A 115,792-nucleotide genomic window follows, 5' to 3' on the forward strand; every position below is an offset into this window, starting at 1 on the left:
GGAGTGATTCTTGTAATATTTTGAATTTTTCTGAAAATTTTTATTAAAAAATATAAATTCTACATATGAGTTTACTTTAAAAGAGGGACCAAAAGTGGAGATTGAAAATTTTATAGGGATTAAAAGTTGAAGGAAAATTTTAGAGAGACTAAAACAAAAAATTAACATATTTATAGGGACCAAAAACATATTTAACCCTACAATTTTTGAAAACCTATTTTGATGATTGAATATAGGTTTGTGATTCATGATATGCTTCTCTGACAAGTTCCACATTTATATCTACGTACCAAATTTAATCATGTTGGGTGTGAGGAGATATGTTAACGAATCTCATATTATTTGAGAGATAACACGAACAAATATTTATAAGTGGATAAAATATTCAGCTTACAAACCGATTTCACAAGGATGAGTTAGGTCCAATATAAAAACCTAATGGATTCTTTAGTCATTTTATTTAATGTTTCAACTTTATGGTGGTGAAACATTCTTCTTTCTGAGAGAAAATAGCTTATAGCTTTTCATTATTAATCAATGTCAAAATATAAGGAGGTGCATCATTAAAGACATGAGGACCAGTGATGAGTCAATAATTAGTTATTTTAATATAATATTTAAGTCCGTTTTATTTATATTTGAGTTTATTTTATTTAAGTTTATTTCCTTTTTAGAACTATTTTACTACAATTGCATATTATTATATTTCAGGAACAAATATTCTAAAGATTTAGTCTTGGAGCAAAAGAAAGGAGAATTGGAGCTAATTCGTGCCAAAAATATAAAAGATCTTACACAAAAATATCTGGTGCAAGGATTGAGGACAAAAATATGAATATCTCATACAAAAATATCATGTGCAAAGAATTTGAAGATCTTGTACAAATATATACAAGAGAAGCGCCCCACTTTAGTCCTTTTGCTGCTTTTGCTTTCCAGACAAGCTACCTATTAGTTTATTTCTGACCTAAAAGCCCTTGGTTTCTTGTGGAACATCCTAGTGATGTATTGCTTAGGTTTTAAGTCGTTATAGACTATAAATAGAGTAGCTAGCTATCATAATAATTCATCTTTTATTCTTGGAATAAAAGTTCACCTTTATTTTATTGTTATTTACTTTTATGTTCTTCTTCTTCTTCTTCTCTATGTCTTTAATGAACGTGAGTGAGTAGACTCTTCTTGTCTTGGGATTGGTGGATAAGTCTAATGACATAATCCTAATCAAACCAAACTTTAAACTCTAATTTTATGTTGAAGGTGAGAAAAACACAAGAAGGAGGGTTGAATTGTGTTAGCTTTTTCTTCTTTTTCTCCTAACCTGAAAACACTGATCAGAAGCAGATAGAGTTCCACTTCTGAAGTGATGTTCAGAACTAGATGCAGCGGATAAAACAGAGAGAGAGAGAGAGAGAGAGGAAAGACACAAAACAATTATACAGGTTCCTTCCACAAACCGGAAGTCAGTCCTGTCCCCCTTGCATTTTCAAGGAGAGTTCACTATATAATATCTGATTACAGTTGCTCATTGCTAAAACTAGCAAGAGACTTCAAATTGCTCAAGCACAACTGCAAGAGACTTTCTATGCTCCTGAACACAATCAAAAGACTTATAATGCTCAAGCACAACTGCAAGAGACTTCTTAATTCAAACAGAATTACAAGAAAAATGTTTGAGGTTGAACACTTGATATACAATCAGTGGTGTTCACAATACAAATCAGATACAGACTCTTAAGACTCTAGAATTTATAAGATATGAAAGTTGATAAGAAATTCTAAGTGAACTTTTGAATGCAGAACAATTTCAGCAGAGTTTTGACACTTGTAATTCTTGGTATTGTTCTACACAAAAGTCTAAGTCTTCACTCCTTTATATAGAGATGTGAAAGAGACGTTGTGAATTGCCAGCACATCAAAATAGAGTCGTTTGAAGCTTTGATCAATCACCAATGATCTTTTTCCTGATATGGTTATTGTCCTATGAAGGATCAATTTCAAATCCATTCCCATTGTGAAGGAACATCGTTGCAGGCAGAGCTGTTTTTCTTGTCTTGTAGCAGAGACAGAAACAGAGTAGTGGAGGTAGTGGTTGTACACTTCGTACAATTGTACTTTGTCAACGCTCTTTGAAGAATAAACATCCAATGCCTTTAAATCCTTTCAAAATAGACGTTGCTTCACTCTTCCAGTCTTCTGCAATGCTTAGACGAGATTAAATCCATTGAACAACCTTTGAAGCTTTAAGTCTTGCATCTCCTGATGAACTAGAGCTTATGGTGATTTTCAGCTTCTGATGAACTTGCATCTGATGACATCACCACTTCAGGAGCACTTTGTCTTCAAGAGCACTTTGTCTTCAGGAGCAGTTCTCTTCAGACGCTTTAAGCTTCCTTTTTGTTGATTCCTTTGCTCTCTATTGTTCTTCCATAACCTTTTTAAGATGTCAAATTTTTGTCTATGGTCTTGAACAAATATTAGCATATCCAATTGTCAATTTTTAATACTTTGTTAACATCAAAACTCTCAAAGGGTAATGTTAAACACATTTTGTTCCAACATATGTAACCCTAATTTCTAATCTAAATTCACCGTTTCAACATGAATTAACCATTATCAAACTGTGGAAACGAAAGTGGATGGTTTGATAATTGTTAATCCATCACCTCAAATATCAATTCATAAAACGAAAGTGGAGTTTTGATATTCGAACAAGTGAATTTAGACAAGGATTGCAAAGGCAGCGAAATATTCTTTGCAATCCTTGAGACATATAAGTTTCGAACTTCAAGGATTCTAATAGTAATCAAGTCAGCGAAATAGGCTTGGTTGCTAGAGAAACCAAAATCTAATAGTAATCAAGTCAGCAAAATAGGTTTGATTGTTAGAGGAACATAATAGAAACTTGTCTTCAGAAGTTAGGTCTAACATAAGGTTCTAGGTTTAATAGTTTGGTTTGTGAAGGATTTGTCATTATGATGAACCAATAATCCCAAGGCGCCTTTTTATTATTATTTTTATTTTATTCAGTTAAAAATCAAAACCTCAAACTCTCATCTATTGTCACTATAACTACTTTTACCTATTGTCATGTTAGTCCTCATAAGAAAAGATCATATTGTCTTGTTACTATTGAAGGATTATGTTAACTTTGGAGACTATTTTGTCCAACGAAGTACACAATCAATGATTATTTTGTAATTTCAATACATTAATGATCTATTGTGATTGATCATTATACAAGGACCAAAATAATTATTTACCTAATATATTATAAAAAGTTTGGTGTATGTTATTAAATAATAAAGAATCTAAATTTTATTGACTAAATAACATCCAACAGTTAAGAAGTCAACATCCAACGGTTGAGAAGCCAGAAGTTCACAATCTCTATATACATGTATTTTAAACTACACTTTGCTTACATGTCATCTTACAAATGCCCCTTTTCTAACTTATATTCTATAAGCATTCACCATGTGGCTCTCTCTTTTCTTTCTTTTTTCCTTTTTTCATTTATTTACTAAATGTTTACATATATTCATTCTTATATTTATTATGTAACTTTTGTAACTTCCCTCCCACTATCCATTCTTATTCTTTTCTTCTTCAATTTTTTCATCTACCAGTTACAAATTTATTGACTATAATTTATTATATAACGTCCATTTAATTTGAGGAAAATAGTGCTAACTCATTCCTTTAAAAAAAAATAGTATAAAAAGGTGAAGAGATGGATCCCTTTTTACTGTGTAACCTTTTCAGAGTTCAACCTTTTAAAATTCTTCATAGCCTTCCAATTCAACAATAGTATAAAAAAGTCGGATGAGTTAAAATATATATATGCCTTATATACAACCTTTGTGTATTTAGGCGTGTGAAATTTCAGTCGGAGAGTATTATATTTATTGTATAAGAAGAAGAATGTATTTATCTCAAACATTTGTGGTCTCATCGTAAACTTTTTTTCTCTTCAAATTCAACAGGTGAGACAATTGCAGTGCATAGTTTATATTTTTAATTTTAGAACCTAGCTGTTCATACTTGATACAAAAATGTTGCCTTTGCTTCCAATATCTTTCTCCTATGTGGTGTAATTAGTATTTTATATATTGTGTATTTTATATGTTGACTAAAAATCTATTCATAATATACTAGATAAAAAATCGCACACAAAAACTTTGTGAATATAGACAATATACTAGATAAAAAAAACTATTCATAATATGAACATGAGGCTCATTTGTTTCTCTAGAAACAAGTGCCAAGGTTGATTTTTATTTATGTCCACCACCTCTGCACGGTTTATGATATGATAATATCATGAAAGCATGCTTGAGTATATTATTAATGGCCAACACAATTAGTGAAATCGGAGCTTGATTTTGTATCTACTGATTAGTATTTAAATTTTTTACTACCATTACCTACCTGCTACTATGGGAAAGAATTCAATTCGTCCATGTATGAAAGAAGACACTGCACGAACATGAAGGACAAAAGATATACCATCAAAACGACACATGGTAGCGTACCTAAAGAATGTAGTAATATATGTTTATGGTTGATTTATAAAAAAGATGTAAAGGTTAATTATTTTTTTATCCTGCCCAAATAATTTGATACAAAAATTATTTGGATTCCACAAAAATAAATTACATGGGATAACAGGAGAAAGCTTAATGACTTTGATAATGCCTTTAAATGAAAAATTAGATGGTGCTTGAATACGAATAAGTGTTGCTATAGCTTACTATGCCAATCAATGTTTATATAAATTATTATTTAGATAAAACTAAGATTCATATAACAAGCTAAGAATGTGTAGCTGGTATATGAATCGAATAAGACATGATTTCTTAGGTTACATGTTTTAAAAATAAAGTAGCTATAAAAACGATGATATATAAAGATCTAAATTCGAATTCAGAATCTCTAATTTTTCTTAGCCAACATTACTTCTATAACATACGAACTCTAAATTATTATTATATTTTAGTCAACATGTATTCTCTTTAATTGAGTGGTACGAGCATGACTTCATAACCTGAATAAATATGGTTTAAATTCATGAGACTATTTAAAATATTGTCAGTGTCATTGTTATCAAAATTACAGTTCCAGTGTTCCCCTATAGTTTAAAAATAATCTATACATTCACAAAAACAAACCAACATTCTTTTTTGTCTCTTGGATCCTTAGATCTGTCTTTAGTTAGTATTTTTATTCCTTTGTTAATTTAGTCTATAAAATTTATAAGTTTTTTAGGATGTGTTTGTAAATTTGTATCCATTTTTTTTGGTGTATCCATTTGAAACAGTGATAAAAATTAAGTAGATAGATATCATATGCTTTAATTTCTTTTTAAAAAACTATCCTTTTTTTTTTCAATATAGCAAATATTCGACAATTTCAATAGTATTTTTTTAAAAGAAAATGCAAACGAGTGTTTTTAAAGTATGTGTTAAAAAGTCTAAAGAAATTTTTTTTTTGAAAATGATGCTTTCAACACATTAAACGTTTAAAAAGTAACAATTTTTACATGAAATTTATAGATTATTTCTAATTTTAAATCATTGACGAAGCCCTTTTTTAAAATCAAAAATTAATTCAATATTATACAAATATTATGGTCAAACCCGTGCAACGCACGGGTTATATACCTAGTCACAATAAAAAAACGAGTAGTTCACGAGGATTGGCAACTCATATGAAAATTGTTATTGAATTTTCCTCTATTTCTGACTATCACAGTAGCTAATATACAATGCAATGTTTTCTTAGGTTAAATTACAATAGAGTTTTTTTTTTTTTAAATTATTTAATCGTAATAAATTGGTTTTTTGAATTTCTTTTTTCGTATTATTTAGGTCATTTATGTTAATTAATTGGTACAATTTGGTCATTTAAGTTTTTCTATACTAATTAAGTCATTTAAGTTATTTAACCGTAACAATTTGCGGTATTTTAAATCTTAAAAATGTAAGCTATTCGGGATCTAAAAGTTACAATTAAATAACTTAAAGGACCTAAAAGTTTCGAAAAATACGTAAAGGATTAACTTATTATAATTAATTAACTTAAAAGATTTAAGTGGTAAAGAAAAAAATATTAAAAAACCAATTTATTACAATTGAATAACATTGATTTTGAATAAATTTATTACAATTAAAAAACCAATTTATTACAATTGAATAACTGTGTGTACAATGTTATTGTTCCCTGGTTCGACTCCCACTTGCCTAGAACAAACGACCTTCTTTAGCCAAACCGAAGTTATATATACATCTCAAACCAAGATCTAATGCATATATTGTAAAAATACTGAATGTCGGAGGAGGCGGTCTTTGACAAATCATGCGATGGAAATCGAAGACATCATCGTCGACGTTGGAAGTATCAGGGTTTTCTTGGAATGGGTCTTGAATTGGCTTAGTTTAACTTTGTTATCCCACATAATTTATTTTCTTAATTTGAATGTTGGAATAGTGAGGCAACCTCCAAAAGACTCAAGAAGCGGACTTGGACATTATGCTGAAAGAATGGACGCCTTTCCACTGGAACTGAGGGAAACTTATGGTTTATTTTTGCCCAATATTTTATATATAGAAAACTTGATGGATGCCATGGCTCCATAGGTCCCTAAAGAGATATGCCTCTAAGTATGGGTAGAGCCCGGGCACATGCCCAAGCTAGCTGGGCGGTAAATCCGCCCTTGAGTAGACTTAAGATAGCTTCTTTCTCTTTTATAAGTGGACTTAGAATCCTAGATAATGTCTAAATAGAAGATGAAGGGTGCTGTTTTTTTGAATCTGCTATGGGGTCATTTTTTCGGACTTTAGAATTGTTTTTGTGAAGTTGTACATTGAGTAGGGAGGGGTTTCGTGTATAAGACATGTTTTTTGGATAGTTTGTTTTGATCCCCTTCCTTTTGTTGTTTCTTATTTTTGCCCAGGAACTTTTGCTGTCTCAGTTTTGAGCGAGCTAAGCGTGGATTTTTGTTGTAACAATTTGCCTATTTGCACTTCTTGTGCTAAGCTATTTCAATATATATATATATGCCGATTAAAAAAAAACTTGACTTGTCTCCTGCTCAAGATAAGATAGGAGACATCATGACCAAGCCTTTGAAGAGGGACAATTTCTAGAAATTTTCTACAAAAGTTGGGCTTGTGTAAATTGATAAATTGAGTTCAGTTTAGAAAATTGTTTTTCACATTTCACACAATGCTAAGAAACACCATTAAATGACAAGTTTAACCCCAAATTTCATCGGTAGTTAACTATCGTCGGTTAAAATTCATCGGCAGTTAATTGTCGATGAAGTTATATTGGTAATTTCGTGGTGTTTCATAGCAACTTTTGATGTGGGAACATCAATTTTCTTCAGTTTAAGGGAGAAGTTGTTGGGCCAATTGTAATTCATTTTAGGCTTTGTTTCAGAGTTTGGAGGGGAGGGCTTTCGGGAGTGATAAATATGAAAGAAAATGGATAAATCTTTTACATTTCTTGAAAGAGTAGTTTTCTAGAAAATGATAAATTAATATTTATGATTACTATATTTTTTATTTTAAAAATATTATAACAATATAGATTTAATTTAAAAAATTCATATAAGAATCCTTAATTAATAATCAAAAACTCTAAATACTACAACATCCATAATTTAAATTGTGCCCAACGTGGACATCCAAAAATCCACTTTAAAGAAATATTTAGCTTTAAAGAAAAGAATTGAGTGAAAAAAAAAGGCCATCAACAACAAATTTTGAAACCCTTGTTTCTTATCATTTTTCTTTCCTAAAATTCGGTATTTGACCTAAAGATCGACTAATTCAAGCGATCAATCATATCGTTTATGAGCGGGAGATTGAATTGAAGGTAGATCAAAGCTTCTTAATATGAGCTATAAGAGTCTATTTGCAGAAATAATAAAAAAGTTGAACGGGTAATTTAGTTGCAACAAATTAAACCTAGCCTTAGAATGAGAAACTAATTAAGTTGATGCACTTCATAGTTTCTCGACCTAACAAAATTCAGAAATAGTCCTCGAAAGTGCATAAATCATGTATTTCACTTTAGTTCAAATGCTAATTTTATGAATTAGAAAGTCATTGCAATAGTGTTTCACCTTTGTATGCAACTGCTACAACAACGTGAATACACACAATCATGTGTTTTGAATTTTGTTAAATCTAGGGACTAAGGTTATAGTGAAAATCATATTGAAAGACTAATTAAAGATTTACTCATTAATTATGATGCCAACTTGAATATAAGTAAGCAAATAACATGTCAATGAAGTACTTATGTCTAACTAAGAGAGCTAATGTCTAGACAAAACTAAAGTGAAAAAGCAACATAGTGTGCCACGGTTACCAAATAATTAGAACATTTAAGCATGGGTCACGGTCCAATCCTTGACTGATATATATGGAAGAATACTTGTTGGAACATTGTGTATGTTGATTGAACACAATACTAATATTAGTGTTTATGTAGTGGATGTATTATTTTTAAGACCCGACACATTAAATTTAATTAATTATTTTAAATTTTTAGTTTTGGTACACATCACCTCCACATAAACAATTTGTACACGTTAGCATACGCATGTCAGTGCATGTTTAATACACGTTTGTGCGTGCCCTTCCGGAGTTAACCCATTAAGTGTTTATTTATGAGACGAGATCAAATCATTTAGTAACGTTCAATCAATCGTAGGTAGAATTTGTAACTTATCTTTGACCCCTCGATTGTAAATAGAGTTCATCTCCCCCAATTTTATTCACATAAGAAGTTCTCTTGAGTTTTGAAATAACTTTTCTCTCTTCTTCTTTCTTTGACTTGTGTTGATGAACTATTTGTTTTCCACCCTTTTTATTTCTCGTCAGATTTATAGAGTGTTCTTAAGACTATAGTTCCTTCGAGTTATAATGTCCGATCAAAATTAATAATAGTCTTAAGAACATAGTCTCTTCAATAATTTATGTCCATTCGAAATTAAAAGTGTTTAAAAGATCATAGTCCCTTTTGAGATAAATTACCCCTTCGTAAATAAGAACGATCTTAAGAATATAGTCTCTTTCAATGTTTATGCCTTTTTAGAAGTCAGAGGTTAGAATGGTGAAAACATCATATTAGAGTGGTCCGAGTACCATATTAGAATGACCTCAGTACCATATTAGAGTGTTATATGTATCGTAATAGAGTGATATCAATACCATATTGAAATGGTCTTAACGTCATATTTAAAGGTATATTTTTAGAACGGATCTTACAATACAATAGGAGTTCGATACAGTTGTAGCCAGACTGTTTTATCATGAGGGCGTTGTGGTTGATAGTCTGCTTGCACAATTTTGAACAGTTTCACGAAACGTATTAAAAAGAGCGGCTTAATCCACGACTTAGCCTAATAATTCTTCGATGACCGGAAATATTTTTTAACTATTGTTCGACTTGTTAAAAATTACCACTCTCTTAAATAAACTTTTTTATGACTTTTGTTGGAGGAAACCCAAGACAATCTAAATAATTTTCTTCATATTTTTATAGTAAAATGTTTTTCTTGATCTATATATACTAGTACTATAAAAAAAGACTTGACTAAGCATAATACAGATGGTCAATGCAAAAATTGAAGCTTCTTCCAAAACGAGTTTCATCAAAACAAATAAATTTATTAAAATAACCATTAGAATTGTCCATATCGAAGTGGACTTATGAAAACAACAGACATTGCTAGTAGCTACTGTGACAATATTTGTTTCTTTATACTAGCCTTCTAGTTCTATGCATTATGCATTGGAATCATAACACGAGGCTCCTCAAAAACAGATATAATTAATAACTAATACTAAACATTTTAACTTAATTGATAATAGCAACATTAAAGAGAAAAAATATAATTTTTCCTTGCAGTTTATCCTTCAAAATTCACGTGCACACACACTCCAATCCCAAAAGCAAACAAATAAGAAAAAGAAAAGGAAGAACAAGATTGCTTCAACTAGAAAACACATTACACAACAACTTCCTTTAAAAACTAAACAAAATGAAGGAAAATAAAAGCATTTCCCATGCGTTTTCCAAATATATATATATATATATATATAAAGTAGAGATGGTATCATGAGAGTGACATAACTAGAAAGTGATTTGGCCATGCTTGAAAAGTAACAAGTACGGTTAATCTTATCTTCTTTTTACCATGTTTATGGTTCACATAATTGTTGTTGACACATATGCATTGGTCGAGAAAAACAAGTAATTTATCCAAATGTCCCTCAGCAGTTAATTGCCGAATTATGGAATCGACTGCAGTTAACTACCGTTCGGCAGTAAACTACCGAGGAAAACGGAAAATTTCGGCAGTTAACTACCGAGGAAACTTCAAACCTGTTTTTTTTTTTTGACAAAAACCATAATTTGTCATTAATGATATTTATTGATTTTGAATGTTTCAATCATTATTTTGTACGTTTTAAACAATTGCAGTATTATACTTATGCATATCACAGTATTATAGAATTGCAGTATTATACTTATGCATATCATTGTTTTGTACAACAACCCTAACTTGGGTCAAATATGATCTAGGACAAATTTTAAAATAAATTGTATGATCATATAATACAAATTTATGCATTATTTGGATTAAAAACTTTTATGATTTTGTCAATTTTAGTTGACACATATGGTTGAACCTTTCACAACTTAATTCAAAGTTTGAGATTCTCTAATTGTTATGTACTTATGTAGGTTTCATTGAAATCCTATATAATAGTGGTAATTCATGCACTTGCATGAGAATGCGGCTCATTGATCTAAATGTATATTATACCAAAAAATGCTTAGAATTTTTAAGTGTTTTTAAGTTAAAAGCATCCAACTTACACGCATGTAAGGACTAGAGTACCATACCGTTAAAAAAAAAAAAAAAAAGGAACTAGAGTACTATTTTTAAGTGTCCACATTTTCTCATTGCATATCCTAATTTGGAGTTTGTAAAGTGGATCTCTCATCTCATTCACCAATATCTTTTGTTTACTATAATTTCAATCTTGAAGCGTAAACAACTCCACTTGTGTACTATTGGGGAAGAAATATCACATGACATGTGATCAATCCAATAATGATACATAAACCAATTTAACTATTTTATCTCTCTCTTTCACATATTATGTTTAAAAAAAATTATTTCTAGGTCTCACACTTGAATTGCCCAATGTCATGTGACATTATGTCACACAAATGCAAACCCATGTTCCATGCCCCTTAATTGAGTTTTATATGAAGAATTGAACTCTTGTACAAGTTTCATAAAAACCACTAGAAAATAACATTTTAAAACCGTTTAACAATGACCAAGATGTCTACCACTTCAATGTCTAGTTCGATTTTTAAGACATTGAAACAACAAATATAAATGATTTAATACTAATATGATTATAATAACCACTACTAATCATATTATTCACAAACTAGCTACCACATAAAACAGACTAAACAAAAATAAACAAGAACAAAAACTTCTACATCTAACTAACTAACTAAGCCATTGATGATACAAAATTCACCAAGAAGAAGTAGAAGGTGAACCTGAAGATGAAGAAGAAAGACCATTAACACTACGTGATATTATAGAATCACTTCCATTAGTACCTAAAGACCTAGCTTCTCTAAGAGAAACAGTACAAGCTTCTGCATCTAGCTTCTTCATTGGAGTCAAAGGAGGTGTATAACAAGGTGAATTAACACAAACTTCAATTTCAGCTGCAACAACATTGTTATCACCATCTTCATCACTAGAAGAATCACTTTTTGCTAAATGAGAAGGTGAAGAATTTGGTGTTTCAAATGGTGTATTTACACCACTTTCTTTACCTTCTTCGTTTTCATAAATAGGGTTTGAAATGTACACAAGTTGGTGATGATTTTTTTCTTCAAGACTAGATGAAATTTCATCAATATTAACTTGATGGGTTGTCTTTTTTTGAGGTGGTGGTGCTCTTGATGTAAAAGGTGACATTGATAATGTTGGTGATGAAACCAATGATTCTAGGGCTTGAACATGAATAACTTGATGAAGTTTATTTGATTGTTCTTTAGAAATATTTTCCATGCAAGGAAAAAGAATATTTCTTGGAGCTTGAAGAACACCTTGTGAATAAATGTTGCTAAAGTTTTGTGGTGGTGGAGAAAGAGAGTTTTGGGTTGCATGTGAAGGAGAAGAAACATTAGTTAAGGTAGTTGTTGAGTTTGAGTTGTTTAAGGTTTGAGTGTTATTGTTTTGGTTTTTGAGTTTGTGTCTACGAAGTAAAAGAGAACAATAAAGTTCAAATAGAAGAACAAGAATAAGTGCTATAACAAAAGCTAGGGTTACAACCATTACTAAGGTTACACCAATGATAACTTTAGATGTATCTTTCATCTTTCTTTTGTTGTTTCTTCTTTTCTTGTGATGTGTTTTTTTAGGACAAAGTTTGGCACAATGTGGCGGGGAAAAGAGGAAAGTTGTTGATATAGGGAAAGGTGAGAAGAAGAAGGGGTTTTCTTTGGCGGGAAAATGGAGTGATTGTGAAAGGAAGAGAAGAGGGAATCTTGAAAAGGGTCGAGGGTCCTAGGGAAGGGTAAAGGCTTTTGTTTCAGAACTTTTAAGGGCTTGGGAGTTCTGATCTTAGTCAGTTTTGTCTTTTGGTCAATTTGCTGGCTTTTACCCTTTGGTTAATTTTTTTGATGCTTTCTCTTTCCTTCTATCTTATGGTGATTGGTGAGAGATACTACAGGGCATCCAAAGGAAATATATTCATTATTCAATTATGTTAGAAAATTGGTATATATACATGTTGTTTGATTGAGAAACACATGTAAAAGACGAAAATATCATTCGGTAGTTAACTGCCGATGAAATGTTTAACAAGAACATCACTTCACCTTTGTGGTAGTGTTTCTTTCACCTCTTCAAAACACCATTTTTGTTTAACAAACACCATTTTCATGTCTCCTCTTTTTTCATGTCTTTATTCCATCTACAAGATAAATGGGTTTTTTTCATCGTCAAATTGAAGATAAAGAAACATGCCCAAGTAAACAATTCGATTTTTGTACAGGTAAGAAGCTAAGTCTTGTGGAGGTTGCTCCCATGCAGTCCCTCTTGAGAAACGAATAGCCTATCCAAAGACAAGGAAAAATGAATAAGAAATCTGCATAAATAATATGAGTAGCGTATATTTTACCTCGGTGTGCCATAAATTATTGTACATATGCCATAAATTATTGACAAGAAAATGGTGTTTGTTAAACAAAAATGGTGTTTTGAAGAGGTGGTGAAAGAAACACTACCAGAGAAGGTGAAGTGATGTGCTTGTTAAACATTTTCTCGGTAGTTAACTACCGAGGTTTTCCTTAGTAATTAACTACAGTCGGTTTTGTTTTCCTCAACACTTAACTACCGAGGAATATTTTCTTCTTTTACAAGTGTTTCTTAACCTTTGCATATTTGTCAAAAGCAATTTTCATCATGTTAACTAAGTGTCTTTGCTTTGGGTTATTAATTAAAGGTTAAAAATTAAATTGAAAACAACTAATTTTTAAATTTTAAAAAGTTGAATATACAACTTATCCACATGTTTTAATATATATATTTATATTTTGATTTTTTAGCAAATGTTTCGAAAGTATCTGTTAACATTTAATTCATTTCATTTGAACTCATATATGTTATCTAATGAATCTAAGACATTAGTTAAGAAAATAAAAAATCAAAGCAAAAAATAAACAATTTTTAACTTTTTTTTCGAGTAAATAATTTTTTAACTTTTAAAAAGTTGTATATACTACTTTTCATAATTTTCCAATATAATATTTAGGAAATACTAAATCTAGCGACAAAGTCGATCCCAAATAATTCACAATGCCTGTTTTTCCCTATTACCCTGCCCCACTTTTAATATATTACCACCCATGATTTCAGTCCAGCAAAAAATCATACGGCTCACAGTGATTCGTGAATTTGTCGGGACAAATAGCATAGCTCATAATATTTCTATATTATTTTTGGTAACTTATACCTTAGATGCACTCTTTATTGGGAACAGTGGCGGAGCCACTCATGCTTGAGAGGATACACATGAATGGCAAAAGTTATTATGCATAAGTCATTTTCTTATGCACCCTGCATAAACAATTCAGAAAACGATTAGACAATTATTTTAGTTTTTCATAGAAGATTATCAAAACCACTAAACAATAATTATGGTTTCAATAATAATTTCAGTGTATAACTATCTTAATCATTATTTAAAACCATGTAACAATAATAATTTCATTAAAAAATCATTACACAATTATCTTGGTTTCACATGCAAGACTATCAAAACCATTAAACCATATTTATGGTTTCATAATCCATATCCTAAGTTTAAGTAAAGTTATGATTTTTGAGATTTACGTGGTTTGATTTGTTGAATTTGAGGGTCTTATAGTTGGTAATTGGGTTTTTAGAGATGTGTTTTGTCTTTTGTTTGCTGATTTGTCACCAAATTTAAGATTGGATGATGAATACTTGGATGCTATTGTAGTTGATATTGTATACTTTTTTTTTTCATTTGTGTGAGATTTAAGATTAAGATTTAAGAAGAATTCTTACTGATGCTAATGTATATAAAGTGATTTCTTGGAGAATCTCCTCTAACATGAGCAACCTCCTCCCTGCTGCTCTGTATTGGATGAATGCATTGTGGGTTTTAAATTTACGTCAACCATGTCTTCCTTATTTGTAGAAGAAAGGGTTTTCATCCCTGGCAAGGCGGAAGCAGTCTTACGAAACAAAGGCAGCGATTTTGCATTGACAGATAACAATGAGGGAGAAAATGGAATATGTGATTGGTTTCTCTTGGGGTGTATGACAAAATGGGTTGGGGTGTACGAAGCAATTATGTTGGGCTACCGGTTAATGGACTGAGATTTATGCAGGGTGCATAAGGATACCTTATGCATGATAACCACACCTGCACATGAACCCCCTACCTTTCTAAAGTTACTCTTATGCAACCATGAATTTTAGTCTTTTTGGACCATAAATTTTAAAGATTGAAATGCCATGAGAAAATAAAAGCATAAATCTAAAGCTTGAAAATTCATATGCAAATGGATCAAAAGGATAAAATTGAAATAAAAAAAAAAGATAAAGGACCAAATTGTTACCTAAAATTAAGTTAAGGGACTAAAATTGTAATTTTCCCTTTTTTTTTTGAGCAAGCCTAATTGTTATTATTAAGTGAAGTTAGAATCACCTATTTCAAGAGTTTGATAGTGATAAAAGACATGCTTTGGATTGGGAAGTTCTTGGTTTTTAACCTTGTCAATGTTTTTGAAAGAAGATGCAAGTAAATCTTTCTATAAATGTTTTTTGAGCTTGAAAATCTTGATCCTCGTATCCTAAATTTTCTTTATGAAAAAAAATTTCTGCACCCCCTACTCCAGGATCTTGGCTACACCACTGAATGAGAATAGATTTTCTCTCGTGGCATTTTCACATGGGAGATTGTCTAGTATTGATCATCAACATATAATCATCCCTAGTGGCATATGATAAAAAAAAATGGAGGCATGAGATTTCACCTTAAACAATTTACACGGAGAGGATTTGCAACCCTCTTTGGTATTTCTCATTCATTTTTATATCAAAATGGATCTTATTTATAAACATAATTTATTTTTGTATCTAATGGGATCTAGTCACTTATCAAAATTCAAGCCATTTACGACCTTTTAGTAAGTTGGGGGCTCATCTTTCATGAGCATCATATCATCTTGTGTTTCTTAGTGATATGACATATCAGACTTACCTAGATCTTGTGTTACTTGAACTAATGATTTAACAACAACCCTTATTGAATCAATTCATGTTTCATACTTATAGAAATATGTATTTTGTAGTACTTCACTTAATTCAAGTTCTACATCACTTCCACCGACTCCTGTAGAGACATAATCCTTCATGAGAAAAACTCTAGATCTAGCAACAAACGACTTTTGTCAAATAAAGTGATGTATAATTAGTATCATTTAGTTTATTTAGGTTACCTCCACAAATATACATTCATCTTATTTGGAATTTTGTATATCTAATAAACTTTATAACTCCAAATTCTCATAAAGTCAAACTAGATACTCTTACCTCCATATTTAATATGGTGTCTTTATGATAACCTCAATTGGAACTTGAAGTCAGTAAATATTAACTATAATTTCAAGAGTCATTTAGTTATGATTAGACTATTTTAAATCAAGTCGTGTCAAAAACATGAAGCGATATAAATAATCATTATACTCTTCTTAATCAAATATTTACCATCACGATCTATTCGATGATCTTTATACTCTATCAAAATTATTCATTTTACTTCATTGTTGAACTCTTTGAACCAATTCAAAGATTTCTAACTCGTGTCAAAAACACATTCTTATTTACTAATTTATTCAGTAACGTAAATGAAGTAAGAGAAATAAACATCTCGGACAAATTTGTTTAGTGATCAATATACATCATATGTATATTGGTTCAAATAAATCAGTTCTTTTATACTGAAATATTTATAAAGGTGGACTCTTCTTCCTAGTTAATTAGAATTATATACTAGTTAATCTCTAGTTAAAACTTCACCCTAGTTAGCTAAGGCTTAAACAGTGGTTGGTTAGACTCTTCTTCCTAGTTAACTAGAATTATATACTAGTTAATCTCTTTCCTTTTTAACTATGTACACCCTCTAGTTATTATTATAAGTAAAAATACAGTTTTAGGTTTATTGAATAAGTAATGTATATGGTCACTTAAATACTTTATACTATCCCTTTTGTCGTTAAAAAAAAACACAAATTTATGCAAACAAATATAAGTAAACAATCATTCATTCATAAGCAAAATATTGTTTTAAGCAAGCAAAAATTAGTTACAAAACCAAAGTTTGTCAAATGACAAGTGCAAAACAATGTGTGTGTGTTTTTAGTGTAAATATAAGTAAATATGTAAAGCATAATCATTCCTTCTCCTTTGATAACGTAAAACAATATATTGGCAAATAATAGTAAATAAATATGTGATATAAGAGTAATTTTTTTTTTTACATCTGAAATAAAAATGTTACCTCATTGGATAAGAACACAAACTAATAACTTATATAACATTCAATTTTATCAGTGTCAATTTGATTGGCATCATTTCAATTCATCTTCTATATATTACTTTGGTTAGTTGGTGTTCTTAGCTTGAGGTATAATGTTTTAAAATTTGTCGTAATTGAGCTTGATCTCCTCTTTTGTACAAGTTTTCTAGAATGGCGTGGCAAAAATTTTATTCAAATAATTTAAGCATTTCTTTTCGAATTGATGAGTTAGATCTATGAAAGCGGTATCATCCGCTAACACTTTAGTAGTCTCGGATTCTTATGATTCGAGGTTTGTGATGTCTCAAGCAAAAATCATGGTTAGGTGTATGAAAAAAAAATGTTTAAGGCTGAATGAAAAGTATGAAGAAAATCAGAATAGAGAATGAACAAGAAAGAAAATGATACACTGATGCATCTTATATAGTTGTAGTTTTCGTCTATGCAATCACGATCTAGCTAGTTTTCATCAATCTTGAGAGGGAATGTTAGTTACAAGCTCTCTAACTAAGTATACTGAGATGTAAGTTTCTTTGCCAACTGTTTTATGATGTAACTTATTCAGCAAGCTATATGTCAATTTCTAAATGCTTAGTTCTTTCATTGAATACAATGCATGTTATGTAAATGACACTTTCACTATCACAATATAACGCAACGAGGTCTTGTGCTTCGAAGTTCTTTACGGTCATTGTCAACCTCCTCTTTCAATTTTAACCCTATTGATTTAATTTAATTTAATTATTTTTTAATAAAACAACATGTTCATGACTTAAAAATACGGCCAAATTCATAGCTTATTTTTTAATAAAACAACTCTCACGTTTTCTCCTTTGAAAAAAAACTATCATGCTTTATTTTATTTTTTAATGAACGCCTTATATAAATTTCTTAAAAGAAATGTTTTATATTTAACTATAACAACTAGCTTACGGTACGTTGTAAAATTTTATACATTCTTTCTTACATTTTTTTCACCTTCCTCTTGTTTTTGGGATTCATAAAAGTAGAGATCAATGAGCTTTTGCCCTCTTTTGTACAAAAAAAAAAAAAAGCAGAGATCAAAATTGTCGAAGAAATTTTATTGGAGACTAAAACCAAAAGTTTGAATATTTATAGGGATCCAAAACATAGTTAACCGTAAATTAAAATATTAAAAAATAAATACATTAGAAAAAATGTCTATATATATATATATATATATATATATATACATACATGTCCTTTTATGTCATTTTATATTTATCAGCCACTTCAACAACTAATTTTACCAAACACTTCAATTTTAATAAACTATCTTTTCAGCTATAAGCTATCAGCTATAAGACATCAGTTATAAGCTAGTTTTTCAGCTTTCAGCTAGCTTATAGCTTATTTTTACCAAACACACTCCACATACATTCATAATTTTTGTTCCATTCCAAAACCTAGAGCACACATAACATACAATTTCTTCTTCCCATCTTAATTGTTTAATTCTCTCGTTCCAGAATTGTCGTCACTTCTAAATATCGTGAGAATCGTTGTCGTCCTTTTGATTCCAGACATTGTAAGAATCGGTGTTGTTTCCAAAAGCTATATCCACAAATTGCTCACGAATTAACGCTCACCTTATGAAATTCATGTTTGTATTAGCATTATTTATGATTTATTTATTTCACTTTGTCTTCTCTTCCATAGCTTTAACAGACCTCACACTGTATTCACAATCTCAACAAATGTTCATTTCGGCAACACAAAATTCACCAGGAAAAGAAACAACATAACAACACAATATAATGATTTGAATAAAACAAATTCCAAAAGTAAATTTAATAATCAATATTGTACGAAAAATAAAATTAATAATCAACGCATTGAAGATCCATTTATCTTAATGAAACGCAAAATATTGCGATAAAATACAATTTTATATAATCTCAAACAACTCAATCAAACTCAAAACCCAAATAAAAATGGAAGCATGATTGGAATTCATGCCAAAGTTGAAAGTCACCACTGTTGCATTATAAGTGTGAAACGGTTGCAATCAAGTCACGATAGTAGTGAGAAAGAAACGAAAATGAAAAATCAAACCAAGAAGAAAAGTCAAGTCACGAAAATGAAACAACACCAATTCTCACAATGTCTGGAACCAAAAGGACGACAACGATTCTCACGATAATTGTAAACGACGGCAATTCTGGAACGAGAGAATTGAACAATCAAGATCGGAAGAAGAATGAAGAAGAAATTGCACGTTATTTAGGTTTTGGAATGACACAAAATTTATGAACGTATGTGGAGTGTGTTTGGTAAAAAGAAGTTATAAGCTAGCTGAAAGTTTAAAAACTAGCTTATAACTGATGTCTTATAACCGATAGCTTATAGCTGAAAAGATGGTTTATTAAAATTGAAGTGTTTGGTAAAATTAGCTGTTGAAGTGGCTGATAAGTATAAAATGACATAAAAGGACATGTTTATATATATATATATATATATATATATATATAAAGAATTTTTCTAATGTATTTATTTTTTAATATTTTAATTTATGATTAACTATGTTTTGGATCCTTTATAAATAATCAAACTTTTGGTTTTAGTCTCGAATAAAATTTCGCCGATAATTTTGATCTCTGTTTTTTTTTTTTTTTGTACAAAAGAGGGCAAAAGCTCATTGATCTCTACTTTTATGAATCCCAAAAATAAGCGGAAGGTGGAAAAAAATGTAAGCAAGAATATATAAAATTTTACAATGTACCGTAGGCTAGTTATAGTTAAATATAAAGTATTTCTTTTAAGAAATATATATATAAAACGTTTATTAAAAAATAAAATAAAACATGACAATTTTTTCTCAAAGGAGAAAACGTGGCAGTTGTTTTATTAAAAAATAATCTATAAACTTGGCCGTTATTTTTTAAGCCATGAACATGTTGTTTTATTAAGTTAAATTAATAGGGTTAAAATTGGAATAAAATATAAAAAAAAAAAACTACCAACTAGAAACTTAAAAGCTACTTGAAATAGTTTCTAAAAAAACGATATAAGCCAGTGAAAAAAGTTTTATACCAAAATATCTTTTTTATATCAAAACAAACTTATAAGCTAGTCCAACAAGCTATAAGCTAGCTTATTCGTGTTACCAAACACAACCATGATGGATTGAATTTGATGTCAAATTTTAATTGTTATAAGCCATATAGTGTAGATTAATTAAGATTGTATACCTAAATATAATTAAATAAAAATTAAAAGTTACCTTATTAAAATTGATTTTTTTATAGAAAAATTGACTCATTTATTTGACATTTAATGTTACATTTGTATATTATATTTTGATTGGTTAATATCTTGAAAGGGTAATCTAGGCCTCACCTTACATTTCATTTAACATTTTTGGTGCTCCCTTCAAAACAGCCTACAATCATTTAACATGTTTTTTAAAATCTTTTAGCTGCTCTATTTGGTAAAATAATGGATAGTTGATAAGTTAGTTGATATCTAATAATTTTTAGTTGATGATTGATAACTGATAGTTTATAAGTTATAACAGATAGTTGATGGTTGATGTTCATAATTTAATATATATTTTATATATTATTATTAAAATATAAAGAGCAACTGATATAGCGTAATTTAAGAGTTATAAATGCACCGACGAATATATATTCAAACCTGTCATTTTATAAAAAAAATTATAATGTAATTTATGAATATATATATATATATATATATATATATATATATATATAAACAAAGGAAAGCAATGGATATTTATAACATAATTATATCTATTATTTAAATTAAAATAAATTATAAAGGGTAAAAATGAAATTTAGATCAATTTATAAGGGTAAAAATGGAATAAGAAAATGATAAACTATAAGTTATAATCTCAAACACTATTTGAAATAGCGTCTGAAAAATAAATTATAAGCTTCTGAAATAAGTTATAAGCTCGTTGTGGAAAGATCGTTACCAAACAGAGTTTTTTTTTTTTTTTTTTTTGTTAGACAAGCTGATAAGTCATTCACATAAGTTATAAGCTAGCTTTTTGGCGTACCAAACAAAGCCAACATATAGAGAACTCTATCGAGACATAACCCGTAGTAGATAAACTAAGGAAAATACTTGTGTGATATTGATAAATTTAATGTATTTAATTAATAAATAATTGTTTTGAATAAGTTATTTTGATAAGAAAAAATAATTGATTAAGGGAAAGGTAGAGACAAAGTCACTAATATCATCAAACTCAATGTCCCCAAATTAAATCCATAAATTGGTATACTCATTTCTTTTTTATTTGGATGAGTTAAAGTATACTTATTCTTTGGAAGGACTAAAGTATCCTATTATTAAATTATCATTTATTCTTTGGTAAGAATAAACAAGTCCTAATTGTATCCTTGTGTCAGAAATTTCCCGAATGAATTTTTCATTTCTGTAAAGAATATAATTGACAACTTTGAGTTCTAGATTATCCCTTTCGTGAAATAGATCTTGGGTATCATGATTAAAATATAGTACTATGAAATATAATATTATAATTATACTAAAAAAATGGTAAAATATTTTTTGAAATAATTATTCGGTACGTAATATTATACTTTTGTCAACAAAAAAAATTATACTCTATAATATTGTTAAAATATTTTTTTTAAGTTAGGAGAGAGGACGGATGTAACGCCCACTTTCGTTTAATCGTTATTTAATCGAGTTTAGACCATTATATTATAATTATATAGTATATGCATGATTTTGATATGTTTTGATGATTTGTGGTGAATTTAGTGATTTGATTGATGACGTGATAAGTTATGAGTTTTGGAGGATTTGATTATGTTATGAGAATTATTTTATTGATAAATAGAATAAAGATTTGAAAATAATATAAAATATTTAGTTGAGGGCTGTTTTGATATTTTAGATAGTTTTGGGGGAGAAAGTGAGATAAGATAAGTATTTTAAGAGGAGATATAAAAGAATAGACCTAGGTTTAGAAAAAACACTTTGTACGTGAAAACTTTTGGAAAAGGGAGAAAAAGCTTAGAGAGGAGCAAGAGACCAAAGAGGCTGCGATTTCTTCATAACCAGGTAAGGGTGGGACTAATAACTCAGTAACATTAATCTCTGTAATTCTGATGATTAGTTGACAAAGTTAGGATTGATTTAGAGAAGTTTTGGAATTAGGTCAAAACCCTAAAATTTGAGAATAAATGGTAAAACTTGTTTAGATTGTTGAAAGAACCATCCTTTAACCTTAGAATATGTTTAGGATGAATTCTGGAATCAAAACCAAGCTTAGAACCATGTGAATCGACGGATTTTTGTGTTTTTAGGAAGCCTGGCCGTAGCAACGTTCATCGCTCGCCACGGCGAGCTATGATCCTCGCCTCGCGAGTGATGAAGTTCATCGCTCGCCACGCGAGCCTTTTCCCTTCGCCTCGCGAGTTGTTTGGTGCAACTCGCCATGGCGAGCAACCCTTCCTCGCCTCGCGAGCTTAGGCAGAGTGCATGTCATATTTTGTAGTTTCGACTTTTTAGTTGGACCTTGAGTGCCTTTAAGTGCCTAAACATACCTAGAGATGATTAGGAATGATTTTAGGACAGAATTGAACCCAAAACAACATTAGTTGGGAATTTGAGTGGTACTCGCCATGGCGAGTGAGAACTCTCGCCTCGCGAGCAAGTCCAGAATGTAGCTGTTTGAGTGGTTGTGCGATCTGTGTCGCACCTTTTGATCAGGAGTGAACCCCTAGTTGGTAATGAAACCTTATGATAACGTTTAATGCAGTCTGTAAAGCTATTAAGATATGTTGATATTAATTGAGCATGATTAATGTATTATGCAATATGTGAGATATAATGAAACGATTATGATTCTATTGAATTGCTGTTGATATATTGATATCTCCCTGCTGATATGTGACTTGACTATGCTGCTGCTGTTATTTAACTGAGTATGCAATGTTTACTTATGAATATAATGAAAATGATGACGTTTCGCTTCAAGTTATTGAATGCACATGATTACGATGTTTTGTTGTTAAGAGTCCATGCATAGCATATCATTGAGCTTAGTCCTCACCACGTTTTATTAGGAGCTTTGTCCTCCGCACGATTAAAGTATATTTATACTTATGATGACGATTGGTACCACATGCATATACGGAGTCTAGGAGCATTGTCACATTGTCATGTCTATTATGCTTTGTTGATGATGATTGATTATGTGATTACGTGATAATGTTATGTTGTTGATGATGATTGACTATGTGATTACGTGATAAATGCTTATTAAGGATACAATGATGATTATGTTTAAAATGATTATGATCAAGATCGATTAAGATGTTAATTTATGATTCTTAATTGCATTGATTAACGCTATTCTGTTATGAAATCTCACCCCTTCTGTTTGAATGTTACCTCGACCGTGGGTAACGTGCAGGTGATCGAGCTTAGTGTGCTGTTTCCGTCGTGAGTGGCCTTGCCTTCACTGTGTCGTCTAGGTCGCTCTGATACATAACGGGATGGGGCTTTATGATTATGCATGCTTCATTCTATTACGTGACTTTTATGTTGTTTATGATTATGAACTAATTTCTTTTAAGATTTAAGATGAGGCCTGCGTGCCAAAACGTTTTATGACTATGACATAATTTCCGCTGCGATGTTTAAGATATTTGGTTAAATCATTATTTAACTGTTTTTGGATTACGTTTATGTGACATCCCGTTGTTTACGATGCTTACTCTGATAAATGTTTTAAGAAAATTTCATATTGGGAAAACGGGGTGTTACAACAGACATCAAGAGGAAGCAACGATGAACCTCCATTCTATACCGTCAATCTCAAAATATTATTAAAAAAAAGAAAATATATATACAAGAAAGGAAACTATACCAAAACCCTCAAAACAAGAAAGAAAGGAAAGAAAAACAAACTAAGCTTATGCATTTTCTTGTTTTCATCGTGAAGATGATGAAGTTTATGATATGCTTATGATGATGAAGTAGAAAACGCAATTCTTACAATATGAGGTTTGTGCCCAGGTACGTAACTTGACAATGACTCTGCCAAACCATTCTTTGTTTATTGCAGCACCTCCAAATGGTGGAGTGTGGGCTGTTATACTAACTCCATGCTTCTGACCAAATTTGACTTGAGACTCTCGCTGGAAGTATGGATGACTTTCAATCTAGTTTACAAGCAGGCTTTATCTTGGAATATGCTTGAGCAAGATATGAATCCAAATAATCTAACTGAAGCTTCTTAAAACCATCTTTGCAAGCCTCAACAACGTGTCCATGATCAGAATTCCAAAGTTTGGTTGTAATGAAAAGATCCTCCTTCTTCACAAGTCCAGTGTCAAAAGCTTCTTTAGGTGTTGGTAGGGTGATTTTTACGTCTCCAGTCCTTGTTAGATTAACATCACCATCTACAAATGTAGGTAGTGATTTTATATTATGAACCTTTATACTGTGAACCTTCCAAGCCATCAAATGCAAGTTTCAATGCCATTGGAACATTTAGACGAAGCATCTCTACAACACTCTCTAAAATTCCACAAAAATATATTCATTGGGCGGTTGAAGATGCGTCTCCCCTAGAACGGGTTCGATACGTCGGTTTTCCAAGAATTTGTGCCTTTTTTAATTTTTTTCCTGCTTCTTTGAAAGAACCGGTGAGAACAGAACCTCTGCTGCATGCTGATCATATTCTGGGACTCGTTGCAAAAGTTCCATGTCCTGATGAATATTTGGATGAATGTGCTTCTCTAAACCATCCTCATGACTTATAGTGTTGTCGTTCTCAATGGCCAAATGAGTGATTATACGAGCAACATCTTCAAGCGGGAAATTCTCCAGGTTCTGCCCTGCACCAACCTTGTTATGCATAGGACCGAACTCAGCATTAGCATTCGTCGTAATTTATCTACATGATAAAAGTGGAAATTATAATAGCCCCGACCAAGAGATACCATTTTCCATTGATGCACCAGCTTCCACATCTTGCCTAACTTAGCAACCAAGACACGTGTCGTGCACGGTTTGTCCCCGTTAGAAAGAGTCAGGAAACCCCAAAGCACATTCTTACATTCAGCCACTCCTTTTGAATATTCTTCCTGGCCAATACAAATGCTCAAAGCATCCCCTTTGATGCATGGAGTCGGCAAAGGAGCTTAATCATGGGAGTGCAAGTCCCTGCGACCTAAGGTTTTGGAACTCAAGAGTTTACCTTAACTCATTTTGCTTAGGTAAACTCGACTCAACTCGAGAACTCGTACGAGTTTACCTAAAATTAAAATTATATAAAATTTGTTATATGCATGATATATATATATATATATATATATATATATATAAGCTAATATAATATTGTAAATAAGTAAATAGTGCAAAATATGACTTAATTACAAAGGCAAAATATATCAAACTATCATAATAAAACGTTATGCTAAATTTAGCATCAAAATAAAAAAATTAATGCACAATGGCCATTTCATAAAGATTGCAAATGGAAACAATACAACAGGCAAAAAATTCAAAGTTGGTCATCAATAGGACCTTATTATGGAGATATCTCCAAACAGGGAAAGATTTAGATTGATGGATATAATGTTGCTAAATCATTTTACTCCAAGAAACATGTTAGCCTGGAAACATAGTGTTGGCATAAGTATCTTTAAAAGTGAGATTGTCATCTTAATATTCATACTAACAATTTGATCAGTAAGGGGAGTGAACAAAAACATAATTTGTTTAAAAGGCTAACAACATATACTTTTACAAAACAAATGAGAAACTTGTTAAAAACCCTTAAAAGACTAACTTGTTACAAATATCTAACTGAAACGATTGTAAGATATATTTTACCTTTTGATGAAACATTCAAAAAATTACAAACATTCGATAATTTCATTGATTTTAATATTTTTTTCTTGCCTATAATAAAAACCATAAACCTTTTTCTCAACGCACTTTATTGTATTGGTTAAATAATTTCAAACAAGTCTTAACTTATATTGATTTTATATAAATTTGGTGGTTGACTCTTGAATTACATCTAATAAATTAATAAAACGAGTATGATAAAGTATTTTTTTATTATAAAAGTCGTTGACTTTTTGGTGCAAATTCCAACCTTTATTAGATCTAAAATATATATTAAAATCAAAACTAATTTCCTTAAACAACACCTTATTATGTATTAGCTAGATAAATAGACCAATTACATACCAGCAAAATTTAAAAGATAATTTTTTACCCGATTATCCATAGAGAAATGCTATATTGTTTTATGAACTTAGATTTTAGTCTCTCAAGTTCTTAAATAATAAGGGTGTCAAACACTATATTTTTTTATATGACATTAAATTTAATTATAGTTTTTGTGGTAAAAGTTTAACCTTGTAACCTCAAGGTACATAGTTTAAATTTCTCCGGAGATGGTTGTGAAATAGTCATCAATGTCACGCTAATGAATAAAAAATTCCCCCCTTCCCCAATTTTTTTAAAATTAATTATACTATAATTAATTCTTGAATTTAATCTATAAACATTATCAATGTAAAAAATTTACACGGTCAAAACCAATTTTAATCGTCAAATTATTAAAAATGTGTGACTTTAAATTTTAATCATAATTATTTTTAAAGGCATACCTAAGATTTATGATTTACCAATTTTTTTAATTTTTTTTACACCAACATTGTATCAAAATTAAATTCTTAATATTTACTAAAATTTCCTATCAACCCTCCAGTTAATATGATGTGGCACCTTATACACAGTTGTTACTCTATGATACGGTTGTCTTGCGTCATCCTCTTTTTTTTCTCTCTATAAAAACCCTTGCCATTGAGTCCATTTCCATCACTCACCTTCAAACTAAGACCAAGTTTATTGATTTTAGCTTCTCTACACAAGAGAAACTAAACTCATCAATAGCAAAAGTCTAGTCTTTTCATTTCCCCCACACACCTATATGTCTCATACCATGGACAACGACGACAACAACAACAACAAGGTAAACCAAGTACTAAATTCTGGAGTTGGTTGCTCGGCCATAAGGAGGGAGAAAAAGTATTTGATCGATTTAAATGAGGTTTGTCGTTCTCCCGATTATTCTCAGGTATATATATTTTCTCTCTTCTCCAATTCAACAAAAAATGATCAAGATCATGCATTTATAAATTGTATATTAAGAGAATCATAAAATGACACTTTTCATTATTTACATCAAATCGATACATATATTCTCATCAATTATTGTCCATTAGGGTTTTGGCCTAACTACAGATTTCCATAATCTGTTTTTTGGTTGTTTTTTATTTCTGCTTATTTTTCCTTTCTTTTTTCTTTTGAGGGTTTTGGCTTAATCCTCCCTCCTTTGTAATTATTTTCCCCCTTTTTTTAAATAAAATTTCTAGAGTTTGGCGGCATAGGATAGAGGTTTCTCGAGGTGTCAATCTAGTTGGGATGTCGATGTTGCCTCTTAATGACTGTCCTCTCTCCTTGCTTATCATAAAAAAAAAATTATTGTCCATTATAAACTAATCCAAATTTACATCATTTTCTACCACCTCGCTTATGTGATTATTAAAATTACTCTATGCAACGCACCATTTTTTTTTCAATAGGAAATTTTGTTCCATTTTAGCTATAATACAATATATAACTTGAAATAATTAAACATGACAAACGGATTCCTAATCAGGCCTTCGATTCAATCCAACCTGTATTATATAATAATAGTTTTTTTTATTATTATTACTAGCGTTCATACGAACATTTATTATTATTATTATTATTATTTCTAATTTATTCCCGTTTATCTGCTCTTTTTATTATGTTAATGCGTATAAATTACGAACATAGTTTTTATGAAATTTTGATTTAGATTAAAATTAAACGAATGTATGTTCTGCACTTTGATATTGTAAAAATCTATGCATATATTTCTCAATCACACCAATAATATAGCAAATATAATATAAATTCTTATCTTTTTTATGCGGAGTATATAGTTTGCAGTTTTATATACTTTTTTTACAAGTGCACTTTCATATACTTATCTTTTTCAATTACACCAACAACGCAACAAATATGACCAACAACAATGTAACATTTTTATAGGTAAATTTATTGAAGGTATAGTTGGAAGTGAAAAGTCAGCAAAAAATCATGTATTCTTTTTATATGTAGTATAAATTATACTTTCATGGACATGTATTGCTAGTGTAAATCTTTTTACACCATCATTAAATGATTGTTTTTATTAGATTCAATATAAAATTAATTCACATTGATGATATATATCATTCAAATTCTCATTATTATGTGAAAGCTTAGAAACTAATTACTTATGATTCACTAAAAATTCACATATGTGTAATTGGATTGAATCCATTAGGCTGATGTTGATGGTTTTCACATGGCAATGGGAGGAGGTGTAGAACTCCAAGAAGAAGTTCAACATCCAATTTCAAATCTTCCCTTCCCAACAACACTTGATCAAGGACATGGTGCAGAAGAAGAACAAGCCCATGTGCAAAATAATGCAATTATGCTAAACGCTGAAATTTTAAGGGTTAGGAAAGGAAAGATGCCAATGAATTATTTTGAAGATGCACCTACCCAAGAAATTGTTGCAACTGATGAAGCAAAAACGGTATCCTCAGATGAACAACAAGTTCCAAATACAACTATTGGTGTTGAAGCAAGTTCCATTGAAGGAATGATGTTGCTTCAACACAATGATACTAGTGCTAGTGGATCTTCTTCACAAAGGTCTCATAATTATTCGATATTTTAAATATATATTTTTTTCTAACAAAAAATGGCTAACATTTTTTGTTTTATTTTTTCATTTCCTAATTATTATGCAATGCAGGAAGAGGAAAATTGACTTCTCTGAACACTATAAACTCCCTTGCACCATGATAAATGTTGCACCAAAAGTAGTGTTCAGAATTGAAATCAATGAAGACAAAGTGAATGATGGTTATCGCTGGCATAAGTATGGACGCAAGGAGATCAAAGGAAATGCTAATTACCCTAGGTAATTATTTACCTTTTTCCCTGGTGCCAATGCAAGTATATGTATATTTATAAATGTTTTTCTTTTTAATGCATTATTGGCCTTGGTGTATATATTAAAGAGGAATATATGATGCAAGACATCATGGACTAGTACTTAAACTTTTTCTAAAACACCAACAACTATTGACACCCCCGTTCTTTAGAATTGAAAGTTTATAATTCTCATAGCCAAGAAAATGACATGAATATATATATTATCATTTTGTTTATTGTCTCAATTGTTACAATTAGAGGAATATTGAACTTCTACTTTTAAGAACTAACATCAATCATCATCATACTTTGAGATGGTTTTCAAGTATTGATCAACATTTGACCCCTACTAAAAGTGATTTATTGATATTAAATTTGTGGGTACATACACTTGTATATGTCTCTTAATTATCGATTTTTCACCAAAATTTATTATTTAATTATAAGTAGTTTTCACTATACTTTATTCGTGCACATGCATGTTTTAAGTATATATAAAGTTTCTTATCATGATATAAATATTGTTCATTGAAATTAAGGTATTTGTACCATGTAGCATATACATAAATATGTTTTGAAGCATGATTAATTAACATTGTATGCATTATAGGGGATACTATAGGTGCACAACAAAAACCTGTAATGTGAGAAAACAGGTGGAAAGGGATGCACAGAATCCGAAATATGTAATTGTTTCATATGAAGGCAAACATAATCATGGATTGCCTATGATCACAAAAAAAAATCCAACAAACTCAAGTACTACCAGCACAACAGTAGCACGTGGGAATGCTAGCATCGTACCACCACCTTATGCATTGGCAATGACCCAACCTTTCACACCTCTTCACCGCTCTGAAAGTTATGGATCTTATGGTATGAACTGTATTTGGCCTAATAATAATCCTTTCTTGAACATGGTCAACAATACCATGATGATGCCTTATAGATATATTAATGGACAACATTTTCGAGATTGTTATGCTGCTCCTTCAATTGCTGCATCTCAAGCTGTTCCTAGTATTGGTGAATTTCAAATATCTCCACCACTACCAAAACTTCATGATCTTCTTCAACTTAGTGGGTACAATATTGCTGCCGCTACAATGTTTCCTTTCGAAGGTGCTGCACCAACTAATCATGAAGCCAACGACAGTCTTAATAATGAATGATACTTAGGCCACTTAATATTGTCTTTTATCTGCAACTTTACTCTGCAATGAAACAATTCCATTGCTTTAAGTTAGTATTTCTTATTTTAATAAAGGTACTCTGTCCCAATGTCATTGCTGTTTTAAGTTTCAATTATATATATATGTGTGTGCGCGCGCATGTTGATAATTTGATATTTTCATTTTATTTCAATATTTAACTAGAAAAATAATTGATATGATATGCATTGTAGTGTGTGTGGTATAAGATAAATTGACATCAAGGTGTCAAATAAACTTTTACAACATTTCTACCACTTTATTTGTTTTAATCAGAAGACTTGTAAATCAAAGTGTGCTCCAGAAGTGTGATTCTCTTTCAGGCTTCATTTGGAACAAATTTGTGCCTCTCAAAGTTTTTTTTTAAACAACATATTATTTAAGGTGAACCTGTTCAAGACGCACACAATTGCAACACCACGAGCATAGAAAACACACGAGTGCTGTATATAATCGGAACATAAAAAAAAAAACCAAAAACACACCCAAATCAAGCAAACAGTCCCTTGTCCACCAAAATCCAAACAACAAAAAACAAGCAAAGATAACCCAGACACACCATCATGTTGTTGCACATAACAACAAGACCAACACCCATGCTACTCCCCACCCGCAAAGGTTACCCCCACACCCAAGGCCAAGCCACTACTATTACCCCAACAAGCCCAACATACATGTTAAATAGCATGGTCGTGATAGAAAAAACGCCCCTGAAAGGTTTACTACCGCGGGTAACAACAAGGTTGCGACAACATTGGTTAAAGAATTTATGTGTTCAACCATCAAATGTTCACTTACATGCCTTACAATTTGGTGGTTTTCATTTGTTTTGGAAGGATATTCGTCATTGTTTTCATGTGATTTGATTGATTTTTTTATGGTCTTTTGTAAGAAGTGTCACTCACTCACTTTTTTTTTGTTGCTAACATGGGGCAAACTCTTGATCAAATATTAGATCACATCAAACTTCTATCTTGGCGGTGGTTGAAATCTCAAAAACCATTATCTTTTTATGATTTTCATTTTTGGTGGAATAAACCTTCTATTTGTATTGGTTATGCAATCATGTAATGTTGCGTTTGCATTTGATTATTTATTTCTTGTTTAGAATCGATCACATTGTTTCCTTTTTAAACACATCTTGTGCCTAATTGAGACTCATATTTTTTAATATATTGCATTTAACTTATTAAAAAAAATATATAACCTTTTTTTTAATATAACTGCTATACATGTGAGAAGTTGTCGTTGATAAATTGTTCAAATACCTACTTTACACGTTAAAAATTACAATTGATATATAAAAAAAATACTAAACAAATAATGATACGTTTATGATTGATAAAAGATACACAAGAAAATTATTTGTCATTAGAAAAAACACGAGACAAATATTTATAAATGATTAATGTTGTTCTATTGTGGAAAGGAAATCATTAATGCTGCTTATTCTCTCATTATCATTATGACACGTGAAATTGTTAGAAGGACATATAATTTTGGACGGAAGGAGTATTTATTATCGATAAGACATCCCCTAAGTGAAATTGTTAGAAAGACATATAATGTAGGACAGATGAAGTATTTATTATCGATAAAAGATCCCTAAAAGAGTCAAATATTTTGATTTCTAATATATTGATTATTCCCATTTGCATAAAAAGTTACAATTACATGTAAATGGTTAACTCCTTTTCCCTTTCTCTCTTGTGAGCCGTCACCAAAACCCTATTTTCTTCTCCTTCATCCACCAAATATAGGTGTTTTAGAGTCAATTTTTGACCCAAAATTAACCCTCTAACTCGCTTTTCTCTTTCCCGATTTTTAAATCTATTTCACTTTTTATTTTTGATTTCGTCGTCTTAATGCGATGTTGGTTTGTTCATCGTATTTGTGCGGCGTTTTTTGTTTTTGTTCATGTATTTGAATATTGTCGTATGCGTAGGCTGTTGCACTTTAGGGATATAATAAAAAATATCATTTAAACGTCTTAAAACGCGACAACACTTGTTATCATTTCTCAAGAATTATCAAGTTCTACAGTTTAAGGACTATTTTAATTTAATTTTTTTCAATCAAGACAACTCATCAATGTGAAAATATTTTGTGTAACACCATCTCCCAGAGTTCTCGATCTCGATCTCGCTCATTCGTCATTTCTCTTGCTTCATCAATCTCGATCTCACCTCATTTCTCTTGTCCGATCGCCGCCGTAACTGTCAATCTCCGATCGCCACCGTGACTACCTCACTCTCTCATCTCACATTTCTGTACAGGAACGAACGAACAGGTGAGTAACGAATTTGCGAACTCTATTTTCATATTCTGATTTTGAATTTCACGCATCGGTTTGGTTCTATGCGAATTGAGATAACGTTTGGATTTAGAAATGATATGGATTGTGAATTTTGGGATATGATTGGGGAAGGTGAATTTCGGCAAGTTATGAGGTTTATGGATTTTGGTGGAAATTGATTCTTCTTAATTCATAACAACTGATGCGTTAAGTTTGTTAGTCTGTATCTGTTTAACTATGAATCACGGACACCAGACATGACACTGACACCAGTTATAATTTTTAAAAATATGGCATAATTTAATGTACTCAGGTGTAGCTGACATTTGTCGGACACAGGACAAATTGTATCATAACTATAAGTGTCCAGAAGTTCCAGTGCCATATAGGTTTGTAATTAGTTGTAGAATTAGTTTAAGCGTATTGATTAACTATGAAGCACATACACTGATACTGACATGTCATAAGTTATAATTTAAAAAATGACATAATTTGATTTGAATGAAACCAGATGTGTCGATGTCAGACACTCTCACACGTGTTGGACACCGGCCACACTTTCTATCAGAAGTGTCGGTGCCATAGAGGTGTGTAATTAGTTTAAGCATATTGATATACTATGAAACACGAACACTGGACACATAAAGACAAGTTATAATTTTAAATAATGACATTTGAATGTATTCAAACGTGTCAGACACTGGACACGCATTCTACCAAAAGTGTTAGTGCTACATAGGCGTTTAATTAGTTGTAGGATTAGTTTAAGCATATTGATTAATTATGAAGCACAAACACAGACGCATCAATGCATATTATAATTTAAAAAATTGCATAATTGAATTTAATCACATACATCGGTGTTGGACACCAGACACACCTTCTATCAGAAGTGTTAGCGCTATTGAGGTTCTTAATCATTTGTAGAATTAGTTTAAGCGTATTGATGCTTTCCTGTGCAATGTGCAGCGTCTTTCTTCCACAAGTTTTTTTTGCGAAGAAAATTGCCTTCATACCTGCAAGTGCAAATCGTGATTTTAAGAATAAACCACCAATTTAGTACCTAAACTAAGAAATTATACTAAGTATTGCCTGAAGTATATAAAACCATTCAATTTAGTCCTTGCTATTATGATGTTAAGGACTAAATTGATGTATTTTTGTACACTTATGCTCCAGGGACTACCTAGTACATTTTCGTAGTTTAGGGACTAAATTGGAGAGAGACTGATAGTTTAGGGACTAAATTGATGGCTTTTTTTTTCTTCTTCTGATTTTAATGTTTGATTTTGCAGAAGAATCTGCTTTGTAGAAATATTGTACTTGAAGTGTAGCTTTGTTCAATTATACATAGTTCTGTTCACTAATTTCTTAATATTCAGCTTCAAGTGCAGTTTTTTTATAAGGATATAGGAATCTGATGTATTAAACTACAACAAATTGTCAACAAAAGAAACAACAATTGAAAAGTTATAAATGGATGTTTGAATTGATTGTCAATTTGGCACAATAAAAATGTGCTGCCGTAATTGACAAAAATTAGACTTTAGTGTTACAACAAAATCGCTATCCGCGGTGGTGTCGGCGTAAATTTTACGAGACCGAATATAAAAAACTGATATTTAAGAAAGTTGAGCTCAATGACGTTTTGAGAAGTCAAATTCATCTATAATACTTTGTAATGAACAGACTAGCAATGTCTTTTTCAATTTAAACAACTAATTGAGTAGGAAAATGATTTTTAGACAAAAGTGATGTGATGGCTAAATGTGATAGAGTGAAAGAGATAGGCTAAATGAGGGATCAAAAGTAAAGAATTTGACATGCCAGTGGTAGATTCTAAACTTATTATTTAACAAGCACTAAAACCAGATTTGCACAATTTTGCAGGGACCAAAAAGGGACCCTCAAGTAGCGAGTTACCTGGTTTAGGACTGTCTGACTTGATGAATATTCCAATCCCTCCTCCTCCCTAACATCTCCGTTCAGCAGCACTGATCAGCAGCATTCATTCATAGCCATAGGCACAAGTACCGTTGTTATAATTATTCACTAATCAGATCAGAATTTTCATTGTGGATCCAACAAAATGTTCAAATTCCTGAAAGAAGTTGTTGGTGGATCTGGAACTGGCCTCAGAGATCTCCCATACAACATCGGCGAACCTTACCCTTCTGCTTGGGGCTCTTGGCTTCATCATCGTGGTACCTCCAAGGTAACAATCAATTATCAATATAATATTGCTTAAGTTTCAATTTCGACACTAATTTGACGGTGTTAATTTCAGGATGATGGTTCACCGGTTTCAATTTTTTCATTATCTGGAACCAATGCTCAGGATGGACATTTAGCTGCGGGTCGTAATGGTGTCAAGCGTCTACGAACTGTAAAAATTCACTTTATCTAATATTCACTGTAAAAATCCACTTTTATCTGTATCTGTTGCACCGTCACCTCTGATCCAAGGTGTATCCACTGTCCACTGTCCGACACATGTGATTACATTCAATTAATTCATTTTCTCAAATCATCACCGGTCTTGACTTGTCGGTGTCAGTGTCGTATCCGGTGTCTGAGTCTGTGTCGGTGCTTCATACTGAATTCAGTTTAATGTTAATGGTTTTTATATTTCTTTTCAGGTTAGGCATCCAAATATTTTGTCATTTCTTCATAGTACTGAGATTGAAACTTTTGATGGCGGTTCTTCTAAGGTTACAATTTATATTGTGACCGAACCTGTAATGCCACTTTCAGATAAGATTCAGGAGTTAGGTCTTGAAGGTACACAAAGGTATTGATGGATTATCATTTGCTAACAAAGCATTGTTTGTTAGTCGGCTGAATTCAATTGTTTTGTTTTGTTGCATGTATTTTTTAAGTGAAAAGACGGCCTTGTTTTGTTTCCTATGAGGCTAAGTGAATGTTTGGATTGACTTATTTTTAGTTTCTCTACTGGCATAAATACTTGGGACATTGTTTGAGAGAGCTTATGAAAACAACTTATGACATGTCCTTGAGCTGTTTTCAGCTTATTTCCATATGCTCTTCAGGATAGCTTATATGAGAACAATTTGACTTATAGAAATAGCTTACACATAAGCACTTATATGATAATCATTTATGCTATGAGTGTTTACTTAATCTGTTTATCCAAACAAGGCCTAAGACAGGGACTGGGAGTGTGAGCAATCTTATATGTATTCATTGTCAAGTATCAGTTGCTTACTTTTATTCACCACCAGTGTGAGCAATGTTATATGTATTCACTGTCAAGTATCATTTGCTTACTTTTATTCATCTTGTGGGGTTGCAGGGATGAATATTATGCTTGGGGACTGCTTCAAATAGCGAAAGCCGTGAGCTTCTTAAATAATGATTGTAAACTTGTGAGTATTCTTGAGCTAAATATGGTTTTCTTCTCATTAGTTTTTTTTTTTCGTATCAGTTTTTTACCAAACTTTGTCTATTGCAGGTTCATGGCAATGTTTGCTTAGCTAGTGTTGTTGTCACGCCAACTTTGGACTGGAAACTCCATGCTTTTGATGTTCTATCAGAGTTTGATGGGAGTAATGAGACATCCTCTACGCAAATGCTGGTAATGTAGTTGTAATCGAAATATCTTGTTTTCTTGTTTCCCCCCATTTTTCTAGAAACTAAGATATTAGAAACTCACTGTAGTCAAGTAACCACTATCCGCATTTTGTGAAAGAATATTGTCATGATTTAGAAAGCCACAGCCTTTTTAAAGTTGTCTCTTCTGCAGACTTAAGTTTGATTTTGTCTAGTTTCAGTCGTGTTTTGTTTCACTTCATTGTTATTTTTTTACCATGAGAGCATTGTGAATGCTCCCTTAAATGGAGGTTTATGATGGCTTTGATCAGGCTTTTTATTTTTTAAATAAAAGGATATCATGTAGTGAAGCCTAATATATATTCTTCCTGTACTTTAATGTTTTCCATTCAGCAATATGCATGGCTTGTTGCAACACAATACAAATCAACGGAGCTTGCAAAATCCGACTGGGCTGTAATTAAGAAGTCTCCTCCATGGGCCATTGATTCTTGGGGAATGGGTATGTGATTCTATTTTCCCTTTTACTATAAATTTATAATGCATTATGATGGAAATATGGAATGAAGATCTTGGTGCAACAGTTGGAGTTGTTGCCGCTTGACTAGGAGGTCCTGGACTGAGGCTGTAGAATAGATCCGAAATGGGTTTCACTTTTACCCTTTTGGTCCTATTAGAGGATAGCTTCAACTGGTCTTTATTTAGTTGAAATGTGTTTATTTAGATTTAGTCTAACTGCACTTATTGTACACCCTCCTACACTATAGTTTTCCCCTGTAACTAACGCCCTAAAATCTAGGAGTTATCCCCTAGAATTCAAGAACTAACTAACTGAAATTTAGTTAGTTCAGCTAGCAATTCCCAGATCTAGAAATAGATCTGTGGTTCAAGTCCTGGAAACAGCCTCTGGTATAAAAATACGGTAAGCCTGCGTACAATACCCCAAATGGTGGGACCCCTTCCCAGACCCTGCATATGCGGGAGCTTTAGTACTCCAGGTTTTTTTTTATATTATTTTTTTATAAATAGATCTTACCCACTGTAATCAATTCAGTTTGAATCTCTCTCAATTCTCTCACAGAATCCATGAGATTCTCAATGTTCTAACAATGGGCTAGTAATCTTAGTTTAAATTACGTGAAGTGTGAACTTGCATAGATGTTGTATTGTAGATTCACAGAATTTTTTTTTCTTTCACTCTGTATTCCACTGAAAATTCGTATTTCATAGGCTGTCTAATCTATGAGCTGTTCTCTCATTTGAAGTTGAGCAAAACAGAGGACTTACGTAACACTGCCTCCATTCCCAAGGTCAGACTTCTCAGGAATCAGCCATTGTTTTTGTATTTATTACTGCATATAAAGATTAAGGGAGGTTTTACTCCATTTATATTTATGCTCATTCTAACAAAATATTCATTCTTCATCTCCGTATCTTTTTTTTTGTCTCACAGTCTCTGCTTCCAGATTACCAGCGGCTACTCAGTTCCACGCCTTCTCGTAGATTAAATACATCAAAGCTTATAGAAAACAGTGGTGAGTGCTTATTGAGATATTATAATCATCAATTGTTCAAACTTTGTTTAGTTTAGCATTGTTGTAGTTTTGCTGTTTTGTTTGGAAGATTCATGTGCTTTGTGGTTAGCTAATAAGCTATATAGGGTCCATTATATTGATGTATGAGGATACTTCAAATTTTGACTTGTTATATCTAGGTATTTGAGTTCATGGATATCAGGATTTAGGATTGTCATGGGTTGCAGTTAAGAGCTGCACGATAATATTTGGCAATTGGCTGTCTTTTGACAGTATGATGTTGGATATTGGTTTTAGATTAAATGGTTTTTGAGATGGAATATTAGTATAGCATGAAAACAAATTTCAAGCTTTACTTAATTTGTTCAAGATTTTAATTTATCAGAATGCAGTTAATGCTGAAATGTGCTAGTATATAGTATGTACCTCTAACTTCTGGATGAGATTGTATTTGTACACTAGGGTTATTGTTTATATAAAGCAGTGATGAGATGTTTTGACCATATTTTAATGTAAATTGATTTTAGCTTTTCCATATTTTGGAGGGAAATCTTCTGCTTTATAGCCAGTTGCAAGCAAAAATAATAAACCTCTTTTAACAATCTCTACCGTGTTCTAAAAGTTTGCCTTTCTTGTTTTGAACTTTTGATAGTACTCATTTTTCATGGTACTGATATAATTCTCTGGAATTCTTCCTGTTTGGGTTTGTTGGTAATTGATATGCAGAGTATTTTCAAAATAAGTTGGTAGATACAATACATTTCATGGAAATTCTTAGTTTGAAAGATAGTGTTGAAAAGGACACTTTCTTCCGCAAGCTTCCAAATTTAGCAGAGCAGCTTCCTCGTCAGATTGTGTTAAAGAAGGTATGTCTCTCTGGAAGTTTTAATACTCTTAACCTTTGATTTTATCAATAGTTTATCCCAATTAATTATGTCGTTACTTTTTGGTTTTCACAGTTACTTCCTTTATTAGCTTCTGCCCTTGAATTTGGTTCAGCTGCTGCCCCTGCTTTGACTGCATTGTTGAAAATGGGTTCCTGGCTTTCAGCTGAAGAGTTCCGTGTCAAGGTAAATAATAATTTCAATACCAGCGTAAATGTCTCTCTAATTAGGAGCCATCTCATGTATTGCATTTCAATTTCAATATAATATATACAGGTTCTTCCAACAATAATTAAACTCTTCGCCTCCAATGATCGGGCTGTCCGTGTCAGTCTTCTCCAACATATTGAACAATTCGGAGAGTCATTATCAGCTCAAGCTGTTGATGAACAGGTATGTAATCAGGATAAGATAAAAATGTCTAAATTTCCTTACTTCCCTACTGTTTTTCATTGCTGTAAAACATACAGAGATTCATGTTCTGTATTGTATTTGCAATACTGTTGATACTTGTGTTCAGGTTTACCCTCATGTTGCTACTGGTTTCTCTGATACATCTGCTTTTTTGAGGGAACTTACTCTCAAGTCCATGTTAGTTCTGGCTCCGAAGGTACAGCTGTTTATATTCATGTCATCAAACCTTTCTTTGCTTTTGATTCTATTTGAAAAATGAGAGATGTTATTGGTGTAATGAGAAATTTGTACACAAATTTGTTGACAGTTATATTGCTAGTACTGTTTTTGTAATGTTTACAATAGTATGTATGCCCTTGTTAGTGTTTACAAAAGTAATGTGTAAACTTTGATGGAATATATAATGTAGATCTCATTTTTAAATATGTAAATTCTAGGCAGAATTAAATGAATTAAAATTAGTGATGTTTATGTTCGGTTTTGGGGCCAAGATGTGGTTAGATCTTACATGATCTAGGGATCTCAATGATCTTAATGAAAAGTATGAGGTAAAGGATAGTTCTTTGATCATTATTCATGTTTAGTATCCTACTATCTTCTCTAGTTAAGTAGAGGTCTGGATTGTGTCAGAGCTTGGGAATTAGAATTATAGGGCTATCATTTGCTTTTACAACTACTTGCCTTTCATATTTATATTTCATTTTCGGTTGGAGATCCCTTGGTATTTTGTAATCACTTTAAACCTAAGCTAATCCAAGTCTTTGGTGGATCCACTTAAAGGGGAAAAGTTCACCAAACATCCTTTTTCCGTTCACAAGACTCGAACTCGAAACCTTATTTAACCAAACTCCTTGCCACTTAGACCTATAGGTGTTAGTATTTCAATTTTCAAACAAAAGAAAAAACAGAAAAGTACTAACCAAGAAAAAAAATTAATTGCAGCTAGTGAACCCCCGTTAAAAAAGAAATGTTCTTGAAAGCTCAAGTCTTTTATCTCCACTGTTCAATGTTCATATCATTTTACGCCTCCTAAATTTTTTCTTCTATTTGATGAATCTTTAGCAGGCAACTTTGTTTCTTTATTTAAAATATTGTTTCTCTTTCTCATAATTGCAGCTGTCTCAAAGGACCTTGTCTGGGTCATTATTAAAGCATCTATCGAAGTTACAGGTACTGCCTCAAGTCTTCAATGATTAATGTGTTATGAGTAAACGCTAATTGCTTATGCTGATTAAGGAAGTTAAGAATAATAGACAAGACTTTCATTTAGCTCCCGTAAACACTTATGACTCCTCAAATTTTCCGATCATTTGACTGCCAATTTTGAATTTTTGATTGAAATGGAGTCATATTAATGTTTATTTTGGGGGTGAGGGTCATGCATAAAAACAATGGAAGTTTTTTTCTTACTTTTTTCTTTTATAGAATTTATAAGATTTACAATTTGTTTTGTAGGTCGATGAAGAGGCCGCGATACGAACAAATACAACTATCTTGCTAGGAAATATTGCAAGCTACTTAAATGAAGGGGTATGCTGAAATGATATCTGCAAGTTCAAATAGTTTGCTACATTTTATTTCATGATAGTAGCATAGGTTCATCAGTGAATTAACTCCTCAGGACTACTTTTGCAGACAAGAAAAAGAGTGTTGATTAATGCATTTACAGTCCGTGCTTTACGTGATACCTTTGCACCTGCTAGAGGAGCAGGTATTAGATTCACATATCTATCTATTACTATTTTTCTTCAGTTATGCAGCTGATAAATGCTTCAAACATTATCTCATCTCATCATTTTGTATCTTGATTGTTCAGGCATTATGGCTTTATGTGCCACCAGTTCCAACTATGACATCAATGAAATTGCCACTCGGATTCTTCCTAATGTTGTTGTACTCACAATTGATCCTGACAGGTGATTTATTATTTGATATCCCCCTTTCTTATTGTAGATGAGTTGTATTGTAAATTGATTTAATACATCAGTTACTATTTTTAGTAGGTTAACTCTTTTAATCAGTCGTAGTTTTTTGAAACAATAATCATTTTGCTGCTGAATTCTGTTTTTGTTTTTAACTTTTATAATCATTAACGCATCCTGTTTGTAACTTTCAATATTCTTATAAAAGTTTTCAGTGCCTTTGAGTATAGATTTGATTAGTGTTCATATTCCAAATGTAGATCATTCTTATCCTTGTACCTTTGAGTATTTTCCATTTTCAGTGCCGTGATTATGTTATTCGTTTCATGGTTCAAAACAGTGATGTTCGATCTAAGGCATTTCAAGCTATTGATCAATTTTTGCAGATGGCAAAGCAACACTACGAAAAGGTATAATGTGGGGTTCTTTTTGGATGTTGCTAGATGCATATTGTGGTTCTTGAAGTTTAATGCATATATATATTTGAGAATTTAGATGTAATTTCAGAAATTACTTTATTAATCCCAACTTCTGATTTCATGTAATATGTCTTTATAGGTTAAATTAGAATATATTTTCTTGAGAGTGACATAATAATCTTAGTTTACTCTCCATCAAAGAATAACACATGTCATTCTTAACTTCTCCTTTAAATTTTATAATAAATCCTTTTTAATCAATATCTTATTTATATTTAAATTTTACCTAGATTAGTTGTTCATATCTCCCTTATTTGTTAAAATATATTTATTTTAATTTATAGTTAATTTGTTCTAAATTTTAAAACAGTGGTGCATATATATGGGAGGGAATACTTGCTAGTTCCTGTTTATCGTTTACATGTCATTTCCGTCACACATTTTTATTCTATATTTCATTTATTTATTTATTGATAATAAGACATTTTTTTCGTACAAATGTGATGAGAGCACAATTATTCTGCATTTTAGTGTGTTCTTCCCAATATCTGCATCGCATGATATGTACATAAAATTAGTGATGATCTTCAGCTCTAAAGCTTATCATTAACATTTTGTATGTTCCCCTTTACTTGTTATTTGTGTTCCTCATGTTCATGCTCTTTTCTGTCTTTCTATTATAGACAAATATGGCAGAGACTACTGGGGGTGCAAGCGATGGAAGTTCATCAATTCCAGGAAATGCAAGTTTACTTGGGTAAGTTGGTTTACAGTTTTTGTGGCCATGCAGACCACATGTGAACCAACGAGTGCAAGAGCATGCATTAGATTTTTATTTATATTAGATAATTTAGATTACATTCACTTAAGAAAATTCTTTAATTACATTCACTTTTTCAAGTAAAAACAGTAATTGCATTCTCCAAAATATTCTTCATGGGAACTTGTTCTATATGAATGAAAGGGTTACTGGAAAATAGAATATAAATTAAATGAAGCATATTTTAGGAATGATATCATTAAATAGAGTTGAATTAGTTCAAATTCGCTTATAACTTGGACCACTAAACATGACTTTTTTGCTATAGTTGAGAACAGAAGGAGTTCAGTTTTTTGTTTTCTTGTTATTCAAGTAAGAAGACATACAACAATTGCTAGGGGTTTCAAAATCGGTCAAGTCTAGTGGGCCATGTCGATAAGTTTGGTATAAAACTCTGGCCGAGTTGACAAAATTTAAACTCGAGACATTTTGACTACTTGATTTTTTTCATTTTGATTACAATTTTTTCTAAAATATTTAAAAAAAAAAATTAGGCATCACACAATTAATTTATATAAAATATTATATATATTATTACAATATTATATTATTTATATTTCCAAGGAATTTGTTTTAATAGACTACGGGTTCGTGGGCCCACCCTTTTGGCCCACCATCCATAGAGGTTGGGGCTGGGCCAGAAATTTATCAGACCATGCCCAATTTGGCTTGACCTGCCTCAAAAAGTCATTGACCAGTCATGGGCTGGCCAAACTAACAGCTCTAGTGGCTAAAAACATATAAGTGGGGGAAGATTGTTGTTGAATACAGAGTGGATAGTAAGGCCCAGAAGCTGTTATTTATTATTTCTTAGTTCTTATTGGTAGTACACTTTCATGCATGTTTATACACATTTGTATGTGTAGGTAATGTGATGGTATAGTATGGCACGAGAGAAACTGAGATTATATATAATTGAGTATTTGAGTTATTGAAATGATATGTTTTGAAATTTGATGCCTGCCCACTATTGGAAATGTAAGGTTTAAATAAAGGCACCACCTGTAGTTGTCTTGTCTATATAGTCTTATGGAGCCCTGCACCACCTTAGGGTCTTCATTGTTCAGTCTTTTCTTTAACTCAAATACTGTGCCACTGATCAGTTTCTCTACATTTAACCCATTGATTCTGACTTAACTCTTGTCTCTGTGTAGATGGGCTATGAGCTCCTTGACTCTGAAGGGCAAGCCTTCTGATCATGCTCCAGTTGCTTCTGTGAGTTCTAGTGCCCTTACACCAACATCTTCAAATGCCAGCTCAGGTATGCTTAATGATCGGTCTCTTATATTAAATTTAATTTTCTAATTGCACAATCCTCTGAATATGTTATGAGATCTACACCTCCCCCATTTTGGCCTGTTTTACATCAATATCTTGTTTCGTGTTTATTTTCACCACTGAAGTTATTAGTCATAAAAAGTGTAGAATGAGTTCAACCACTTGATCATCCATATAACTTTAAACGCTACTCATACTTTCTTACCAAGTTCAATAATTTACACTTATTTCTCCTGAGTAATGCTATCTCCCTGGTGAACAATTGTGAAGCAAATACAGAATAATTTTGAATGATAACTCTGTCTTTGCATTGGGAACAATGGAATCTTTCCCTTGAATAATGAAATCACAAGAGGAGTCCTTGATTGTTTGTTCACTTTTGAGCTTAATGTATACTTCCCTCCACGTTTAAAGACAAAGATCTCTCTGTTTTTTTTTTGTGGATGAAGGGGTTTGACTTGTTCTTCTTTGAAATGGGTTTGTCTTGGAGCCCCAAAATCAAACTTAATATATCTGGGTGTGATTTTATCTTAATTATTAAATGAAGAAAAGTAAAGGGAAGAAAACTGAGAAACTGAGGGAAGTGGCAGCTGAAAATCTTATCCCCTCATCTCCCTATCCACAACTCTTGAGGCAAATATGTTGATTCTACTCTTTCATCTTATCTGTTAACACTGCCATAATTTGTTCTGCTTCATTCGGATAAGAGTACATTTTTACTATTTAACATGTTTATATCATCTCTTTTTAAGGTATTCTAGTTGCAGACACTCCTTCAACAGCACCTATCCGTGTAAATTCCACACCAGATTTCACTGACCACCATGCCCCTACATCTCCTACATCAACGGATGGCTGGGGGGAGCTAGAGAATGGAATTGACGAGGAACCTGAAAATGACAAGGATGGGTGGGATGATTTAGAACCACTTGAAGAAACAAAGCCGACTCCAGCTCTTACTAACATTCAAGCAGCTCAAAGGCGGCCAGTTGTTCAACCTGTTTCACAGACAAAAGGTATTAATTATTCAACTGTTACTGTTAGTATTTTGGTAGTAATTTCACCATTTCCATGTCTGCTAATCACTATTATTAATTTTCAAAGTCAGATTGGAATTTATTTAATTATGTTCCAGAGTAAAAAATAACACATGTTTATACCCATGATTAATGACAATATCCTCTGAAGTGGGTGATGTGAGGGTAAGAATTCCTAGTTCAGTTCTGCACTATAGTTATTAGGGCTTCGCCGTTGAGAATATCCACAGCCTTGGTCACCTTTCCCTAATAAATGAACTTTGAGCTTTTGCTTTATGGAAGGATTGGCTTGAAAATTCGACAGTTCCATCAAATGCAAAAGGAATATTGCAGACCCATTCCTTAATTCATGTACCTGGTTAATTATCTGTATGTACTCATGCATCAATTGACGGTTTTGAATATTTATTTGTAGCTTCAAGTTCGCGACCCAAAATTCCACCAAGGTTGAGCAGGGATGAAGATGAAGATTTGTGGGGTGCCATAGCAGCTCCTGCTCCAACAACATCAAGACCTTTAAATTTGAATTCGACAACAACTAATGATGATGATCCATGGGCTGCCATTGCAGCTCCTGCGCCCACTACAAGGGCCAGGCCCTTAGCAGCTGGCAGAGGTCGGGGAGCCAAACCTGCTGCTCCAAAATTAGGTGCTCAGCGGATAAACCGGACATCATCAGGAGGGATGTAAACCAAATTTCCACTTTCCAGGGCACAAAAGGAACAAGGAAATGTTGAAATCTGTAGTTTGCTTTTTTTCTTCCGGTGGTCGTCATCATGTTAAATACAGGAACCCATCTAGTATACCAAATTACTTTTGTGCTTTCTATTGGCATAATTGATTTTTCATATTCTTTTTAATGTCATTTTTTTTTTGTTTGGAAGAAAATCTCAAGTGCAGCAACTGTCTAGAAAAAAAAGTGCAGAAACAGTTGAATCACTGTAACTTGAAAGGCCACAAGGTTTTGGCATTTGCTATATGCTCCTTGAGCCTTGGCGACGTGCTTACATATTATTTTCTGGGTGTGCAAAATTTTCATATTTTAGGAGCAATGTAATTAGTTTCATACTATTTTATTAAAGGAAGGTTTTTGGTTAAATCTTGAATGGCTATTTCTATCCTAAATCACTTAATGGTCCTACAGCTGCACACTTGCATGCCTGTCTTATGTGAGTGATCAATTAATGTTATTATATTAGCCAAGTCATGTGTGTAAAAATCCTAAAATAGTGCACCAAAGATGATGAAATGCTGTGTCACAGACGAAGAGGCGCATGAAACAGAGGAAAATAGGAAATCAGATTCTATGCATTAAACAATTTGTCACATTCGAAGGCGTTAAATTAAGATTGAACAATCAAAATATTCATTTTGAAACTTTTTCTGGCAAATTTAAATTCATATTCTTTTTGTACCAAAAAATAAATAAATTCATATTCTTTAAGGTTCGTGTATCTTTAATTTTAATTTAAGGTTATATATTTTTCTGTTTATCTTAAGTATGTCATTACTCTTTCAGTCAAATTTAAATTCAAGTTCTTCAAATTCACGTGTATATTATCTCATATCTTTCACATTTCTCCACTTTTACATTCAATCAACTTTACATTTCACTGCATTTTATATTATATTTCTAGCATCTTTTCCAACTAAAGTTATCAAGTCTATTTTATTTCTCCAAATTTATGTTTATACCTTTAAGAATCCATTCAATTTTTATTTTGAGTTAAGATTATGTGATTGATTCACTTTTTATTTTTTATTTTTTTTATGAATTTGTGTTACATCATTAAATTCATTATTTATTCATGAAATATTCCCTCCGTCCTAAATTGTATGTCGCTTTGGAAAAAAAATTTGTCCCAAATTGTATGTCGCTTTACAATACCAATGAAGCTTTAATGTTATTTTTTCTATTATATCCTTAACTATTTACTACTTTCTCTTCTTCCAAGTCATTCATTTATCTTTCCTATATCATTTACTAATGACAATTTTGTAAAACAATTCATAATATCCCTTTCCCACACAAAATTAATTACATTTCTTAATACGTATGAAATGCCCAAAACGTCATACAATTTGGGACGGAGGGAGTAATACGAAAATTTAATGTCGAACACGGCTTCATTCTTGAAATGTATGCATTAAACCTATTGAAGCTTTCTTTTATACATGTTCAGGAATCTCACACTAAATATTCATTATTGTTGTTGATATATTTTCTGTCAAAATCAATGCTAACAACCAGACATAACTTACTTCTTTATATTTAGAGTCAATGAGATTTGAAAAGCTTATTGCATCAAAGTCAAGTGGACCAGATTGCATCTCATTGCAAATACATTTAAAAGTCCATTGACAACACAACTTGTACATTTATTTTTACATTTCAAGATGAAAATAATTTCCTCTTCCTTTATTCTCTTGCACCGGAGATTAACTCCTTTTAGGTGTCAAAACATACATCTTACAAGCATGTGAATCTAACTCAACAGAGATTTTCCCCAAAACCAATGATTTTGTTGAGTGCTGCAAAGATCATTACACACCATCAAATCCATATGAATTTATTGTTTTTCACAATACAATGAAAAATGAGCCTAACTAACTCTCTTACCTCCCATAAATCTCTTGCATCAACTATAGTTTCTGATTTCAGACCTATGTCTAACCAAGATGCAGTTACTGTTGCATTTGATGAACTTCTATTCCATAAAATCACTGCTACTTTGTTATTAGTGAGAGGACCTGCCCATACCTATCTCCATAGAATTTTTAGCAAGAAGTTGTATGCAAGAACATGCATATGTATGTATATAATACACAAATGATTTCATTATAAGGTTACATTAGTTTGCATTTATCGTAGGCTGCTGCAGATCCATGTTTTGAGTTGAAAGTTAAACAAATTTAGTATCATTATAAATTGTGAGAAATCAAACTTAAACACCATAAAATATAAAGGGAAAGAAAATAATGTCACCTCTAAATCATTGTTGCTTTTTACTTTCTTTCCCTGAACTCCAAGTTTATCTGCAATACCACAAGAAGCTTGTGAGTTTCAAAACACCCTTTATTTAAGAAATTAATACATTTTTCTTTCAAGAAAGTCTACTTACCTTGGTTTACTGCAATAACTTCAGAGTTGCTTATCAATTCATACGTGATATTATCCATTGCTTGAATATTACAACCAACTAATAAAGGGGCCTATTTAATTTAAACCAAATAAAATAGTTAAAAAAAACAAATTAATGACATATATATTACTTTGTCTCAACAATAGGTATATAAAAATTATTTCATGCACCTTAGCTAATGCCCAGATGCTGAAATGGGAACGATATTCCTCTGTTGTCATGCCTCCATTTCCAACTTCAAGCATATCAGGATCTAATATCCAAACATTAATGACACATACGAGGAATTAATATTGGAGTTTGATGTACTTGTAATGATCTTAAACTTAACATTCATAAAATTATTAGTGAGGTTAATTAATTACCATTCCATCCTCCAGGTCCAGCATAAGATGCCCATTTATCGTTTACATCTATTATAGAAGTCATCCTAGGGAGGAATAAAGTTAGTTGGTCATAATATAGGAAAATGAAGAAAATAATTGGTTTTCTTTTCTTTCATGATTCAATTATTATGCAAAAAGAGACATCGTATAATGTGAGAATGTGAATTATCATATTAATTTTACCTATGCCAATTATCTTTAATATCTCCTGTTGTTCTCCAACTATTTCCCACACTTTTGGCCCATGTTGCTGGATCTTCCTTTCCCCTATGTTTCAAAAAAGCAAGTATAATAAAATAGAAAATGAAATATCAATTATGTATGAGAAACATTATCACTAATTCAACTCACCATTCACACACAGAGAAGAAGATTGGCCTTCCAGATTTTAATAAGGCTTCACTCATTGGTGGATACCTGATTTACACAACGTATGAAACTAGTGAGTACTATTTTTTTTACAAAATATTAAGTATGTAGATATACCTATTTGCATTTGAAGAACATAAATTAAATACCTTTCTCTAACGCTTATACCATTATTGTGACAATTATCATACTTCAAATAGTCGACTCCCTAAAGAAAATTTTAAATCAGTATTGGTTAACAACATAAGATTATAAACAAGATATAATGTTGATAAAAGTGAAAAATGACTTTCAAATAATGTATGTATATGTGATATACCCAAGAAGCAAATGTTTTGGCATCTTGTATTTCATGTCCCAATGATCCAGGCATACGTTTACTACAAGTTTGATTTCTGCATAGCAATTGTAAGTGATCATAAATAATGTTTGAACAATCATAGTCACTATTACAAAAAATTTAATATGTTGATACCCGGCATCTGAATAGATTCCCAACTTCAAGCCTTTCTTATGAATATAATGAGCTAGAGCCTTGATTCCTGAAGGAAACGTGGAAGCCTTGGGAATCATATTTCCCTAACATCTTTAACTTGTCAGGGGTATAAACACTACGAAATATTAATATATTAATTTAAATTCACTTAACTTATCTATATCTTTTTTCCAAAATAGACACATAAAAGTATATGAAGAAAATAAACATACAAATTAATGGAATTTTTTTTAAAGGCGATATATATTAAATACCTGCGAGTCTCGATTAAGTTCCGCCCAACAATCATCTGAAAAAAAAATGCAAATTTATATTATTAAAATATGTTTTTATAAATAAATGCTTAATTGCACTTTTGGCACCCTATCTTTTCAAAAGTTGCGATTTTGGCCCCCTAATTAATTAAAATACAAAACAGCCCTCTATGTATTGGATCTTTGGCAGTTTTGGCCCCCAAAGCCACTTTTGACTTAGTCTTCGCTGACGTGGCACCCACGTGTTGACCATTGTGGGTGCCACGTCAGCGAAGACTAAGTCAAAAGTGGCCTTGGGGTCAAAACTGCCAAAGATCCAATACATCGGAGGCTGTTTTGTATTTTAATTAGTTAGGGGGTCAAAATCAACTTTTGAAAAGATAGGGGGTCAAAAGTGCAATTAAGCCATAAATAAATGTCTATATAATCACATAATAAAAAAATGCATTACTATTTAAAAAAATTCTTTACAAAAAACTTTAAAAAATTATTAACTAAATATTCACTCATCAACAAAATAAAGAGTAAGTATAGCAGCAGCAATGATCGTTGTAGTTGCCACTTGCCACCTACCTAAATTGATATACTTGTATCCTAGGGCAGCAAGTCCAGTTGACACCATCGCATCAGCTGAAATGATAAATCAATATAGTTTAGATCAATTGAATTACATATATCTAAACTGTAAAAATAATGGCTTAGGGAACATCATAATAATGATAATAAACATAGATACCTGTATCTCGGATTAAACTTTCATTTATATCACAACCGAAATGGTTCCAACTATTCCATCTGAAAATCATAAATATAATTGATTAGGAAACTATGTACTTTCATGTATTTAATTGGAGAAAATTATGTGTATTTTTACGTGTGAATCATAAAAGAAAAAATGGATATATTTGAATGAACAATGGATCCGTCATACCCCATGGGAGGTGTCTGACCAAGTCCATTTTGCAACATATAACTCTCAACTTTGGTTACATTGTTGTTTCCTAATAAAGGAGCAGCTGAAGATGATGGAACACATGCAATAATATTCAGCAACACGAGGATACAAAATGCAAGCACCATCAATTTAGTCATTGCTCTAATTATTTGAACTTCCAATGAACCTATGGATGATGAATATTGCATAACCTTAGAGTGGTATATATAAGAACCATGCAAGCAATTTGATGATTTCTGATATCGGCCAACATGCATTCAAGGTGTAAGAGAACAAGTAGAAGAAGAAATTAATATTGTTATTCAAAATGGAAATGATATTAGTTTCTTCCGTCAGTTTGTCCACTAGATGAATGGATTGAATATAATAGCTGCCTTTATCATTATGATGCTATGTTTTTATATTATTTTGGCTTTTTTATTTTTTATGTTTGTCATTTTGTGGCAAAACAATAGAATCTTCATTAACGTATATATACTTTTTATGTCATGTAAAGAGTGACATTTTTTTATATTTCTCATAAGCTAAGAAAAACTTATTCCCAAGCCATTTGGGTTTGTTTGATGATGATGATTTCAGTCCTTGAAAGTGTATTTGTTCTCAAAGTTTTAAGTTCGATTCTCTACAATGTCAATTTCAATGGGATAGTTTAGTTTATTAGAAAAAAAAAAAAAACTTATTACTGTAAATACAATAAAGGATATTGACTATGTTACATTAAAAGATTTTAAAAACTGATACTATAGTGCAAAATATTGGCTGCCTAATGTTATGTACTAAATTTGCAATTGAAATTCTGGCTGATGCATTTAGGCTCTTGAACCATCTTGTTTTGTTGGGCCTTGAGACCTATCCCTGAAACTCAACTCACCTAAAACTTTTATTCTAAAAAAAAAAAAAACTAAATAATAATAATATAGAATAATGAGCTTAATGACACAAACTTTCATCCTTAAAAAAACATGAAATTTCAAGTCATATCACATCACCATTCTATACTATATTGGCTTAGTTGATAAATTATAGGCTTAATGATGTGTTTAGTCCTTTCAATTAGGCGTCATTTAAAAATTAGTCCCTATAATCGCTAATCCTGACAATTTACCCTTGCATTTGTTAATCATTTAAAATTTCGTCTTTGGACCAACTTAATCACTGCCAACTCATCCGTTTACTGACGTGGCGCTGTTAAATTGGTTTTCACTTGACAGGTCATCCATATGTGCATGGGAATGGACGAAATTGCCCTTCTTCATCTGAGACCAAAGCGGAATGACAAAAATACCCTCTGATCCATCTTCTTCATAAACCCACCTCTTCTCTTCTCTGTCACCGCGATCCTCCTCTTCCTTCTTCTCATGCAGATCGTCCTCTTTCTTCATTTCAATCTAGTTCGTCCTATCTTTCTCCATTGTCAAAAACCCAAAACCCCCATTGTTTCATCAACATTGAAAATGTCTACTGACACCTCAACAAAGGAGTCGTATGAAACCTACTTCAATGGTGGCAAGTTTCCCCCTCCCTCATTGCCAACATCTCGAGGGATGCTTCCAATGTGTCGTTGTTTACCTTGAAGCCGATGATTCTTTACATAGCAACGACTTTGGAGAATTAAGGCAAAAGGTTCTGGAGATGTCGCGATTGGCAAGTAAGTTTTATGATTTTTTCCTTTTGCATCGTATTGTAAACACAGTGAATAACATTGGAAAATGCTTTGGTATGTAGAAAAAGTACAAAACCTGTAATGAGTGGATTTGGGATGATGAACTTGGTCCAGCAACCAGACCAATGACTCATTGCTATTTAGCTGAAGCAGAGTCTGCACCTGTGATTCGTGAAGCTGAGTCTGCAAAGTCTGGAAGGTCTGCAAACCAACATTGCAATTGTGGTGAAATCTGGGAGAAGAAGAAAGACAAATGGAAAATGAAGGTGTTGGCTGAGAAGAAGAAGGTTGAATGACTTAAGTGGATAATAATAGCTAGTTGGTTGATCTTTGGTAAGAAGTAATGTTATGTAGTTTCTAAGCTTGATGTTAATTGTGTTATGTTATGGTGTAATGTAATGTTATGTTGTGTTATGGTGTAAGTGGAACCTGTAATGTTGGGTTGTGTTGATGTTAAGTGGTTCCCTATTATGTAAAGTGATGTTATGAATGAAAACATGCCTTGTTAGTTTGTGTCAATGTTTTTCAGAGGCTTGTAATGATATTGAATACATAAGTTATAATACTTGAATACTTACATACTTAAAACACATCCATTCATCCATAACAGATGTTTCATACATAGTCTTACAAAAGTTGGACATAGCCAAACAAATCACAAAGTGATGTCAATTCAACAAGTGTTGTTACAAAAGTTGGACTTAGTCAAGCTAATCACAAAATAAAACACACATCAATAAGTAGTCTTACACAAGTAACATAAGTTGGACTTAGCCAAACACAAAACACAAGTAACATAAGTTACATAATTAGCACTAAATATATTTCACATTCTCCACACTTCTTAACAAGGCCAAGCAGCTTCCACCTTCATCTCTGAATTTCCTTGGGGCAGCTTCAGCAACATCTTTCCCTGAGCTAGTTGCCTCTGTAACTTCTTCATCAACCACCTCAAATGGGTTGTCCATATCTTTCCCTGGACCATTTTTGATTGCAGTAATTTTTCAGAAAGTTCTGCCACTCCTCCTAACAGGTGCTTTCACTTTCACCATTGGCTCCACAATGGCCCTAACAACATCTAAGGTCTTAACAAAAGGTTTTCTTGGTGGCTTTTTGTGAATACCAGGTTTGTTCATGACAGTAGTTGGTGGCTTAACAGCTGTGGTTACATTAGCTGAGGGCTTGATAACTGTGTGTGCATTTTTTTATGTGTGCACCACAGTGTTGACATTTGCAATTGGCTTCACAGATGTGTGTGCATTTTTTGATGTGTGAACCACAATGTTGACATTTGCATTTGGCTCTATTGATGTGTGTGATTTATTAGTGGTGTGAACTGTAACACTTGGCTTAATAGATGAAGACATAAAGGCCATATGATTTTTTTTTAGGTTTCTCACTCTGTTTTGGAGGAATGAATCTTGTATTGAACACTCAAGGACAATCTTTCAACATTTATCTTACACCTATTTTCTTGGGACACCCTCTAAAGCTCAGCTGCATACCTCCACAGTAAGGTATACTGTTTCCTTGCATCCCATTCTATGAGTTCCTTAGCCTTTTTTTTTTGCCATCCAAGCTATGTAAAATGACACTCCAACTGACTTGTGTGTTCTCAGATCTGACATTATATCACTAACCTTCATCTCAGAGGTCCTCATCTTATCAAGGGCATATTTGGTAATAAAGTTTGCATCAGCACTACGGTTTTCTAAAACCCTAGTACATGTGTGGTCCTCATCCATTTCTTTAATTTAAATGAATGACTGTAGGCCACCTTACTACAAAAGGTTGTAAAAAGACATTTGGAATTTTTGCACACTATCCTACACCTTTTTATTTTTTTTATTTTTTTATATCATTTTTTAATATTTTAATCTGATCCCGTTTAATACACACCACTCTCTTACACCATATCCTTGAACTCTTTAAGACTCTTAAAATCCATCCCAACTGTGAACACATAATCCTTGGTTAGTGGACTGGGTTAAATACATCATAAGCAGGTGCTCTCTCATCACCACTCAAATCAGGATCATCAGAATCTAACTCTTCACTCTCATACTCCTTCCCCCAATCAGCAGCAAGTGGGCGGTGGGATTGGTCCCCTCGGATTAGTCATTTTTGAAACGGATATCGAGTTTAAAATAAAAAATGACAAAACCCAACTTATTTTAAAAAATAAAGAGTAAATAGTCAATTTCCCCCCTAAAATTGTAAGTTTCGTCAATTACCCCTCCTGAAATTAACAAAACTTCAATTACCCCATGAAATTGAATAACATTAATCAATTTACCCCTCCGTCAAATTTTTCTGTTAACTGTTTACGGTTATGATCAAATACCCCCCTGAAATTTTGCACTTATGTGCAAAATGTCCCCTAAACTTAAAAATTTAGATTGTTTTTCTTACCAAAAATCATACATTTAGTTCTTCAAGTAGTATAATGTATCTATTGTCATAAAAATTCTATTCACAAGAAAATGAATGAATATATGCCAAAGAAATCATGGTTTTGTCATGTGCAGCCTTTTCATTCATATTTCATATTTATGAACAAGGAGCAAGATAAATTTTTTACAAATCTATTTAACATGCATTATAAAAAATTAAACATGTCGCAGCTAATAGATATGACATTTCCTGCATTATAAAAATTATATCATTAATTAAGTTGCAAATTCACAAACCTAAACATTGTTTCTTCTTCCTTCTACAGATATTAACCTATGATTTTTCTTTATGGACACACAATTATCAAAGACTTGTGTACTTTATGACTGCATACTCTAACATAATTACCAACTTGTGTAAAAAAAAAAAGTCTTCTATACATGTATATATTTAAAACACATGAGTAAACCTTTCATAAAGATTTATATTACCAATAGCTGCATAAACATACATTTCATAAAGATTTATATGATCAATAATTGTTAATTGTTTGCCTTTAATATCTTTTGAGTTAAGGATAAAAAAAATATATAAATTTTCAAGTTTAAGGAGCATTTTGCACATAAGTGCAAAAATTTCAGGGGGGTATTTGATCATAACAGTAAATAGTTTGATATTTATTGCAATTTTTATTCTTGCAATTTCATTACTATTCGTATATAATATTAGTAATTCTTATATGTTATTAGTATATGATATGAATTATTCATTTTCGTATTTTTATTTATTATATATAATAATATATTATATTTTTTTTGGTTACAATATATAATAATATATTATATGATATTTAGTAGATAGTAAATGTTATTTAGTTAACAGAAAAATTTGACGGAAGGGATAAATTAATTAACGTTATGCAATTTCAAGAGGGAAATTGACTATTTTCTCAAAAATAAAACATTAAATCATAATAACAAAATAAATGACAATAATGGATTAATGAACTTTCATTTCATATTTCATATTACCACTTTATCATTCTATACTATGGAGACCCTTCAAACTTTATAAACAATATCTTTTTGCTTATTCAGTCAATGTGGGACTATATTTAGTGCCTAAGCTTTAGCAGCTAACAATCATATAGAACGGTATCACTAATTATGTTAATGCTTTAATTACTGCAAAAGTAATGTTAGATTCAATGATCCAATAGGATAAGGTCTGAATGGCAGAACTCGATTACTCAACCTTGAAAGTTTATTTTTCTTATTTTCAAATAGTGTGATCGATAAGAGTATTTACATTTTGAACAGAAATATTACTACCAGACTAATAATCAATTAATATCATTTCAAAAATGACTATAAACCAATTTAATCAAAGAACACCAAATTCAACCAGTTTTGAGTGCAATATACAGATGTACGTACTATTATGTCATTGGAACATATTTGTGTCTAAATTTCCTCTATCACTGTCTATATGGAATATACATTCACATGCTTACATCTTGTGTCATGGCACCTGTTACGTTCTTTATTTTGAAAGTATCATCTATAAATAAAGAAATCTGAAGGTTGTGGTGAAGGAAATATTGAAAGATTTTCAATTTCTTAATGATTTCTTTGCCAATGTGTTTGTTATTTATTGGCATCCTTTGTTAACATTTTTAGTCTCCTAATCTCCTTAATGCAAATTTGTTGTAAGATATTGTCAGATTTGTTGCTTGCTATGGAAAATTCAAGCACTAACTTAAGAAACAAAAGGTAGTAGTGATAGAGAAAAGAAAACAATGCTTTAGGATCAAACTCAGAAGGGGAGCCACCCTTACTTCCTTTGTAGTGAAGACATTTGTTGAAAAGGAAATTCAGATTTTTCTTAATGGTTTTGGCTTTTTCTTACTTCCTTTATAGATCGAGAAGTTAGAGTTTTCATGGCCTTGTTGGTTTCTTGTGGGAGCAAAACCATTGATACAAAGAATTTTGGACCTAAACCCTGAACATGTAAGAACTTTCTTTGGAGAACAAGATTTTTTTATAAAGATATTTCTAGTATCTTCTTTAGGTGTTATAACTTCTCATGCCATAGAAAGATTTAATGGCTTTGTTGTTTTCTTATAGATAATGTTTCATGGATACCTTTTTCTTATATGTTGATTTCAGTGTTTTTCAAGTGGAAAATTTGTATGTTTTTAATTTACATAATTGGGTGGCCGTGTTAGTGAAATGAATCTTTGATAATTTTTTTGGTGGAAGTGGACTAAGAGGATTTAAATCCTTTAGGTTGGAAATTTACTTGGCTTCACTCAAATGGGGTGGTAATGAGCCGGATAGATAAAGTTCTTGTTTTGGATAATTGGGTCACACCTAGGATACACCGGTTCTTTGGGTGCTTCCTAGAGATGTATCTGATCATGAGAAATGTTAGCAACATTCTCTTTTAAACATTCTCTTTAATACTCACTCTTTTATTGATTTAAATCATTGTGAATCTACACTTTGGAAATAGCACCCACACAAAGTGGCGGGACATACATGTATTCCATCCAATAAAAGAGTGGGTAGATAAAGTGTTCAAAAGTAAATGTTGCTAGCATTTTTCATGATCACCGCTTCTTTTAGGATTTGTGTTTCATCATGAAATTTGTTATTTTTCATAAAATAATATGAAAATTTAATGGTAAACACGCTCCATTCTTGAAATGTATGCATTAAATGTGTTGAATCTTTCTTTTTCACTTGTTCAAGAATCTCACTAAATATTCATTTTTCGATGATGTTGATAGATTTACTATCATAACTAAAATCAACGTTAACACCGGGCTTAGGCCCTCCCTGCTATAAAATAAATAAATATCAATGCTAAGAACCAGCCATAACTTAATTAATTAAGTGTGTGTTTGATTTGACATTGGTGAGAATTGATTTTGATAGAATTGAATTTAAGAGAATTGATTTTGATTAAAAGTGAGTTGAATGAGATTTTAATAGCCGATTGCATCAAAGTTAAGTGGACCATATTGCATCTAATTTCAAATACATTTAAAAGCATGTGGACATCACAACTTGCATATTTAATTTTACATTTCAAGATAAAAATATTTTCTATTCCTTTATTTGTTGTCCCCGTTTAGGATCAATGAATGAGTGAATAGTTCGCTGATACAATACATGTAAAAAAATAACAACCACTATTTATTTTATTCTCTTGCACCATAGATTAACTCCTTTTAGGTGTCAGAACATACATCTTACAGGCATGTGAATCTAACTCAGCAGAGATTTCACCCGAAACCATTGATTGTGTTGAGTGCTGCAAAAATCATTACACACCATCAAAACCATATGAATTTAAATTGCTTTGCACAATACAATGAAAAATGAGCCTAACCAACTCTCTTACCTCCCATAAATCTCTTGCATCAACTATAGTTTCTGATTTCAGACCTATGTCTGACCAAGATGCAGTTACTGTTGCATTTGATGAACTTCTATTCCATAAGACCACTGCTACTTTGTTATTATTGAGAGGACCTGCCCATACCTATATCCATATAATTTTTAGTAAGAAGTTGTATGTAAGAACTATGAGACAATTTTCACATGCATATGTATGTATATAATACACAAATGATTTCATTATAAGGTTGCATTAGTTTGCATTTATCACAGCCTGCTCTAGATCCATGTATTGATTTGAAAGTTAAACAAATTTAGTATCATTATAAGTTGTGAGAAATCAAACTTAAACACCATAAAATATAAAGGGAAAGATAATAATGTCACCTCTAAATCATTGTTGCTTTTTACTTTCTTTCCCTGAACTCCAAGTTTATCTGCAATACCACAAGAAACGTGTAAGTTTCAAAGCATTCTTTATTGAAGAAATTAATACATTTTTCTTTCAAGAAAGTCTACTTACCTTGGTTTACTGCAATAACTTCAGAGTTACTTATCAATTCATACGTGATATTATCCATTGCTTGAATATTACAACCAACTAATAAAGGGGCCTATTTAAACCCAATAAAATAGTTAAAAAAAACAAACTAATGACATATTACTTTGTCTCAACAATAGGTATATAAAAATTATTTCATGCACCTTAGCTAATGCCCAGATGCTGAAATGGGAACGATATTCCTCTGTTGTCATGCCTCCATTTCCAACTTCAAGCATATCAGGATCTAATATCCAAACATTAATGACACATACGAGGAATTAATATTGGAGTTTGATGTACTTGTAATGATCTTAAGTTTAACATGCATAACATTACTAGTGAGGTTAATTAATTACCATTCCATCCTCCAGGTCCAGCATAAGATGCCCATTTGTCATTTACATCTATTATAGAAGTCATGCTAAGGGATGGAATAAAGTTAGTTGGTCATAATATAAGAAAATGAAGAAAATAATTGATTTTTTTTACTATTCCAGTTATAATATTAAGTTTACTCGAAGAAAATGAAAAAAAAAATATGAAGAAAATGAAGAAAATAAGTGAGTTATCATATTAATTTTACCTATTCCAGTTATCTTCAATATCTCCTGTTGTTCTCCAACTATTTCCCACACTTTTGGCCCATGTAGCAGGATCTTCCCATCCCCTATGTTTCAAAAAAGAAATTATAATGAAATATAAAATGAAATATCAATTATGTATGAGAAACATTATCACCAATCCAGCTCACCATTCACACATAGAGAAGAAGATTGGCCTTCCAGATTTTAATAAGGCTTCACTCATTGGTGGATACCTGATTTACACAACGTATGAAACTAGTAAGTACTATTTTTTACAAAATATTAAGTATGTTGATATACCTATTTTAATTTGAAGAAAATAAATTAAATACCTTTCTCTAACGCTTATACCATTATTTTCACAATTATCATACTTCAAATAGTCGACTCCCTAAAGAAAAATTTGAACCAATATTGGTTAACAACATAAGGTTAGAAATAGAATATAATGTTGATAAAATTGAAAAATGATTTTCAAATAATGTATGTATATATGGTTTACCCAAGAAGCAAATGTTTTGGCATCTTGTATTTCATGTCCTAGTGATCCAGGCATACGTTTACTACAAGTTTGATTTCTGCATAGCAATTGTAAGTGATCATAAATAATGCTTGAACAATCATATTCATGATCATGAAATAAAATTTAATATGTCGATACCCGGCATCTGAATAAATTCCCAACTTCATGCCTTTCCTGTGAATATAATGAGCTAGAGCCTTGATTCCTGAAGGAAACGTTGAAGCCTTGGGAACCATATTTCCCTAACATATTTAACTTGTCAGAGATATAAACACTATAATATATATATTAATCTATTAATTTAAATTCACTTAACCTGTATTTTTTTAAAATACACATAAAAGTACATGAAGAAAATAAACATACAAATCAATGGATTTTTTAAGATATATATTAAATACCTGTGAGTCTCGATTAAGTTCCGCCCAACAATCATCTGAAGAAAAAAAAACATGCAAATTTATATTATTAAAATATGTTTTCATAAATAAATAATGTCTATATAATATTTTACACATAATAAAAAAAATACATTAATATTTTTAAAAAATTCTCTACAAGAAACTTTAAAAAAAATATCAACTAAATATTCACTCGTCAACAAAATAAAGAGTAAGTATGGTAGCAGCAATGATCGTTGTAGTTGCCACTTGCCACCTACCTAAATTGATATACTTGTACCCTAGGGCAGCAAGTCCAGTTGACACCATTGCATCAGCTGAAATGATAAATCAATATTGTTTACTTCAATTGAATTAAATATATTTAAACTGTAAAAATAATAGGGAACATCATAATAATGATAATAAACATATATACCTGTATCTCGGATTAAACTTTCATTTATATCACAACCGAAATGGTTCCAACTATTCCATCTGAACATCATAAATATAATTGATTAGGAAACTATATACTTTCATGTATTTAATTGGAGAAAATTATGTGCATTTTTATGTGAGAATCATAAAAGAAAAAATGGATATATTTGAATGAACAATGGATCCGTCATACCCCATGGGAGGTGTCTGACCAAGTCCATTTTGCAACATATAACTCTTAATTTTGGTTACATTGTTGTTGTTTCCTAATAATCGAGCAGCTGAAGATGATGGAACACTTGCAATAATATTCAGCAACATGAGGATACAAAATGCAAGCACCATCAATCTAGCCATTGCTCTAATTATTTGAACTTCCAATGAACCTATGAATAATGAAGGATGATGAATATTGCATAACTTTATAGTGGTATATATAAGACCAACCATGCAAGCAATTTGATGATTTCTGACATTGGCCAACATGCAATTAATATTGTTATTCAAAATGGAAATGATATTTTGTTCTTCCGTCAGTTTGTCCACTAGATGAATGAATTGAATATAATAGCTGTAGTCTTCATTTTCCTCATAACAATACATACATCATTATGATGCTATGTTTTTATATTATTTTGGCTTTTTTGTTTTTTTATGTAACATATATATACTTTTTATGTGATGTAAAGAGTGACAAATTTATTTATTTCTCATTAAGAAAAACTTATTACCAAACCCATTTGGGTTGGCCTCGTGCGGATGACTTGAGTCCTTAAAATTTACTTCTTCTTAAAGTTTCTGATTCGATTATTTACTGTGCCAATTTGAGTGGGATACTTTACCTTATTAATAAAAAACTTGTTACCGTAAATATAAAATAGGATTTATTAAGTAAATGGTCCTTATAAATATTCAGAATTTTATTTGTAGTCCCTACAAAATAAAATCACATTTTTTAGTCCCTGCAAAATTTTCCATCAACATCTTTAGTCCCTGTAAAAATTTTACGTCAGCATTTTTGGTCCCTAAAATACTAAAGAAAAATGTCACAGGAACTAAAAAGTGTGATTTTATTTTGTAGCGACTAAAACAAAATGGGTTAACAGTGCTTTACCCTCATATAATATAGGTCATTTCCGATTTTCCCCCTGTAAAATATTTTTTTTAATTTCATCCTTGTAATTTGAATTTTTTTTTGGTTTTGGACCTTCATGAAAAATTTCACTCCCTGTAATTTGAGTAAATTTAGGTTTACCCCCTTCTAATTTGAGCAAATTTCGGTTTACCCCTTGTTAATTTGAGCAAATTTCGTTTTACCATCTGTCAAATATTCGATTTTGTACAGTCAAAATTCATGAAGGTCCAAAACCAAAATCTTCAAATTACAAAGACGAAATCCAAAAACAATATTTTACAGGAGTAAAACCGAAAATGACCAATATTGCAGGGAGTAAAACACTATTAACCCAAACGAAATTATGAATATTTATAGGAATTATTATTTAATTAACTCTATTAACCCTATAAAAATATAGGGTATTGTCTATGGAGTAAATATGTAGCATTAGTTATATAATGTACATCTGATTCAAATAATAATTATTGTTACATTAAAAGATTTTAAAAAATGATACTATGTTGCAAAACTATTTGTACATATTATTATAGGCTGATGTCAAAACTTATTTATGAGTAATTGGCAGGACGGGAGAGTATGGCTATCTCCCCGGTTCATGCATTCTAACTATTTTTGAATAAAGTATTCAAAAAATATATTGAGTTTGTTATAATTATTATGGGCATTCCAAAACAAAACAAGTAGACCTTTCCTTTATCTTCTGCAGTTTTCAATGATGAGTATGGAATGAATTTCTTTCTTACACTCTTCATACAATATATCCCGTCACATTTTTTCAATCATACATATATTACCTTAATTACTTTCAAGGTAAAAGATACATAGACATAGAGAGATAAATTTATTTCCCTCATCATACAAAAGATATATAAAAGTATGAGCGGAAAAAAAAAATGGCCAACATAGTATGGAGATTGGCTAATATCTTATAGGGTCTTACTAACTTGTGCCTTAAGGGCGCACAAGATAAGAAACTAAATAAAGAAATTTAACATTGAAAATTGTGCATTCATAATCCTAACAGCTTAAAAATTTATATTTTCAATACAATATTTATTGTTTATTTCTATTTTAAGATCGTAATCTTGTGCCCTAAAGGCACAAGTTAACATTTCCCTATCTTATAATTACCTGAGTTTGACTTCTATTACCAGACATAGGTGGCCTAATGTTATAACCTTTAATTTTGACTCTAAATAAGCCAATCCAAACAGACCATTCTGCAATTGAAATTTTTTGAGTCATAACCTTAGTTAATTTAGGGTCTTTCACTTTGGTTATTTGTAGATATTTGCAAGTATTTTATCCGTTATTTTGTATGATATTTACAAGTATTTTATCCAATTTTAGGCCGGGAACTTTGGTTATTTGATGTTTGCAAAGTTAGTTGCAAATATTTGATGATGAATTTTTTATTTTGGTATTCTTAAGCACCAAAAAGCTTCACCACAAAAGCTTCATGACGAGAAGCCAATGAGTGGATGCACAATTATGAAAGGTTTTGATGAAACTGAAGAATCTAAAGCACCAAGAACTTCAACACAATGGAAGATAAGTCTCAACTAAGTTGTTTATCCTAAACAATTACACACACTTGGTAAAAATGGAGTAGAAAATTAGAATGGCGTCAATTTCTGCCGAGAACACTTTTACACTCATACAAGGTTTAAAAAAAAAATGGTGACTGAACAATTGCACACCACCAACATAGGCATAGCCATGGCTGACTGATAATATTTCAGCTCTAGAATAGTCAACATTTATAATCAAATTATCAAAACATCACCATGTAAAATCTTCATCAATACCCTAACAGTACATCAGATTAAAACACAACGATCACACAATTATGCTGGTAAAAAAAGAGTATTTATTCATGTATATTATTTCTCTCCCTTATGTTCCTCTCAAGGCCGCAAGCCTAGCAGCTAAATCATCATAATCGGGTAAGTTGGGATGCACATGTCGAGCTTCTTTTGCTCTATCGGGCTGAAACGAAGCAGCTCGAGTAAACACTTTGTTGATTTCCATCTCTTGTGATTGTTCATGAGGAAGAGAAACTGATCGAGGTGCACGAGGGATGATATCTGGTGTCTTATCAGGTCCATCATCCATTTGGTGTGCATGACGACTTTTAGACCTTCTTCTTGCTTTCTCGGGCATGGAGATGGTTGGCTTTTTGCTATAATGGATCAGCAATCTGTCTATTACCCTTTCTTCTTCATCTTTTTTATGTTTCTCATCGTCAAACAAAATTTGTAGGCCACGTTTTGATTCGTCTCGTCTCTTGCTCTTTGATTTTCTCGCAGCTTCAGCATCTTCTTTATTGGCATCATTGTGTGTAGACCGTGATTTCGAGTGCCTCCGCCTCGTAGATTTTTGTTTTAATATAGGAAATTCTCTGGCCTCTCCAAGAACAGCAGATTCTTTCTCATAATCCTGTTTACTCGGTTGAGCATGTCTAGAGGCCTGCACATCCTGTTCAGAATTATCCAAACTGGATCGGATTCTCTCTGTAGTAGAAGCAGCATCAGACTTTTGATGTATTGAAGGATTTGTTGGGATGCCATCGTTGTCAATATGTGAAGATGCTAATTCAGTTCTTTGTGTGCTCGTCTTGAGTTTAGAATTAGGTTTTACATAAGGTGGTGGGATGCCATTACTGTAGTACGGCTTTACCTTAGGAGTTTCATCCTTTTGAACTTTTCTCTGAGAGTTATCAAGATCAGGTAGTCCACCATGATTAACAGCAAATGGCTCATTCAAATTGCTCTTCGAATGAAATCCCGCATGACTTGGAGACTTTCTAGCAGTGGCAGTGTCCGGGGTTTCTCTCACACGGGTGGTATTCCCCTTTCTATCATGTAAATCAGAACCATCGTCAAATTGGTGCACTCTCTTATCCTGAGAAGAACATCCAATTGGTGGTTTTAGCATACTACCCTCCTTCCAATAGACACCTTTCTGAGAAGTAAGCTCTTCTTTTCCTGGCAACGGATTGCCGTGGCTATCCCTCGGTAGATTGACTTCATCATACCTAGTGATTGGCTTGAATCCTTTTTCAGGGAGCTTAGATTTGGGATGAAGATAATTTTCATCTGCTTTTGAGACAGCAGCTTCCTTACCATTCCGATATTTGTGCCCACCGTTAGATTGATCAGGACTTTTATCTAACAAAATCTCAGCCTTGCCTTGTAATGGTTTCCCAACTGAATGGTCAGATTTATGAGTATTGTGGCCCTGCACAAGCAAATGTATTTTATTGGTATTGGTATTGGTATATACACAAACATATAAGTATATGTTAAAATGGTTTCCAGACTGGAAAATAAAAACCTCGAGGACTAAATCAATCATGTAAATAATGAGGAAAACATTAACTATATCAAGAATTGGGAAAATTTTAAATGTAATGAACAAGACTAATAGAAAAATGTAAAAAGAGGCTGAGGACAACACCTTAGCAGAGGATTTTGACATCCTCAGTTCAAAAGCTTTGGAGTCCCACTTTATTTGAAACTCTGAAGAAATCTCTTGCATCAAGCGAACCTTCTGCTCCAAGGTAAAAGACTTTGGATTCAAATTTGCAGCAAACTGATAAGTAGCAATTTAATCAGTCAGTTCAGGAGTAAGTCATAAATATGTATAATTGTAATGATATAAGAAAAAAATTGAGAGTGACCTCTTGATTGACATAACAATCTAGACAGTTTCCGTATCTCTCCTGAAATATTTGCCGAAGGTCACGTAACTCTGGTAGATCAGAAAATCTTGCTGCGGCAATAATCAGACAAGCTATAGCTTCTCTGCATTCCTCAGGGCATCCACTGTAAAAGATTGAAACAACTTAATTACGTCAATTAAGGGATATTTAGCCACTACATGTGTCAGAAAATGCACATCAGTATACAAAAGAAAGTCAACTACAGTATTTCACATGAACTATTGGATAATGACACTCCTGTTCCATTCGTATCAAAACTCAAAAGAATTACAGAGAATACAGAAAGTGTTAGGACCAATACTCAGATGACCAGCTCAAAATAATTAAGACAAATAATAATAATATTGCAACAGTAAAATTTATACCAACTACAAAATGAATAATTTTTGTCACTCTTGTTAAGAAAACAACTCTTTTGTCACCCTTTCACATTTCTGTGCTTCACATGTATGCCATAAATCATTATTTTAATAATTGTACGTGTATGCCATCATATGACATCAAAACATTAAGTTTTTTTCTACCTAGGGAATGAATAATTTTGGGCCTTTCTTTCACATTTTTGTCCTTCACAGGCGTGCCATCAATCATTATTCTTATAATTTTCAGATGATGAAAATTATTTCAGATGATGAAAATTATCCGTTATAATTAGATAGAGTCTACGTGCATAATTTCAATTGTGTAACCTTGAGAGTTGAAATTCCAATTATAAGAAAGCCTATTTGCTCAAAGTTGTATGCAGAAGTGCACTACAATATGTATGGAGACTACATACCCGGAGCTATATTTAGCTAGAAACATGTAATATCTGTACACGCACACATATACTTATAGTACTGATGAATATTAAATTTGTTTTCAACCAACATGAATAAATAACAAAAGAGAACTCCAGAGATCCATTTGATTTTATTTAATACAAGAAAGTAAAGTTGCAACAGGATAACGTGAAAGATTTAGTAAGAAAGAATGCTTTTATATTATCCAACACACTAAAATGTTACTAATGTGAATTTTGAAATCATAAATAGTGATTTAGAATGGCAAGTTATTTGATAACAAAAACTAAAAAAGCAAATGAAATGGAACACTAAATTCACATAGGAAGACAAGGAGAAAAGTCAGGTTCAATTAGAAAACAACCAACAAAAGGAAGTGGTAAGACCATATGACTTTTGAATTTCTATAAGAGATGGTTTTTCATACTTCTATACAGTAGTTGATGCCCAGTATGATCATCCATTGATTACTCATTTTCATGCTCCAAAAATTTAAACATAAAAATACAATCTACTTTCCTGCCTGAGCAATTATAATAGACACATGAAGCCTGGTATGTTGCTTTTATCAATTATCAGCCATGATTCAAATGAAGGGAAAAAAACACCCCTGAGAAATAAAAAAAGTTACATCCACATCTAAAGCATAACCATTAAAATTGATTTATACCTCAGTTTCTGCAGCACTGAGAGGTGCTTCAACACAAAATCACAGGTCCACTCAACAAAATCATAACAAGATGTCAATGTTAACTCGGCAATGAGTCCTTCAGCCTGTAAAACCATCTCATGAATATGATCCAAGTTAAATTAAGAAAATAGTGTGTTGCAAACACAGTAATCTTAACCAAATTTAAAATTCTCACAAGTCCTAAGGTCTCTATCGATTCAAAAAGAAAAATCACTGCAGATAAGTTATTCATATTTCCAATACATTAAACAAAAGACTAACAAATCCGTCCATGACTTTGTAGGGTGCTCTCAAATAGGCCACTGAGATTATGACTATTACAAAAGGGTCCCTGACTTCAAATTTTACTCATATTAATCCTTCTTAGATTATGTTAGGGACTAAATTGATAGTATTAGTAAGTGGTTAAATATAGGGACCACATTTTTAGTAAGTTGTTAAACTATAAGGACCTAATTGATAGTAAGTGGTTAATTATAGGGACCAAAACTTGACAGTTTAATAGGGACTAATTTAGTGGATTATTCTAAACAAAGTAAACAAAAACAGTGGGAAAAAAACAACTCACTCAAATTCCATTCTATTTCTAATTATAAACCAAATTAAACAAAGTCTCAAATCGCCAAAACATCATCAAAATTCATAATCCATTGTATATTCTTTGACTAAAAGTAGAATCAAGCAAGAACAAAACTCAGCAAGTCACAAAACTATATCGATATTTAAACAGAAAAAAACATAGTGAAACAACCAATCTCATCTCCCTCAAATTCCATTCTATTTCTAATTATAAACGAATAAAACAAGTCTCGAATCGTCAAAACATATATCATAATCCATTCTACATTCCTTGACTAACAGTATAATCAATCGAGACCAACACATAACTATATCAATCGATTCCATATAATAATCTCACATAACCAAATCCATAAATATTTCTAATTATAAACAAAGTTTCAAATTACCAAAACATCATAGAATTCAGAATCCATTCTACATTCTTTGACTAACACAATAAAATCAAGCAAAACCAAAACACATCATAACTATATCAATCAATCTCATACTCCCTCCGTCCCAAATTGTATGTCGCTTTAGGGGAAAAAATTGTCCCAAATTATATGTCGCTTTACAATACCAATGCAACATTAATGTTACTTTTCCTATTATAACCTTAACTATTTATTACTATCTCTTCTTTCAATTCTTTCATTTATCTTTCCCATGTTATTTATTAAGGACAATTTTGTAAAAAAACTCATAATATCTTTTTTCCACACAATATTAATTGCATTTCTTAATATGTATGAAATATTCAAAACGACATACAATTTGGAACGGAGGGAGTAATAAAAATCTCAAACAAATAAATCCACAAATGCAACAAAAACAACAAAATGAAGTAGCAATTACCCTTCCATAAGCATTAACGTCCAATCCATTCACTAACAAATCACCAATATCCTTCTTCAAAAACTTCTCCGTCGCTTTCCTCTTCCTCCTTATCACATCGATCCGGTTCTTCGTCAACTTAATCAACGACTTACTTCAAAATTCAAAAAAAAATCAAAATCAAAAACCTCATCATAAGTTCATAACTATATTAACAAACTCATTCAATTCTTCTTAATCAGAAACTAAATCAAGCATGCAAAACACAAAACATCATTCAAATATTAATCAACAATTCTTCAACGATTTACTTCAAAATTCAAAGAAGAAAAAAAACCTAAAACCTCATCATAAATACATTAACAAACTCATTCAAATTTTCTTAATCAGAAACTAAATCAAGCATGCAAAACACAAAACATCATTCAAATATTAATCAACAATTCTTCGTCAAATATTTCAACGATTTACTTCAAAACTAAAAAAAAAAAAAAAAAAACCAAATAAAAAAAGACGAAAACCGAATCATAACTACATTTTCAATATTTCTGCATCAGAAAGAAAATAAACATGCAAAAACAAAAAAACCATCCAAAAATTAGAAATAAAAAAAAATCGAACCATTTCGCGGCGAATCCACGACCGAGTAAGCCGTCAAGCATAGTTGAAGATCGATCGGTGATTCGAATCAGTGAACGATTCTTCAACTCGGAAGGTGAGAATCGAATATTCGCGAAGTAATAGCACAGAGAAAGAGAACGAAGTAGTGGAAGAAGACGAAGAAGAAGAAAGAAAAAAAGAAGAAAGATTAATGACTTAGTTTTATACATTAATTTTGTGATTAGTGTTGTACAATGACTGAAATGACCTTTGGATTTTGTTTATTAAGCTTGATTAACGGTTTAGGAGTGTGGGTTTAAGTGTTTTTTAATGACTGTTATTAGCTGTCTTAATCGGAAGTTTTAAGTAAGCATTGACTGTTTACTTAATGTGTGTCCTAAGTCCTAACCTATTTTATTTTTCTGTCAAAAAATTATTATTTTATTTGTATGAGTGTGATTTATAGACAAAGTGATAGACAAGACATGATTGAAATTCACATATAAATCATTTATAATTTTACCTTTGTCGAATAAACTAGTTAGTACCTTACATGATAATAATCAATTATTTATTTATTTTTGAAAGAAAGAAATCAATTATTTATTTATAGATAATGAATATCATTAATTCAACTCTCATATTAAAAGTTTTTATTGAATGTAAATCCACAATTTTTTAATAAATTTTTACACTCTTTGGCACTACAATAAATTTTAAATGAATGTACAATAAACTTTTTGAAAAACATAAGTAAAAAATGCTTTTTTTTTTGTTTTTTGTCAAGTAGCCTAGTGGCTAGAGCTCACACAATTTAATTGTGGAGAAGTGGAGTGTCCGGGGTTCGAACCCCGGCTCCTGCATATAATATGCAATATCCCTACCAACTGAGCTAAGCTCATGGGAATATAAAAAATGCTTTTTTGATTGTATAAGTAAGTATATTCTGTATAAAATTATGGGTGTTTCATCGCTAATATATTATGATAATAGTTTATTGAATTATTGAAACTTATCTCAAAGTTATCTATAAAATTAGTAAATTCTACTCATAAGTATGGATCTCCTCGTCCAAAAGCTCAATTGTGCTCCTTAAAAAAAACTAGTCTCTAGATTTAAAGAGTTTATCAATGTGGTTATAAACTTCACATCTAATGAGATTTTAAATGAGATGGTTAATGATCTTTTTCGACTTAACTAGGAACACAGATTTAAGTTCAATTGTGAAAATACAACAACTTTTTATTTTTTGAGGAATAACTTTGCCATCTATTAAAATTTAACTCAAATTGAATTATTAATTTATGTCATTGCGGTGATACTTAGTTCACTCAAACAAACTTTACTCAATAACAAAAAATCTTTCCTAAAAAAAACAACAAAAAGTCTTTATATTGATAGGTAATTCTAACATACAAATCTTTAAGTTTAAATAATGTTTACAAAGGTGTTGATAAATCTTATTCAACAACAATATCAAAAGAGAATTGGAACACATACATGTTATGAGAAATGAGAAAAATCCTTGCATAAGTTTTGTTTGATGTTTATGAAGAAGCATGGTAAGATGATCTAGTTAAATTATAGCCGTTCAATTCAATGACTTTTTTCTATTAAGAAACGCAATTGACGGTCAAGATCTAAAGAAACTAGGATCAATGAGAATATTTTTGCAGAGCTGGATCCCTTTTTGAACATTAACAAAGATATCGTACACGAATTGTTAATTTATGAATTTGATTTTATTACATAGTATATGCTTTTCAATTTTGTCCCAACATTATCTTCACTAAACTGGTAAAAAAATTAATTTTCTGACATTAATGGAATGTATTTGTTAAGTTTCCAATTAAAATGTCGTATTGCAATCATATTGGAATGTTTTGGCAGTGTACACCGTTAGACAAAATTAGCATATTTTTAACATATTTGTCTTTTTCGAATAGTTTTTCATATGTGATGTCACATTTTGATACATACGTATAACCTTGTAATTTGTAAGGATAATTTTTTAATGGTGGAATCAAGACAAATTAAGGTGGGATATTTGCTTGATCAATGCCCAATGATAATCAAATAATTCATTTTCACAATAAGTAGTTTTTTTTTTTAGTTCATTGTGATGGTTTCAGATACTATTATTGCTTGATTGATTACACCCAATCTTAGTTTCAAATATAAATGGTAATACCTTTAATGGAAAAATTAATTGTAGATTTTTGTCTGAATTAATTAGGAATTGAATTCAAGTTCGATGAATAACATCAAATGATGCAATAAAAGCATGTTTCATAGACAATGAAACCTCAACTAAAAATGAAAAAAATCTGAAATTTCTTCATTTTATTTTATTTTAAAAATTGATATTTTATCTTTTTTCTGAAGAAGCTAAACTAGTCCATTTAAATTGACACTGAAGAGAATCGAACATGAGATCTTGAGAAGGAGCACACTCCCAGACCCCAAGTCAATACCACCAGGCCAACCCAAGTGGGCTTAATTGATATTTTATCTAATGATCGACTACACTGATGAGTTTAAACTAACCGTCCGGGCAATTTAAAACAAGAGTATAGACTTATAGGGTGTGTTTGATCTGATAAAAAAATCAAAGACACGACACGACAACTTCAGTTGTATACTTGACCTGATAAAAATGAAAGACATAACATGACAACTTCAGTTGTACAATGTTTGGATCGGTTTTTGGTCAAAAAATGTTTGAACCCATGAAATCTTCATCGGTTCGGTTCAGTTTTGACTGTTTTTCAAAAAAGAAACCGAACCATATTAGTCGGTTTGGATCGGTTCGGGTTTGTTTGAAAATACAACTAAAAAAATCTATATTTTTACAAATTTGTATTTCATTCATACAACATACTCAACTATTTCATACATCTTTGTTTTCCATGTTCTCTATTTTTCAAACTACTTTATATAATTAACATGAAAAAACTAACAATAGATGGACGATCCCAACGATGGTTAGAAACGATGATTTAGGTGTGACTGACGGCTAGTGTTATTTTTTAGTAGATAGAGTGTGATTGGCGGCTAGTGTTATTTTAATTTTGAGCTTAATCATAAGTGTGTGTGAGGATGAATAATATTATTAAAATGGGAACTGAGGTTAGCATCGGTTTGGTTCATCAGTTCTTTGGAACTTAAAAACCAAAAATGGAACCAAACTAGATCGGTTTAGGTTGGTTCGGTTCGGTTTTGAACCAAGCCAAACAAAGTCAGATACTTTTTCGGTTTCATCGATTTTGTCTGAACTATTTGCACCCATAACGTACAAGTCATATAAAATAGTTATCTAAAATATAAAAATAACTTTTTGTCCACCAAAAATCGTATAAGACCAAAAATTATATAATACCATAAAAGTTTGTCATATGTTGTTATGCCTTGTGTTGTGTCGTTAGTTACTACTTCTTCCGTCTTTAATTATAGGGTTAATAGGCCTTTACCCTCTGTAATATAGGCCACTTTCGATTTTGTCCCCTGGAAAAAAAAAAAATTGGATTCGGTCCTTGTAATTTTTTTTTTTTTGGAAAACCCCCCTAGGCCAGCTGACTGTGCATTTTTACTGATGTGACATGATGCCTCACCTTTTTCGGATGAGGTGGCGCGCTGACTGCATAAATGCCACATGTACCCCATAAAAAAATAAAAAATAAAAATAATTATACAGTCAGCGCGCCACCTCATCCGAAAAAGGTGATGCATCATGCCACATCAACAAAAATGCACTGTAAACTGGCCTAGGGTGGTTTTCCAAAACAAAATTTTTTTACAAAGACCGAATCCAAATATTTTTTTTTATAGGGGCAAAACCAAAAGTGACATATATTACAGGGGTGTAAAGGCCTATTAACCCTTAATTATATGTCACTTTAGAAAAAAAATTATCTCAAATTATAAGTCATTTTACAATACCGATGAAATACTAATGATATTTTTTTTCTTACACCCTTAACTTTTTATTAATCTCTCTTCTTTCAATTCTTTAATTTATCTTTCTCTTATCATTTATTAAAGACAATTTTGTAAAACAACTCATAATTTTTTTTTTTTCATACAACATTAGTTACATTTCTTAAAACGTGTGAAATGTTCAAATGATCCTATAATCTAGGACAGAGGGAGTGTTATTTTTGGTGCAATGTATGTATTCTACAAAGAATCAAAATCTCACATCGGTGATACTACATTATATTTAAGGTTTTTCTATCATGTACAAATTTGCACATGTTAAGAAGTTTAAAGTACTACCTCCGTCCCTAATTATAAGAACCTTTTGAGAATTTTTTTATCCCTTTTTATAAGTCCCGTTTGTTATTTCCAATTACATTAATTATTTCTTTACAACCATACCCCTATTTATTTTGCATTTTTTCTTCAATCAACAATAAATATTATGTTGAAAACATAAATTAACTCTCTCTCTTAAGGATAAAATTGTAAAAACAATAGTAATTATAAACAAATTTAATATTATTATCAATTTTCTTAATTTCCGTGATTTTGACAAAAGAGTCATATAATTAGAGACGGAGGTAGTAGTAACTTTGATTTGGAACTTGTGTTTTTTATATTGGCCCCGTTTGGGTTGAGGTTATTTTGAGCTTATGAAAAATAACTTATGTAAATAAGTAAGCTTTTATTTTAATTTATATGCTCTCACTAACGAAAATTGTATCTTCATAAATAGTTTTTTCATCAACTACCTTAAAAATTTATAAATAATACATAAAAACTTATTTATTTGCATAAGCTGTTTTATATAAGCTATAAAATAAGTTAATCCAAACGGGCTCTAAATATGTAGCTTTTAATCAATAATTGATGATTTTCAATGAAAAGTTACTAGTACTTTTAGTTACCTTAACATATGCAATATTACACATGTTAAACAAACAGTTATATTTATGACAACATGTGTCGAGAAAGTTATCAGCCGACCAAATTTGTCCTACCCATGATCCTTTGTGGAGTGGAACATAAAATTCAACTAGTTGTTGTAACTTCAACAACAGAATTAGCTATCTAACAGACAAAGAGAAAAGGACTTTGCTTCGATCTGCAGGAGGACATAGTCTACAATACCATAATTATTTTAATTGTCTTAATAAAACAATATTTTAATCGTGATTAGACAGGATGGGTTTTTTTTATACAATTAGACAAGGTTGATTGGCCTTCCAAATTTAATCAATGAAAAAATGGTAAGAATTTTTGTGAAGAAAAATGATGTTCAACACACTTTCTTTTTTGAGAGAAGAAGTGAGACGTAATAAACATAAAAGTGGAAAAAGAATGACAAGAAAGTAAAAATTTGGTACACTTCGTTTGAATCTAAAATTATGGATTGAATCTAAAATCTATTCTTCTATTCTATAAATCGAAAATTTGAGTTTACCAGGTTCTTGAACATATATGAAAATTTTGGACTCAATAATTTTTTTTCCCTTGTTTCACAAATCTGGTGCTAGACAATCCTGCAATTTCATTGACTTGGAGGATGTTGGAACATAGAATGTGTGAATTGAAAATAAAAACTCTAAAGTCTCACATCGTTTAGTTTTCAACGTTATATAAAGAGTGTTCATGACTCTTACAGAGAATGTTTTATGCACAAAAAGAATTGGTGTTTTTTTGTTCATGTGAGCTTTGCTCAGTTGGTAGGGACAAATGCATTTTATATGCAGGGGCTGGGGTTCGAATCCCGGACACCCCACTTCTCTGCATTTAAAATGTGTGAGCTCCAGCCACTAGGCTATCTGACCAAAAAAAAAAAAAAGAATTGGTGTTTTTTTTCCTTTCTTTTGTATCATCTTGGATTTTGCCTCAATCAATGTCACCTAATCATAATCCGATGAAAATTGCTGAAGACACGTCTAGTTTGGCTGAAAAACACCAGTAATTTATTCAAATGCTCCATCGACAGTTAACTGCCGCGGAAATAGCCGACGGTAGTTAACTGCTCAAATTCAATTTAATCCATCGGCACTTAAGTGCGTGGAAATCATTTACAGTTTCGTTTCATAGAAACAAGGTTCTCGTGGAAATCATTTCATGGAAACAAGGTTCTCGTGGAAATCATTTCATTTCATTTGTAATTTTATAATACTGAAATTAGTTAATTAATTTTAAATCTTTGATATTTATTGTAATACTAACGTCCAGACGGGCACTCCCGTGCCCGTCTGTCCGCTTTTTCTACTACGCTAACGCATATATATTTTACCTTGTTTTTTTTTTTTTTTGTATAAAATAAATTAATATATAGTTTGTCATTTACAAATATAAGAACTAAAAACCTGATGAATAGAAATTTATTGATGCCCTTTTATCCTCCTTTTTTTGTTTGTGTATTGCGATAACATATATATACAATATATTTACTCTTCTTTGTATAATTTTATATCCACATAACTATATATATATATATATATATGGATGACATGAAATATGCATCCCAAATATAATTAATGTCATGGTAATTAACATATATTAAAATCAATAAACAAACATCTTTGTATCCAAAGTTTGTAAAACAATTCATATCAATATTTAATATATCAATTCAAAATTTCACATATGTTAAAACATAAACATGGTAGCATGAAACCTTCAATGTAAGTGATATATTGAAACTTCATGCAGAAGCAGATTCAAAAGTGCTTTAACTATGTTTAAAATAATGGAATTTCATGTTGAAGTAGATTCAAAGTGCTTTAACTATGTCTAAAATAATCTAACTAACAGGACATGCATCATTTGTTTTGTGCAACTAAATTTGTGCTTTACTTGCACTATAACTCTATTAACTTTCAAGGTTGTTGCATTATTCTAGAATATCAAGATTGGGTGTAAGGCTGATGTGGCTCCTGTGACATTAGTTATGAGGAATCCGAAATAGCCTTCATTCATATCTCAATTAGAAATGTGAAGAAAAGACCAACAACACTCAATTTGAATGTGAAAATGTATAAACTTAACAAAAAGAAGATAGAAAATATAAGAGGGAAAAAATTAACACAAATCATGTACCATTTTGAATGGAAAACTAAACCCAACCACTGAAATTCATTAAGTCCATAACTAAAATGTCTAAAGCAAAAATTATTTTCTTATTGCAGTAGCAAGGATTAAAACAATAAAATATGCCAAATTTTATCACTGATATTTATACTCCTTCGAACCAAAGGTGTTCAAATTATAGAGTAAAAGTTAAATATCATAGCATCAATGGAAGGTGAGGTCTATTTGTGATCTAAATATAATCATCTTAAAATTCAAAAGAGAATGCAAATTAACTTTGAAGATGCATATCTGGTTGGATATGAGGGTGTTAGAGTATACGATCTTAGAAGGAAGGAAAAGAGAACTTTTAATCAAAACAAAAGCGAAAAAAGAAGTGTACGATATTATATTATAAAACTAAACTAACATCAAAATTTTGAGGCATCTTCATTCACAAACAAATTAAACTCCCCTGCCATAAACAAAACTCATAGTAAATAAATAACAGGTAAAAAGGAAGGAAATAAAAAGAGTGATTAACAACAATAAAAAAAAAAAGAAGCTATAGAGAGATTAACAACGATTGTAAGTAAGAAGGTTCATAACAAAAAAGATAGAAGAGTGTATACAGAGAAGAAATAAAAGAGTACCAAAGTGGTGGAAATTTGACAGGAAAGAAAGAGATAATAAAGTCATGTACATACAATTACAATTGTAGGAAGTAAGAATGATTTACCGTAAGTCAACAACATCATTCCATGATGAAATGTTCTAATTTTTTTTTTTTGAGTAAAAATGGTTGACAGTGAAATGAATGAAATGAATTAATGGAGAGATAAGATAACAATGGATAGAGATTTTTTATTTTTTTTGATAGGAACAATAGATAGAAATTGTAAATGAAAAAAATGGTAGAATTGATGATTGTATCATTGTGTGTAGCAACATGTGTTTTTGTAATTGAAATGGGGAAGCGGTTATTAACAATTCTGTGAGGTGAGAAGTTAATGGAAAGTAAGTAACCGACATTAAATCTAATTGATTGTGTGGGATGAGAAGTTAATAGTATAGAAAATATAACTGAAAAGGGTATTTTGGGATTTAAAAAAAGGCTACACCAAAAAATAGTATTCCCTTTATAATAGGTATAGATGCATTTATTTGTTATACTTTTAATGCTTTTTATTTGACAAAGTTACTATGTTGTATGATATTTTATAAGTTGATTTAAAAGATTTTAAATCATATTTTAATTACGTTGTGATTTTTTTTTGTTATTTATAGTCTTTTTGTTGTTAAAATGCAGATAAAGGGCGGGGTACGGGCTTTTAGGTACCCATAAGATACAGGGGCGGACATCAAACTTATTGTCCACAAGTGTATGACTTAGGTACGAGGATTTTGTTTTTTTTTTTTGTTTTTTTTTTTTTTTTTTTTTTTTTGGAAATGAGGGTTTGAGGTTGGACACTATAGTACCTGCTCAACATTTCAATTATTCATCTTAAAAGATGAATTTTAAGTATTACTCGACAATTTTTTTATATCATTTATACTAGTATTGTTATCTAAAAAATATGCTGTGTTAATTAATTTATTTTTTGGGAAGAGAAATTTTTATTAACAAATAGACTAACGGTGATGCTAATGGTAAAATTACACCTGCCTAGAAGAAATTCGAACTTTGTCTCCAGAACATACAAAGTCAAACTCTAAACATTAAGCCGACAATTTTGCACATGTTGTATTTATTATTGCTATTATTATTGTTTGTTATATTTTATGCATTTGCTATTTGGTTTAATTTATATTTTGAAAGAAAAATCAAAAGCTGCCAAACAAACTAACTAGTATTTTGTTTTTGATGTTAACTCTCCAATTTCTCAAGAAAAGAGACCATAGTAATTCGGAGTTCAATTGTAAAATAAGGATAACCTGACAAAAAATGAACCAACTATTTTAATCGACTCAAATTTTCTCCAAAAAACTGAATCAAACTATCATGTTTATATCACTAATGTTTGGTTAAGATTTTAAGTATCCCATTCGTTTCAAAATGCATGACGTTTATGATTTTTACACACATATTAAGAAATACATTAATTAAAAGAAAGAGAAATGTTATATTATTAAATTATCTTAATCAACTATTGATTTGTTTTTCATTAAAGAAAAAATAATACTTTACATTGTAAATTGCGAGTAATTAATTTTGAAACAAATTTTTGTAGCTAAAACGATACTGAAAGTTGGTTAAGATTTCAAGTATCCTGAATAAACACATTGCTATGGGTAAAAAGGGATAAATCTTTTTTTTTTTGTCTAGTAACCTAGTGGCTAGAGCTCATACAATTAAATGTGGAGAAATGGGGTGTCCAGGATTCGAACCCCAACTCCTGCATAAATTATGCAATGTCCATATCAACTGAGTTAAGCTTATGGAGACAAAAGGGATAAATCTTACTTGGACATGTGAGAATTATTTCTATATTAAAACACCTCACTTGTTTTTTTAATGGAATTTCTTAGAAAGACCGACTACGAAAACTTTTTTTTTTTTTTGAGGGAAACCGACTACGAAAACATAAATGACCGTATATGTTACAACTACATTCGATAATAAATTGATTATTCTTTAATTATTTCTTTCATGCTTTGCCTCAGAAGCAACTACATTGCTCTTCCTAAGTTTAAAATTGCTTGTCATTGAGCTTAATCTCAACTTAATTTACTATAAACCCACTAAATGAAGATTAAAAATGATTAAAAATATTGGTACAATTAGTTCACAAAAAACAACTCATTAAGCTAATGAGTAAACGGAAGAGATAATTTTCTTGTTCAAGTAATTCGTGACGAACCATTCTTAGTAGAACCATATTGTGAGGAAGAAGACCACTATAGTATAGCAATGTTGGAATTGAAGTGGCAGGCTCACAAATTAACAATGTTAGAAGCCTAAGCATTGACCTAAACATCAAAGTTGTAAGGGACTGCAAAAACAAACACATTAAAAAAAGGTAAAAATGTTCATTAGTCATTAGAAACACATTGTTTTTTGCATTGGAAAACAAAAATATAAAATAAATTGGACCAAAAAATTCATAAAAGGAAGAGATCTATACATACCATGATTGAGAAGGGTTTTGAGATACAGTCACATTTGGATTGAAGCATATAGGAAGATGGTTTATAGGGTTAAATTTTTTGTCAAAGTCTATGCTTTTTAAACCAATAGGTATATCGCATATTCAAACCAACCCGTCAAGGCAAGTTTAAATTTTTTTGTCAAATTTTTTTTTTTTAATTTATGTTTGTAGACTTTTTTCTTTTTGAATTTTTTTTATGTTTGTAGACGTGGGTGGTGAATAAAACTATGAACACATTAAAAGTTAGATGGTCACTACCTCATCAAAGAATGTTATGTGCCACAAAGTTGGGTGAAGGTTGGAATTATAGTGTAACTTTAGGTTAGTGTTCATGTAATCATATCCCATATGCTATTGGAACACAATGTTTTTAATAGTCATTTAGTTTTTTAATTTTTTCAAATTTTTTTCTTATATAGATGAATTTTTTTGTAACACAAATTGAATTATGTCATTAATTAATTTCACAACTTCATTAACAGTAAAAATTGTGTCAAAAAAAATTAACCGTAAAAATATGTCCACGTGAGCTTCGCCCAGTTAGTAGAAACATGCATAATATATGTAAGGTCCGGGATTCAAACCCCGACCACCACAAAAAAAATCGACCGTAAAAATGTATGTTTTTTTTAAGGACGTAAAAAATGCAAGGCGTTACCCACTTATTTTTTATTTTTTTTGGTCAGGTAGCCTAGTGGCTGGAGCTCACACATTTTAAATGTGGAGAAGTGGGGTGTCTGGGATTCGAACCCCGGCCCCTGCATATAAAATGCATTTGTCCCTACCAACTGAGCGAAACTCACTGGGACTGTTACCCACTTATTTTATATAGTTTTTAAAAAAAAATGATGATAAGTACATAAATTCCAAAAGTGATTTACAACATATATTTTTGTGGTTAATGAATTAGTGAAATTGGGTTAATAACACAATTCAATTTAGTGTTATAAAAAAAGAAATGATATTTATACAACCATTTTATGACAACTTTTATATAACTCTCTCTCATACTAGATTATGTTTTTACTCTCTCACTTCCTTTTTATCCCTTTTTTGTTTTTGACTAATAAGAAAAAGAGGAGTGCTATTTGAACAACTAATTTGGTGACAACTATTAAGAATCAAAGAAAGATAGAAACTGATTCATTGAATTTTAAAAGAGTGTACATCTGGTTATTTATACAAGGGAATTGTACTATCTAATAATGAGAAAGTACTGCTATACTTAAGCTATTGTACTACACTTTAAGTAACTTGTACTGCAAGGCATTGCTTTTCTTCATACTTTGTTTCTTCAGATTTTGTATTATGTAATAGCCCCCCACAAGATGGAGGTTGATAAATGTCTAGCAACCCCAACTTGGAAAGTAAAATGTTAAAAGGCTGTGGAAACAGAGACTTTGTAAAAAAATCTGCAAGTTGATCATGTGTTGTAACTGGCAGAAGCTTGAACAATCCAGCTTGAAGTTTCTCCCTTACAATGTGGCAATCTATTTCAAGATGTTTTGTACGCTCATGAAAGACAGGATTAGCTGCAATATGCATGGCGCTTTGATTGTCACAATATAGGACAGGAAGCTTAACACAATCAATGTGGAGATCTCTCAACAAGTATAAAAGCCACTGAAGTTCACAGGTTGCTGATGCCATCGCTCTATACTCAGCTTCTGAAGAAGATTTAGATACAGTAGGCTGCTTTTTGGTTCTCCAAGATATGAGGGATTGTCCTAAAAAGAAACAATGGCCTGAAATGGAACGCCTAGTATCCTTACACCCTGCCCAATCAGCATCTGTGTAACCTTGAATATGTAATCCTGAAGCTCTAGGAAAAAAAATGCCACGACCTGGAGAGCCTTTAAGATATTTAAGAACTCTTAGAGCAGCATTGTAATGAGTGTGGGTTGGTTTACTCAAAAATTGACTGAGCTGTTGAGTTATGAATGTAATGTCAGGCCTAGTTGTGTTGAGATAGATCAATCTCCCAACCAATCTTCTGTAAGCAGAGACATCAGTGAAGAGTGGTGAAGTGTCATTGTGCAGCTTAATGGATGGATCTGAAGGTGTGGTAACCGGCTTTGAGCCAAGTAAACCTGAATCTTGTAACAAATCCAGACAATACTTCCTTTGGCAAAGAGAGATACCATTTTTGGAGTGTGCAACTTCAAGACCTAGAAAATATTTCAAAATACCAAGGTCTTTGATTTTGAAGGCTTGGTGTAAAACATTCTTGATGAAATTAATTTCAGTGAGAGAATTTCCAGCAAGGATTATATCATCAACATAAACAAGAAGTGCAGTAAAGCTATCAGAAGTTGTCTTAGTAAACAGGGATGCATCAGAAGTAGCTTGTATATATTGATTGTTGATGAGCAGTCTAGTCAACTTTTCATACCATTGTCTACTAGCTTGCTTGAGGCCATAGAGAGATTTGGACAATTTGCAAACTTGATTTGGCTTTGAAAGAACAACACCTGGAGGCACACTCATGTAAACATCTTCATGAAGCTCTCCATGAAGGAAAGCATTGTTTACATCTAGCTGATGCAAAAACCAATTATTGATTGAAGCCAAAGCTATAACTAATCTCACAGTGGTAACCTTAGCAACAGGTGAAAAGGTATCAAAATAGTCAAGGCCTTCAATCTGATTATATCCCTTAGCAACTAAACGTGCTTTGTATCTCTCAATAGAGCCATCTGCATTATGTTTCACTTTATAAACCCATCTGCACCCTATAGGTTTGACAAATGAAGGGAGATCCACTATCTTCCAAGTGCCAGTCTGTTCAAGAGCATTAAGTTCAATCTGCATTGCTTGTTTCCAGCAGTCATGTTTGATTGCCTCATCATAGGATTTTGGTTCAGTATAAGAAGCAAGAGACATAGCAAAAATAGAATGAGTGTTAGATAAACGAGCATGTGAAACAAAATTGGAAAGGGGATATTGACTGATACTGTTATTAGCAGAAGAAACAGATGCATTGCAAATGTAGTCATGTAGATATGCAGGTGTAACTTTATTTCTGATGGAAGTTCTAATAGGTATAGAGACATTAGGAGGTGATGATGTAGGTTGTGAAGGAGTGGAGAGTGCAGGTGGTGTGATAAAAGGTGGTGATTGTGAAAAATTAGGATCCTCAAAATTAGAAAAATGAGTGGAAGGGGTAGGAAAATATTGCCAATCTTTAGTGGAAGAAGAGGATGATGATGAATTGTAAGGTAATATTAATTCATGGAAAACAACATTTCTTGAAACAAAGATTTCTCTGGAATGTAAGTCAAAAAGAACTGAACCTTTGAATCCAGACTTGTAACCTAAGAAAATACACTTTCTGGCTCTAGATTGTAATTTTGTTCTATGAGCTTGAAGTGTAGAAGCATAACAAAGGCAACCAAAAACTTTGAAAGAATGAATGTCAGGCAATGAATCATATAAAACATGATAAGGAGATTTATGTTTGAGAAGAGGAGTTGAAACTCTATTTATGAGAAAAACTGAATGCAAAACAGCATATGACCAGAAAACATTGGGAAGTTTGGATTGAAACAACAAAGCTCTAGCAACATTGAGAATGTGTTGATGTTTTCTCTCTACTCTAGCATTTTGTTCAGGTGTTTCTACACAAGCTCTTTGATGAATGATGCCTTTTGAAGCATAAAAATCTGGTAAAAAGAATTCAGGACCATTATCAGTCCTTATGAATTTTGGAGTAACATGATGATGATTATGGATCAGGTGAATGAAATTTTTAACATGTGAAGAAACTTCAGCTTTGGTTTTAAGTAAAATGACCCATAAGAATCTACTAAAATCATCAACTATGGTTAGAAAATACTTATGGCCATGAACAGATGTTTGAGCTAAAGGACCCCAAATATCAAGGTGAAGAAGTTCAAATTTAGAATTAGCAATAGATTGGCTGGAATGATAAGGTAATTTTCTTTGCTTAGCAAAGTGACATATGTCACAAGTAGCTTTATTATCAACAAAAATAGAAGGATACAAATTATGCATTTTGGACAATCTTTGATTAGACAAATGTCCTAATCTAAAGTGCCAAATAGCATTGGAAGGAATACATGAAATAGCTACACTAGAACAAACAGAATTACAAGAGTTTAAAGAAACTGAAGCACAAAGACTTGTGGAAGGAGAAACAAAAGACTTCTGATTGCATGAAGCAGTATTCAGCCTATAGAGACCATCACAAATATTACCCAAACCAATCATCTTCTGGGATTTCATATCCTGTATCAGACATTTATCAGGCAAAAAATTGACTTGGTAAGACAAAATAGTGCAAAGTTTGTAAACAGAAATTAGGTTAACTCTGAAATGAGGTGAATATAAGACATTGGTAATGTGGAAAGAAGGTGAAAAAACAGCAGTGCCAGCATAGTGAACAATCACAGTAGAACCATTAGGTAAAGTAACATGCATAGGTTTAATTTTATGAAAGGAATGAAGCAAATGCAAAGAGGAGCAAATATGCTCATTAGCACCTGAATCAACAATCCAATGATTATTTTGAGTATGTATAGAACAAGAGATAACAGTATTGATACCTGAGGGAAAGGATGGAATAGAAGAAGTAATATGATTGGTGCTAGCAGGATTTGAGGTAGATGCTTGAGGAACCAAAGATGATTGCTGAAGTAAAGCAACAAGATGACCATATTGCTCTTGAGTAAGACCAGTTTGAAAGATAATGGAAGATCCTTCACCATCTTTCTGAGAATCAGAAATGCCTTCATTAACAACAGCATTTGAAGAAGCATGAGGTTTATTTGCATTGGGATAACCATGCATCTTGTAACAAAAATCCACTGTGTGATTATTCCTATGGCAAAAAGTGCAATATCTTGAATTGTTCTTAGATTGAGGTGGTCCTGAAGAAGGTTTACCACGGCCATAGGACATTCTAGCATCTGATGCATTCACAAGTATACTAGATTCTTCACTAGAAACAGGAGTAATTACAGTATTATTACTTTCTTCTTGAACAACCATAGAATAAACCTTGTTGATTGAAGGAAGTGGATCCATAAGAAGAACTTGAGTCTTCACAACTGAGAAAGTATCATTCAAGCCAGTGAGAAACTGAATTACTTGATCCTCCATGCGAAATTCTCTAGCAGCACGCATAGATTCACAACGGCATGGATGTGGACAAGTGCACATAGGCATAGGACGATGTGAATTGAGCTCCTCCCAAAGAGATTTCATCTCTGTGAAATAGTCAAGGACAGATTTAGCACCTTGTTTGAGATTATTGATGGAAGAGCGAAGAGAAGCGATACGAATTCTATCAACTTTAGAAAAACGCTCCTGAAGCTCAATCCAAACATCAATGGCGAATTCGTGAAAAACAATTGTTTGTGCAATTTGCAGAGAAACAGAGTTCAAAATCCAAGAATGTATGAGATGATTACAACGCTCCCAAGCATTGCGATTCAGATCATCAGGATCAGGGATCGGAATGGATCCATCAACGAAGGCAAATTTGTTCTTCGCACCAAGCGCACGTTTCATCGAACGACTCCAAGCGAGATAATTGGAGCCGGTGAGAAGAGGAGTGACCGTAACAGAATTTGGTCCTTCACTTGGATGGACATAGTAAACGGAATCGGTGTTAGTTTGTGGAACTACAACCGGAGCTACACGAGGAGGCATGGTTCAAGAGGAAAGAATGCAAAAAACAGAGCTTCAAAAAGCTTCAAAGAAGATGAAAAAGGAAAAATCACAAAAACAATGTGATTGAAGAAATCAAGGGTAACTCAATACAGAATTGAGTACGAAACAAGGATAAAAGAAGAAGAATCACGAAGATTCAAGAAAAAATCAAGGAAAAATTGAAGCTTGAAGAACAAGCATCAATGGCGGAAGCGAGATCTAGATCGTAACTAACTCTCTCAAGAAGAGAGAGAAGCTCTGATACCATATTAAGAATCAAAGAAAGATAGAAACTGATTCATTGAATTTTAAAAGAGTGTACATCTGGTTATTTATACAAGGGAATTGTACTATCTAATAATGAGAAAGTACTGCTATACTTAAGCTATTGTACTACACTTTAAGTAACTTGTACTGCAAGGCATTGCTTTTCTTCATACTTTGTTTCTTCAGATTTTGTATTATGTAATAACAACTTATTTGACAACCATAATTTACAAAGAAAAAAGTAGTATTGGCACAGAAATCATAGCAATATAGAGATAAAATTAAAAATAATGTGAGTATAAGAAAGAAAGTTGTCACAAAAGTTATATCAAATAGATGCTCAAATATCATTTCTCTAAGAAAAAAGAAAAAAAATGCTAAATAATTGTATGTAGAAAGATCATTACTCTACAAAAAAACTTTTCATCTACAATAATTTATTTTTAATAAAAAAAGTGACCAAAAAACATTGTTCGTGGTATAAATACGATGAATAATGTTGGTGTGGCTTGTATTGAGTGTCAATTACGTCTATTCCAATCCTTCAAAAAAAAATTACGTCTATTCCAATAACATTTCTATCTCTTAATTCATTCGTTGAAAAAATTTAGAGCAAAAGTTAATACGATCTTAATAATAAATTGACGAAATGAGTATCTCGACACAAGAGATCATATTCGTCTCAAATTACTCTATATATGAAAAAATGGAGTAAATAGTCAATTTTCCTCCTGAAATTGTAAGTTTAATCAATTATCTGAAATTAACAAAACTTCAATTATCCCCCTGAAATTTCACAACGTTAGTCAATTTACCCCCTCCGTCAAATTTTTCTGTTAGTGAACATGACGTTTTGCAAATACCCCCCTGAAGTTTTGCACTTATGTGCAAAATGCCCTCCAAACTTAAAAATTTATATTATTTTTTTCTTAAAAACAAACAATTAATAGTTAAATATTAAAACTAACTATTAATTTTGGAATTTGGGAAAACTACATGCATATATACATCAAAATAGGCTCCAAAATGGGGAAAAATGTGTATTTTTTAAAGTGACAATAATGGGATGATTTGTGGATTAATATTGGGGGTTGTGTAGTTTAAATGGTTTGAGCAAATTGTTGAATGAGTTGGAGGAGTTAAAAAACTAAGATGGTGAAAGAGAAAATATAAATTTAAATCTGATTATTAATTTGTTTATAAACCTCTAAAAATAATAATTTGTCTATTAGAAATAACCATTATTGTCACTTTAAAAATACACATTTTTCCCTATTTTGATGTATATATGTATGTAGTTTTTTCAAACTCCAAAATTAATAGTTAGCTTTAATATTTAACTATTAATTGTTTGTTTTTAAGAAAAAAATAATATAATTTTTAAGTTTGGGGGGCATTTTGCACATAAGTGCAAAACTTCAGGGGGGTATTTGCAAAACGTCATGTTCACTAACAGAAAAATTTGACGGAGGGGGTAAATTGACTAACATTGTGAAATTTTAGGGGGGTAATTGAAGTTTTGTTAATTTCAGGGGGGTAATTGATGAAACTTACAATTTCAGGGGGGAAATTGACTATTTACTCGAAAAAGATGGATAGCACTTGGGCGATATTGGCCAATAACAATGTTACAAGTGGCCTTCTTCTCTTTCTTTTCCAAAGTTTTTTTTTTTTTTTTGTATACGTGTGATGTTGTGGTCGACTAATATCACCAATGCTATTAACTAGAATGTCCCCCAAATACTATCCAAAAAAGATAAACACAAATGAGCTAGACAAATTAGTGGTTCCACTTATTGAAATGAGTTCACTAATCCTCCACTTGAATCTATTTCTTTCTCTCGTAAATGTTTTTTTAGATGGAAGATAGATAAATTAAACAAGGTTTAATTACATGTTTGATCCCTTATGTTTATTTTAGGTTTTAAGTTAGACCTTTATGTTTTAAAAATTTTAAGTTGGTCCCTTACATTTTAAAGGTTTCAAGTTAGTCCAAAACGTTACTCACGTTGAAATAAGTTTATTTTTTTCGTGACATGATATTGAGTTTAATAAAATAAAAAATTACAAAACGGATTTTCTAAATAAGTTAAATTACATCACTCATATTGTTAACCAAATCTTTAAACGGTTAAATGACGGAAGAGACTAACTTATTACAATGTGGGTAACGTTTTGAACGAACTTGAAATTTTTAAAATATAAGGGACCAACTCAAAACTTTTAAAACATAAAAGACCAACTTAAAACCAAAAATAAACAGAGAGGACCAAAACATGCACTTAAGCCATTAAACACTTACTCGTACTCATTTTTTTTATCGAATAAAAATTGTATGATTTCCACCACCTTAAATGATTCATTGTCAAAACATGATATCTACCGTTAATTTCACACTGATAAAAGAATGTAGGTTAGATTGGGTGGAAAAACAGATAACGTTGCATAGGCATAAACAACAAAATAGGCTGAGGGAAATTTGAATCAAGAGATTCCAAACAATGAATGAGAAGACAAACTTTTGAGTCAAATGATACGATATTTGGATTCCTTATTAGACTAATGCATGGCACTTGCATTACACTTTTTTCTTTGACAAGACTAAAGCATGGCAAGATTCTTCAATACAAAATTCACATGGGGTAATTTTTTTGAATTGGCATAGAAATAAGTGCTCTATCCTCTATATCTGTCTATTAATAACAACGTCATTCACTTCATGTAAACTATTACAAAGAAGAACCTTGTGCACACTATCTTAGTCTTCAAGCTGAGGTAAACCTTGTGCTATATATTCTTTTGATATTACATCTCTTTGTTGTTATATTTCTACACTGAAAAAAAAATGAAGAACAATGGAAACAAGGAAAAAGAAATATCACTGTCAACAAGAATAAATTGTTATTTCCAGTAAGAAAACAAAATGAGTTGTTATATTTCTCAACTTCTCTCCTTAATGTATTTATTATTTATTTTTTCCTTTCTATGTTTGCATATATGTTTAAAGTTGAAAACTATGGTTGTGGTGAAAGGGTTTAGTCATTTTTATTTCTCTCATGTTCAACATATATTGTTACATTTCCACCTTTAAATATTTATTTCTTCCATTTTTTATTTTACATTTTTTATTCTTCAATGATCAAGATTATAAAGCGGAAAAGTTTTTTCAATGATCTAGGGTTTCTTTCTCTTTTTATTCTTAGTTACGTTATTTCTTCTTTCCTTTTTTATCCTAGAATTTTTGACAGGGATTTCTTTCTTTCCCTTTTTATTCTTAGTCATTTCTTCTTTTACATTACAAACCTTACTAACTAACTAACTAACTACTGCTAGGGTTTGACTCTAACAGGCTCTATCTCTACTTTCAAACAAAAAAGAACAACTACAAAAAAATGGCCGACATGTCTAGGATACGTTCAATCAACCGTGAACTCAAAGGTATCCAACTTTTCATTCCATAGCTTTCAATTTAATACATTCAATGTTTTATTATTTTTATTTTATTTTATTTAACTATGTATGATATGATAGTTATGATTTTAGATAAAAATAAGTGCGAACAGTGGAGTTAAGAACAAAGAGCAGAAGTACTATGAACCGATGAAGCAATTGTATAATTGTAAGTTTACTTAGACATCCTTTATATCACCTACACCCAATTGATGAATTTTTTTTCGACCTTGTTATAAAAAAATTCTAATTTTGACCCCTTTTCATATTTAATTTCCGAAATGACTCACTTTCACATTTTTTTCATTACCGTCCGTTGAGATGGCAGTATTCAGCTGGTATGCAGACAAGTGACAGGGTGTGACAGGTGATGGTAGTTTGACCATTTTATTTTGTTTTTTTTTTTTCTTTACCGCCGTTTCAAGTGGCGATATATTGAATTTATAATTTTTTTTTTTCGTTTTCTCTTTTTGTCACAAGAAGTGTGCTTTAAAATTAAAACACTAATAATAATAAATAAATACTTATTAATGATAATGATAATAAATATTAATTTATTAATTTAAAAACACTAATTATATTATTCATATAATTAGAAATAAAAACAATAACTACTTTTTCCGCTTTATCCAATTTCAAAAATTTAAATTATGACGTCCCGTATCACATAGTTTATCTTTTTTAATTCGTACGGGTCGTTGGTCTTGCTCTTGCTCTTCCTCTTCCACCTCCTCATCATGAATTTCAACATCATTGGTTTCCATAGTCACCTCATTTTGCACTCGTGCAACAAAGTTAGTCCAAATTTCATTAACGAAATCATTGCCATTAAACCCTACAACCCGACTTTTTATGGTATTAGGTTGTGGATGTGGCCATTGGGGTGAATAGTTTGTTTGGGGATAGTTTACAATGTTTGGAGGGGTTGGTAAGATGAACGAGGAGTATTGTGATCGGTCAGGGTAACTAGTTTGTGGGGTGTTTTGAGTTGGATTGAAGTCATCAAATGAATAGTTTGATGTTTGAGAGCTTTCTCAATGATGACTAAGTTGAGAGTAGCTTGGAAATATAATTGGGTAGTTTTGTAAGAATTGGTTCGTGGGTTGTAGTGATGATTGGTAGGTTTGGTTGTAATTGTAGTTTGTGGATGAGTTAAAGCTTTGGTCAAAGTAAGTGGGTGGAGGTGTAATGAATTGGTTGTTGGGTGGAGGTGTATTTGACCACATGTTTGCATTTGACATCATATAGGTTTATGGTTTTGCAGGATAGTCTGACGGAAATTCTCGTAAAATTCTTCTACACTCTACCATTGAGTTTGCTAATAGTGCTTCTCTAGAAATCCAAAAATGATCTCCAAAAAAGTTCCAATACCATTCAAAATATCGACGATTCTGATAAACCTCATGGTTATATCAGACTCCATCTAGTGCTAACTGATGACGTTGGTTTCACTTTTGGATATTATACTTAAATTCATCTCCACACGAGCCTTTTTTTTTTGAATTTGTCAAAAAAATCTTGTGGAAATCTTTTATATCATATGTATGGTAAGTGAATATTGTGGTAAGCCAAATTAAAGTATTACTCTATCTGTTTGATGTCTTTCGACTATCTCGAAACATATGAGATATGTGTTTGCAGACCATATCCGAATTTCTTCTTCGTTGGTGTAATGGAAGTGGAGATTGGGCCTCCAATAGAACTGTTTAAAATGAGGAATGCTAGTCTTCTAATGTTGACTAAAAAGAAATCACGAAAATAAAAAGTGTAATACTTGATCATATGTCATATTGTCGAATTTTGAATGTGTCGAAACAAGATTATGCAAAGGATTTTCGATAAATTTACTCCCACGTTCTAGCCATCTAATTATTTTTAAAATATTCTAATTAATATACTTGATAATTGTATTTTAAAACTAGTAAGAAATAATATATTTATTTAACTTACATATTTGTCAACGGAGGTTGTGTTTCAGGTTGTGGTGGGTGCCTGGACACGGGAGCTATGAACAACATTCTTGACCACGCCTATGCCTGTAAGAGTATTGTGCACACATGCATTTCATTAGCGCCATATATTACGGTGTGACACATAGATCTATTAAGTGTGGCCAACCAAGTCAAACCCCAACTATATTGTCCAACCTCCTAAGGTAATTTAACCAACAATGGCAACCATTTCAAATGTACAAGGTTTCCAGTATAATTAGGCATTAAACGAGTGCCTATCAAGTATAAGATATAAGCTCTAAATAAATGTTGAACTGTGGGGGGACCTGCCCTACCAATACTTTTGATATAATGTTCGACCCAAACTAATTTTATACTCTTCCCGTCCCACTTAGCCTTCAATGACATACTTCCTAAAGCAGGTTCAATAATCTCCCAAGATACTTCTGTTAGATCGGTAACTGGTTCACCGTTAATCTTTAAACCAAGGAGCATATGAACGTCTTACAATGTTATCATACACTCGCCTGATGGTAAAAGAAATGTGTGTGTCTCTGGCCTCCATCTTTTGCATAACGCGATTATTAATCGATTATCAATGTTGTATTTGTTTAGTTTAGTAGTCTCACACAATACAACTAACTTTAAGATATTTTCAATAGTTTGTGGCGCAGAGACATCCATTCGATGGGGTGGTGGTGTTTGACGGGGTTAAATTTAGTCGATCACAAAATATTGAAAATAGCCTTTCATCAGATGGATGTCTCTACACTACAAAATATTGAAAATAGTTTAAAGTTAGTCGGATTATGGGAGACTACTAAACAAAACAAATACAACGTCGATAATAGTTTAATAACCGCGTTATGTGAAAGATGCAGGCTGGAGACACAAACATTTCTTTTTCCATCAACCGAGTGTACGATAACGTTGGAAGACGTTCATATGTTCCTTGGTCTAAAGATTAACGGTGAACCAGTTACCGGTCTAACAGAAGCATCGTGGGAAATTTTTGAACCTGCTTTAGGAAGTATGCCATTAAAGGCTAAGAGGGACGGGGATAATATAAAGTTAGTTTGACTCAAACATTATATCAAAGATATTGGTATGGAAGGTCCCCCTACAGTTCAACATTTGTTTAGAACCTATGATTGTACTTGATAGACACTCATTTAATGTCTAATTATACTGACAACCTTGTACATTTGAAATGGTGGCCATTGTTGGTTAAATCACCTCGGGAGGTTGGACAATACATTTGGGGTTCGGCTTGTTTAACAACAATTTATATATCTCTGTGTGACGCCGCAATATATGGTGCTAATGAAGTGCCTGAGTGCACAATACTATTACATGCATGGGCGTGGTAAAGAATGTTATGCATAACTCTCGTTCCTAGGCATCCACCAAGCTGAACCACAACCTCTGTTTGCAAATATGTAAGTTAAATAAATATGTTATTTCTTATTAATTTTTAAATACAATTATCAAGTATATTAATATTAATTAGAACATTTTAAAAATAATTAGATGGCTAGAACGTGGGAGTGAATTTATTGAAAATCTTAGGTATATTCACGTTTTGACACGTTCAAAAATCAACAATATGACATATGATCAGGTATTACACTTATATTTTCGTGATTTATTTTTAGTCAACATTAGAAGACTAACATTCCTCGTTTTAAACAGTCATGTTGGAGGCCATGTCTCCACTTCCATTATACCAACGAATAAGAAAGTCAGATATAGTCTGCAAACACATATCTCATCTGTTTCGAGATAGTCGAAAGAGTAATGCTTCAATTTGACCTACCACAATATCCACCTACCATACAAGATGATATGAAAGATTTCCACAAGATTTCTTTGACAAATACAACAATAGAAGACTCGTGGGGAGATAAATTTCAGTATCATATTCAAAAGTGGAACCAACGTCATCAGTCAGCACTAGAATGGTATTGAGTTTTACTGATATTGCCACGAGGTTTATCCGAAAAGTCAATATTTTGAATGGTATTGAAACTTTTTTGGAGATCATCTATAGAGTTCTTAAGAAGCATTATTGGCAAACCCTATGGTAGAGTGTAGAAGAGTTTTATGAGAATTGCCGTCAGACTATCCTGCAGCACCAGAAACCTATATAATGTCAGATGCAAACATGTTGTAAAATACACATCCATCCAACAACCAATTCATTACACCTCCACCAACTTACTTTGACCAAAGCTTTAACCCATCCACAACTACAACCAAACTTACCAATCACCACCGCAACCCAAGAGCTAATTCTTACAAAATTCTCCAATTCCATATCCAAGCTACTCTCTACATAGTCATCATAAAGAAAGCTCTCAAACATCAAACTATTCATTTGACAACTTCAATTCAAATCAGATCACCCCACAAACTAGTTACCCAGACCAATTACAATACTCCTTGTTCAACCTATCAACCCCTCCAAACAAACTACGCACCCCAATGGCCGCATCCAAAAACTAATAACATAGAAAGTAAGGAGGTGGAAGAGGAAGTGCAAGAGGAAATGCAAGACCAACGACCCGTTACCAAAAAAATATTCCTAGTCTGACATCCTTTCAATAAAATTTACCGAAATGACCCCTCCTTTTTTTGTTGTTTAGCTCATTACTGCCACTTCAGATGACGATATCGAACTTATCATGGAAGTGTAGGCGTGGCAGACTTGACCTATTTTTTTTCATTACCGCCATATAGTCTGGCGGTATTGAGTTTATATTTTGTTTTCGTTTTCTCACTTGACCTCTATAAATACACCATACCATTCATCCAAATTCAAAATCATTTTTTCATACCATTATACTTCTTTTGCATAATTTCTGCTTCCACTTTAGATTATATTTCTTCTCCTTCTCCTCCTTCCTCTCCTCCTTTAAGATTGTCCACTGTTAAATTTGATCATGGGATATGGCAATTTGAAATGTCAGTAACTCCATGTATGACTTTAGTGACATTGAAGAACGAGTTCAATCATATTTTTCGTCTAGCTAACGAGCCCTTACAAAAAGTCAGTAATATTTACTATGGAGAGCTGTATATCTCGTTAGCATCCGATAATTTTTTTTATTACTATTACAAATATAAACTTGTCAAGAATGAAGCTGATGTTCAAGAGATGTTTTCGTATAAAGAAAATGCATAAGGTCCATTTTATCTTGATGTTAAGTCAGAATCGTCAATATGTGGAGAATCAAATGTTTTAATGATGTTTGTTTCTATAAAGTTAAATTAAATTTTAAATGAAACCACATTTCATGTTTGTTTTGTCTCACATATTATATTGTTTAATTAACATAATAGAAATCAACATTAAAATCATAATACTTGATTATTTTTTTAAACGACAAAACTTTATTAAAGGTAAAAAACAAGCCTTAAATACTTATAAAAGCTTGGTCGAACATATAATACGTAATGATATTAATTACCGGTTATTTATGATCGGGAAATTTCTCCTAATGTGATTGGGATGCCGACACAACCTACACAATCTCGGTGTCGGTGTCCTTTCCACCTCCTCGTCCATTTCAGACCTAATGCGAGTACTATTGGGTTGACCTTTCTTTAGTTTTTACATGTGTGGATTATGGAATAACTCGGGACCTTCGTATGGGGGATAATAACTCTTGTCTTGGACTACTTTGATGACGCAAACACTCTCGTTTTTGAACACATGATGAATAAGGGTTGTGTAGTCATGGTGAAATGAAGAACACGCGACTATGACTTGGGAACAAGGCAAATGTAAAGCTTGATATTTTGCACAATCACACCACCCCAGTTGTAGGTCCACGTTGAAAGTTCTGATTGGCCTTTTCTCCTTGTAGTTGACGGTATCACATACATATAAGTATACCTCTCTCGGTCAAACAATTCAACTTGATGGGTGTTGGACTTAACAATGTCATCCTTGATCGCTTTCTTGTAATATTCACTGAACACATCTCCGGAACCAGCCCTTGCAAACACACTTTGAGCCCTTTCGGCAAAAACACTCTCCAACCTATAGTAGTTTGATTGGAATATAGGTGTAACAGGTAGGTTACATGTTCCCTTAAACACAGAGTTCCACGACTCAACAAAGTTTCTTGTCATGTGGCCCCATCGTTGACCCTCGTCATATGCTTGAGTCCATTTTATTTCAGTATATTGTCCAACAAATCTAATGCATGTTGATTTGCCTCCTGTATTATACCATGGTAGTATTCGAACAAGGGTATGTTTAGGGCATATTTTGTATGTTAAGGAAAAAATTAATTAGATAGTGAAGTTAATAATAACACAATTTAAAAAAGCTGTAAGATAATATTTTTACTTATATTATTAACTACATCCTTAAGATCTCCATCCTTGATTGACCTCATGATATTTTGCTTGATGTGTTGGATGCAGTACACATGAGTTAAACAAGTTTTTTGCCAACCAATACTTGGGTCATTGAATGCATTTTTAATTGATTCATGTCTATCGGTGATCATGCAACCGATACGTCCATGTCTGACGTGCCTCCTAAGATTTTTCAACAAAAAAAAAAAACTCCATGCCTCCTTTGTCTCACCTTCGATAATCTCAAGGGCGATTGGAGTCGTTTTGTTGTTCCCATCTTGCGCTACCGCAAGCAACAATGTCCCTTTGTACTTGTCATACAACCACATTTCGTCGACATGGATAATTGGTTTACAAAACTTAAACCCTTGGATGCATGGATAAAAGACCCATAATAGATGATGAACTGTGTCTTTCCCTTCTCACCACTTTGCGTCTTCAAATCGAAGACGGTTCCTGGCATTGTCTCCTTCATCACATTCAACCATTGTGAAAGAACATTATAAGATTCCTCTCAATTCCCGTAAATAGCTTTGATTTCCGCGTTCTTTGCTAGCCACGTCTTTCTATATGTGGTTATGTAGTGAAACTTTTCTCGTATGTGCACAATAATCAACTTTTGCTTTTGTCGAGGCATCTGAATTTACAAAGGTTTTGATGTTATCGCTTATAATTTTGTAGTTGAGCTTGCGATGATCTTGTGATATTGAAAACGATGTGCAATTGTGTGGATCGTCGATCATGTCCCAATCTTCCATTTGCCACTCCTTTTTCTATGAGACTCTTTCAACTTAAATCGACAAGCCTTTTTCTATAAGACGCTCTCAACTTAAGCAATGAGGCTTGTCGATTTAAGTTGAGAGCGTCTTATGGAAAAATGAGTGGTAAATGGAATATTGGGACAATGATCGGTCCATACAACTGCACATCGTCTTCAATGTCACAAGATCATCGCAAGCTCAAATACAAAATTATAAGCGATAACATCAAAACCCTTGTGCATGTAGTTGCCTCGACAAAGTCAAAGTTGATCATTACGCACGTACAAGAATTTTTTTACTACACAACCACATATAGAAAGGCGTGGTTGGAAAAGAACGCGACAATCGAGTCTATTTATAGGAACTGGGAGGAATCTTATAATGTTCTTCCGCAATGGTTGAATGTGATGAAGGAAACAATGCTAGGAACCGTCTTCGATTTGAAGACTCTAAATAGCGAGAAGGGAGAGACACAATTTTATCATCTATTATGGGCCTTCTATCCATCCATCCATGGGTTTAAGTATTGTAAATCAGTTATCCATGCCGACGGAATGTGGTTGTATGACAAGTACAAAGGGACATTGTTTCTTGCGGTTGGGCAAGATGGGAACAACAAAACGATTCTAATCGCCTTTGAGCTTGTTGAAGGTGAGACAAAGGAGGGATGAAGTTTTTTTTTTTTTGAAAAATCTTAGAAGGCAAGTCACACAAGGACATACCGTCTGCATGATCTCCGATAGACATGAATCAATTAAAAGCGCATCCAATGACCCACATAATGTTGGCAAGAAACTTGTTCAACTCATGTTTACTTTATCTGACACATCAAACAAAATTTCATGAGGACAATCAAGGATGGAGATCTTAAGGATGTAGTACATAATATGGGTAAAAATATTATCTTGCAGATTTTTTTATTTGTGTTATTATTAACTTCACTATCTAACTAATTTTTTCCTTAACTTACAGTTTATGCACTAAACATACCCTTGTTCAAATACTATTGTGGTATAATCCATGAGGCAAATCAGCATGCATTAGATTAGGTGGATAGTATATCGAAAGATAAATGGACTCAAACATACGACGAGGGTCGACTATGGGGCCACATGACAAGCAACCTCGTTGAGTCATGGAACTTTGTGTTTAAGGGAACACACAACCTACCTGTTACACCTATAGTCATATGAACCTACTATAGGTTGGCGTGTCTTTTTCCCAAATGGGCTCAATTGCAAGGGTAGGTTATGGAGATGTGTTTAGTGAATATTACAAGAAAGAGATTAAGGATGACATTGTTAAGTCCAACACCCATCAAATTGAACTGTTTAGAGAGATATATACCTTTTATATCCATGAGACCTTCAACTACAGGTAGGAAAGGCCAATGAAAACTTTCAAGGCGGATCTACATGCAGGATGGTGCGATTGTGGGAAATATCAAGCTTTACATCTGCCTTGTTCCCATTTCATAGCCGCGTGTTCTCCATTTCACCATGACTACACAACCCTTATTTCATGTGTTAAAAAACGAGAGTGTTTACTCCATCTACAATACATCGTTCAAAGTAATCCACAACAAGAGTTATTGGCCGCCATACGACGGTCCCGAGCTTTGCCATAATCCAGACATACGAAGACTAAAGAAAGGTCGACCCAATAGTACTCACATTAGAACTAAAATAGATGAGGAGGTGGAAAGGACACCGACACCGAGACCGTGTGGGTTGTATCAACATCCCAATCATATTAGGAGAAATTGTTTTTTACCTTTAATAAAATTTCTTCGTTTAAAAAAATTATCTAGTATTATTGTTTTAATGTTGATCTTTATTATGTTAACTTAAATTGTTTCATTTAAAACAAACATGAAAGATTGTTTCATTTAAAAATTAATTTAACATTAAAACAATACTCAAACTAAATTACGTTAACTTAAATAAACAAACAAACAACATTAAAACAATTGATTCTCCACGTATTGACTATTCTGACTTAATGCCAAGTTATAATGGACCTTCTGCATTTTCTTCGTTCGAAAATATCTCTTGAACATCAATATCATTCTTGAGAAATTTATATTCGTAATAGTAATCAAAATGTTTATCGGATGCTTACGAGATATACGACTCTCCATAATAAATATTACCGATTTTTTGTAAAGGCTCATAAGCTAGACGAAAAATATGAATGAACTCATTCTTCAACTCCACTAAAGTCATACATGGAGTTACTGACATTTCAAATGGTCGTATCCGTTGATCAAATTTAACAGTGGCCAATCTTAAAGGTGGAGAGGAAGGAGGAGAAGAAGAAGAAGCAGGCATGATGCAAAAGAAGTATAATGGTATGGAAAAATGATTGAGAATTTGGATGAATGGTATGGTGTATTTATAGAGGTCAAGTGAGAAAACGAAAAAAATAGTAATATAAACTCAATACCGTTAGACCACATATGGTTTTATCATTTGTAGGTTGAGGGTTTGTAATTAGGATTTCTCTAACACACTGAAATTTAGGTAGTTTTTTTGAATTAGTTGTGAAATCCTTAATAAAATCATGGTAAACAAGAAAAATAGTTTTCCAAATAATTGTGTAACGGAATTAGAAAGTCATTGTCAAGATATGAAAACATAAAAGTGTATGATACTGATTATGTGACAAATTGGTAATCAAAAGAATTATGATTACATCTTTTTTAAAAGCTGGTTAGTATAGCTCATTTTTAGTTAGTTTGTCTAAAACCAGTTAAACATAGAAGAAACATTCACTTCTCACTGTATTATCGTTAGTTAAAAATCACAAGTGTGCCCGAAATCGATTAGTTTGTCTTTGGTTGTTCCTTGTTCCAACAAATTAGTAATCCAAAGAATTGTGATTACACATTTGTTAAAAGCTATTTTAGTGTACCTCATTTTTGGTTAGTTTGTCTAATATCTGCCAAACATATAAGAACATTCACCTCTAATACAAATTAATATAGTCAGCAAAAAATCAACAGGGTTCCTCAAATATAGTCCTTTCACTGATATTATGTGCAGATAGAGAAAAACAAATTTGTAATGAAAAAAAAAATGTAGTTACACCTTTGTTAAAATATGGATAGATTTGGAATATATTTGGATGTAGTCCGGCTGGTTTTGTGGAATGGAAGCCATACATGCCCTCGGATATCCCAATAGAGACAAAGAAATTGTATCCAAAAAGTCTCTAATACAAATTAATATATTTACGATCCGGTTGCACTTCTTCATTGTAGGGGACTCAAATTAACACTAGTTGACGACGTTAGTTCCACATAACAATTTGATCTTGAAATTTGGTTCTCAATGATACCCTCCCTACGATCCTCAAAGTGATCTTATTGAGATCCTGCAAACAACGTGGTTTGGCTAGTCGGTACTGAAGAAAACCGGGCTATAGTTTCACCCTATCTGCTTCGTACATCTCTACCACATGGAAACACGTAACATAGGTGGTTGTAGACCATATCTCGCTTTTTTCCTAGATTGGGAGATTGCAACCCGAAATAAGACCTCCACTTGAACTAATACATGAGACGTATAGTTTGGGCATATTGAGTAAAAAATAAAGAAAGAAAGGTATGACGAGGATAAATAAGACCTCCACTTGAACTAATATATAAGACGTATAGTAAACTGCCGAAGCGTCCTGAAGTCAAGGCAGAGGCAGTAGCTTCATTTCCTAATCTGTAATGTGTTTCAAACACAAAATACAACATATATACCTTTTTTTTTTTTTTTTTTACGCATAATGGTTCAAATGGCAAAACAAAATTGGCTCAATTTAACAAACACTGATTAAACGAAGAAACTAATGAACCAATGTCATCAAAATGTCATCAACATACAAACATAATTTCATCAAAATACAAACATAATGTCATCAAAATCCGAAAAGTAAAAAACAAGTCATAATCCTACTGTTGGTCCTGGTCCTACTGGTGCCTCCTCCTCGGTCTCTGGCCTCGCCTCCTGGTAATGATCGGCGCGATCTGCTGCCTAACATCATGCAAGGCCGCATACAACTGCTGAGGGGTCATGCTCATCACCTCCTGACCCAAAAACTCATCAGCATGGGCAACAACGCCGCTAACCATGTCATAGGTATCAGGCGAGCTTCTCGCCTCGTACCGCTCCCACTGCTCTGCAATGATCCGCTCCTCATTTGGAGGCCTCGGAATATCTCCTGGAAGAAGTGACAAAATTTGAGGGTGAGACACAACGGTGTACCATCGTACATAGCCATCTGTCATACGCCATGTCTGCTCTCCTGGTAGGGCTAACACTTTGGCGGATAAAGAGGAGCTAGAGTAGTTGGAGAGGGTTAGGACTTATTGTGTGAAGTGTTACCTAGTCTACTTGGTTGGATGCTTGTTGTTTGGGATAGAAGTAACAAACGCATCGAGTTGGTCTATCTGACGACCATGGAGGACGACTATGCGGAGTTGCATAATTATTCGTGGGGAGGGATGACACATGCATACCTATACAACAAGTTAGCTGAGGCCTGTTTGCCTGGAGACAAGCAAATTGGGGGAAGTGTGACACTGCTCACTGTAAGAAAACTTATATTTTATTTTTTTGTTAACTTTTATTTTTTGTTATATTTTCCGTGCGTAATAATTTATAAATTTGATTTGTTTGGTTTGTGCAGGCATGGTTTTTGGCGCACTTTCCTAAGTTTTATGTTGTTGATCCAAACACCAAATATGTTGAAAACTTACCGGTTGTGGCGAGGTGGAAGCTTCAGAAGGGTCATGGAGAGGGTGTCATGTATCGGTCACTGCTTGATCGCATTACGTTTGATGACGTATGCTGGAGGCCGTACAAAGAGCACAGAGACTTCCAGGCTTTCGAGGAGGTATTCTGGTATTCAGGCTGAATTATGTGCGGTGATCGTAGGGTGTACCGTCACTTGCCCGAGAGGGTTTTGAGGCAGTACGGATACGTCCTGACCGTCCCTAGACATCCGTCGGATGTTGTAGAGTTGTCACCGGCTGAGATTGTGCAGGCTTTCGTCGACTTCCGTACTCACACGCTTAAGGCGGCTGATTGGGTGAGCATGTAGGAGGGTAGACATGGCGTATGACAGATGGCTATGTACGATGGTACACCGTTGTGTCTCACCCTCAAATTTTGCCACTTCTTCCAGGAGATATTCCGAGGCCTCCAAATGAGGAGCAGATCATTGCAGAGCAGTGGGAGCGGTACGAGGCGAGAAGCTCCCCTGATACCTATGACATGGTTAGTGGCGTTGTTGCCCATGCTGATGAGTTTTTGGGTCAGGAGGTGATGAGCATGACCCCTCGGCAGTTGTATGTGGCCTTGCATGATGTTAGGCAGCAGATCGCGCCGATCATTACCATGAGGCGAGGCTAGAGGCTGAGGAGGAGGCACCAGCAGCACCAGCAGGACCAGGACCAGCAGTAGGATTAGGACTTGTTTTTTACTTTTTGGATTTTGATGACATTATGTTTGTATTTTGATGACATTATGTTGTTTGTATTTTGATGACATTGGTTCATTAGTTTCTTCGTTTAATCAATGTTTGTTAAATTAAGCCAATTTTATTTTGCCATTTAAATCATTATGCGTAAAAAAAACAGGTACATATGTTGTGTTTTGTGTTTAAAACACATTACAGGTTCAGGAAATGAAGCTACTGCCTCTGCCTTGACTTCAGGACGCTTCGGTAGTTTACTATCGAGGGGATATTTTGGTATTTTACTCGTGTTTCTCAGCCTAACAAGATGTGTCAACAACAATTTTTTATGTTCAGCACGCCTTGGCAGTTAACTACCGAGGTTTTCCTCGACAGTTAACTGCAGCCGGATTTTTAATTCCTTGGCAGTTAACTGCCGAGGAGGCATTTACGTATTTTACTTGTGGGCTTCAACCTTATGAAATGTGTGAACAACAATTTTCTAAGATGTTTTAATAGAAAAATATTTTACGTACTATTAGCGAATGAGAATTTTTTTTTTTTTGGTAGATAGACGAAATGGTAAAGCCATTATAAACTCAGACACACACACAAGTGGAGGTACCGGGATTCGAACCCCGGTCATGGCATCCGGCCTAACAATTTCGGCATTTTACCAGTTGAGTTAGGACTTCTGGATAGCGAATGGGAATTTTAATGCAAGTTTTTGTACCTATCAGTATATCATTTCTACTTCCATGTTCAATATGTAAGGTGTTATATAAATTTATGATTAGAACGTTATATCACTCACTATCATAAGAATAAGAATGTACCTTCACATTGTAACCATCCACTCCTTATTTTGTTAGTTATTTCCGTCTTTGACACTATATAGGGAAGTTTGTTGATGTGTCTTAAGAGACCAAAGGGAAATGAAAGAGTGTAGTGAAGAGTGAATGATTAAATTGTGTTTTTGTGAGTCAAGAATCAGGCAAAGCCTCATTAGTTTCTTGTACCTTCACATGAAACCATTCTCTTTTCAAAACCGTGAAGATCAAGTTAGGGTTTTAAGCATGGGAACATGATGATTGAAGCTTGAAATCCTACGTGGAGGATCAAATCTTAATGAATTTTTTAAAGAGACTAAAAATCGAAATTTAAAAAATTTAGAGACCAAAAATTTATTAAACGATTAAAACAATATACGAAATACAATAGCAAATCAGACCTGCCAAATTTTATTTTTTTTGGCAGGGTTACCAAAAAAAAAATAGTTTGGTTGTAGAAGATGTTAAAATCAAAATTCAAATAAAAGCCACAATAAACCTTAGGACGAGACTTATGTACGGTGCAACCGGCACAATTCAATCGGTTCTCTGCTAAATTTATTCCAAACGACGTTATTTTAACGCATGTGACAATGTATTGATTGCACGTGTCTTAAGCGGTTTTATTTAAAATGAGAAATGATATTTGTACAACTATTTTTTGACAACTTTCTCTCTCATACTCACATTATATTTTTACTCTCTCTTTTCCTTTTTCTCTCTCCATTGTTTTTTACCAATGAGAAGAGAGAAAAATGAGGTTGTCATAGAAGTTGTTAGCACATGGTTGTTCAAATATCATTTCTCATTTACAATCAGTGAAGAACAGTATAAACCGTGGGATAGTGGATAGCACTTGTGTACATAATGGTATATACCATTGTTCAATTAGATTGTATCATGTGGCACACCCTTTAAAAAAATATAACAAATAAAGTATTTTAAAGTAACATTTGTAGGTGACACACCTTAATTGGCCAATGATATATACTATCGATATCTTAATGGTACACAGGTGGAATCCATCGTGTCTATGGTAAGTATTTTCCTAAACTTTTTCCTAAATAAACAATGTCTTGTTTGTAAAAAAAAAAAACAAAACATTTGTTTTCTTCTAATTTTTTTTTAAAATACACCATCATTGTTTTGTACTCCACAAAATAATGAAGGTGAAAACGAAAAGGTTAATGAAAAAAAGAAATTAGCACTAAAACAATAACTAGTTTAGGAAACATTTAAATGTTTAAGAGAGTCCCTATAGTATCTAGGAGACATTTTTCAGTAGGGTCCCCATATATATAAGTTTGTCTAACATGTGCAACATTTCTTATATTGAAATAACTAACGGTAGTCCTTTTTCTTGGAAAACAACAATTATTTATTCAAAGTTTTATAATTAATGTTAAATGTACAAATTTACACATGAAGAAAAAATCATATATATAAAGTTTTGCTAGAAGACACATATTATGAAAGTGTCTTTTTCCTTCAAAAAAATGAAGATGTCTTTTAGCAAGTCACCCTATTGCGTTTATTAAATGACACCAATTAATTTTTATGAAAGTGTCTTTTTCCTTAAAAAAAAAATGAATATATCTTTTAGCAAATCACCCTATTGAGTTTATTAAATGACACCAATTAATTTTTATGAAAGTGTCTTTTTCCTTAAAAAAAATGAAGGTGTCTTTTAGCAAATCACCCTATTGGGTTTATTATATGACACCAACTAATTTTTATGAAAGTGTCTTTTAACAAAGTTCTTACTAAAAAGTGGATATCATACCTTGAGGTGTGGCTTGCTAAAAGTCATCTCTAAAAATATCTTATAACAAACCCATATATATATATATATATAGGGGATGTTTCAAATGAGAGGGATGCTTATAATGAGAGGTGAGAGGATTTAATGTGAACCGTGAGATTAAAACTGACGGTTAGGATTGTTTTGACCATTTAAACATCACGTGACTCTTCTACTTTCTCTTCCACGCGCATCATTTCTGTTCTCTTCTTCCTCCTAACTCAGCGAGCATATGATATTAACACCCACAATTTCCAATTCATCCGATCTTTCTTTGAAATAATTTGCACACACAAACGACCCAAATTTGATTTCAAGTTTTTTATCTCTCCTTCATAGGATTTTTGAATCATTAGTAACTTCTGACTAATTTGCACACAACATCAATAATGGTTCAGCTTATGAGATCTGATTCAGATAATCACTTCTTCAAAAAAGTTAAATTTGAGGGTTACAATCAATAACATCAATATTGGTATTCACTAATATAGCTTAATAACTTGAAAGGCATGAACGTTTTAATCAATTTGAAACAAACAGTGGACTTTACATCACATAATTGGTTTTCACCCTTGTTATTTTTAGGTTAGTTTGTTTAACTTTACGTTTTTGGTGGCTGAAAAAGAAGAAAGAAAAGGGTACTAGAAATAACAATGGTTTTGATTGTGCAGCATGTTACTTGCTGCAGCAGGTTACTATCATTTATTTAGATAATAATTTTAATTTTATTAGAATATCCTCATATCCTGACAAAAGAACAGAGCTAATTTTCCTAAAATGGTCTCTATTACCTTTAGCGATTGGAACGGTCCAAAATTCTCAGCTTGCATTTCCGAACTTTGATGAAAGATGAAGATGGTCCAAATCCATTCTCAATAGATTTATGTAGAATTTCAACAACAAAAATCTCCTATGCGATTTAACCAAAGCTTGCCGTAGGGGACGTTCTTTACCTAATTACTTTGAGGGACTTTATTGATCTGGTGGCAAATGGACTTGGTGGGGGTAGAGCAACAATCGCAATAGCATGATTAAAATCAAACCTTATCACCAAAAAATGGTCCAACCTAAAAATGAAAAGGTTGTAAGTCTATCAAGGTTCTTGATCTATGTTGTTGTGCTTATAGGTTCCAGAGACAATGCGGGAACCAACTGGAGTAAGAGTGGCTTTTTAGTAAAATAAATAAAAGGGTTAATTAAGTTTTTAGTCCCTATAAATATTCACAGTTTTGTTTTTAGTCCGTACAAAATAAAATCACACTTTTTAGTCCTTATAAAATTTTTCATCAGCATTTTTAGTCCCTATAAAATGTTCCATCGGCACTTTTAGTCCCTGTCAAAAATTTTCATCAACGGTTTTGGTCCCTAAAATGCTTAAGAAAAATGTCACAAGGACTAAAAAGTGTGATTTTATTTTGTAGGGACTAAAAACAAAACTGTGAATATTTATAGGGACTAAAAACTTAATTAACCCTAAATAAAATAAAATCAAGTCCACTAGTTCCATTGTTGTTATCTCACTTTCTCCTCTAATTTGCAAACTCAATCCGAGCTGAAGACCCTTTCTTTTTTGTGATAAAATTAAGGGAAGCGATCATTGATTCCATCATCTTCAAATAACCAAATCTAATTATTTTAGGAAATGATTATTGTTTCCAAATAGAGCTAAAATGGTTTACAAATAAAAATATAAATAGTTAATCACAGAGATCATCAAATGTTGTAACAAAAAAATAAAATAAAATTAGCACATGGGATAGAAATCTGTTGTCATTTCTTTTGTATGGAACTGGCTGTAGTAGGTCATTTACACAAGTCCATCGGTGGACCTTTATTTTTAAGGTGCATATTAGGGGTTCCCATATATATATATATGTTTTTAATAAATGTTTACACTCATAGTTTAATTGTAAATTTTTTACCACAGATGCTCAAAAGCCTTCCAGATAGAATTTCCTCCACACCAACTGGCATTTGAACAAGAGCAATAAAAATTTTATACGGTTGCAAAAAACAACCATCAACCAATGAGAAAACTGAGTTCTTACTGCAATGTATATAACATGTCATAAGTTGCACTTTTATAGGTAAATATCCCCCATAGTGTTTTTTAGATTTGCGATGTGGGACTATTGAAAAGTGAAAACAAACAAGGTGCTCCTGCTTTTCTACTTTCTTTCTCATTTGCTTTTCTCTACTTTAGTTTTATCTATATTTTCCATTTACATGTTTTTTATTCCAAGCTTCAAACTTTCTCATGTGGTTATGTATTTATAACTATGAAGCACTTACACAAACACGGCCACACAATAATTTGGAAATTGAAAGAAATTAATGTAACGTATGTGTTGGTATCATTTCGGTGCTACGTGTGTTAGAACTAAGTTGGTTCAAATACGATATTTCATTGTTGATGTTATGATAACAAAACAAAAGACAATTTGTCTATTAATTGTGTGTCTCAATGTGCAGGATTAAAGTTGATAACTAAGATATATTAATGACTAAGAGTCCAGTTAGGAAATCTAAGTATTATTATAAAATAATGAACAATCAATCATGTTTACTAATAGAGAATATGATTTAATTAAGAAGATTCTTGATAACCTTATTCAGCGTGAAAAATGTATTGATAAATCAGAATATCTCACCTATGGCATACACTAAGGAGAAGCTATGAAGAATTAGGTATGCTCTAGACAAAGTTCATCAAAACAAAGTCAAATTATTTGGACCATTAAAGTAAAGTGTGTGGTTATGAAACATAGCATATCAAATTGATCACTCTTCAAAACAATTCGTCTGAACTAAAGCATATGGATCATTGTTCAAACTATTTTGTCTAGATTGAAGCATTTGTACAACAATTCATTCAATGGATTACTTCGTTTAAAGATCAATCAATTGTACCAAGTATCAAACATCTTGTCAAATTTCAAAAGTAAAATCATCTAGTTGTGAACTCAAGCTTGAATCGTCTAGTCATCAGTGCCAAACTATCTGGACCAAAAAATTTCCATAAGTTAACATATCGTTGATCCATGCATTGAGACATTGTTGATACATGCTTTAACATATCGTTTAAAGTTGAAACGATATCGTGCGTGACAGTGCCAATGTTGTTGGATGTTTCATTAATTTATTGGCAAACATTTTGCCTGGGATCTGAATCAATGTACATGGCTCTAGTTGTTTCTAAGATAACTATGGACAATGAAGGATCTAATAAAAACAATAATATGTTGCAGAACTAGTAGATTGTAATCGAAACAAAAGAAAGAGCCTTTTAAATAATATGATATGATATGATGTTGGATCTCGTCTAGCAGCATCAGCATATAGAAGTTATAAATGATTTTGACTAAAAGTGTTTGATGGTAGGATCAAGTCTTGGATGGTCATTCCCTCAAAAAAAAAAAAAAAAAAAAAAAAAGAAGTCTTGGATGGTAAGTATGAACTTATATATATAAGTATGAACACTTCCCAATAAACTTTCATACATACTAAATAAACAATGATTGTTTGACAGAGAAAAAAAAGGTGACCGGCTAAAAAAAATCTTGAGGGCTAAAAAAAAATCTCTTCGTACCTAACTATAAATCCTTTTTGAAGTTTTTTTTCTTTCAAGTTAAATATAAGCTCCCATGCAATTTGTATATGTATTTTTTCTCAAACATACTTTTTATTAATACTATTAATTCATCTTGAAATTTGAAAAGTTAAATTACACATTAATTTACAAATAATATTTTTGAAGGATCAACATACAAATTATAGATATATTAAGTTCATTAACCAATGTTTTTGAAGGAACAACGATTTGCCATGTTTTCGCATGGTCAGCTATACATTGCAATTTCAAGAGTCACTTCAAAACACAGTTTGAAGATACTAATCGTTGATGAAGATGGAGACAATGCCACTACGGCCTCCGATGTTGTTTATCATAAAGTATTTCATAATGTATCTTGATGATTAAAATTCAACCCAATAAATATGTAGACTACCTTATTATTTTTATGTTATCAATGTCATACAAGTGAACATGTTTTTCCTTTTTTATATGACTTCTATTAACTATATATGTTAACGTTGTTGCTACTTTCATATAACTTCTCATGTCGCACGGGTCAAGAGTCTAATTATCATTATATGGTACATAGTTTAGTCTTCAAGAGAAAAACTTTTGAGTCTGCAACATCACCCTTCTATCAACAAAAACTTGGTGGAATCTCTCACTACAAACACAAGGTTAACCACTAACTATAAATCATTTCCCGAAACAATCAATACTTTAATCAATACTCCCTCCAATCATATTTATAAGCAAAACATAATTTTTTAGATTTATTGAATACCTAATATATTTAGTCTATATTATATACCAAATACATAGGTATTCAATCAACCTAAAAATTAATTTTTTTACCAACTACTTTTCAGCACCAACCACATTATTATTTCTCATTAACTAACTGTCGAATTTAAGATTATGATTCATGTATGCCCCGACAATTGTATCTTGCTTGCACTTATGTTATGGCAAGAACTGAAATTCCATGTAATTCGACTCAATTCTTTTTTTTTTAATTATCCAGTATCATATTATATTATCCTGTATAAAATTCGAAATTCAAAATGACTAGCAAGGCATTAATAAAATGCATTCAGCATAACCTTCAAAATTAACACCTAAACAATAACTAGAGATATACATACCACACTATATTTTGGAGACAACTCCAAAATAAAACACTTCCCAATAAGCGATAAGTTGGGTCCCCAAATATAATTTTTTTAAAGGAGTCGACTATGTTTGGCAAAAGCAACGGATAGTTGATAAGTAGTTGCTACTTGCTAGCTTATAATTTATTGTTAATAGCGAATGACTATTAAGCTAGTTGATAGTTTATTGATGATCGTTGACCGATAGTTGATAAGCTAATTAAAGTATTTGGTAAAATTAGCGGTTCAATTAACTGATTGTAAATTAACATAAAATGACATTTTTTATTCATAACATTTTTTTAAAAACAAACACTATTTAAAATAACGTCTAAAAAAATAAACTCATAAAGTAGGTTATATGCTCGTTATAAAAATACCGTTATCAAATATAGTTTTCTTTGTCAAATGAGCTTATAAGCTAATTTTTTATCCTTAGAAAAGAATGTGTTCAACAAAAGTAAAATTTTCATCTCAATTATTTAATGCATCTAAGATAGAATTCCTTCCAGCGGATGCAAAAAAAAATCTGAGAGAAAAATTTTATACTATCAAAAATCAATTAGGAAAAGGACTTCACAAACAACGTGAATCCCCTCTATATAGGTAAATCCATTACTCCATAGACTGTAATTTTATAGGTAAATCCATTTTTAAAAATCAATTGAAGTAATTCGCAAATACACTCAAACACTATGCTTTAGGATAGTTGTTTAGAAGTACAATTTATAAAACTTATGCATGAATTGATGATATTTAACTCTTTTATTAGACTCAATCAAATAATTTTTGAAGTATATAAATTTCGGTTGAGACTTCACATTATATAGCTTAAATGAATTGAAAATGGAAATTGATATGTTCAAAATCATGTTATTTTACTATAAATTACATTCAAATTTAAAGTATCAAAATAAATCATGTTATAAATTTCTCCTTTAGATATACCACTAATTTTAGGAGACAACTCCGGAATAAAACACTTCCAAATATATTATTTATATTATTTTTAAAGGAGTAGGCTTCCCAAATCAAATATGTGTTTAACGTTTACAACTATATTTTATAGGTAAAATTTTCATCTCAGTTATTTAATCATCTATGATAAAATTCCTTCTACGAGATACAAAACACAACTAAGAAAAAAAAAAAATACACTTGCAAAAATCAATTATGAAAGTACTTCACAATTATTTCAATTAAACTGCCATACTTTTATAGGTAAATCCCTTCTCTATTCTTTACAAATTTGCGATGTGGGACTTAAAATCAATTACTCCTACCTTTCTGAGTGAGTTCAACAAACATGAAGGAAGGTTAGTCCATCATTTTTATACATTCTTTTCTACAGTTTTGTTCATACTTTTATAAATCCATATTTTCCATTTAAATGTTTGAGATTCCAAGCTTCAAACTTTCCCATGTGGTTATGTATTTATGTCTATATATTAAACACTCGCACAAAAGGGATAAAAAAAAAAAAAATTAAAAATAGAAGGACAAAAATACATTTTTAAGATATTGAAAGTAATTAATATAACACGTGGGTCAGTATTGTGTCCTGCTGCATATGTCAGAACCAAGTTGATTAAAATACGATCTCTCATTGTTGATGTTTTGATGATAACAAAACAAATAAATAATTTGTCTGCTAACCGTGTGTCTCAATGTGCAGGATTAAAATTGATAACTGGGATGTATCAATGATTATCTATTTCAAGGTAGCAATATGGCTTAAGGGTCAAGTTAGGAATAATAATAATTTAGATATTCAGTTGAATAATCACAAATATTATTATAAACTATTAATGAACAATCAATCATGTTTGCTAATAGAGTTTTAAATATGAATCACAGATACATGATATGATATGATACGGATACGATACGAAATCGATACGCTGATATAAAAAAAATTTAAAATTCAAGATACGATACGGCTGAGATACTTCAATAAATTTTTTAATTTAAACTACATTTTAAACTCAAAATACAAAATATGGACTAAAACTCAAAAGCAAAAAAATTTGGCGCAAAACCTAGACCAAACAGACATAGAAAAACGATAAGGCACAATAATGAAATTGCTTTCATACAACAATCAACAATAACATCGTTCTCAAACAAACAAAGAGACACGGCGACGACAATAGAAATATAAATGTAAGTAATATTGATACACTGGTCAGTAGATTCAAAGTGAAAAGAGGAGAAAAGATAATATCATATTCAAAGTGCAAGAAATTCAAAGTGATTAAAAAGCATTCATTTATAATCTTCAATATTAACACCCTAACAACCACTAAGATCCAAATTAACATCCTAATAAATAACTAATATTTACAAATAAAACATAGTTGAGCCTTCAAACATGAGTTTAATAAATGTTTACACTCAATTTTACAGGTAAAATTTCTGTATTGAATATTTTAATGCCTTTTAGATTTAGATCGAATGCCAAGAACATCCTATCAACATTAAAAGGCTATTAAAACATATAATACAACAATTAAACACTGCACTTTCTTACTCAAAAAAAATAACGTCTAACGCCGCACTTTTATAGGCAAATCTCATCTCTAAGGCCTTACAAACTAGCGATGTGGGACATTACTCTTACATTTTTATGATGCATGGTTGGTAGTTCATCATAACAATTTGAATTTTGACAATTAGTTCAAATTCCTTCATCCCATCGTACACTATAAAACATAAAAGAATGACAACATTTGATAAAGAACTTAGACCAATATGACTAATGTTTTGACTTGTTATAATTTGATATTGTGTTTTTTTAACTCATTTATACTCTTTATTTTCTCCACCTACCTTATAACATTTGATTAAAGAGCAAGTTGAGATATTAATCGAGTGAGTCCAACATTCAAACAACAAAGCATGAAGGAAGGTTAGTCCACCATTTTTTTTTTTTTTTATATTCTTTTCTATATTTTTGTTCATACTTTTATCTATATTTTCCATTTACATGTTTTTCATTCCAAGCTTCAAGATTTCCCATAGCTACGTACTTATAACTTATGTGTATGAAGCACTCACACAACTTGTTATAATTTTAGCACAATTAGTTCACCTAAAACAACTCATTAAGCTAATGAGAAAATGGAAGAGGTGATTTTCTTGATAAGCAATTCGTGACGAACCATTCTTAGTAGAACCACATTGTGAGGAATAAGACCACTATAGTATACCAATGTTGGAATTGAAGTGGCAGGCTCGCCAATTAACAATGTTAGAGACCTAAGCATTGATCTACACATCAAAGTTGTAAGAGACTGCAACAAGTCAACAACAAGCACATTGAGAAAAATGAAAATAGAAAGAAAAAAATAGCAAAAGGAAAATATCTATATAGAAGAAATACCATGATTGAGAGAAGTTTAGAGATGGAGTCACATTACAGGCCTAAGCACTGACTTAAACATCTAGTTGTGAACTCAAGCTTCAATCGTCTAGTCATCAATGCCAAACTATCTGGACCAAATTTTTTTCATGAGCTATGGAATGTCGATAGCCTCTCTTCTTGAATCGTTGATATGTGCTTCAACAGATCGTTTAAAGTTGAAGCTTTCAATCATGTCTTAATAACTTTGCTCTCTACTATCGCGCGTGACATTGTCGGTGTTGTTGGATGTTTCATTAATTTATTGGAATTTTCTTTTGTCTATAACTTCCTGCCACCACATAAGGCCAATTCTGAGATTTGAAGCAACGTACATAGCTCTAGTTGTTTTTAAGATAACCATGAACAATGAAGGATCTGATAAAAACAATAATTTGATGCAAAACTAATAGATTGTAACTAAAACAAAATGAAGAGCCTTTTAATGGAAGGGAGAAGTAAAAATAATGTTGGGTCTCGTCTAACATCGTATAGAAATTGAAAATGATTTCGACTAAAAATATATTGTTTTTTTGTTTGAGAGAATACGAGTTTGATTTCTAGTGAAATAATTTTAAATTAAGTTATGCTTACTTTACTTCAACGTCGAATTTTAGATGACAAGTGCTTATTCTCCTGAAAACTGGATAGTTAACACAAAAATAGGTTAAGTTGTATAAGATATTCCTAAAGTAAAATAAAAGCCACCATAAACTTGGGTAGTAGTATTTACTATATGAAATGCTACAAACACTCTCATTCTAACACTATACTTAACACTCACTTTTTTATTTGATAAAATTCATGTGAGTCTCACCACTTTATATGCAATTCATTTTTAAAATGTGTGACTCACATTCGTTTCACCCTCACTCATTAAAAGAGTGTTACAATGAGAGTCTCTAAACGAATAGTTAACACACACAAAAAATAAAAATAACACCCCAATAGCAAGTAAACAAGAATATATTTTTTATTTATTTAAAATTAACAGTAAGTAAACAATAACTAGTGATATAGTACCACAAATATTTACTCTCTCAAATTATATAACATTTTGGGCATTTCACACATAAAAAATATTTTGGGCATTTCACACGTATAAGAAATGAAATTAATTTTGTACGAGAAAGAGATATTATTAGGTGTTTTACAAAATTGTTCTTAATAAATGGTGTATGAAAAATAAATATAAGAATTGAAAAAAAATTAATAAATTTTAAGAATATAATAAAAAAAATAACATTAATGATTTATTAGTATTTTAAAACGATTAATAATTTAAGACAAAAAAAAATTCCAAAACGACGGAGAAATTAGGAGACAACTCTACTCTAAAACATTAACGAATATATGATTAGTTGAGTTTCTAAATATGTGTCTTGTAAATGTTTACACTCATATTTTAGATAAGATTTTAATCTCCATTACCAGATTCATTTCAATGGAATTCCCTTCATAATGAAATGGATCAAAAATGGAGACAAAAAGTTTACACTAATGCAAAAATCAACTAAGGAGGACTTCATAGTTATTTCAACAATTGTCATTAGCTGAAAACTCAGTTCCCACTACAATATATACCAATTCATACGCTGCACTTTTATAGGTAAATTTCATCTCTATTGCTTTACATAGTTGGCCTGCTTTTATGTTGTAATAAGGTTCAGGTCTACTCCTGCTTTGCAATTTAATTTTCTAACTTTGATAAAAAAAAATATTTAACTCTTCAATAAATAATGTATGTGGTCTATGTTATATAAATCACATACATGAGGGTCACCTTGTAAAATAAACCTAAGATGGTGTGTATTTTATTCAAGAGTTAAGAGTTTGAATTCACCTTAAGAAATACCCATAGTAGGTACATTTTACAAGTACCAACTGAATTTAGGTCCATTTGCCCAAATATGTGTTTAATAAATTTTATACTTGTATTTTATATGTAAAATTTTCATCTAAATCGTACAAATCAATTTCTTTTAATATGTAGGATTCCTTGTACATTAAAAGAAACTTGCTTCCGATTTAGACAAATATTTTACACTTCAGCCTATCATACATGCTGCAGTTTTATAGGTAAATCTCCTCTCTATTTTCTTACAAATTTGTGATGTGGGACAACTGAAAACAAACGACAAGGTGCTCCTGCTATACTCTCTTTCTCATTTTAATCATTTGAATTTTGATAATTATAGTTGATCGAAACTCTTTGATCGTACACTGTAAAACATAACAGAATGACAACATTAGATAAAAAAAAAAGCTTTAGACAAATATGACTAATATCTCAGCGAGTTTAGTTCATACTTTTATTTATATTTTCATTTACACGTTTAGATTCCAAGCTTCAATGTGACCATGTACTTATAACTTATGTATATGAATCATTCACACAACTTATTAAAATTTTAGCGCAATGAGAAAATGGAAGAGGTAGTTTTCTTGATCAAGCAAAGCAACTCATGACGAGTACCATTCTCAATAGAACTACATTGTGAGGAATAAGACCACTATAGTATACAACAAGCACATTCAGAAAAATGAAAATAGAAAGAAAAAAAAAATAGCAAAAGGAAAAGATCTATATAGAAACACCATGATTGAGAAACGTTTAGAGATGGATTCACATTTGGTAGAAGGATATAAGAAGAGAATTATTGAGTTCCATTTTTGCATTTTCTCAAAGTTTCATTTTTGCTTGTTTTACAAAGTTTGAGATAGCTAATTTTTTAATGTGGGAAAATAAATTTATTAAACAAAAAATACACAAGCACAAGAACAGTAAAATCAATTGTTCAAACTATTTCGTCTAGATTGAAGCATTTATACAACAATTCATCAAATGGATTACTTCGTCTAAAGATCAATCAATTGTACTAAGGACCAAACTTCGTGCCAAAGTTCATAAGTAAAATCATCTAGTTGTGAACTCAAGCTTGAATCGTTTGGTCATCAATGCCAAACCATCTGAACCAAATTTTTTCCATAAGTTATGGAATGTCGATGACCTCTCTTCTTGCATCGTTGATTTGTGCTTCAACTGATCGTTTAAAGTTGAAACTTTCAACCATTTCTTACTAATTTTGGTCTATACTATCGCGTGTGACAGTGTCGTTGTTATTGAATGTTTGATTAATTTATTGGTGAACATTTTGTCTATACCTTCCTGCCACCACATAATTAAGGCCAATTTTGGAATCTTAGATTGTAATGAACAACGAAGGATCTGATAAAAACAATAATTTGATGCAGAACCGATAGATTGTAAATGAAACAAAACGAAGAGCCTTTTAATGGAAGGGAGAAGGTAGAATGGTGTTGGGTCTTATCTAACATCACATAAAAGTTGAAAATTATTTTGACTATAATTGTATAGTTGTTTGGTTCAAGAGAATACAAGTTTGATTTATGTTGAAATAATTTTAAATCAAGTTATATTTACTTCACGCTCGAATCCAGATAAATAACCATGACCTATTCTTCTAAGAACTAGATGGTTAACACAAAAAAATAAAAAGGTTAAGTTGTATAAGATGTTCATAAAGTAAAATAAAAGCAACATTACAGAATATATGATTAGTTGGATTCACAAATATGTGTTCGGTAAATATTTACACTCATAGTTTAGGAAAAATCTTAATCTCCATTACCAATCCATTACAATGGAACTCTCTTCATATTGAAATGAATAAAAAATGAAGACAAATTTTTTACACTAATGCAAAAATCAATCAAGGAGGACTTAATAGTTATTTCAACAATTGTCATTAGCTGAAAACTGGGTTCCCACTACAATATATATAAAATCATACGCTGCACTTTTATAAGTAAATCTCATCTCTATTGCTTTGAAAATTTGCGATGTGGGACTACTAGATCATTGTTCAACACAATTTGCTTGAACTAAAGCATCTGGATCACTCTTCAAACCATTTCATCCAATGGATTCCTTCGTCTAAAGATCAATCACATGTACCAAGGACCAACCATAAAACATCTTAAAACATATAGTTGATGAACTCAAGCTTGAATCATCGAGCCATCAATGCCAAACTATATGGACCAAGTGTACTACTGTCTAGTAGAAGAACATGGATACATCTTGTTATATAGAAACTTATGTGTGATGATTAATAAAGTAAACCGTAGAGTACATGTAGCTTAATCAGTGTTCAATCTTGGACTAAAATTGGGTCCCCGATCGATTTAAATTTCTAAGGTCTAGTGATGATGACTGCAGGTCCAACAAATAGTGACAATATATACGCTCATGCAAATACTCAAACGCTCTATGATTAGGATGATTTAGGATAGTTTGTTTAGAAGTATAATTTGTAAAACTTATGCATGATGATACTATTACTATGCAGCCCTTATATTGGAGAGTGGGAGGAATGATTCAATGATGTGTGGCACTGACAAAGTCTCCCTAAGAGCATCCACAGTGGAG

At 31.8% G+C, this 115,792-nt stretch overlaps 7 protein-coding genes and 1 long non-coding RNA gene across 13 annotated transcripts; 2 read left to right on the plus strand and 6 right to left on the minus strand.

Annotated features, from left to right (window-relative positions):
* Window positions 1–11,339: 11,339 nt before the first annotated feature.
* Window positions 11,340–12,603, minus strand: LOC25496899 (uncharacterized). The gene has a single exon (XM_013597614.3). The coding sequence runs from the start codon at window positions 12,431–12,433 to the stop codon at window positions 11,576–11,578; it is 858 nt and encodes a 285-aa protein (XP_013453068.1). The 5' UTR covers window positions 12,434–12,603; the 3' UTR covers window positions 11,340–11,575.
* Window positions 12,604–24,353: 11,750 nt separating this feature from the next.
* LOC25496903 (aldose reductase C) lies at window positions 24,354–25,058 on the minus strand. The gene is made up of 2 exons (XM_024786591.1): window positions 24,858–25,058; window positions 24,354–24,647 (listed from the first exon to the last, which is right to left on the minus strand). The coding sequence occupies exons 1-2, from the start codon at window positions 25,056–25,058 to the stop codon at window positions 24,354–24,356; spliced, it is 495 nt and encodes a 164-aa protein (XP_024642359.1).
* A 7,443-nt stretch (window positions 25,059–32,501) lies between these two features.
* Window positions 32,502–45,729, plus strand: LOC25496905 (probable inactive serine/threonine-protein kinase scy1). Its single transcript, XM_013597620.3, has 22 exons — window positions 32,502–32,738; window positions 34,635–34,959; window positions 35,032–35,130; window positions 35,384–35,535; window positions 36,058–36,130; window positions 36,217–36,339; window positions 36,708–36,816; window positions 37,545–37,624; window positions 37,768–37,849; window positions 38,576–38,715; window positions 38,809–38,919; window positions 39,010–39,126; window positions 39,254–39,343; window positions 40,264–40,317; window positions 40,603–40,677; window positions 40,783–40,858; window positions 40,964–41,063; window positions 41,410–41,479; window positions 42,172–42,245; window positions 43,463–43,569; window positions 44,339–44,602; window positions 45,039–45,729. The coding sequence occupies exons 2-22, from the start codon at window positions 34,834–34,836 to the stop codon at window positions 45,311–45,313; spliced, it is 2,397 nt and encodes a 798-aa protein (XP_013453074.1). The 5' UTR covers window positions 32,502–32,738; window positions 34,635–34,833; the 3' UTR covers window positions 45,314–45,729.
* A 1,196-nt stretch (window positions 45,730–46,925) lies between these two features.
* Window positions 46,926–50,363, minus strand: LOC25496906 (alpha-galactosidase). Its single transcript, XM_013597622.3, has 15 exons — window positions 50,203–50,363; window positions 50,008–50,066; window positions 49,845–49,901; window positions 49,272–49,306; window positions 48,997–49,100; window positions 48,841–48,916; window positions 48,671–48,729; window positions 48,504–48,569; window positions 48,336–48,419; window positions 48,132–48,196; window positions 47,937–48,019; window positions 47,746–47,836; window positions 47,610–47,659; window positions 47,244–47,384; window positions 46,926–47,155 (listed from the first exon to the last, which is right to left on the minus strand). Exons 1-15 carry the CDS (start codon window positions 50,361–50,363, stop codon window positions 47,063–47,065), a joined length of 1,224 nt encoding a protein of 407 aa, XP_013453076.3. The 3' UTR covers window positions 46,926–47,062.
* A 6,920-nt stretch (window positions 50,364–57,283) lies between these two features.
* LOC25496908 (alpha-galactosidase) lies at window positions 57,284–60,545 on the minus strand. The gene is made up of 15 exons (XM_013597624.3): window positions 60,353–60,545; window positions 60,158–60,216; window positions 60,000–60,056; window positions 59,740–59,774; window positions 59,477–59,580; window positions 59,318–59,393; window positions 59,148–59,206; window positions 58,983–59,048; window positions 58,815–58,898; window positions 58,588–58,652; window positions 58,393–58,475; window positions 58,211–58,301; window positions 58,075–58,124; window positions 57,692–57,832; window positions 57,284–57,601 (listed from the first exon to the last, which is right to left on the minus strand). Exons 1-15 carry the CDS (start codon window positions 60,514–60,516, stop codon window positions 57,509–57,511), a joined length of 1,227 nt encoding a protein of 408 aa, XP_013453078.3. The 5' UTR covers window positions 60,517–60,545; the 3' UTR covers window positions 57,284–57,508.
* Window positions 60,546–62,891: 2,346 nt separating this feature from the next.
* On the minus strand, window positions 62,892–68,678 carry LOC25496909 (uncharacterized). Its single transcript, XM_013597625.3, has 6 exons — window positions 68,511–68,678; window positions 67,911–68,043; window positions 66,474–66,577; window positions 64,980–65,124; window positions 64,757–64,891; window positions 62,892–64,537 (listed from the first exon to the last, which is right to left on the minus strand). The coding sequence occupies exons 1-6, from the start codon at window positions 68,549–68,551 to the stop codon at window positions 63,194–63,196; spliced, it is 1,902 nt and encodes a 633-aa protein (XP_013453079.1). The 5' UTR covers window positions 68,552–68,678; the 3' UTR covers window positions 62,892–63,193.
* Window positions 68,679–78,127: 9,449 nt separating this feature from the next.
* Window positions 78,128–78,691, minus strand: LOC120580817 (uncharacterized). The gene is made up of 2 exons (XR_005646577.1): window positions 78,645–78,691; window positions 78,128–78,508 (listed from the first exon to the last, which is right to left on the minus strand). It is a non-coding gene; the product is annotated as an uncharacterized lncRNA (long non-coding RNA).
* Window positions 78,692–87,300: 8,609 nt separating this feature from the next.
* LOC120580829 (protein MAINTENANCE OF MERISTEMS-like) lies at window positions 87,301–105,571 on the plus strand. Of its 6 annotated transcripts, none has more exons than XR_005646592.1 (5): window positions 87,301–87,379; window positions 87,954–88,042; window positions 88,136–88,223; window positions 88,383–88,421; window positions 105,142–105,571. XR_005646592.1 is itself a non-coding variant. In XM_039834974.1 (2 exons), exons 1-2 carry the CDS (start codon window positions 99,529–99,531, stop codon window positions 100,041–100,043), a joined length of 417 nt encoding a protein of 138 aa, XP_039690908.1. In that variant the 5' UTR covers window positions 99,446–99,528; the 3' UTR covers window positions 100,044–100,617. The 6 variants fall into 6 exon arrangements, 1 of the variants encoding a protein (XP_039690908.1); XR_005646590.1 differs by lacking the exon at window positions 105,142–105,571 and adding an exon at window positions 99,816–100,618; XR_005646594.1 differs by having other exon boundaries at window positions 87,315–87,379; window positions 87,938–88,042; window positions 88,148–88,223.
* The last annotated feature ends 10,221 nt before the right edge of the window (window positions 105,572–115,792 follow it).

The sequence above is a fragment of the Medicago truncatula genome, chromosome 6 (genome assembly GCF_003473485.1).
Source record: "Medicago truncatula cultivar Jemalong A17 chromosome 6, MtrunA17r5.0-ANR, whole genome shotgun sequence".
Classification (NCBI taxonomy): domain Eukaryota; kingdom Viridiplantae; phylum Streptophyta; class Magnoliopsida; order Fabales; family Fabaceae; genus Medicago; species Medicago truncatula.

What these genes read in the sequence shown, in the direction of transcription:
- LOC25496899 (XM_013597614.3), bottom strand. Translation starts at nt 12,433, where the DNA reads ATGAAAGATACATCTAAAGTTATCATTGGTGTAACCTTAGTAATGGTT.
- LOC25496903 (XM_024786591.1), bottom strand. Translation starts at nt 25,058, where the DNA reads ATGCATAACAAGGTTGGTGCAGGGCAGAACCTGGAGAATTTCCCGCTT. An exon ending in ATGATCAGCATGCAGCAGAG is followed by an intron (nt 24,648 to 24,857) that starts GTTCTGTTCTCA and finishes ATGGCTTGGAAG; the next exon opens with GTTCACAGTATAAAGGTTCA.
- LOC25496905 (XM_013597620.3), top strand. Translation starts at nt 34,834, where the DNA reads ATGTTCAAATTCCTGAAAGAAGTTGTTGGTGGATCTGGAACTGGCCTC. An exon ending in CATTGATTCTTGGGGAATGG is followed by an intron (nt 36,817 to 37,544) that starts GTATGTGATTCT and finishes CGTATTTCATAG; the next exon opens with GCTGTCTAATCTATGAGCTG. An exon ending in TGCACCTGCTAGAGGAGCAG is followed by an intron (nt 40,859 to 40,963) that starts GTATTAGATTCA and finishes TTGATTGTTCAG; the next exon opens with GCATTATGGCTTTATGTGCC.
- LOC25496906 (XM_013597622.3), bottom strand. Translation starts at nt 50,363, where the DNA reads ATGACTAAATTGATGGTGCTTGCATTTTGTATCCTCGTGTTGCTGAAT. An exon ending in GCATCTGGGCATTAGCTAAG is followed by an intron (nt 47,837 to 47,936) that starts GTGCATGAAATA and finishes TAAATTAAATAG; the next exon opens with GCCCCTTTATTAGTTGGTTG. An exon ending in AAAGCAACAATGATTTAGAG is followed by an intron (nt 47,385 to 47,609) that starts GTGACATTATTT and finishes CTATGGAGATAG; the next exon opens with GTATGGGCAGGTCCTCTCAC.
- LOC25496908 (XM_013597624.3), bottom strand. Translation starts at nt 60,516, where the DNA reads ATGGCTAGATTGATGGTGCTTGCATTTTGTATCCTCATGTTGCTGAAT. An exon ending in AGTTATTGCAGTAAACCAAG is followed by an intron (nt 58,125 to 58,210) that starts GTAAGTAGACTT and finishes GTGGTATTGCAG; the next exon opens with ATAAACTTGGAGTTCAGGGA. An exon ending in ATGCAAGAGATTTATGGGAG is followed by an intron (nt 57,602 to 57,691) that starts GTAAGAGAGTTG and finishes TGATTTTTGCAG; the next exon opens with CACTCAACACAATCAATGGT.
- LOC25496909 (XM_013597625.3), bottom strand. Translation starts at nt 68,551, where the DNA reads ATGCTTGACGGCTTACTCGGTCGTGGATTCGCCGCGAAATG. An exon ending in ACGTTAATGCTTATGGAAGG is followed by an intron (nt 66,578 to 67,910) that starts GTAATTGCTACT and finishes ATGGTTTTACAG; the next exon opens with GCTGAAGGACTCATTGCCGA. An exon ending in ATTGTTATGTCAATCAAGAG is followed by an intron (nt 64,892 to 64,979) that starts GTCACTCTCAAT and finishes GCTACTTATCAG; the next exon opens with TTTGCTGCAAATTTGAATCC.
- LOC120580829 (XM_039834974.1), top strand. Translation starts at nt 99,529, where the DNA reads ATGCTTGTTGTTTGGGATAGAAGTAACAAACGCATCGAGTTGGTCTAT. An exon ending in GAAGTGTGACACTGCTCACT is followed by an intron (nt 99,718 to 99,815) that starts GTAAGAAAACTT and finishes TGGTTTGTGCAG; the next exon opens with GCATGGTTTTTGGCGCACTT.